Source organism: Salvia miltiorrhiza, chromosome 1, assembly GCF_028751815.1.
Source record: "Salvia miltiorrhiza cultivar Shanhuang (shh) chromosome 1, IMPLAD_Smil_shh, whole genome shotgun sequence".
Taxonomy (NCBI): Eukaryota; Viridiplantae; Streptophyta; class Magnoliopsida; order Lamiales; family Lamiaceae; genus Salvia; species Salvia miltiorrhiza.
In genome coordinates this window covers 76,395,297-76,539,475 of record NC_080387.1, presented here as the reverse complement: position 1 = coordinate 76,539,475, position 144,179 = coordinate 76,395,297, and the positions used below count along the sequence as shown (strand labels likewise).

At 34.1% G+C, this 144,179-nt stretch overlaps 9 protein-coding genes and 4 long non-coding RNA genes across 24 annotated transcripts; 5 read left to right on the top strand and 8 right to left on the bottom strand.

Moving 5' to 3' along the window:
* Window positions 1-5,842: 5,842 nt before the first annotated feature.
* LOC131013977 (uncharacterized) lies at window positions 5,843-10,109 on the top strand. Its single transcript, XM_057941923.1, has 3 exons — window positions 5,843-6,479; window positions 8,671-9,967; window positions 10,095-10,109. The coding sequence occupies exons 2-3, from the start codon at window positions 8,672-8,674 to the stop codon at window positions 10,107-10,109; spliced, it is 1,311 nt and encodes a 436-aa protein (XP_057797906.1). The 5' UTR covers window positions 5,843-6,479; window position 8,671.
* Window positions 10,110-15,620: 5,511 nt separating this feature from the next.
* On the top strand, window positions 15,621-17,912 carry LOC131006347 (uncharacterized). Its single transcript, XR_009095477.1, has 2 exons — window positions 15,621-16,264; window positions 17,678-17,912. It is a non-coding gene; the product is annotated as an uncharacterized LOC131006347 (long non-coding RNA).
* A 1,230-nt stretch (window positions 17,913-19,142) lies between these two features.
* On the bottom strand, window positions 19,143-20,066 carry LOC131013970 (receptor-like protein 19). The gene has a single exon (XM_057941912.1). The coding sequence runs from the start codon at window positions 20,064-20,066 to the stop codon at window positions 19,143-19,145; it is 924 nt and encodes a 307-aa protein (XP_057797895.1).
* A 31,512-nt stretch (window positions 20,067-51,578) lies between these two features.
* Window positions 51,579-53,431, bottom strand: LOC131006335 (ABC transporter C family member 12-like). Its single transcript, XM_057933546.1, has 5 exons — window positions 53,225-53,431; window positions 52,518-52,718; window positions 52,337-52,435; window positions 51,693-52,238; window positions 51,579-51,617 (listed from the first exon to the last, which is right to left on the bottom strand). The coding sequence occupies exons 2-4, from the start codon at window positions 52,611-52,613 to the stop codon at window positions 51,873-51,875; spliced, it is 561 nt and encodes a 186-aa protein (XP_057789529.1). The 5' UTR covers window positions 52,614-52,718; window positions 53,225-53,431; the 3' UTR covers window positions 51,579-51,617; window positions 51,693-51,872.
* Window positions 53,432-53,455: 24 nt separating this feature from the next.
* Window positions 53,456-55,322, bottom strand: LOC131006338 (uncharacterized). Its single transcript, XM_057933549.1, has 4 exons — window positions 54,747-55,322; window positions 54,516-54,603; window positions 54,370-54,429; window positions 53,456-54,277 (listed from the first exon to the last, which is right to left on the bottom strand). The coding sequence occupies exons 2-4, from the start codon at window positions 54,570-54,572 to the stop codon at window positions 54,083-54,085; spliced, it is 312 nt and encodes a 103-aa protein (XP_057789532.1). The 5' UTR covers window positions 54,573-54,603; window positions 54,747-55,322; the 3' UTR covers window positions 53,456-54,082.
* A 2,759-nt stretch (window positions 55,323-58,081) lies between these two features.
* LOC131006325 (receptor-like protein 9DC3) lies at window positions 58,082-142,350 on the bottom strand. Its single transcript, XM_057933535.1, has 10 exons — window positions 142,274-142,350; window positions 140,237-140,327; window positions 139,820-139,983; window positions 139,521-139,745; window positions 68,526-68,750; window positions 67,612-67,755; window positions 67,011-67,154; window positions 64,439-64,510; window positions 60,107-60,178; window positions 58,082-59,529 (listed from the first exon to the last, which is right to left on the bottom strand). The coding sequence occupies exons 3-10, from the start codon at window positions 139,902-139,904 to the stop codon at window positions 58,250-58,252; spliced, it is 2,247 nt and encodes a 748-aa protein (XP_057789518.1). The 5' UTR covers window positions 139,905-139,983; window positions 140,237-140,327; window positions 142,274-142,350; the 3' UTR covers window positions 58,082-58,249.
* Window positions 79,588-81,096, bottom strand: LOC131006330 (putative receptor like protein 25). Its single transcript, XM_057933541.1, has one exon. The coding sequence runs from the start codon at window positions 80,631-80,633 to the stop codon at window positions 79,716-79,718; it is 918 nt and encodes a 305-aa protein (XP_057789524.1). The 5' UTR covers window positions 80,634-81,096; the 3' UTR covers window positions 79,588-79,715.
* On the bottom strand, window positions 94,186-98,350 carry LOC131006339 (DNA excision repair protein ERCC-1-like). Its single transcript, XM_057933550.1, has 10 exons — window positions 98,122-98,350; window positions 97,539-97,839; window positions 97,368-97,452; window positions 96,841-96,944; window positions 95,715-95,814; window positions 95,565-95,632; window positions 95,322-95,430; window positions 95,129-95,200; window positions 94,972-95,040; window positions 94,186-94,846 (listed from the first exon to the last, which is right to left on the bottom strand). The coding sequence occupies exons 2-10, from the start codon at window positions 97,784-97,786 to the stop codon at window positions 94,538-94,540; spliced, it is 1,164 nt and encodes a 387-aa protein (XP_057789533.1). The 5' UTR covers window positions 97,787-97,839; window positions 98,122-98,350; the 3' UTR covers window positions 94,186-94,537.
* Window positions 101,746-110,162, bottom strand: LOC131006326 (receptor-like protein 9DC3). Its single transcript, XM_057933536.1, has 5 exons — window positions 109,560-110,162; window positions 107,437-107,508; window positions 104,067-104,138; window positions 103,721-103,792; window positions 101,746-103,121 (listed from the first exon to the last, which is right to left on the bottom strand). The coding sequence occupies exons 1-5, from the start codon at window positions 109,651-109,653 to the stop codon at window positions 101,821-101,823; spliced, it is 1,611 nt and encodes a 536-aa protein (XP_057789519.1). The 5' UTR covers window positions 109,654-110,162; the 3' UTR covers window positions 101,746-101,820.
* Window positions 117,049-119,642, top strand: LOC131006340 (uncharacterized). 12 transcript variants are annotated; one of them, XR_009095458.1, is made up of 7 exons: window positions 117,062-117,389; window positions 117,511-117,600; window positions 117,715-117,754; window positions 118,231-118,318; window positions 118,818-118,881; window positions 119,197-119,279; window positions 119,374-119,642. It is a non-coding gene; the product is annotated as an uncharacterized LOC131006340 (long non-coding RNA). The 12 variants fall into 12 exon arrangements; XR_009095467.1 differs by having other exon boundaries at window positions 118,806-118,881; XR_009095459.1 differs by having other exon boundaries at window positions 117,715-117,809.
* LOC131006333 (receptor-like protein 9DC3) lies at window positions 120,199-121,857 on the bottom strand. Its single transcript, XM_057933544.1, has one exon. The coding sequence runs from the start codon at window positions 121,360-121,362 to the stop codon at window positions 120,667-120,669; it is 696 nt and encodes a 231-aa protein (XP_057789527.1). The 5' UTR covers window positions 121,363-121,857; the 3' UTR covers window positions 120,199-120,666.
* LOC131006344 (uncharacterized) lies at window positions 130,819-134,193 on the top strand. The gene is made up of 3 exons (XR_009095474.1): window positions 130,819-131,494; window positions 132,502-132,559; window positions 133,037-134,193. It is a non-coding gene; the product is annotated as an uncharacterized LOC131006344 (long non-coding RNA).
* Window positions 136,405-139,247, top strand: LOC131006346 (uncharacterized). The gene is made up of 2 exons (XR_009095476.1): window positions 136,405-138,458; window positions 138,936-139,247. It is a non-coding gene; the product is annotated as an uncharacterized LOC131006346 (long non-coding RNA).
* Window positions 142,351-144,179: the final 1,829 nt, after the last annotated feature.

Here is a 144,179-nt window from a genome sequence, read left to right as displayed (position 1 = left end):
ATTCCGACTGCAACATAGATTAAATCTACGGATTTAATTTAAGTCATATTATAGTTTTTCAATATTGGAAACAAGGAAGCAGATACTAAACGGATACAGAAATGCGATGATTGAAAATCGAAGTCAGTATTTATTTACAGTTCACAGATTACAGGCTAGTTCCCAGCTTGGGGAAAATCGTCTAGTATATTACAAAAGCAAAAGCTCTTCAATCAATTAAAGTTTAGATAAAGTTATTATTTCCATCTTTTGCTAACGATGTACACGTCTTTGCTCTCCACTCAATTATTCATTCAATAAGCACCAACGTTCCAAGAGAGAAAGTATTGCAAAGTTAGTGGAAAGAAAAGAAAAAGTGGCTCACTTAATGCCTTCACTCAAGTGTAGGCACATTAGTCAATAAGAGATAAAATTTAAAAGTAGAGAATGTAGAGGAAAGAGCCGACCATCAACTCCACTCCACGCCACCACCATTTGCTTTCTCCACCAACTACACTCCTTTTTCCCCACCACACTCAAGTGCACCACCAAGTGCACCACTACTCCTTCTTAGCCTACATCTTCAGCCCACGCGTACCATTTTCACTCCCAATCTTCACAAGGGAATCCACCAAATAATAGGAGAAATCTGCATTCATTGCCCTGCTGCCAAAAATTTCAGAGGTAAGCTTGGTTCAATTTCTTCACCTTTTTCCATATTCCACCTGCATTAATACAAGAACAGCAATCTTGAATTATTTCAGAGCTATTCCAGTTCATCTAGTACCTCAACAACAGCCAACCAAACATTAAGATTATTACACATTTCTTTCAACACCAACAGCAAGCAATCAGTTCAAACATATTCAAGGTAATCATGCTATCCTATTTTTCATACCAGTGAGCATTCATATCAAAGCATGAGCATGATCAGTTTTAAATATAGAAGACCTTATAGACATCTTGAACTTAGCAAATACACCAACTAGATCTCATGTGAATGACAATAGGTATGAGCACTCAATAGTGCTTAAAACAACTCTTATGCAAGGCAAGAACAGGCTGCACTTTTGCACCCTAAGAATATAAGATTGTAGAGGATGAATTCCTAGACTACCTCTATTTGAGTGACTAAGACAAATCAGTGAAATCCCAAACTTCAAAGCCACACGCCATTAATCCCTTGCATAATCGACAATATAGAAACTAAGAGAGTTGAGTTATGTACTGCCAGACTAGAATTTCCTATTCACAGTAGAGTATTACTAACTTAGCAATTAAGAAGAAGAGGAAGATAGAACAAAGACTTAGCTTATGGAAGAAAAGAGAGGCCGACTTCCTTGTTCAGTCCAGCTGCAACGACGGAGATAACGGCGACAAGCTCCTGCTACCTCGTCGTAAAACGGGAACAACAGCAACGGCGTGGCTCGAACTCGACAACTGCAACGGAGTATAAACGGCAACACTGACTCGCGGACTCGCCGGCCTCCACTGGTGGTGACGACGGGGCCTCTGTTGACGTCGCGGCGAGAAGGGAAGGCTGACTGCCTTGACCGGTACCGAGCCGAGCAGCGGCTGCTCTGCAGCGGCGACTCGCCAGAAATTCAGGGCGTTGGAGCTGGAGAATCACTGAGGCCGACTGGAACCATGAAGGAGAGGAGGCCGACGGGCTCCAGGCCGGAGCAACGCCGCTCCCAGACGGCGACCGGTTGCCCAATTTCGAAAGGGTAGCAGCAGCGATAATTTCTTGAGAATCAGGGCTCGATGTTGGGGAATCGATGAATTGAGATGACAGGATGAGAGAGCGCCAGCTGAATCGCCGGATTTCGGGCGAAGGAGTAGCAGCGACAGCGGCGAGGACTTCTTGAGTTAGGGCTCGACTGGTTTGAGGAGAAGGGGACGAGCGGCTCTTCCAGAGAGAGAAAGGCGAGATTGGATTTTGAGGAAGAAAGAAGACGACGCCGGTCGGAGCAGGCGGTGGCCGAACGGAATCTCGGTGAGAGGAGAAGAGGCCGATCGGCCGGCCTTGAGGAAGAGAGGGAGCGTCGGTTCTTGAGAGAGAGAAAAGAGAGAGAAAAACGTTTTGAGAGTTGAGAGAGAAAGAGAGCCGAGAGCTTGAGAAGAGAGAGGGATTGGGCTATGTTGGGCTTACCCCTATTTTAATTAATTGGGCTAAATTGTGAGCTTGTTTATTTTAAATAAATTGGGCCAACTGATTTTTGGGCTTTATTATTTATTTAAATTGGGCCATCTGATTTTTGGGCTTTATTATTTATTTGAATTGGGCCAACTGATTTTTTTGGCTTTATTATTTATTGTAATTGTGCCTAATTTAATTAATTCATTGGGCTTTGTTATTTTATTCCGATTGGACCTCCTAGTTATTTTCTTTGGGCCTTTGTTATATTATTTTTATTGGGCTCGATTTAATTAAGGAGTTGGGCTGATGCATATTTTATGATGGGCTATTATTCTAGTCTTATTTATATTTCGTTGGGCCAGTTTAATTCATCATTTGGGCCGATTAAATTGCCTTTTTGGGCTAAGATTAATTCTTTTCAGTCCACATTAATTATTATTTGGACCCCTATTTTAATTGTTTTGGGTCGAAGACTTTTTAAGTTGGGCTTTAATTCTTTTAAAGCTTGAGCTGAAGTTACTCCTTTGAGCTAAGCCTAGCAGTATCAATTTTTGATGGAGCCCAATTATTTATCAGTAATGAGCCGCCCAGTTTATTAATTAATGTTTTTGGACTTCCGACTTTAAAGCAAGCCATTATTGTTTATTTCATTTAAGCCACTGGTTTATTTAATTAATTGGCTACTCTCTTTTGAGCCTATTAATTATTTGAGGTTACGCTAGTAATGATGTTTCTATCGAAAAGCCCGATAATTTCTACAAGGTCACACCTCGTTTAAAGCCGAGTTAGTCCTTTTTCAATCAAGTACAAATGCGAGGTTTATTTCACGACTAGAATATTCCGATGAGGAAGGAATAATCACAGTTTTATTCGACCGCGCTAGACGAGAATTAGCTAAATCTATTAACAAGGATTAATAGTAGAATTCCCGATTATCGCTCAGAAGATTAGTTCATGCATACCAGATTCATGCATAGTTAATTACGATTTCTCATTAATTAAGAATTTTCCTCGAGGTAATGTCTTATTTTATATTCTCGTGATTAAGGTCAAGCGCGAGAGTAAGAACTACACAAGGAGTTAGAGTACCTTAGCAAAACTTTGCTATCAGGTGGGCAATTTCTTACGCGTAAATAAAATGCTATGTATGTGTTATGCTTTAAAATGCAAATTGGATCTTCAAGTGTGGTATGCTTTATTATGCTTTACGTTAAATGATTTACGCTTGATTACGCTTATTTACGCTTGAATGCTTTACGCTGATAAGTTTATGCCTGTGTGTCATATCCCAGTTTTTAATCACTGATTAAAGACTTAATAATTAGGGTTCGGCATCCATTAATAATAAAACTGATTTGATTTATCTGATATGATTTAATTGTTATATATGTGTTTTGATGTGCTAAATTCTTATTATTATTATTTGAATCCGTTTGAGATTTAAAGGATTATTGAGTAGTCAATAATTATTATTTCGGATTATAACTGACTTAGCAGAGTCATGTTATTTAATTTATATACGATAGAAATAGTATTTCTATTATTTACTTGAAGTCGTAATTAATTTTCGACTTATAAAACGAGTTATAAAATATGTAATTTATAGAGAGTTATAACGAAGCTTCGTTATATGGGAACCCGAAATTAGTATTACAAATACAGAATAAGGATTTTATTCATCACATTCATCTAGCACCTACACATTTCCACATCCATCTTACTCTTAAATAAATTGATGGTGTTGGAAACACTCATCATATGCCAACTATCCCACTAAACACTCATCATTCCACTAAACACTCATTATTCCACACACTCATCATTCCACTAAACACTCTTTACACCTTCTTTTGCCAGCCATCTTCTACACTTTAACATCTCAACATGCAATTAGCTTTTATTTAATCAAAATCAGCAACCAACATTCCTCCCATTCCTCCTAACATTCTGATCCAAGCTATTCTTATGCTTGAATTATAATTCACTGATTCCAGCTTTCCAAATCAGTTTCCAAGATTTCCCAAAACAAGAAAGAGGTAATAAACGTCCATTAATTCTTCCAATTCTTTCATAGTTTTCAGATCCAAAATTTCATTGTTAAGCTTGGCTGAATAAATTCGCAGATCAAATTTTGGTGAATTCAGAAAGAAGATTTTCCTCATTTCCTACTCATATCAAGGTTACCTCCTACTTTACTTTCTCCATACATTCATTTGTTAAATTACAAAACTATGATTCAAATGAAAACAGATCGAACACACACATCCATTACCACTTCTTTTAGACTATTATTGTTTCAATTACATCAGCTTATCACCATCAGAGAACCACCAACAGAATAATACACACGCACACATTTTACTATATTTCTATCTATTACAAGTACAGATTAGTTTTTGTAAATAGAAATGAATGAAAATGAACAGAATTGAAACCCTAAGTGCTCTATGTGTGTTTTGTGCGTGTGACTGGAATTTGGGGGGGTGAGAGCAGCCGGCGGCTGCTCGCGGCCGGAGGCGGCGCGGCGGCAGCCGCCGCCTTTTTCCTTTGTCTATCTGAAACGAGAGAGAGATGGTTAGGGCTGCTGTAAAAAAAAAAAAAAGAGAGAGAAGAGAAGGTAGAACAGGGGAGGGAGAGAGAGAGATAGGAGGGAGGACTTATCTTCTCCGGTGACGACGACGCGGCGGCATCGGCAGCGGCGACACGACGGCGGGAGCAACGGGCTGTTCCTGACCGGCCGGAAAAGAGGGAAATAAGGGAAATCTCAGATCTGGAGCCTACCTTCCCGGCGAGGCAAGGCTCGGCCTCCACCGCGATTTCAGCCACGACGGACGACGGAGGAGGCGGCCAGGCGGCGGCCGTGCGCTCCCTATGGCGGAGAGGGCAGATGCCCTGTTCCAGACGAGGGGATGGAGAGGAAGCTACCCGCGCCCTTGTCCGAGCAGGAGCCGAAGGAGGAAGACCAGATGGACGGCGGCCGAGCTCCTTCACGGCGAGGCGGCGTGCGGCTGACTTCCGGTGAGACAGAGAGACGAGAGGGAGAGAAGAGGAGAGAGCCGAGAGGTAGAGAGGGAGAGTGAGGCGCTGAGCTTGAGTGTGTGTGTTATGTGTTTTGTGTGTGTGGTATATGTTGTATGTATTAGGGTTAGGTTTAGGGTGGGCCGAAAATTTTTAAGAAAAGAGTGAGTGGGCCGATTTTTATTAAGTTGGGTTCATGTTTTAATTTGTTTGGGCCGATTTTATTTTACTTCTGCTGGGCTCTTTTTGTTTTAAAATTGATGGGTTTTTATTTTAGTTGTGTAGGCTAATTTTATTTAAATGCTTGGGCTATTGTTTTAAATATAGGCCTACGAATTTTGGCCTTAATTCTTAAAAAAAAAAAAAAAAAAAAAATGTTTAAATTTTCACTAAATTACTTAGTGAATTTAAATCTCTTGATTTAAATTTTAATATTGGAAGTTGGGATTATTTATTCTAAATGAAGTCCATTCTATTATTTAAATTATTAATGGACTTTAAAGCAAATATTTTGGGATTAAGCCCCATTTATTACATGATAAAATTTTTTTTCAAAGCTTACGAGTATGGATTTTTTTTTTTAATGGTTAAAATGTTTTATTTCATCTCAATGGATTTTAAAATGTTTTATTATTTATAAATGAATAATGGAATTTCTTATTTATTTTAAAAAAAAATGTATAGAATATTATAAATATGGTTTCTTTTTAAAGAAAAAGGATTAAATTATTTTATGAGTAATTCCATTATAATGGAATTAAAATGTCCTATTAGAATGGCTTCATGTTTTAATAAATATTGAGACTATTTATTTACATGATAAAAAAATGTGGAATTGTGTTATAGAATGATTAAGTATATGATTTACTTTATCAAATGAGCTTGGGATTTAATTGAGATATTAAATTACTAAGCATGTGTTTATAAATGATTTATTTATTTAAGTGATGAAAATGTGCGAAGTATGAGAAAGCATGATTTATAATGATTAAATTTTCAAGGTGATAATATATGACTTGTTCTTAATTGATGGAGTACTTGACTAAATGACGGGTATAGAGGGAGGTTATGGATTATGTACATGTTGATGTTCGAACAAATGGGTTCGAACCTATATGATAGTTACATGATAATTGGTTACATTTTATTGATTGAATGAAACGAGATTAATATGGATGCTAGAACCCTAAAACTTTAAAAGATACCCTAGGCACGTAGAATTAGACTTTGTCTTATGACAATTTCTTCACGAACTTATCGACTCTTCATCAATGAAGGTCCAGGCGACAGAAAGTGAAGCCGAAGAAGAAACGACTCCACGCCAGCTTTAAGAACGATTGAGGTGGGCATTATTTTATTATTACGTATATAGAGATCCCCTGCGTGACGTAGGCCTCATATGCGAATATATATGCATGATATGTTTTGACTATTTATTCAGTTCTTATAAAATGCTTATATGTTCAATGCCCTTTATGAAAATGAAAATGTTATGAAAATGAAATGTTTATGAAATGATTGACTGCCAAAATGTTTATGTTTTTATATGTATCCTATCTGTGTTGGTTCGCCAACTTTAAAGGAAATCCAATTGGGATCCTATGCTAGACAAAGGTCGCTAGCTAGGGTTAACGTGTACACTCATGGAGACCGCGAGTCGCTTGCGACCGGTCTTGGCGTCCGTGGTAAGGAGGCCTCCTTCCCGGCGCGTGACAGAAAGGACAGATATGGATCATATAGACTGAAAATGGGATGCATCCACCTTTATGAAAATGAACGAAATGTTTTAGTAAGCGCAGGTCATTTATGAAAACCCCTGTGTGTTACTGTTATGGCAGTTCAATTTATATATGTATGCATGTTGTATTTTCGGCTTATGTCACTGAGTATTTTTATACTCAGCCCTGCATGTATTTCTAAATGTGCAGGTTGAGCAGGCGATGGAATGGATCGGTGTTGAGCGGATTTCCCTTTTTATGTTTATGTAATGAAACCTTGAGTATGCATCTCCATATGTATAACTCACACGTTTTTCCGCTGCAAACACTCTGAATTTGTTATCGTATTGTGGAACTTATTACTTCTTCATTTTGTTTAACTTTCATTTGGGGTTTAGTCGTTATGGCTGACTCATTTGTTAATTACCCAAGTGGTTATATATATATATACCACTAGTTTGTTGTTATTAATGTTGGTTATTTAGTAAATCCCTTTTAAATTTCCATTTCTTATTGTTCACCCAAGTCATAACCCCGGTTAACCCGTCATTGGGATAGTGGGCTGTGACAGAGTGGTATCAGAGCAGTTCGTTTGCTCTGGCCCTAGAAACCATTTTCTAAAAAGTCATGTCTAGTTTGATTCACTAGACATATGTGGGATCATACGACACCGCTCAACACTCCATTGCATCGTGCTCAATCAAGGAAAAAGGTAACTACAGTTACAACGTTTTAAAGATGTTATTGTTCTAAACTGTTTCATGAAAATGTTTATGTAAAGAGCATGCTATGATGAAATGTTGAATGTTTTGCCTTTCATTGAAATGTTGAATGTTTTGCCTTTCATGGCATATCATTGCAGTTATGATGTTATGATAAGAGAAGAATGATAGAGAATTGACACATGCAAGCTTTCCCCAGAAAACATAGATTGCTATAAGTTGCATGATCACTATTCTAAAAGAACATAGACTGCTGGATTAGTAGGATATCTCTACAATCTAGATTCTTAAAGTGATGATGTAGAAGAATGAAAGAGAACTTAGAGCATTTCAGCTTCCACAATGAAACAATGGTTCTTTTGAACTACAAAGAGGAATGAAAAGACATGTACGCGTTGAAGGAAAAACACGGGATGATGATACAAGACGAATTCAAGGCAAATGCTGCATCAAGGGTTTGAGCATAGTCTCTACGTTCAAATGTTCACACGCGATGGAACACCGAATCGACTTTTAGTACACGATAGATTTTAAGAACAGTATGCTTTGCCTATATATATGTATATATTTGTGTACATGTTATAGCGGGGGTTTGGGTTCAATAGGACATAGAACTTTAGTTAAGCTTTTGGTTGTCAGTACGAACTTGAGTTTTATTATGAATAGTTGTCCACGGCTTTTTAAGTTTGGGATGATGTTTTCCGTGTGATTGGGAGGTGATGATGATTGGACCTAGCCAGTCCACATGATCCAAATATCAGTCGACGTCTTTTTGGGTTGAAAACCCATGTGTTTCAACTTTCGGTTGAAAAGCCAGATGAGTTTTTACTCTAGATCATTTTGTTCGACCTATTAGTTACTCCTTTCTACCATCTGGTTATTCGTTTGAGTTTCTCAACAAATTTTTCTGCACCACTTTGTTTTGATATCGTTCAAGAATTGAGCCTTACAATTGTTGAGTTGTCCTAGTACCCTCTTGTGATCAATAAGGATTTAGATGTTTTGTTATGATGCTTTCATGATTAAATCAAGAGGAATATGTTATGAATTGAGGTAAGGAATATACTAAGGATCTTTTATTTTTGAAGCACAGAATGCCTCCCAGAAGAGCCCCGAGAAACAATGTGGGAACCGCAAACGAACCTCCACGAAGGGTTGAGGAACTTTTTCTTAAACAGAGCCCGCCAACATTCAACGGGACCGGCAACCCGACTGATGCCGAAATCTGGATTAGAGCAATGGAAAGGATTTTCGACTTTCTTTACTGTTCTGACCAAGAGAGACTCTCTTGTGTTGCATTCCAACTAACTGGGTCGGCAGATTTTTGGTGGGAAACCAAGAAGAGGGCAATGACCCTCGAACAATTGGAAAACCTGACTTGGGAAGACTTCAAGACGGAGATCCACGATAAATACATTCCCAAGAGCTACAGAAAGAAGAAAGAGACGGAGTTTTTCAATCTGAAACAAAACAAGATGTCCGTGACGGAATACGATCGCGCTTTCTGCGACATGTCTCGCTATGCCCCTCATCTGATCGACACTGATGAAAAGATGGCCGAGAAGTTTCGTTCAGGCCTTAGGCATGAGATCAAGATGGCGCTTGCTGGTCATGGTAATCTCACCCACTCTGAGGCACTTAGCAGAGCCCTGGATGTTGAAGCAGCCATGCCTGAAGACCGCCCAACCCAGACTCAAGCTTCGGGAAACAACGATCGTGGGAAGAGAAAATGGGATGGCAACAACAACAATAATAGGGGTTACTACAACAACCAAGATAACAAGAGGCCATGGCAAGGAAACATAATGCCACAAGGGCAATGGCAAGGACGACCAGTCAATCCAGGATCAGCTGGAAACAATCAGGGCCAGCTCAGGGCACCTTTGTGTCCCAAATGCTCCAAGTCACATCACGGCATATGCTTGGCTGGCAGCAATACCTGCTTTAAGTGTGGCCAGAAGGGCCATTTTGCCAGAGACTGCCAAGGAAAACCACAAGGAGGAATGAGAGGGCCGAATCAGCCGGGCCAAGTACAACCACTCAGGGCTATCCAAGGCCAACAGTTACTCTACCCACCACCACAGCAGCAGTATCGACCTGCGGCACGTCCACCGCAAATTCCACAGGCAAGAGCCTATGCCTTGCACAAGAATAAGCAAGGAAACAACCAAGGGAATTTGGCAGGTATGGGCACATTACTTGACACACCTGTTATACTTCTGTTCGACACGGGTGCCTCGCATTCTTTTATTGCAAGTGTATGTGTAAAAACTTTAAAGCTCCAACCTGAAAAGACTAATCAGGACTTGAGAATTTCTTCACCAATAGGAGGAATAGCAGTAGTAACACATGCTTGCTCGTACCTAGAACTGACCATAGGATCGTTTAAGGTTATAGCAAACAACTTGCATGTTATATCGATGGAGGACGTTGATATAATCCTAGGAATGGACTGGCTAGCGGAGAACTATGCCACGATATTGTGCCAAGAGCGGAAAATCGGTTTCAACTTTCCAGGAAGGGACGCTTTGAGTTTCCACGGAATATGCAGGAGGAACAGAGTGCCGACTATTTCAGCTTTACAGGCAAGGAAGATGATGAACAAGAAAGACTGCCAAGCCTTCCTCGTATACCTGAACGGGGGAATTGAGACCGAAAAGACAATGGAAGATGTAGAGATCGTGCGGGATTTTCAAGATGTTTTCCCAGAAAATTTGCCAGGATTACCACCTGACAGACAAGTAGAATTCACCATCGATCTAGAGCCAGGAGCGGCGCCAGTATCAAAAGCACCGTACAGAATGGGCCCGAAGGAATTGGAAGAGTTGAAAATCCAGTTACAAGAGTTGCTGGACCTAGGCTTCATCAGGCCTAGTGTGTCCCCATGGGGAGCGCCGGTGCTGTTTGTCAAGAAGAAAGATGGAACCTTGAGATTGTGCATCGATTATCGAGAGCTGAACAAGCTAACGCTTAAGAACAAGTATCCATTGCCCAGAATTGATGATTTATTCGACCAACTCAAGGGCGCGGGTGTTTTCTCCAAAATCGATTTGAAGTCTGGGTATCATCAGTTAAGGGTTAGACATGAAGATATACCCAAAACGGCTTTCCGAACAAGATATGGTCACTACGAGTTCGTAGTTGTACCGTTCGGACTAACAAATGCACCAGCTGTGTTCATGGACCTCATGAACAGAGTATTTCATCCTTATTTGGATAAATTCGTCTTGGTGTTTATTGATGATATCCTCATTTACTCCAAGAATGAAGAAGAACACAGGGAACATCTGAGAACTGTTTTGCAAACTCTTAGGGATGAACGCCTTTTTGCCAAATTCAACAAATGTGAGTTTTGGCTCAAAGAAGTTACATTTCTGGGACATATTGTATCTTCAGAAGGTATTAAGGTGGACCCCGCCAAAGTGGAAGCAGTACAAGGATGGAAGTCGCCAACTACCCCAAACGAGATCAGAAGTTTCTTGGGATTGGCAGGCTACTATCGAAGATTCATTGAGGGATTTTCCAAGATAGCAAGGCCGATGACGCAATTGCTTCGAAAGGGAATTAAATACACATGGACTAACGAGTGTGAAGAAAGTTTTCAGCTGCTCAAGGAAAAGCTAACTACAGCGCCAGTGCTAACAATTCCGGAACCAGACAAGGAGTATGTGGTCTACACGGATGCATCAAAGAACGGACTAGGATGCGTTTTGATGCAGGAAGGCAAAGTGATTGCATATGCATCGCGGCAACTTAGGCCACACGAATTGAATTATCCGACCCATGATCTTGAACTAGCGGCGGTAGTGCACGCACTAAAAATCTGGAGACATCATCTATATGGTGTCAGGTGTGAGATTTACACCGATCACAAAAGTCTAAAATACTTTTTCGAGCAAAAGGATCTCAACATGAGACAGCGAAGGTGGCTCGAATTAGTAAAAGATTATGACTGTGGTATAAATTATCACCCGGGGAAGGCCAATGTAGTAGCCGACGCATTGAGCCGCAAGGTCCCATTGAAACTGGGATACATCCTTACAAAGGAAGAAGAGCTCATACGAGATTTTGATAGGATGAAATTAGAGGTGATAAACCCACCTGCTACAATAGCGGGGGTGGTCGCGATTATACCAAATTTGAGGAAATTGGTGGTAGAAGCTCAAAGGAAGGATGATAAATTGGAGAAATTACGAGCTAAGATAAGAGAAGGAAATCTTAAGAACTATCACGAAGAAGCCGACAATGCTATTTTCTTTGAGAAGAGAATATGCATCCCTCATGACGATGAACTCAAGAACAAGATCATGAGCGAAGCCCATGACACTCCTTATGTCGCCCACCCGGGAAGCACTAAGATGTATCAAGATCTAAAAGAGAATTTCTGGTGGGAAGGAATGAAACGAGACGTGGCTTTATTCGTCGAAAAGTGTCTAGTTTGCCAGCAAGTAAAGGCTTTACACCAACGACCTTACGGCGAGCTACAGCCTTTGGAGATTCCAGAATGGAAATGGGACGATATTGCAATGGACTTTGTTACAGGATTGCCAAAAACAAGACGAGGTAACACGGTAATATGGGTCATTGTAGACAGACTCACAAAGAGTGCACACTTTCTGCCTATTCCTATCACGTATAGATCAGATAAGTTAGCCCAACTCTACATCAAAGAGATCGTGCGTTTACATGGGGTGCCGAAGACAATCACGTCCGACAGAGATTCTAAGTTTACCTCCAGATTCTGGATAAGCTTGCAGAAGGAATTGGGAACAAGGTTGAATTTCAGCACAGCTTTCCACCCGCAGACCGACGGTCAGTCCGAAAGGACAATTCAAACGCTAGAAGATATGTTAAGGACTGTTGTGCTAGATAGAGGAGAAGATTGGGAGCGTGTGTTGCCACTAATCGAATTTGCTTACAACAACAGCTATCAAGCAACTATCGCCATGGCACCTTATGAGGCGTTATACGGGAAGAAATGTAGATCACCGCTTTACTGGGATGAAGTCGGCGAAAGAAGAATCTTGGGGCCAGATACAGTAGGCGAGATGATTGAGATCGTCCGTCAGATTCGACAGCGTATTAAAGAGGCCCAAGATAGACAGAAGTCTTATGCCGACAAACGTCGAACCGACTTGCAGTTTGAGTGTGGGGATAAAGTCTTTTTGAAGATTTCTCCTTCTAAAGGGATTACAAGGTTTGGCGTAAAGGGTAAGCTTAGACCCCGTTTTATAGGACCCTATGAGATCCTAGAAAGGGTGGGCCCGGTAGCTTACAGGCTGGCGTTGCCGCCAAGCCTTGGGAATGTGCATAATGTGTTTCATGTGTCGCAGTTGAGAAAATATGTTTATGATCCAAAACACGTGATCCAAAGAGACGACGTTATCCTTAGCCCAGATATGAGCTATGAAGAGAGACCCGAATCTATTTTAGATCGGAAGATTCAAGTACTAAGGAATAAATCGATACCCTTAGTAAAAGTCCTTTGGAAGCACCATGATCAAGAAGAGGCGACATGGGAACTCGAGTCTAGCATGAAGGAGAAATACCCAGAATTATTTCCTGAGGTACAAATTTCGGGACGAAATTTATTTTAAGGGGGATAGTATGTCATATCCCAGTTTTTAATCACTGATTAAAGACTTAATAATTAGGGTTCGGCATCCATTAATAATAAAACTGATTTGATTTATCTGATATGATTTAATTGTTATATATGTGTTTTGATGTGCTAAATTCTTATTATTATTATTTGAATCCGTTTGAGATTTAAAGGATTATTGAGTAGTCAATAATTATTATTTCGGATTATAACTGACTTAGCAGAGTCATGTTATTTAATTTATATACGATAGAAATAGTATTTCTATTATTTACTTGAAGTCGTAATTAATTTTCGACTTATAAAACGAGTTATAAAATATGTAATTTATAGAGAGTTATAACGAAGCTTCGTTATATGGGAACCCGAAATTAGTATTACAAATACAGAATAAGGATTTTATTCATCACATTCATCTAGCACCTACACATTTCCACATCCATCTTACTCTTAAATAAATTGATGGTGTTGGAAACACTCATCATATGCCAACTATCCCACTAAACACTCATCATTCCACTAAACACTCATTATTCCACACACTCATCATTCCACTAAACACTCTTTACACCTTCTTTTGCCAGCCATCTTCTACACTTTAACATCTCAACATGCAATTAGCTTTTATTTAATCAAAATCAGCAACCAACATTCCTCCCATTCCTCCTAACATTCTGATCCAAGCTATTCTTATGCTTGAATTATAATTCACTGATTCCAGCTTTCCAAATCAGTTTCCAAGATTTCCCAAAACAAGAAAGAGGTAATAAACGTCCATTAATTCTTCCAATTCTTTCATAGTTTTCAGATCCAAAATTTCATTGTTAAGCTTGGCTGAATAAATTCGCAGATCAAATTTTGGTGAATTCAGAAAGAAGATTTTCCTCATTTCCTACTCATATCAAGGTTACCTCCTACTTTACTTTCTCCATACATTCATTTGTTAAATTACAAAACTATGATTCAAATGAAAACAGATCGAACACACACATCCATTACCACTTCTTTTAGACTATTATTGTTTCAATTACATCAGCTTATCACCATCAGAGAACCACCAACAGAATAATACACACGCACACATTTTACTATATTTCTATCTATTACAAGTACAGATTAGTTTTTGTAAATAGAAATGAATGAAAATGAACAGAATTGAAACCCTAAGTGCTCTATGTGTGTTTTGTGCGTGTGACTGGAATTTGGGGGGGTGAGAGCAGCCGGCGGCTGCTCGCGGCCGGAGGCGGCGCGGCGGCAGCCGCCGCCTTTTTCCTTTGTCTATCTGAAACGAGAGAGAGATGGTTAGGGCTGCTGTAAAAAAAAAAAAAGAGAGAGAAGAGAAGGTAGAACAGGGGAGGGAGAGAGAGAGATAGGAGGGAGGACTTATCTTCTCCGGTGACGACGACGCGGCGGCATCGGCAGCGGCGACACGACGGCGGGAGCAACGGGCTGTTCCTGACCGGCCGGAAAAGAGGGAAATAAGGGAAATCTCAGATCTGGAGCCTACCTTCCCGGCGAGGCAAGGCTCGGCCTCCACCGCGATTTCAGCCACGACGGACGACGGAGGAGGCGGCCAGGCGGCGGCCGTGCGCTCCCTATGGCGGAGAGGGCAGATGCCCTGTTCCAGACGAGGGGATGGAGAGGAAGCTACCCGCGCCCTTGTCCGAGCAGGAGCCGAAGGAGGAAGACCAGATGGACGGCGGCCGAGCTCCTTCACGGCGAGGCGGCGTGCGGCTGACTTCCGGTGAGACAGAGAGACGAGAGGGAGAGAAGAGGAGAGAGCCGAGAGGTAGAGAGGGAGAGTGAGGCGCTGAGCTTGAGTGTGTGTGTTATGTGTTTTGTGTGTGTGGTATATGTTGTATGTATTAGGGTTAGGTTTAGGGTGGGCCGAAAATTTTTAAGAAAAGAGTGAGTGGGCCGATTTTTATTAAGTTGGGTTCATGTTTTAATTTGTTTGGGCCGATTTTATTTTACTTCTGCTGGGCTCTTTTTGTTTTAAAATTGATGGGTTTTTATTTTAGTTGTGTAGGCTAATTTTATTTAAATGCTTGGGCTATTGTTTTAAATATAGGCCTACGAATTTTGGCCTTAATTCTTAAAAAAAAAAAAAAAAAAAAATGTTTAAATTTTCACTAAATTACTTAGTGAATTTAAATCTCTTGATTTAAATTTTAATATTGGAAGTTGGGATTATTTATTCTAAATGAAGTCCATTCTATTATTTAAATTATTAATGGACTTTAAAGCAAATATTTTGGGATTAAGCCCCATTTATTACATGATAAAATTTTTTTTCAAAGCTTACGAGTATGGATTTTTTTTTTTAATGGTTAAAATGTTTTATTTCATCTCAATGGATTTTAAAATGTTTTATTATTTATAAATGAATAATGGAATTTCTTATTTATTTTAAAAAAAAATGTATAGAATATTATAAATATGGTTTCTTTTTAAAGAAAAAGGATTAAATTATTTTATGAGTAATTCCATTATAATGGAATTAAAATGTCCTATTAGAATGGCTTCATGTTTTAATAAATATTGAGACTATTTATTTACATGATAAAAAAATGTGGAATTGTGTTATAGAATGATTAAGTATATGATTTACTTTATCAAATGAGCTTGGGATTTAATTGAGATATTAAATTACTAAGCATGTGTTTATAAATGATTTATTTATTTAAGTGATGAAAATGTGCGAAGTATGAGAAAGCATGATTTATAATGATTAAATTTTCAAGGTGATAATATATGACTTGTTCTTAATTGATGGAGTACTTGACTAAATGACGGGTATAGAGGGAGGTTATGGATTATGTACATGTTGATGTTCGAACAAATGGGTTCGAACCTATATGATAGTTACATGATAATTGGTTACATTTTATTGATTGAATGAAACGAGATTAATATGGATGCTAGAACCCTAAAACTTTAAAAGATACCCTAGGCACGTAGAATTAGACTTTGTCTTATGACAATTTCTTCACGAACTTATCGACTCTTCATCAATGAAGGTCCAGGCGACAGAAAGTGAAGCCGAAGAAGAAACGACTCCACGCCAGCTTTAAGAACGATTGAGGTGGGCATTATTTTATTATTACGTATATAGAGATCCCCTGCGTGACGTAGGCCTCATATGCGAATATATATGCATGATATGTTTTGACTATTTATTCAGTTCTTATAAAATGCTTATATGTTCAATGCCCTTTATGAAAATGAAAATGTTATGAAAATGAAATGTTTATGAAATGATTGACTGCCAAAATGTTTATGTTTTTATATGTATCCTATCTGTGTTGGTTCGCCAACTTTAAAGGAAATCCAATTGGGATCCTATGCTAGACAAAGGTCGCTAGCTAGGGTTAACGTGTACACTCATGGAGACCGCGAGTCGCTTGCGACCGGTCTTGGCGTCCGTGGTAAGGAGGCCTCCTTCCCGGCGCGTGACAGAAAGGACAGATATGGATCATATAGACTGAAAATGGGATGCATCCACCTTTATGAAAATGAACGAAATGTTTTAGTAAGCGCAGGTCATTTATGAAAACCCCTGTGTGTTACTGTTATGGCAGTTCAATTTATATATGTATGCATGTTGTATTTTCGGCTTATGTCACTGAGTATTTTTATACTCAGCCCTGCATGTATTTCTAAATGTGCAGGTTGAGCAGGCGATGGAATGGATCGGTGTTGAGCGGATTTCCCTTTTTATGTTTATGTAATGAAACCTTGAGTATGCATCTCCATATGTATAACTCACACGTTTTTCCGCTGCAAACACTCTGAATTTGTTATCGTATTGTGGAACTTATTACTTCTTCATTTTGTTTAACTTTCATTTGGGGTTTAGTCGTTATGGCTGACTCATTTGTTAATTACCCAAGTGGTTATATATATATATACCACTAGTTTGTTGTTATTAATGTTGGTTATTTAGTAAATCCCTTTTAAATTTCCATTTCTTATTGTTCACCCAAGTCATAACCCCGGTTAACCCGTCATTGGGATAGTGGGCTGTGACACTGTGATTGATGCTTGCGTCTGTTGGGGGAGGCCTCCCTCAACAGTACGATGCCGTGTCCGCTGAGGAGGGCCTTCCTCACGGCGCGATGCCCGTGTCCGCTGAGAGAGGCCTCTCTCGCGGCGCGATGCCAGTATGCCAATATGCCAGTGTTACAGCGTCTATTGGGGGAGGCCTCCCTCAATAGTACGATGCCGTGACCGCTGAGGGAGGCTCCCCCTCACGGCGCGATGCCCGTGTTCGTTTGGGAAGGCCTTCTCCACGACACGATGCTTGTTATGATTGTTGATGATGAAGAATGCGCTCATGCTGTTTATGAATATGGAAATGTTTAATGAGCAAAGGATTTGAAAGAAACTTATGCCTCTTATGCGAAGTTGTGTTTTGTTGTTGATATTATGTTATATGCTTGGCACTGCCCACTGAGTACTCTTGTACTCAGCCCTTCGTATGTTTATGTTTGTGCAGGTTGAGCTGTGATGGGCGATGAAGTGTTGTTGCTGAGTGGAGTTTTTGTCGAACTTAAAGTAGGCTCAGAAAGGATACATGTCTTCATACATGTATCTTAGTTATGCATTCCGCTGTAAACACTGATTATTTCAGTTACGCCTTCCGTTGCAAACTCTGATAATGTTTTAGCGAAGCCCCTAACGATGCCTTTTTCCTTTTAAGGAATATAACGCGTATACAAGTTCTTTGAGTACCCTTTTTTTGCGAACTATGCCTTTTTCCTTTTAAGGAATATTTCACGCGTATTCAAGCTCTTTGAGTATTCTTTTATGCGCCCCTTTCTAAACCCGCTTCGTAATTTCCCTTCCCCAGTCATGGTTTTCCCGGATTAATTATCCTTAATTAAGGCCGGTCGTGACAACAAATTAGAAAACAAAATGAATCAAAGTTTGTGTATTTTTTGAGAATTTTCAATTGTTCATGGGAAAAATCAGAATGGACCGAAAGTTCGTATATCTAGATGCCAATAACCTAAAGATAAAAAAAGAAAGAGAGAAACAGTTGAAGCACAAGCTCTTACACCAAACTTAAGAAAAAGTATGATACAAAGATCAAAATAACTCGAGCAAGCCCATAAATTTTTAATTTCGTAAAATATGTCCTTAATGCTTAATGCTTAAAACTACTACAAATTGGGATGAAATGTCCTTAATGCTTATTTGACATGAATATATGATAAAATGAGATATAGAAAAACATAGAAAAAATTCAAACATCAAAATATTTAATTTTGTAAAAAATGTCAACTTGATCAACTCATTCGAAATTTATCCATCCCATCTATTTGATGACAAGTCCAGTGATTCAAGAATGTTCATATTTCCAAGAGAAGAAGGGAATTCAAGTATTGTTAGACAAATTCAAGTATCTAAGGAGGCGTTTGGTTTGAGTGGTAATGCATGATTGATAAAATAATTCACCTTAATCAAGTATTTGGTTTACATGATTGAACACGTGATTGATAAATCGGCTTACAATCGTTTATCAATCCAAAGTTGGGTGGATTATATGATATATCCAATCTTGATTATTAGAATGCCAAGATCTAAAATGCATCCAAGTTATCACTATAACCAACCTCAACCAATCAAAATTAATAATCATGTAAACCATTGTCGGAGATCTTTCTAGGATTTCACACAACTCCGGATTTCGAGAAAACGACACCGTAGACAAAGTAAAAGCTCCATTTTCCAGTGAAGTAAAGACGGTGGAGAAGAATAGCGAAAATCAGTTCGCCAAGTGTTCGACAAAAGGCCCAGGTGAAAATAACTGCTTATCTAATAACGGGACTCCATCACAAAACTATTTTAAAACTTAGCAAACTTTGAACATAAAAAACATTGTATAAAACAACAATCTGATGTCTGGAAAAGAACAAAAAAGCAAGAAAGAAAAGCTCATAATATATATTTGTCTGGAATCAACTTCTCCTCTGTGTTGGAGTTGCTCTCTTCCTTGTCTTCTTCTTCTTCTTCTTGTTCTTCTTGTATGTATATCCAACACCAAAAAAGAATTCCACCAACCATCTTGGCCTTCCAAATCGAATAATCCAACAACCAATTCCAATTCCAACTATGATTCCGCTTCCATATCCCATCACCACACTTCTCCATCCAAATCCATCTATAAATCCATACTCATCATCTTCGTCATCTTGTTCTTCTGGCTGCATCCGCTGCCCATCCTCCTCGTTGCATTTTCTCGTCAACGGAAATCCACACAATCTCAAGTTTCCCACGTATGAATCATTCTCAAATGTGGAAAACTGAGTAGATTGTGGTATTTGCCCCACAAGATCATTCATCGAAAGGTTTAAGTCCGCAAGAAATGTCAACCTCGTCAATACACTTGGAATTCCGCCGTCCAATTTGTTCCATGATAAATCCAATGATTCAAGCACATTTATATTTCCAAGAGATGCAGGTATGTGTCCCATGAGATTATTGTGTGACAAATTCAAGTATCTCAAAGAATTAAGATTACCTATGGAATCTGGAATACTACCAGAGAAATTGTTGGAGGATAAGTCAATGGTTGTAAAGGTTTTCAACAGTCTCTTCAATAACAGATCCAAACCTTTCAAGGTGATTCTCATCTCCACATACCTTAGAAAATCGAAATCATCACTACTTGTAATTAGATCTGTCTTATTTTCCTTCACATCCATCATTGCTCTAAAGTTCTTGAAATATGTTTGAGGGAGAGACCCCACAAATTCATTGTCAGATATATCTAAAACTTGCAACTTTTGAAATGGAAGGTTACTTCGTGAAGGCAGCGACATGTTACCATCAAACTTGTTAGACTTCAAGACGAGCACTCGAAGCTCAGGAAGAGCTTCCATCCAAAACGGAAATTCATCTTGTATTCTATTATTTCCAACATCGAGACCCTTTAGACTTTTGCAATTGATTAAGGATTTAGGTAATCTTCCTTGCAATTTATTACCACTCAAATTGATGGACTGAAGACTACACCCTTTGATAAATATTGATGGAATGAGGCCACTAAAGTTATTTGTATTTAAATGAAATATGGACAACGATTTGCTCAAGTTTCGAAAGCATTGTGGAACTGTCCCTTCCAAATTGTTATTTGAGAGCAGAAGAAACTGAAGGGATGTCAAGTTGCAGATGGAGAATGGAAGCTCACCATTTAATTTGTTGGAAGAGAGCAATAAATACTCCAAATTTGATAGATTCCCAATGGTGGATGGTATTGGACCTGGAAGTTTGAGAAGTCAACGTAGATATATATTGCTTTAGAGACAATCTGGATACATAAAAAAAAAACATGGCAATGAAGAAATACATTTTATGCACGTGAAGTATTTTGATAGAAATTAAATTACCTCTTCTATTCTTATATCACCCATGCATGTCTCATATATTCAATAGCATCTTAATTTAATATAGCATTTTGCTAACATTGATCCTTAATATTAATAGAGTTACAATATGGCTGGAAACTACAAATCCAACTATTGTTAAAGTATTTAGTTAATTAAGCATGAGTAAATTAGATAAGTCATCCTTTAATTCTATTTCATATTGCACATGGAGTGACAAAGGAATTAGAAAAATCACATATCTTATATGAACACACGTATGGGCAAATATCCTTGCAATTTATTAACACTCAAATTGTTAGACTAAAAAATACACCCTCTCATAAATATTGATAGAATGGAGCCACTAAAGTGATTTGCATTTAGATGAAATATGTCCAAAGATTTCCAATCTGTTATTTGAGAAAATAAGAATTTGAAGGGATGTCATGTTGCACATGGAGAATGGAAGCTCACCATTTAATTTGTTGGAAGAGAGGTCTAGGTCCCACAAATTTGATAGATTCCCAATGGTGAATGGTATTAGACCTGAAAATTGGATAACCCTTCATATAAATCACTTTAAAGATAGAGATGTTGTCACGACCGGACATAATTAAGGATAATTAAGCCGGGGAAACCGTGACTAATGGAGGGAGATTAGAAGCGGGGTAGAAAGGGAAATAATCAAACAAGAAAGGATCGCAGTATCATTGTTAACAACAGGGATATTTATAATATAACGGAGTTTTAGTCGTATAGACTCAAATAACTAGTAAGTTCGGATAACTCCGACTTATCCAAAATAACATAAAACTTCTGAGTACGCAGCGGAATAAGGTTCTGATTACATGTATGAAGACATGTAACCCTAGAGTTCATTAATACATAATAAGACAAAAGAGTCCCGCTCGTCACTTCATCAACATCGGCAGCTGCTCAACCTGCACATTTAGAAATATATGCAGGGCTTGAGTACAAAAGTACTCAGTGGGCACGTATGCCTAAGTATGAAAATACATGCTTCAAAACTGTAAATTGTCATGCCATAATTAAACAGTACAGCAAGGGAGTTTTTCGCTAAAAGGCCCAAGCTTACTAAATTCATTTGTGATTCTTAAAGTTCGACTGCAGTCTAAGTTCTCTTGTAATCTATCATATCTGGAACTGTGTGCCGGAGAGGTGGCCACCTCTCACGGTCACTTGACCGGCCAACCCGCTAGATGACTCACGGTCACTGGTGTACACTAGCCCTGGCAGGATAGCTATCAACTGCTCAGGACCCGAATTTGATTGCATGATAACTGGCAAAGCCACATCAGATAGATATCTTACCAAACATTGAAATATTTATGGCAAGACAACAGTTGAAATAATTTTCAGTTCAATGATTTTGCAATGAAATAACTGTTCAAACATAACATTAAACTCATTTGATATATATGAAAATAAACCCACCTGATAGTGATTTTCTGTGATACAAAAGCTCCTCAACAGATTGTCAATCTCGCCCTTGACCTTTATTACGAGAATATATGTACATATATAAGATATTTGCTCGAATAAAAATCCTCAAATGAGAATGTATATTTAACTATGCATGATCCTTATGCATGAATTATTATTCTGAAATAATAATCAAAGAATTTCTATTGTTAATCCAAGCTATCGGATTTAAACAAAAGCTAAGTCTCGTTTCATGAAGCCGGATAATTAATAAAAATTAATCCGTTCTCTTAGGGTGTTCTAATCCACCAATTAAATAAACCTCATTCCTCGTAGTCAATAGAAAATAAATAAATACTACAACTTATTCGCTTTATAACCTCATAATTAATCGGGCTTAATAAATAGGAACAAGTAATGTTATAAGATTAAATAATTAAAAGGCTCAACATAAGACAGCCTAATAATTAATCAAACAAATATGGGCTTGATTTAAATAAGTCATGACATTCCAATAATTAAATTGAAAAGTTTAGTTGTAGTAATTTATGGACTCAAGTAATTAAAAAATTTTAGGGCCCAGTTGAATAAAATCGGCCCAGAGAAAAATATTTCAATCCAAGTGATTGAATTTCTAACTGGGCTTAATTAATTAACATGAGAGGCCCAATTGAAATAATTCATCGGCTCAAGTAATTAAATAAATCTTGGCCAAATAAATAATGAACAATTGGACTAAGTTTAAATCAAGTATGCAAGGCCCAATAGCAATTAAATAAATAAGGCCCAACTGAATAATCGTTCAACCCCTTCTACTCTATTAAAATCAGCTCAAATAAAATAATAACCGACCAAAATATACATATGAAATTTGGAAATAGAAGTCTATTAATAATAATATCTCAGCCCAATTCTTATAGAATAATTAAAGCCCAACCTTTTAAAATATTTCGGCCCAAAAACAATTATATAGGAGCCCAAAATTAAACAAAACAGGAGCCCAATTTTTTTTTTTTGCCCAAAGTAAAATAAATAGGAAGCCCAATCGAAATTAAATAACAAAAGCCCAATTACAATTAAAAGAAAAAGCCCAATTATTAAATTAAAGCCCAATGAAAAATAAATGAAATAAGCCCAACTCCCTCTCATCACTCTCGGCCCTTTTCTTCTTTTCTCATCACCAACTCACGCACACACACAAAAACGCACATCTCTCTCTCTCTCGTTCAAGATCTGCCGCCCCTGTCTGCGACCGGCGTCGGCTGTAGTCGCGCCTAAGTCCGGTGCCTCCCTTTCCCTTTGGTTCACCGAGCACAACCCTCAAACAGACCTCTCTCACTCTCTCGATTTCTGGAATCGCGGAACATGAAGGCGAGCTTCTTCGCCTGAATCCGCTGTCGTCGTCTCTGTAATTCCGGCGAGCGGCGGTCGAACCTCTTCCCTCACGTCCATCTCTGCCTTCTTCGCTCTTCCTCTCTCAAGATCTGTTCGTCTCTCTCTCTCCCGAAGTCACCGCCGTCCGAGCTCGCCGGAGCGAGCGGCGACAACCACTGCTCCTTGGTTCTCTCTTCTTTCTCGCTGAAACAGGCCCGACATCTCTCCCTCCGCCGACCAGCCCCCGCGTCCAGCCGCCGTCCAACCACTGCTCTATCTGAATCGATGGGCAGCAGGAGCACCTGGCCACTGCCGCCGTCGATTTCCCGAGCCCCGACGCCGCTGCTACTGGAAGGCCGGCTTCGCCGTGCCACTGCACTCCAGAATCGGCGAGCACCGCCGCTGCTGCGATGCGATTTCCGGCGAGCAGGGGAGAGTCCGCCGTTGCTGCTTTCTCCGAGAAGCTCGCGAATGGCCGCCCAGACGTCGTCTCTCAACTGGACTAAGCAGGGCAGCCCTCTAAAGCTATGTTCTCTCGTCTACTTTTCATCGATTCGAAAACGTGAACTAGACAAGGTGAAATCTTCTCAGTTTATTTACACCTAATGCTCGTTTAAAACGCGGTTTAAAACTACATATAAACTGTCACTTGTTCATGAAAGCATATTTGGTGATTCTGCTAAGTTCTAGGGCGTGAAGTAGCAGTGGATGAATCATGCCCTGTTGGATGTGAATGAACTAACGAAATATTGATCTAAAAAAAATGATGTTGATGATTAAGAAGTTGTGAAGTTTGGTTTTATGGTTGTAAACTGGATTGAATACTAAGGTGTATAAGTACCTTTGAAATGTCTTGGTTGATTGTTGATGTGGAGCTAAATGAACTGGAATAATCTGAATATCAATGATGATTCTTGTGTTAATGCAGGTGTTAATCAAATAGAATGAAATCATTGAAGCCCATCCTTACCTGAGAGCTTCGGCTGAATGAGCTGGGCTATTCTTTGATTCCCCTTTGGGTGAGATGAGTTGAGAGTGAAAATTTTATTTGTTGGCTGATTATCAATAATTGTCGTTGCATAATTATGTGATAATGGTGGTAATGGAAAACAAAGTATAGTGGTGTAGAAAAGTGGTGAGTGGTGGGGAAAATGGTGGTGAAAGTGGTGGGGAAAAATTAGGGAACTAAAGTTGATGGAAGAAAAAAGAAATAAAAAAAAATGTAGAGAAGAATTAATGATGTATTTTCTCTGTATCGATGATTCTGTAACTGTAAAGTGGATCGCGTGCTCATATCTGCTTGTACTGTTTATTTACATAAATCTCGATTTCGACATGTGATATCTCGCTAAAATCGATAAGTTATAAAATGAATCTAAATTAAATCCGTAGATTTAATTCGTTTGTTTTTCTAATATTTAAATTAAATCCGCAGATTTAATTAACTCACGAGTCGGAAATAATCCACGACTTGAGTAAAAATAAAATCTAATTCCATCTCGCTTAAAAATAATAACGTGACTTTGCTAAGTCAGTTATAACTCTGAAATAATATCATTGACTGCTTTAATAATATGAATTCAGGATCATAAGCTGAATTCATATCAGGATAATAACCGTTTTCATTCACTGATGAACATAAATAAACACTCATTACTGGATTTAATATATATAAAAGAGCGGGTCACTACATACTACCCCTCTTAACAAAAATTTCGTCCCGAAATTTGCATATTTCTTCTAAAACAGTTCGGGGTATTTCTCCTTCATTTTGTCTTCAAGCTCCCACGTGGCTTCCTCTTGTCCGTGGTGTCTCCATAAGACTTTCACTGATGTGATTGCCTTATTCCTGAGTTGTTGTACTTTTCGATCTAGAATGGCCTCTGGTCTCTCTTCATAGCTCAAGTCTGGGCAAAGGATCATCTCTTCTTGGTGGATTATGTGCTTTGGATCGAAAACGTATTTTCTGAATTGTGATACGTGGAAAACATTGTGAACGTTTCCAAAGCTTGGCGGTAACGCCAACCTATAGGCTACTGGGCCTATTCTCTCCAAAATCTCATAAGGTCCTACGAATCGGGGCCTAAGTTTTCCCTTGACACCAAACCTAGTTATCCCCTTGGTAGGAGATACCTTTAGGAAGACCTTGTCTCCTAATTCAAACTGTAATTCGGTTCGGCGTGCATCAGCGTAAGATTTCTGTCTATCTTGCGCCTCCTTTATTCGCCCTCTGATTTGGCGGACTATCTCAACCATCTCATTGACCATGTCTGGTCCTAAAACTTTTCTCTCACCCACTTCATCCCAATAAAGCGGTGATCTACATTTTCTTCCATATAATGCCTCATATGGTGCCATATCGATAGTCGCCTGGTAACTGTTATTATAGGCAAATTCAATCAACGGCAGCACTGCTTCCCAACTTCCACCCCTGTCTAACACCACTGTTCTCAACATATCTTCGAGGGTCTGAATTGTCCTTTCAGACTGCCCATCTGTCTGCGGGTGGAAGGCGGTGCTAAAATTTAGTCTCGTGCCTAACTCTTTCTGTAAGCTCGTCCAAAATCTAGATGTGAACTTCGAGTCTCGATCTGATGTGATTGACATGGGTACACCGTGTAAGCGTACAATCTCTCGAACATACAACTGAGCTAGCTTGTCTGACCCGTGTGTGATCGGTATTGGTATAAAATGAGCACATTTTGTGAGTCGATCCACTATTACCCAGATGGCAGTGTTTCCTCTCTTTGTTTTGGGCAAACTGGTCACAAAATCCATTGCTATGTGCTCCCACTTCCATTCTGGGATTTCCAATGGTTGTAGCTTTCCATATGGCCTTTGGTGTGGGGCCTTCACTTGTTGGCAAGCTAGGCATCTCTCTACAAAAGATGCTATGTCTCTTTTCATGCCTTCCCACCAAAATGCTTCTTTAGATCTTGATACATCTTAGTACTGCCTGGGTGGGCAGTATAAGGGGTATCGTGAGCCTCACTCATGATTTTATCCTTAAGCTCATCATCGTGGGGGATGCATATTCTTCCTTCAAAGAGGATAACATTATCTGATGCTTCTTGATAATTATTGACGCCTCCTTTTCTTACTGCTTCCCGTAGTTTTTCCATCTTCCCGTCTTTTCTTTGTGCTTCTACGATCATCTTCCTCAAGTTAGGTACTGTTGCCACAACGCTTGCTATCGTCCCTGGTGGTTTAACCACTTCTATGCTCATTTTGCTAAATTCCCTTATGAGCACCGTCTCTCGAGTGATGAGAGCTCCCAATTTAGATTGGGTCTTACGACTCAATGCATCAGCCACTAAGTTGGCCTTGCCTGTGTGGTAGTTAATACCGCAGTCATAGTCCTTCACTAGTTCGAGCCATCTCCTCTGTCTCATGTTGAGGTCCTTTTGCTCGAAAAAGTATTTCAAGCTTTTGTGGTCTGTGAATATCTCGCACCTAACTCCATATAGGTGGTGTCTCCAAATCTTTAGTGCGTGCACCACTGCAGCTAATTCCAGATCATGAGTCGGGTAATTTAGTTCATGTGGCCTAAGCTGTCGTGACGCGTATGCTATCACTTTTCCTTCTTGCATTAGTACACAACCGAGTCCATTTTTGGACGCGTCCGTGTAGATCACGTATTCCTTATCAGCTGTTGGGACGGCTAACACCGGTGCCATAGTCAACTTTTCCTTGAGTTCTTGGAAGCTCTTCTCGCACTCCTCTGTCCAAGAAAATTTTATTCCCTTCCTGAGTAGTTGCGTCATTGGCCTTGCAATTTTGGAAAATCCTTCCATAAACCTCCGATAGTAACCTGCCAATCCTAAGAAACTTCTTATCTCATTAGGGTTAGTAGGCGATTTCCATTCGCGCACCGCTTGCACTTTTTCAGGGTCCACTTTAATCCCTTCTGATGACACAATATGTCCTAAAAATGTGACTTCGCTGAGCCAAAACTCGCACTTGCTGAATTTGGCATAAAGGCGCTCTGTCCTCAACGTTTCTAGAACAATTCTCAGATGTTCCTCATGGTCTTTATCGTTCTTCGAGTAGATCAGGATGTCATCTATGAATACCAAGATAAATTTGTCTAAGTACGGATGGAATACTCGATTCATGAGGTCCATGAATACAGCTGGCGCATTGGTTAGCCCGAATGGCACAACTACAAATTCGTAGTGGCCATACCTAGTTCGAAATGCTGTCTTAGGTACATCTTCTGGTCGAATCTTCAGCTGGTGATAACCAGACCGCAAATCAATCTTCGAGAACACGCTTGCTCCCTTGAGCTGGTCGAAGAGGTCATCTATCCTTGGTAAAGGATATTTGTTCTTGAGTGTCACTTTGTTCAGTTCTCTATAGTCTATACACATTCGCAATGTGCCATCCTTTTTCTTCACAAAAAGTACGGGTGCACCCCAAGGTGATACACTTGGCCTAATGAATCCAAGTTCCAAAAGTTCTTGCAGTTGTATCTTGAGTTCTTCCAACTCTTTAGGAGCCATCCGGTACGGTGCCTTCGAAATGGGAGCTGCCCCGGGCTCCAAATCAATGGTAAACTCAATTGGTCTGTCCGGTGGTGGCCCTGGCAGAATCTCTGGAAATACATCTGAAAAGTTCCGTACAATTGCTACATCTTTTATGCTCTTTTCAGTACCCAGTTCTCCGTGTAAGTATACGAGATAAGCTGGGTATCCCTTTTTCATCATTTTCGTTGCTTGTAGGGCGGAGATGATCATCTTTCTTCTCCCCATACTAATTCCGTGGAAATGTGACGGCTCCCTTCCTGGGGGTCGAAACGATATCCGTCTTTCGTTACAAAGGATGGTGGCATAGTTCTCGGCTAGCCAGTCCATTCCTAGGATTATGTTCACATCTCCCATCGGTATAACATAGGAGTTGTTCACTACAATCTTGAGTGACCCTATGTTCAGTTCTAGGTTCAAACACACATGATCTACTGTCGTCATCCCTCCTATAGGTGATGATATACTCAACTCCTGGTTAGCTCTTTCCATTTTAAGTTTTAATGTGTCAACACATGTACTTGAAATGAAAGTATGCGATGCGCCCGTATCAAATAGAAGTACAACAGGAGTATTGAGTAGCATGCCCATACCTGCCAGGTTTCCCTGGTTGTTCTCGGGCTGCTTCTGCCTCATAGCATAGGCTCTAGCATGACGAGGCTTTTCATGTTGTTTCTGTTGTCGCTGCTGTTGTTGGCGGGCCTGTTGCTGATACGGTTGTTGAGGTTGTGGTTGGTACTGTAGCTGTTGGTGCTGCTGTGGCTGCTGATACTGTGGTTGCTGCCTTGGGTATGGTTGGGGCAAAGCTTGAATTGCTCGCAGATGCGGAGCCTGGATAGGTGGGTTTGGCCTTGAACTCGTTCCATGTTGCTTATTCGGGCACCGGTTTGCATAGTGCCCCTTCTGGTTACAGATATAGCAACTATCACTGCCGGCCTTACAGATTCCCACATGATTTTTGTTACATTTGGGGCAATGTGGGGCCCTCTGTTGGTTATTTCCCATCTGTTTCGGTGCACTCTGACCTCCATAGCCCTGTGACTGGAAGACACGCCCCTGCCATGGCCTCTTCTCGCTTTGGTTCGGGTTACTGTTGTCCCATCTCCTCTTCCCTTTGAAATTCTGATTATGATTTTGATCATGTAGAGGTGCTGGAGCAGGTACAATTGCAAGTCTTTCTCCAGGCATGGCTGCCTCAATGTCTAACGCTCGGCTGAGCGACTCAGTGTAAGACAATCCTCCGTGGCTTGCCAAAGCCATCCTAATCTCGTGCCTCAGTCCGGCACAAAACTTTTCAGCCATCTTCTCATCTGTGTCCACTTGTTCCGGCGCATATCTAGACATATCGCAGAACATCCTGTCATATTGAGTTACCGACATCTTCCCTTGCTTTAGATTGTAAAATTCAGCTTCCTTCTTCTTGCGGTAGCTCTTGGGTATATACTTGTCATATATACCGGCTTTGAATTGTTCCCAGGTCAGGTTTTCTAACTGCTCTGCTGTCATCGTTTTCATCCGTGCTTCCCACCAGAAATCAGCTGACCCAGTCAACTGAAAGGACATACAAGTCAGACGTTCTTGGTCGGTGCAACGCAGGAAGTTGAAAATGCGTTCAATAGCACGAACCCAGGTTTCAGCTTCTGCCGGGTCTCCTGTCCCGTTGAAAGTAGGTGGGTTCTGTCGCAAAAATAATTCTTCAATCCGTCGTTCTGGCTGAACAGGTGGTTGAACTATTTCGGGTTCTGGTTCTGGCCCTGTTTCTGGGCCTCTTCTTTCATTTCGGGGAATCCTGCCCCCTCCTCTTGGTCGTCCTCGTTTTGGCGGCATTCTAATGAGTCAAAACACAAGTTGTCAGCGCATTAAAACGCAATAAGGACATACTATCATTTTTATAGTTACTCCTTAACTCATCGAGTTCTGCTCCTGCTAAAACTTAAGCGAACATATAAATAAAACATAGCGGAACGACTTGCCACGAAAAACCAATAAGGTCACCATATATAACATAGGGAAAATTGCCTCAATGAGGACTTTACATCATCATAAAAGTCTAGATTCAAAGACCTATCTAAGTACCACACATGATGAACTGGCTACCTAGCGAAGCCATCACAAAAAGTACTCAGTCACGGAACGCCCCAAGGTTTAGCGTCTCCGTACTAATACTAGTCAAAATAACTAAGCCAACATAGGGGCATACAAAAGTATCGAAATGATCATCGTTTTCGAAATACACAAATAACGTCCTACTAAATGCACAAGAGATTGTCTGTATGCATCACGTGCTTAACCCTTGGGTTGAAGCATACGTGTTTGACTGATTTAATCTGATGAGTATCTGTTTATCCTTGGGTCACAGAAAATCTACCAACAGCTAGTAGATCGCAATGATTCAAATCACAAATGGCAATTAGGCAAAGTGTTTCAATAATTTGCCAAACAATTGAAAATGAATAACCATAGGGTAGAAATGAATTGACTGAAAGGTCGAAACGAAATGACCGAATAGTCTGAACCCGTTTGGCTTTTCAGATGAAGGTTTAAAATATATAGGTTTAAAGACCCATATATGACGACTACTGAGATTTTGGCCATGTGGACTGGCCAGGCCCGACATAACTACTTCTCAGTCACTCGGAAATACTTTTCCGAACTTGGCAACTCTTATTCCTTGGCTGCAAAAGGTATATTTGGTCTAAAATCACCACTTTCTTCTTAACATCTTGAACATGTCTTTGACAATATTCTAGAGCTTCTCAAACTTAGAGTCTGCCTCCTAGTTTAATGCAATCCTTAAACATCTTCTATAGGCGAAATAAGGTAGGCTCGACCTTACTTAACAATGTTCCTCTACATGATCTTAATGTAGTACTTCTAGTACTTAGTGTTCCTTCACATAGCGCTTGAAATGCAACCATATAATTTGAAGCACTCTTCCGTGTTATTGCAAAAGACCTTCCGAATCATCACGCATTCAATAAGGAAATAGCTTTTACTCATCTGAGCACCTTTATAGGGTATGTGTCACCATGTGTAATGCTAAGTCATGGAATGACCTTAGTCAATGCTCTCATTGCGACTACCAGACTAAATGCATAATCCAAGACGTTCTAACTGAGGCGATGTCCTCGATAGGTTAAGGTATATATACTTATCTTGAGTATATCCTTAGGGTCTCATTAGAATCTTAATTCATTTGTTTCAGCATTGATCCACTGTCGGCGCTTCTAGCTATTATTAAACTCTAAACCATCTTCGAGAACTTCTCTCATCTTACACACTTGCGTAAACTTTTATGATCAATCATAATGGTTGGTAACTGCTAGTACCCATATCACATCTCGTCTTTCCAATTCGTAGTAGGTGATCGTAATTAATAGGGATTCTCAGTCATGTCCTCATCTAATACGATAGGTACTGTAAGCAGAATGATTCCGAATATCTGAAACTATAAGCTGATAGCTTTAATCGTAATATTATAACATCATATACAAAGCATTTTGACCCCTCGTAAGTCTAACTCTGAAGTTCATACATGAATCATGAAGATTATCCTCAAGCCATAGCTAGTGATAATCGAGGCTAGAAGTGAGTCTCAACTTATTAGGGATTAGCTAACTGATTACATCAGTCGCACTCATCACTTATAAGCAATATTGTACTTAAACTATGATCGAAAGCAATAGTCGATTAGGTGCTCCGTCTCGCGTGAACAACCTGAATGAAGAACTTTGCCTGCTTCAGTGATTCGTGCGTGGCACTCTGCTTGCACTGCTTTCATTGGATTCTCTTTCTCTTTCTTATCTCTTCACCATGGCTATAGTGAAATATAACTGAGTTTCTAGCTTCTATTGTTCTTCTCGTAACAGTGATCATGCATTCTTAACGCATCTAAGTTCATTGAGATATCTAATCAATCAATAATGCATAAACTTGAATGTAAGCATCAGTACATTCATATAAAACGTGAACTTCTCAATGTTTTAAAATCATTACCACCTTCTTTCTTGCTGAGCATGACGATGTGATGAAGTGCTGAGCTTTTGTCGACTGACTCTTTCATACTAGTGATCATACTAGAAAAATTTATTAACTCTAGGGTTCAGAGCAAATGAACTGCTCTGATACCACTCTGTCACGACCGGACATAATTAAGGATAATTAAGCCGGGGAAACCGTGACTAATGGAGGGAGATTAGAAGCGGGGTAGAAAGGGAAATAATCAAACAAGAAAGGATCGCAGTATCATTGTTAACAACAGGGATATTTATAATATAACGGAGTTTTAGTCGTATAGACTCAAATAACTAGTAAGTTCGGATAACTCCGACTTATCCAAAATAACATAAAACTTCTGAGTACGCAGCGGAATAAGGTTCTGATTACATGTATGAAGACATGTAACCCTAGAGTTCATTAATACATAATAAGACAAAAGAGTCCCGCTCGTCACTTCATCAACATCGGCAGCTGCTCAACCTGCACATTTAGAAATATATGCAGGGCTTGAGTACAAAAGTACTCAGTGGGCACGTATGCCTAAGTATGAAAATACATGCTTCAAAACTGTAAATTGTCATGCCATAATTAAACAGTACAGCAAGGGAGTTTTTCGCTAAAAGGCCCAAGCTTACTAAATTCATTTGTGATTCTTAAAGTTCGACTGCAGTCTAAGTTCTCTTGTAATCTATCATATCTGGAACTGTGTGCCGGAGAGGTGGCCACCTCTCACGGTCACTTGACCGGCCAACCCGCTAGATGACTCACGGTCACTGGTGTACACTAGCCCTGGCAGGATAGCTATCAACTGCTCAGGACCCGAATTTGATTGCATGATAACTGGCAAAGCCACATCAGATAGATATCTTACCAAACATTGAAATATTTATGGCAAGACAACAGTTGAAATAATTTTCAGTTCAATGATTTTGCAATGAAATAACTGTTCAAACATAACATTAAACTCATTTGATATATATGAAAATAAACCCACCTGATAGTGATTTTCTGTGATACAAAAGCTCCTCAACAGATTGTCAATCTCGCCCTTGACCTTTATTACGAGAATATATGTACATATATAAGATATTTGCTCGAATAAAAATCCTCAAATGAGAATGTATATTTAACTATGCATGATCCTTATGCATGAATTATTATTCTGAAATAATAATCAAAGAATTTCTATTGTTAATCCAAGCTATCGGATTTAAACAAAAGCTAAGTCTCGTTTCATGAAGCCGGATAATTAATAAAAATTAATCCGTTCTCTTAGGGTGTTCTAATCCACCAATTAAATAAACCTCATTCCTCGTAGTCAATAGAAAATAAATAAATACTACAACTTATTCGCTTTATAACCTCATAATTAATCGGGCTTAATAAATAGGAACAAGTAATGTTATAAGATTAAATAATTAAAAGGCTCAACATAAGACAGCCTAATAATTAATCAAACAAATATGGGCTTGATTTAAATAAGTCATGACATTCCAATAATTAAATTGAAAAGTTTAGTTGTAGTAATTTATGGACTCAAGTAATTAAATAATTTTAGGGCCCAGTTGAATAAAATCGGCCCAGAGAAAAATATTTCAATCCAAGTGATTGAATTTCTAACTGGGCTTAATTAATTAACATGAGAGGCCCAATTGAAATAATTCATCGGCTCAAGTAATTAAATAAATCTTGGCCAAATAAATAATGAACAATTGGACTAAGTTTAAATCAAGTATGCAAGGCCCAATAGCAATTAAATAAATAAGGCCCAACTGAATAATCGTTCAACCCCTTCTACTCTATTAAAATCAGCTCAAATAAAATAATAACCGACCAAAATATACATATGAAATTTGGAAATAGAAGTCTATTAATAATAATATCTCAGCCCAATTCTTATAGAATAATTAAAGCCCAACCTTTTAAAATATTTCGGCCCAAAAACAATTATATAGGAGCCCAAAATTAAACAAAACAGGAGCCCAATTTTTTTTTTTTGCCCAAAGTAAAATAAATAGGAAGCCCAATCGAAATTAAATAACAAAAGCCCAATTACAATTAAAAGAAAAAGCCCAATTATTAAATTAAAGCCCAATGAAAAATAAATGAAATAAGCCCAACTCCCTCTCATCACTCTCGGCCCTTTTCTTCTTTTCTCATCACCAACTCACGCACACACACAAAAACGCACATCTCTCTCTCTCTCGTTCAAGATCTGCCGCCCCTGTCTGCGACCGGCGTCGGCTGTAGTCGCGCCTAAGTCCGGTGCCTCCCTTTCCCTTTGGTTCACCGAGCACAACCCTCAAACAGACCTCTCTCACTCTCTCGATTTCTGGAATCGCGGAACATGAAGGCGAGCTTCTTCGCCTGAATCCGCTGTCGTCGTCTCTGTAATTCCGGCGAGCGGCGGTCGAACCTCTTCCCTCACGTCCATCTCTGCCTTCTTCGCTCTTCCTCTCTCAAGATCTGTTCGTCTCTCTCTCTCCCGAAGTCACCGCCGTCCGAGCTCGCCGGAGCGAGCGGCGACAACCACTGCTCCTTGGTTCTCTCTTCTTTCTCGCTGAAACAGGCCCGACATCTCTCCCTCCGCCGACCAGCCCCCGCGTCCAGCCGCCGTCCAACCACTGCTCTATCTGAATCGATGGGCAGCAGGAGCACCTGGCCACTGCCGCCGTCGATTTCCCGAGCCCCGACGCCGCTGCTACTGGAAGGCCGGCTTCGCCGTGCCACTGCACTCCAGAATCGGCGAGCACCGCCGCTGCTGCGATGCGATTTCCGGCGAGCAGGGGAGAGTCCGCCGTTGCTGCTTTCTCCGAGAAGCTCGCGAATGGCCGCCCAGACGTCGTCTCTCAACTGGACTAAGCAGGGCAGCCCTCTAAAGCTATGTTCTCTCGTCTACTTTTCATCGATTCGAAAACGTGAACTAGACAAGGTGAAATCTTCTCAGTTTATTTACACCTAATGCTCGTTTAAAACGCGGTTTAAAACTACATATAAACTGTCACTTGTTCATGAAAGCATATTTGGTGATTCTGCTAAGTTCTAGGGCGTGAAGTAGCAGTGGATGAATCATGCCCTGTTGGATGTGAATGAACTAACGAAATATTGATCTAAAAAAAATGATGTTGATGATTAAGAAGTTGTGAAGTTTGGTTTTATGGTTGTAAACTGGATTGAATACTAAGGTGTATAAGTACCTTTGAAATGTCTTGGTTGATTGTTGATGTGGAGCTAAATGAACTGGAATAATCTGAATATCAATGATGATTCTTGTGTTAATGCAGGTGTTAATCAAATAGAATGAAATCATTGAAGCCCATCCTTACCTGAGAGCTTCGGCTGAATGAGCTGGGCTATTCTTTGATTCCCCTTTGGGTGAGATGAGTTGAGAGTGAAAATTTTATTTGTTGGCTGATTATCAATAATTGTCGTTGCATAATTATGTGATAATGGTGGTAATGGAAAACAAAGTATAGTGGTGTAGAAAAGTGGTGAGTGGTGGGGAAAATGGTGGTGAAAGTGGTGGGGAAAAATTAGGGAACTAAAGTTGATGGAAGAAAAAAGAAATAAAAAAAAATGTAGAGAAGAATTAATGATGTATTTTCTCTGTATCGATGATTCTGTAACTGTAAAGTGGATCGCGTGCTCATATCTGCTTGTACTGTTTATTTACATAAATCTCGATTTCGACATGTGATATCTCGCTAAAATCGATAAGTTATAAAATGAATCTAAATTAAATCCGTAGATTTAATTCGTTTGTTTTTCTAATATTTAAATTAAATCCGCAGATTTAATTAACTCACGAGTCGGAAATAATCCACGACTTGAGTAAAAATAAAATCTAATTCCATCTCGCTTAAAAATAATAACGTGACTTTGCTAAGTCAGTTATAACTCTGAAATAATATCATTGACTGCTTTAATAATATGAATTCAGGATCATAAGCTGAATTCATATCAGGATAATAACCGTTTTCATTCACTGATGAACATAAATAAACACTCATTACTGGATTTAATATATATAAAAGAGCGGGTCACTACAGATGTAAAGCACTTAGATCTTTTGACACAAATTAGCTAAGTCATACAATTCGAAAAAAAGTGTTTTCTATTTTTTTTCCTTTTATTATTAATATCATTCGTGTTGTATTTCATATTGTGCATGCATTGGCAAAGGAATTAGACAAATCGCATATCTTATCTTAACAAATGTAATATTAAAAAGACTAGTTTAAATAAAAATGGCCAAAGATCCGATCAAGTTTGTAAAGAAGTTATATCAACTTGCAGATTGAGAATGGAAGCTCACCATTTAATTTGTTGGAAGAGAGATATAAATACCGCAGATGTGATAAATTCCCAATGGTGGATGGTATTGGACCTAAAAATTGAAGAACCCTTCATTTCAATCACATTAAAGATGGAGCATAGTAAGAAACACATTTTGTTTTGTACTTGAAAACATACACTGAAACTTTATTATTTGCTAAATGTCTTTAAAGTATAAATCAATTAGCAATGCACACAAGATATTTTGTTAGATTCTCAATGGTGGATGGTATTGTACCTGAAAGTTAGTAGCAAACCTTCACAAGAATTACTTGACAGATCATTTGAAATATCTTTTCAACAAATGCATCTAAAACCAACAAATTAATGTATGTTCCGTCTAATTTTTTTTGCCACTAAACTGATTTATAATTGAACCAAAGATGGCCAAAGATTTGCTGAAGTTTTCATAGCATTGTGGAATTTCTTATTCCCAAAGATATACATAATCAATATCGCTTTTGGAATATCACCTCCAAAATTGCCAAGTCGTAAAATAAATTGATTTGATTATTATAACATGACCACAAAAATAATAAGTATTAGAACACTATATTTTATGGTTTGTTTTTGTTAATTTGAATACATTATTAGGTGAATATTAAATGGTAATTGTTCAATCCAAATAATTTTGACTCGGTTTAATTTAGGCTTGGCAATGGTTTCAATTAAGTGGGCCCTCTGATATTTACAAATTGGTTTTCAGTTGTTAAAATAAAATTAAAAAGTCATTTTTTTTATCAAACCATACGGTTTATTGCTAAAAGATTAATGTAAATAATTTATATCTAACCTATTCAATGCAGAGTCATATATAGTTAATCTAACCAAATTAAAATCATAATTAGTATTAGAAAATTAGTTACTGGTGTGCTTTTTCTAATTATATGAAAGTGAATATATATTGTCATATGGGCTAATTTGTAAACAATTCCATTTAATTAGATCGATGTAAACCGAGTCAAGTATAGAAAAAGAGAGAGAAATAATAATAATAATAATAATAATAATAATAATAATAATAATAATAATAATAAATAAGAGCCCGCCACAGTAATGCATGAGCAATATATCTTGTGGTATGGGATTTTAAGGCAAAAAGTATAGATTCATAACTTTTGGTAAGTGAAGTCTACATCCCTTGCTAAATGTTGATGGAATTGCTTAGGCCACTAAACTAATTTCTATTTAAATGAAAGATGGCCACAGATTTGCTAAAGTTTTCAAAGCATATTGTGGAATTGCTTCTTCCAAACTCTTCTTTGAGAGAATTGAAGATATTTAGGGGAGTTTATTTCGGAGGATTGACCTTGATAGTAAGGCTAATCCTTTGTTTACTTTGATGGATTGGAACTTTGGAAAATCCCATAGTTCTTGATTATTTTTACCCTTTAAGCTAGTTTTGCTTTTTTCTTATCCCATTAAAAGAGTGGGATTGGAGCAATCCTACTTTTAAAGATAAAAAAAATACTCAATCATATATTTTATCAATTATGCAAAATAAAAACGCCATACATGGATAAAAGTTGTCCCCAAAAAGTCCAATGATATTGTTATTGCTCATCTGCATTGACTACATCATCTCTCACAATGTTAGATTTCTTTTTATACTTTCCCATAACATTAATTTTGTCTCGTATTATCATGTGTACTGACAATCATATCAATGTTAAACTCTAAACTATAAATTGTAAACTGAGTCAAAGCAGTATTAATGTCTCAAGACCTTGATAAATACTACTCCCTCCGTCCCACGAATCTTGACACGTTTGGATTCGGCACGGGAATTAAGGAGTTGTAGATTAGTGTTTTAAATGTGTAGTTAATAAAAGTGATAAACTAGAAGAGAGAGAGTAATAAAAGTGATAAAGTAGGGGAGAGAAGGTAATAATTATTACCTAAAATGGAAACGTGTCAAGATTTGTGGGACGGCCCAAAAAGGAAAACGTGTCAAGATTCGTGGGACGGAAGGAGTATTATGTGAGCTAATATCCCATTACAAGGGTGAGACTGAAAAAATTCAAATAATGAAAATAAAAATATTCATATATCTTATCAATTATGAAATGTAAATTAACGTTGTCCAACTATATGAAATTAATTGAATATAAGTATCTCTTGTGATATTTTGAGTACTTAACGTGATCTTTCAAAGCTTGTTAAAAATATGGTTATTAGATTTGACATCAAAATCCGTTTCTTCTCAAACCCCAGAACGAGAAAAATGAGTAATAATTATGACAAAATGGTAAATTCCAATCATCATTTTTCATATGATGGATATAACTGTAAAGAGTAACGCTAAATAGCCAAATTGTGGCCACCCACAAGTCATTTAAATAGAAAAAAAAATTAATTTATTTAACTTATTTTTTAAAATAAAAATAAGATTTTGTTATTTTATTGTATTCTCTACATTGTAGTTATTTTTTTATAATTTTTTTGTAACTTTTTATTTTTATTAAAAAATAAATTAAAAATAAAAGTTGCAAAAAAATTACAAAAAAATAACTACAATGTAGAGAATACAATAAAATAACTAAATCTTATGAAATTGAATGACGTTATATATCATCAATTGATTTCGAGATTATCAGTTAAATTATTAGTATAAAGACAAGAGCATACCTTTCAAATTGTTCCAACTAAGGTATAATTCCTTAAGTTGTGTGATGTTCTCAATTTCTCGAGGGACATTTCCACCAAAGTTGTTGGATGACAAGTCAATACTCTCAAGTTGTGTACATTGACCCAAACTCAATGGTATATCTCCCTCCAATTTGTTCGAGTGCAGGCTAAGTCGTTTGAGTCTTTGAAGGTTGTTATGCGAGCAAATGTCTTTTGGTAAGCAGCCTGATAAAGTATTATCGATAAAATACATCTTCCGTACGCAAAATATATATGCCTTAATAGCTTCAGCACGAATTTTAAGAATTTTGGTAAGTTTTTGTTATGTGTATAATACTACTATAATTTAATTTAAATTACAATTTAAAATAATTCCCCGTCGAAATATTCACTAGTTTTTTTTATATTTGGAGGCTATAATACATCAAATCTAGATTTCGGTGTATGACCGGTTTTATTGTTACATTGAACATCTGAATAAAGAATCTGTATTAATAAAGTTGAAAGTAAAATGAGAAAAGAATAATTAAATTGCTTAGCTATATATACATCACGTTACCGAGGAACCGGAAAATATCATTAGAGGCAAGAGCCGTAGTTTTGCCATTTTCCCAAAAATCTACGTTTAAACCAAATGACATTATCAACCTATTTCTGAATTATCAATAGAAATGAAATAGTAAGGTATGAAACTAGTTAAATTCCTAGTATAGACGAGCGAAGAAAGATTTCCATTTTCAAGTGGGATGCTGCCTTCAAGTCTCATGTGAAAAAGAGATTCCACTGCTCCAATTATTTTTCAAAATATTAGAGTCTGTTTTCCTTTTTCTTTTATCGGGAAAATATATTACGCAACTTTTTTAAAAAAATTATTATTATTTCACCTCTTTTGAAGTTGGTATGTTCGATTTCCGGTGCTATATCTTGCAATAAGTAATCGGATCTCTTAGGCTCATGGAATGACAAATGAATAATTAAATTTCTTAACTATAAAAAAATTAATGGCATCTTCTATATGGAAAATTGCTTTCAATTTTTTTTCTTGGATGCAATAATTTTCAAAAATCGATTGAGAGGGAAATATAATCATCTCTTACACGACGGGCAATAGACTTTGACTTAACCATAAGACTAAATGTGTAGCACATATTTTTTCCAATTCTCATGGTTAGTTACGATATACCAAACTCTTTCACTAAAGTTTTGGCTAAAAGAGTAGTGCAGACATACCATTTAAAGAGGTGTTGCCGAGGTATAGTTGACGGAGACTTGTGATGTTCAAAATTTGTCTTGGAAATGGTCCACTAAGATTGTTGGAACTCATGGCTAATTTCTCTAGATTATTAAGATTACCAATCTCTTTCGGTATACCACCTGTGAAATTGTGTTAAGTCATGATAACTCGATTTGAATCAGGTATAATGATATGTTACAAATAGTATGAACTCCAAAATCATAAGTATTAGAAAAATAGTTAGTGATGTGCTTTTTCTAATTATATGAAATTGAGGATAAATATTATATAATTAGTACGCCTTCTCGTGCATCGCGATACACGAACTAAAGTGATTGTTGGCAAATATTTTAATCCAAAGAAAATTTGGTGACGGTCGGCGAAGAGAAATAAACTCGAAGAAATAAAATGTGAACATCAATGGGGGAAGTTGTGGATATAAACAAAAGGTGTGTTGATAATTATTGTTTACGATTATCTTAGATAAATAAAAATAACATAAGTAAGATTTTAGGATATCTCAAGACCTTCATAAATACTATTACGTGAGCTAATATCCCATTACAAGGGTGGGACTAAAAAAATTCAAATAATGAAAATAAAAATATCCATACATCTTATCAATTATGAAATGTAAATTCAAATAATGAATGTATGTATGTATCTCTTGTGATATTTTGAGTACTTAACGTGATCTTTCAAAACTTGTTGAACCTATAATGGTTATTTGATTCAATAAATCTATGTAGCCACATTTTGGTCACCCACATTTTAGTTGAATAGAAAAAATTTCAATTAATTTAATAGAATTTAGTCGTTTTATTGTATTATTTTTTTTTGCATCTTTTATTTTTAATTTATTTTTTAATAAAACTAAAAAAGTTACAAAAAATTATAAAAAACTACAATGTAGAGAATATAATAAAATAACTAAATTTTATTTTTATTTTAAAAAATAAGTTAAATAAATAAATATTTTTTCTATTTAAGTTAAATTATTAGTATAAAGACAAGAGCATACCTTTCAAATTGTTCCAAATAAGGCGTAATTCCTTAAGCTGTGTGATGTTCCCAATTTCTCGAGGGACATTTCCACCAAAGTTGTTGAATGACAAGTCAATAATCTCGAGTTGTGTACATTGACCCAAACTCAATGGTATATCTCCCTCCAATTTGTTCGACCACAGGCTAAGTAGTTTGAGTCTTTGAAGGTTGTTATGTGAGCAAATGTCTTTTGGTAGGCGACCTGATAAAATATTATGGTATAAAATACACCCTCCGTATGCAAAAAAAAATATATACCTAAATAGCTTCGGCACAAATTTTAAGAATTTTGTTAAGTGTATTGTGACCAAATTTTACAAACTCCAGACCATATAATCTCACAAATCAGCTTAGATAATAGCATTACGAAAAATAATACTATAACTTAATTTAAATTACAATTTAAAATAATTCCACGTCAAAATACTCACTAGTTTTTTATATTTGGAGACTATAATATATCAAATCTAGATTTAGGTGTATGCTCGATTTTATTGTTAGATTGAGCATCTGAATAAAGAATTAGTATTAATAAAGTTGAAAGTAAAATGAGAAAAGAATAAATAAATTGCTTAACTATGTATTCATCATGTTACTGAGGAACTGCAGAATATCATTAGACGCAAGAGCCGTAGCTTTGCCATTTACCCCAAAATCTACGTTTAAACCGAATGACATTATCAACCAATTTCTGGATTATCAATAGAAATGAAATAGTAAGGCATCAAACTAGTTAAATTCTCAATATAGAGATAAGAACATACCTATCAAATTGTTCAAACCAAGGTCTAATACCTTAAGCAGTGTGATATTCCAAATTTGTGCAGGCACATGTCCACCAAAGTTGTTGCCTGACAAGTCAATACTCTCAAGTTGTGGACATTGGTACATACTTGACGGTATATCTCCTTCCATTTCGTTCCTCGATAGGTTAAGTCGTTTGAGTCTTTGAAGGTTATTGTGCATGCAAATGTCATTTGGTAGCCGACCTGATAGAATTACCATATAAATAAAATATATTCTACTAACAACAAATTAAACAAATTGGATTGAGGAATAGTACCATGAAAAGAGTTCCAACTCAAATCGAGATTAACAAGAGAAGAAAGATTTTCAATTTCCTGTGGGAAGCTGCCTTCGAGATACATATAAGAGAGATCTAATTTAGTCACCCTGCTACTAGGAGAATCACAAGTAACTCCTATCCACGTGCAAAACGAGGTTCCACTGGTCCAATTATTTTTCAAAATATTGTGAGGATCTGACGTGATGTGGGATTTTAAGGCAAGAAGTATATATTCATCACTTTTGATTTGAGTTATGTTGTGTGCAGCAGAGAGGCTAACACAAGAAAACAATATGAGAAGCAAAAGAAGGGAAAGTGGGGAAAATGTATCCATATTGTGAGTGCTAATTGTGTGAGAAAACAAGAAGTCTACAAATGCCATTTATATTCAAATCTAAAACAATATTATTCCACCTCTTTTGAAGCTGAGATGTTTGATTTGTGGTGCAATATCTCTCTCTTCTTTGAGTTGGGGGAACTGTGATTCGTAATAGGATCTCCACACCTATGGAATGAAAAATTAATAATTAAATTTCTTAATTATAAACAAATTATTGGGGAGCCCACAATGACATTTTCTATATGGAAAATTGCTTTCAATTTGTATTTTTTTGACGTGATAATTTTCAAAAAATCGATTGAAAGGGAAATATAATTGTCTCTTACACAAGAGACATAGACTTTGACTTAACCATATATAAGACTAAATGTGTATCACATATATATATATATTTTTTCAATTTTCATGGATAAATTAAATTTGCAATATTTAATGTTAAGTGAAATTGAATCACACACATGTATGTTAACATTAATCATTAGAGGAAGTCATTGTGAAATTGAATTTGCAATATTTAATGGTTCGGTATCGCGATAATCGCAGAACAATAATTGGTTAAGCAAAAGACCAAATGTGCATCACATATTTTTAATCTATTCCCATCCATCCATCCGTGAGTGATAAGATTTTGAGTTGCAGTATGGAATTGACTATAGTCAAGCATTTTATAATTTGATTAATAGTGTATAACTTTATTATTATCAAGTAAAGTCCAAGATTAATTTATAATTAATTATAATTGAGTGGTGATTTAATTGCGTATTGAAGATTCATGGAGAAATTAAATACAGTGTACTAGTAATGTTAAAACCACCAACGAACCCATCTCCGTCTATTTTTTTCCTCTCTTCTTCCATTAAAATTTTAAATCTTTTTTCTTTTTACCTTTTTTATATTGTAATTATTTTCTAAATGTCATCAAATTTGATCATGAAAAAATAATCAATGTGTATCATAAATTTAATTTAGTTCGATTAACTAGAAAGTTCGCCCAACCCGTTTGCTAACAAAGAACTGAACTTTCTAGTCTATGACTGAGTTTGGCGAACAAAGAATCGAACTTTCTAGGTAATTGAACTGAATCTCTTTCCAAAAATTATGTTTGAACGAAAACAACTCACATTTTCTGGTGGCACCAAAATAACTAAAATAATCTTGCATGTTGTACTTAACAACATCAAAGATTCTAATGACCTTGTACTCGTTAGATGTAAAATCATAGCCGAAACCACAATTATAAAAACTGATATAAGACGAAGGGGGAGCGGGGAGGATCGGGGGAAGGAATTTCAGGGCGTTAGCAAACGGGTTGCAAAGAACAATCCGACCATTAAAAGCATTGAAACAGAAAATTCCACCACAATTACTAACCTCAACGTAACGTCTATTATAGTCAAATTTGCCCATAAATGAAAGGTCAAGTAAGAAACCATCTCATTGGTCATTATCACCATCTCGACAAATAGCCGTTAAATAGTGACAGTCATTCGCAACCAAGTTTTAAGTTTGTTAATGCAGTCGCTTTGAAAGTGCAGAAGATTGGAATGTGTACTGAAATAGACTTGTGAAGAAAGGTTGATCAACAAAAACTTTGCCACCTGTGGCATTTTATTATGTAATCTCTAAAAACTTTGCCACTTATGGCGAATTATTCTACTTGATTGTTATTATTGATGGGGCAACTTCTGGTACTTTATTAAGGGATTTTGATTTAGCTCAAGTGTTGGCTTAATGATGATTGATGGGCTTTGCGTGATTCTTCTTCTTCTTCTTATGATTATTATTATTACATTGGTTTATGTATTACTCTTTTTTTTTTTCTTCGATTATTATGCGTGTTTCGAACCTGCAATAGCACAAATATATATAATCAGAATATTAAAATGGTAGAAGATTAGGTTCATAAAAAAATAAAATCAATATTGTTCGTTCTTTCATGTTTCTTTCATGTTTCATGTTTCATGTTTCCTATTTTTTTTGCGGCTAAATGATAGCTTTTCACTATTTAATTGTTTTTTCTTTTCTTTTGTTTAATCCTTTCGCTGATTGTTTTTTTTTTCATTGACTTTTTTTGCTTCATTTTATTCTTTTCGGCAGACTTCTTTTGTTTTTATTTTATATTGGACGTGTTTTATTTATTTTATGCTTCAATATTGTAAAATGAATGCAATTTATGTATTTTCAATTAAATTAATTTTAATTTTAGTGATGCAATTTTAATTATTATTTATAATTTTAAAGTTAATTTATTTTATTAGATAATTAAAAAATAGAATTTTAAATTAAAAATAAAAATAAAATATATAAATAATAATGCAAATAAAATTAATTGGGAAATATATATATAGATATAAAGAGGGAGTATGTATTATGGTGAGACATAAAAAAAGTGAAAAACTGATTTATTGTTGGAAGAGATGTGAGAGAAAAAAAGTAGGTGAATTTCTAAAGCGGGTTTGACAGTGAGAGAAAGTTGGTTTCACACGAAAACAACTCATATATAAAATGGGGTCCCATTTAGAGATTTTTCATCACTTTGAAAAAAAAAATAGGGGTAGTTCTCGTGAACAACTAGTCTTTGTTTTTCATTCTACCCGATGGGGGCCCACGTAGGAATTCAAATCAAATAATGTCGTTCATGCTCTTGAGGAAAATAGGAGCAATAATTCCACGTGAATTAGTCAGGCTTTGATAGTCCTTTTCACTCATTTTACACGATTGGGGGGCCCAATGAATTTAATTAGGCACTTTTTTATTCTTATATGGAAACGATGTCTATGGAAATGACTTTTGTTGTCTGGCCATTTTAGTTTATTTTTGGGATATTTGCCGTAAAATACACGAACTTTCAGCAAATTCTGATTTTTTTCATAACCTTTAAAATTTGAAAAAAAATACATCACCTTTCGATTTTTTCTGATTTTTCCCACGGGTATGAAATACCCCCAAATAAAAGTTGATTTTAGGACTTTTGACTTAGATTTTTTGATACCTAAGCATGACGGATAATAAATGTGGCATAATAAAGTCGATGCATCGGCTTAGGTAACAACAAATCTAAGCCAAAAGTTCTAAAATCAACTTTTATTTGGGGGTATTTCATACCCGTGGGAAAAATCAGAAAAAATCGAAAGGTGATGCATTTTTTTTTCAAATTTTAAAGGTTATGGGAAAAACCAAAATTTGCTGAAAGTTCGTGTATTTTACGGCAAATTAATATTATTAAGGATAGTCGAAAATAATGAAACTGTGACGTTTATTTATTTAGTACAGATATAGACCCTTATAGAAAGAAGAAATAGATGAAACTGGCTAACTTCATTGTTGGAGGCACCCTCACAACTAAACTAAAGAAATAGATTTTAGGATCATTTTTGTAGTTGGACCAAGTCTTCAAACCATGAGAAGTGGGCAAAACTATAAGTCATGAGTTGGTGGAGTGAATAAGACTCATTTCTTTCTTCCAAAGGTCAAAAGTTCAAATTTTATTGCTTACATTTACAAAATTCAAATTTTTGTGTGCATGTGTTGGCGCGGCCATTTAATTTCTTTATCTAATATTGTATATTTATCAAAAAAAAAAAATGGGCAAAACTCTGGCCCACTTCTCATTTTCCATCAAGGTAAACGGTGAAAATATATCTTCCCTTTCATTTTCCATCAAAGTTAATGGACCCTAAGGATGTGTTTGTTTTTTATCCTTTTAAATAGAGGGGTAATATAAGTATATAACGAGGTATAAATTTATTACTTAAAGTGGGAATCATATTTTTTATATCTTATTTGATTTGAAGTATAATATCTTTATCCACTTCTTATAAGGTGGTATAACACCCTTTCTTAGGTATAAAATTATCTCTTTCTCAAGGCATAAGGAGTTGTCCGAAAAATTATACTCCCTCCATCTCACAAAAACATGAACATTTTTCTATTTTGGGATGTCTCAAAAAAACATGAACATTTCTTTTTTTGTACATTACCCCCTTACTTTTTATCCCTCCTTTTTATACTTATTCACAAAAAAACCATCATAGCCCACCACTACTTTTCCTTAATAAATTCATTACTCTCACAATAATTTTCAACTAACATTTCTTAAGATCCGTGTCAGTCCCAATTGTTCGTGTTTTTGTGAGATGGAGGGAGTACAACTTGTCCGAATTTTTTCATACATCAAATTGGCAAACTAGGCATAAAATGATAAATGTATCTTATTTCTTCCTTATACCTCAAAGCAAACACGCCCTTAAAGAAAATTCTATCCATATTCATGTAAATAAAAATATGAAAATAATACTCATTTTTTATTAATATGCTCTTACATATTTACACGGTTTACATGAAATTTCCGTGTAACCAAAATTCGTGTAACAAGAATTTACACAAACTTATTCATTCGTATCACATGGTAAATGATCGAATTTTCCATGAGGTATTAAAGTTAAAGTAAATATTATGTCTATAAGATTGAGATCTAATGAGAATAAATAAATCAATAAAATAAGTTTGAAGAAAGCAAAAAATATGTTTAAATGTCGAAATTATTAACACGACAAGATGAAAACTTTTTGAACTCCCCAAATTGATCACTAATTAATCTCTTTTTGGGTATTTCTCTTTTATGAAATCAACATAATACAACCCAATCAATTTCAGTAAAAATTCAGCCTTTACTACTGAAAATTTCTACCCAATTCTAATCGCTTTGAAAGCTACGGAAGAAGTCTTATAGAACAAATTAAATTAATAAATTACAGTAAATTAACAAATTAATTTGTTTCAGAAAATGATAGAATATAATTGGACCTAATTTAGATGAAGAAGGGGAAGTACCTCATATTTACAAAAAAAAACTAGGCAAATTTATTAATGAACAAAAATTTCAACACGTAAAATTTGAGTAACATCTTCTTGAGTAAGATCTTCATGAATTTGACATGAAAAATATGTGTATATATTTTTTTTTAAATATTACTGACATGAAAAATATGGTGTAGATGGAAGAACATGGGTTTAGAGAAAATTTTGAAATATGTGTATAAAGTAGAGAAAGATCCCATCAAAATTGAATTGTTAGTTAATTACTCATTCCGTCTCGCAAAACTTGAGCAATATTTCTTTTCGGATTGTAACGCGAAACATGATCACTTTCCTTATAAAAAGTTTTTCCTTTTATTCACATGTTCACTTTTTCATCTACCATACTTAACATATAAAATACTAACTCCTTAAAACCTGTGTCGAAAAGAAAATGCTCAAGCTTTAGGAGATAGAGGGAGTAATAAATAGTGTGTAAGATGAATTTGTTGTAATTATTATGTGTGGATGGGATAAAAGTATAAAATTTTATGTCCATGAAAAAACCACACTATCGTGGACAGATAAAAATGACAAAAAGATAACAGGGATTGAGGATCGACCCAACTTGAAAAGTAAACCCACCAACCAAGCTTGGCCCAGTAATCACTGCATGAATTTTCGCTTGAAAACTTTTTGGGGCTGAAGCTCTATGGCCCAACCTAGCTCGATTAACATTTGGGATGGACTTACGTGAGCGCATGGTGTGAGCGCGCATGGTGTGAGCGCGGGTCTGGGTCACGACCAGACCCGGATCCGGCTCCACCTTAAATATTAAAAAAAATATATATAACCGATTTTAATATATTATATAAAACTGTTAAAGCATTGAATATCAAGAGAGCTCTTAGCTCAGTTGGTTTAGGCTCCACAGCTTATGCAAGCTAGACCTGTGTTCGAAACCCACTAGGAGCGAAATTTTGGGCTTCATTTCATTTATTTTGTTATTTCTTTTAATACTTGTAGTTTCTTTCTTTTAAGTATATAGTTTCATTTATTTTGTTATTTCTTTTAATACTTGTAGTTTCTTTCTTTTAAGTATATAGTTTCTTTTTTTTTTTAGTTTCAAAATAATACTTGTAGTTTCTTTCTTTTAAGTATGTAGTTTCTTTCTTTTAAGTATGTAATTTCTTTATTAAAATAATACTTGTAGTTTTTTTTTTTTGTAGTTTATTAAAGTAATACTTGTAGTTTTTGTTTTTTTTGTAGTTTCTTTCTTTTTTTGTAGTTTCTTTCTTTTAAATATAGTTTTTTTTCTTTTAAATATGTAATTTTTTTATTAAAATAATACTTGTAGTTTCTTTCTTTTAAGTATGTAGTTTCTTTATTTTAAATATGTAATTTCTTTATTAAAATAATACTTGTAGTTTCTTTCTTTTAAGTATGTAGTTTCTTTCTTTTAAGTATGTAGTTTCTTTCTTTTAAGTATGCAATTTCTTTATTAAAATAATACTTGTAGTTTCTTTCTTTTAATACTTGTAGTTTCTTTCTTTTAAGTATGTAGTTTCTTTCTTTTATACTTGCAGTTTTTTTTTCTTTTTTCTATTGTTTATTTCTTTTAATACTTTTAGTTTCTTTTAAGTATGTAGTTTCTTTTTTCTTTTCGTTTCAAATTTTTAATTATTTTTTTATTTTAGTTTGAAAAATAGTATCATTTCTTCTATATTAAAGGTTTCATTTAGTAAGAAAAATAGTATCATTTGTTCTATATTTAAAGGTTTCATTTAGTAAGAAAAATAGTATCATTTGTTCTATATTTAAAGGTTTCATTTAGTAAGAAAAGTAGTATCACTAATAAATGATAATATTAAAAGTTTCGCTCTTTTCTTTGTTCAATATTAAAGGTTTCATTTAGTTTGAAAAATAGTATCATTTGTTCTATATTAAAGGTTTCATTTAGTAAGAAAAATAGTATCATTTGTTCTTTTATTCTATATTAAAGGTTTCATTTAGTAAGAAAAATAGTATCATTTCTTCTACAATATTTCAAATGACACTTACATGTAAATGACACTATACTAAACCCTAAACCCTAAACCCTAAACCCTAAACATTATGACACTATCAAATGACACTACAAGATTTCAAATGACACTACAAGATTTCAAATGAAACTTCAACAATTAAAATGACACTATAAGATTTCAAATGTTACTATGACATTTCAAAGACACTTCGAATGACGCTATGACATTTCAAATGACATTATAACAATTCAAAATGACACTATAACATTTCAAATGACACTACAAGATTTAAAAATAACACTATGACATTCAAATGACACTACAAGATTTTAAATGACACTATGACATTTCGAATGACACTACAAGATTTCAAAGACACTACAAGATTTCAAATGACACTATGCCATTTCAAATTACACTTCAACAATTTAAATGACACTAGAAGATTTCAAATGATACTACAAGATTTTAAATGACACTATGACATTTCAAATGACATTATTCCATTTCAAATGACACTTCAAGATTTCAAATGACACTACAAGATTTCAAATGACACTATGACATTTCAAATGAAACTTCAAAAATTGAATGACACTACGAGATTTCAAATAACACTATGACATTTCAAAGGACACTACAAGATTTCAAATGACACTATGACATTTCAAATAAAACTTCAACAATTGAAATGACACTACAAGATTTCAAAAGACACTATAACATATCAAAATGACACTACAAGATTTCAAATGACACTATGAGATTTCAACTGACACTTCGAATGACACTATAACATTTTGAAATGTTATAGTGGCATTCGAAATGTTATAGTGTCAATTTTAAGATTTCATGTAGTGCCATTCGAAATCTTAAAGTGTCATTTTGAAATGTTATAGTGTCACTCGAAATGTTATAGTGTCATTTTAAAATGTTATAGTGTCATTCGAAATGTTATAGTGTCATTCGAAATGTTCAAAAGTGTCATTTGTTGAAACTATTAAAGTGTCATTTTGAAATGTTATAGTGTCATTCGAAATGTTATAGTGTCATTTTTAAGATTTCATGTAGTGTCATTCGAAATCTTAAAGTGTCATTTTGAAATGTTATAGTGTCATTCGAAATGTTCAAAAGTGTAATTTCAAATGTTATAGTGTCATTCGAAATGTTATAGTGTCATTTTAAAATGTTATATAGTGTCATTCGAAATGTTCAAAAGTGTCATTGCAAATCTTATAGTGTCATTCGAAATGTTAAAGTGTCATTCTAAATCTTAAAGTGTCTTTTGAAATCTTGTAGTGTCATTCGAAATGTCTAAGTGTCATTCAAAATCTTAAAGTGTCTTTTGAAATGTTAAAGTGTGTTTTGAAAGCTTGTAGTGTCATTTATATGTCGGAGTAGTGTCATTTGAAATATAGTAGTGTCATTTAATATTTTATAGTTTTTTTTTGAAATGTTAAAGTGTCATTTAAACTGTTATAGTGTAATTTCAAATGACACTATGACATTTGAAATAACACTTTGACTATTCGAATGACACTACGACATTTGAAATGACACTACGACATTTCAAATGAAACTACAAGATTTCAAATGACACTATGACATTTGAAATAACACTTTGACTATTCGAATGACACTACGACATTTCAAATGACACTACAAGATTTCAAAAGACACTATGACATTTCAAATGAAACTTCAACAATTGAATGACACTACAAGATTTCAAATAACACTATGACGTTTCAAATTACATTATGACATTTCAAATGACACTACAAGATTTCAAATGACACTATGACATTTCAAATAAAACTTTCATTTATTCAAATTGAGACTACAAGATTTCAAGGTTATAGTGTTGATTCGATGTATTGATAGTGTCACTTAACAAGTAACATAGTTTCATTTTGAATAAATGATAGTGTCATTTTTACAAATAGTGTTATTTAAAAAGCACATAGTGTTAATTCGATGTATTAATAATATTACTTGACAAGTAGTGTCATTTATATTTTCGAATAATGTCAATTTAAAAAGTGTCATTTACAAGATTATATTAATAAAAGATACCTATATTTAAATTACAAATGACACTTTTAACAAATCTAAATGACACTATTTTTTTTAGTAAAAGACATTATTTTTCTTAGAAAAAGACACTATCTACATTAATAAAAAACAAAGATGTTCTCCCATTGCACAAGCACAATTCAACAACGGCCAGCAAGCCGCCTAACGCATTCTTGTACCTAAAACAAGAAGCAATAAGCTTGTTAGGTGTTGCAGAAGATCTACCAAAGCTTAGGTTCTGATCTGATCACCACCTCATCAAAACATGCCAGCTTACAATTCCCATCTCCCTCTCCTCCTGCTTGATCAGAACTGATCTGCCTTCTCTCATTTTCCTAGCTGAGACTGCATCTTTTGGATTAGCATCGGAAGAAAGTGAAGGTGAAGGTGAAGGTGAAGGCGATTCATCACAAAGATCGAGCCCTTCTCCGTTATCATGCATATTGCTCCTCCATTTTGCCTGCATTCTCCATTAGCTTCTTGAACAGGACACCATGCTCGGAGAGCTCCTCGAACGTGCCCTCCTCCTTCACCATACCTTCGGAGACCAAGATTATTCTGTCAACCTGGGGAAGAAAATGCAGCTGGTTCGTGACAAGGACCCTCGTCTTCCCTCCCAACGCCTCCTTGATGCAGTTGTTGAAGACATGTCGTGCAACGTTGGCGTCCAGAGAGCTCAACGAATCATAAAAAATGTAGATATCTGAGTCAGAATACACAGCCCTGGCCATTGAAACTCTCTGCTTTTGGCCTCCACTGATGTTCACTCCTCTTTCACCAATCTCGGTGAGGTCACGGCCCTGAGGAAAAGGAAAACAGAACGACGAGCTTCTGTCACGGATGCTGAAGAAGAATAACCAGAAACGAAGCTCGGAACAGAACCAGTGAGAAACTTAACAGGAAGCAAGTCAAGGTCATGCCGCATTGCAGTGACATCTATGGCCTTCCAATACCGCGTTTGCTCGAATTCAGATCCAAATAATATGTTGTCGCGTACCTATACAGTTGATCGAAACCAACATGAATAAATGAATACAACCAGTTAACATGAAAAGGAGGATTGGAGATTTGAAGCTTACTGATGCATTGAAGATCCAAGAAATCTGAGGCACATAAGCTACAGAGCCTCTGATTTCGACCTCTGCATCTCCGAGTGGAGGCAGCTCTTTAAGCATAGCAGATATCAGCGAGGTTTTTCCTTCTCCGGTGCCACCAACGATTGCAGTTAGGCTGCCAACTGGTATATCCAGATTGATATTCGACAACGTGGGCCGTGCAGCCTGTTTATTGTCAAAATCTTGGTGTTTAAACAGAGCAAAATTGGAACAATGCAAGTTAAAACTACAAGAATTGGAATGAAACTATATCATTTATATAATGAAACTACAAGATTCAATAACTAAATTGGAATGAAACTATATCATTTATATAATGAAACAATGCACGTTAAAACTACAAGAATTGGAATGAAACTTAATGCAAGTTAAAACTACAAGAATTAGAATGAAACTATATCATTTATATAATGAAACAATGCAAGTTAAAACTACAAGAATTGGAATGAAACTATATCATTTATATAATGAAACTACAAGATTCAATAACTAAATTGCACACACAATCCCCTTGTCTTCCTTGCTGAATATCCTCTTATTTCCGGCATAATTCATTTCACTGTCTAAAACCAAATAAAGCACATAAGAAAACATAACATTTACGAATAATATCATTTGCTAATGCACCTAGTACCATTTACATATATTGAAAGTGTCAATATTTAAATCACCTTTTTGCTTTGCTTTACTGAGAGAGCTGTGGTCCGAGGCGGAGTGGAGCAGGTGATGTTGAGTCTCCTTGGCCTTGTTGAGCACCGACTGCAGGTGCCTTCCTTGAGCTTCGATTCTCAGCTGCAAATGTCTCTACACCTCCATTTTCTGCTCCAGCTTCCTCTGCACCTCCATCTGCATTCTCAGAGCTTCCACAAATCTGCACACTGCACCATCAATTCATCAGCAAACCAAACCAACGCTCTATTCTTACATGCTTCTCTAGTCTACTGTAATTCAACTTACTCATTTATCAGCAGGTGATATTTGGTGCAAAATATCCCAGATTTTTTTTTCTTTTTCTTTCCAAAAAATAATCTAAACTTTTTCTTTTTCTTTATATTCAAATGATAGTGTTATTTATGAAAGTGTCAAGTGTCAATTTAGGTGGGCGCCACAGCAGCCGCGTCTCCGGCGGCCCGGAACCCAAAGAAGCGGTCGAGAGCGTCGAGACGGACGCCAACCACCGTGCTGACCACAGACACCACCAATTTCAGAGCCATGGTTCAGGAATTTACCGTAATCCTCGCACCGCCCATCAAGCCCCTCTTTCCCGAGGAGCAGGCTCGATTTCTTCGGCTCGAGATCCAGCGCCTTGGACGCCACCCAGCCGCAGCCCTATCTCCACCGGCCCTTCGCCCAGAAGGTCCAGCCCGCCACCAGCTCCATGAACTAGCAATTCCCCATGAACAGAGGTTCAACATTTCAAACTAAAACATCCTCACCTCTCTCCTCCAATCAAACCCCAAATTCCCATTCTCCACCAAATCTCTAAATGATAGTGTTATTTATGAAAGTGTCAAGTGTCAAATGATACTTCAACATACACATAGAAACATAAGTTGGGCAGAAGAGCAAAGTGCACTGCACGTGCTGCGCCGCCGCCGCTGCCTCAATACCAGACTATGACTCCGGCGGCGACCGTGATTTTCTCTCAGGCCTCGGCTCAGATCTCTCCCATACAATTCTTCCCTCACAGCTAACTGACCCTTCAATTTCTTATCTTGTAGTTCCTGGCATAAACAAACAAAGATAATTATCAAAAACACCCAAGCAAAAATATCAGAGCAGCCAAATTGCAGCGGTAAATGCCAAGAAAATTTACCCCCAAATCAGCAGCTTTCACTCGCATATATTTCTGTACTTTCATTTTCTCCTCTTCAGACTGCCAATCCAAATCAATTTCAAACAATCAATTGCCAATCACATAAGAAAAATTGAAGAGACTGCCAGTATTAAGCTTTACTTCACCTGCTCTACGACAGGTTTGGGATTCGCTTTCTGCACTTTCGCCGCCTTCACCCCCATCTTTTTCACCGTCTTCACCGGTAAAATGCTGCTGCAATCCAATTTGTTTCAGACAAAGTATAATTAAAGGAAAAACACCGAAGCACATAACAATACAATGCTAACGCACTACCGAATGCCGAACAACATAAGGAAAACAATATTAATCCAAACACAATACACAGAGATTGCGACCTTTGTTTGTTGCTGTTTGCTAAGGCTTTAACAATGGAAACTTATCAAATTAAGACGACGGCGGTGCGAAGCCACGAGGTTCAGCTGCTCCGGACGGCGCGGAGTCACCGGAGAAGATATTCACGGCGGCTTCACGGCAGCAATCTATCATGAGAAGAGAGAATGATGAAAATTAGAGGGCGGCGCCGCTGCCCACCTTCGATTCCCGGTGTCATCGCCTCCCTCGATGTCTTCGCCCCTTCCCCTCTATCTCCCTGAACTCGTTCACTAACACACAAGCGAGATCTCAATTTGCAACCACAACGCCGCCCCCGCCCTCAATCGGTGAAGGTCGGCGCCTTAACCATCTCTCGCTTAAATTTGACAACCGTTGATGCGGTGCGGCGGCGACAGCTGGAGGAGGCGCGGCTCCAAAGCTGGAGGGTAGAGTGGCGCGCGGCGACCCACGACCGGAGCTAGGAGCGACATTGGTGGCTGAAGCCTGAGGAAAAGAAGGAGAGAGAAGATGGGAGAGAAACGCGAGAGAGAAGCTGGGTTAGGGTTCCACGATTTTTTTTTTTTAACATCGGGTCAGTTGACCCGGTTCACATTTGTCCGACCCGACCCAGACCCGCGCGCATGGTGTGAGCGCAAGTTTAAGGCAGCGCTCATTTAAGTTTTTGTGTTAACATTTTTGACAATTCTATATTGGCAAATTATTCTGTGCGGCGGTCGCACTCCATGCGACGGGTTGAATCCGTTTTTGACCCGACCCGGATAAACAATTATATATTACAGATTTGACGATTGAAAACATATACAACGTTGTGGTACAGCGGTACCACCTGGCGCTTAGAGCTTAGCGGCTCCACAAGGTTAATGGTTCGAATCCAATCAGGACCAAATTATATGTATTTTTTTAAACTTTTTTCTTTCCATTTTTTAATGTTTTTTTTTTTTCATTTCAGTTTTTTCTATTATTTTTCCTTACACTGCGTTTTTACTATTTTTTATTTTTTAAATTTGGGTCTTTTGATATTTTTTTGTTCTTTTTTCTTTGGTTTTTTTTTATTTTTTTATTTCAGTTTTTTCTTTTATTTTTCCTTACTTTGCGTTTTTATTATGATAAAAAGTAATTATCAACATAAAGAAATGAAATGTTTTTAAAAACATTAACTTTATTCATATCATTTATTATTTTTTTCTTACGATAATAATTATTTGACCAAATAACTAAAATTACAAGTTTTGTGAGTAAAAACAACAATTGTCGTGAAAAAAATAATAATTTTGAAAATTTACATTTCTTTATATGAAATTTTACATTTCTTTAAGTAATAATCTTTGTAAATAAAAGTAATTATTGATGTGAAGAAAAGTAATGTTATTTTCACTCGCTTGTACTTTTATATTTAACTATTTGACTAAATAATTATTGTCGTAATAAAAGGTAGTAATTATTATTACAATGAAATGTAACGTTTCTAGATTATTACATTTGTTTACGATAATTGTTACTCTCATTCTTAAGAATTTACAGTTTTAGTTATTTAATCGAATAATTATCATTGTAAGAAAAAGTAATGATTGATATGTATAAAATTAATTTTATTTTTACTCGTTAGAACTTGTAATTTTGTATATTCGATCAAGTAATCATTGTCGTAATAAAAAGTAACTATTTATGTGATGAAAAATAATGTTTCAAAAACGTTACATTTCTTCATGTCAATTATTAATTTGATGAAATGTAATGTTTATTAATTATTACATTTGTTTACGATAATCATTATTTTTCATTCATAAGAACAAATGTATATTTTATATATATTTATTAAAAGTAAATATTTCTATAAGGGTTCAAGAATTAGTGTTTAGGGTTTTAGGGTTTAGTTTTCAGGGTTTATGGTTTAGAAAATATAATACTTTGTATTGAATGAAGGTAAATACTTATATTAACATAAGTATACATTTGTGCTAACGAATGTATATCTTATGCTTATTAAACGTAAATATCCTATTAGGGTTTAGTGTTCAAGGTTTAGGGTTTAATGTTCATGGTTTAAGGTTTAGAAAATATAATATTTTATATTGAATTAAGTTAGATATTTATATTAACATAAGTATACATTTGTGCGAACAAATGTATATCTTATGGTTATTAAAAGTAAATATTTTTATTATGGTTTATGATTTAGTGTTCATAGTTTAGTATATAGGGTTTAGGGTTCAGAATTTTGGGTTTAGAAAATATAAGTAGTACAATTTTATATTGAATGATTATGAAAGTAAATACTTATATTAACATAGGTATACATTTGTGCTAACAAATGTATATTTTATACTTATTAAAAGTAACTATTGTCTTAATAAAAAGTAATTATGCATATGAAGAAATGTAATATTTCAAAATTATTATTTTTTTCACAAAAATTGTTATTTTTATTCACGAAAACTTGTAATGTTAATTAGTTGCTTAAGTAATTATAGTTGTAAGAAAAACAATTGACGTGAATAAAGATAATATTAAAATAAAATTGATGAAAAAAAAGTGTTGAAATAAAAAAATAGATGAAAAAAATAAATAAAAGTGTTAAGTAAATATTACTTTTTTTATGTCAATAATTACTATTTGTCATAATAATAATTACTTTGGAATATAGTGTGAAAATAAATAAAATACAAACAAAATAAAATTAAAAAACATTGTAAAAAATCAGAAAAGAAGAAGAAGAAGAAGAAATGAATCAGAAAAATGAAAAAAAAAAACGTAGGCAAAAAAAAAAGGAGAGAAATAGAGGAAAAAAAGGAAAAAAACGCAAAAAAGAGAAATAGATGGAAAAAAAACGCAGGTAAGAAAAAGAAGGGCAATGGGTTTCGAACACATCCCCATTTGGATAAGTAAACAACGCACGCATGTTGCCATTGCGCTACTCTACACTTTTGATTTCATTTATTAAAATATTTACTATAAATGGTAGATTCGGGTCGGGTTAGATCCGACCCGTCGCACCGTATGCGGCGGTCGCACAGGAGACTAGCTGATCTATATTATATTTCAAATTTTTGATTTTTCATGGATAAAAACCGTATCAAATTTAAGTAGTATTAAAAAAAAAATTCTACTTGCATCTAAAAAAAATAAAATTCTACTGTTATAGTTCCACATCAACCTACTCCATTTGCAATGATCTTACTGACTATTCACGTACCGAAAAAATTATATATTTACATTGTTTCTTGTGGTTTGGATTAGAGTAATTAGTCAAAGTCAATATATAATTTTTATCATCAACTTGAAAAAAGTGTTACAATTTAGGATATTATTGTATATATTAATCCACTTCAAATTTAATATAATAAAAACATACTCCTATATAATTATATATCATGTAATAAATACAAAAAGATAAAAAAGAAAGAGAGAAACAATTGAAGCACAAGCACTTACAACAAACTGAAGAAAAAGTGTGATACAAAGATTCAAAATAACTCGAACAAGCTTTTAAATTTTTCATGTTGTATCAACTTCTCCTCTGTGTTGGTGTTGCTGTGTTGCGTCTCTTCTTCTTCTTCTTCTTATTATTATATCCAACACCAAAAAAGAATTCCACTAAGCATCTTGGCCTTGCTTTTCTAATGATAATGTAACCAATTCCAATTCCAACTATGAATCCACTTCCATATCCCATCACCACACTTCTCCAACCAAATCCATCTATAAATCCATACTCATCATCTTCTTCTTCTTCTTCTGGCTGCTTCCGCTGCCCATTCTCCTCGTTGCATTTTCTCGTCAAAGGAAATCCACACAATCTCAAGTTTCCCACATATGAATCATTCTCAAATGTGGAAAACTGAGTAGATTGTGGTATTTGCCCCACTAGATTATTCATTGACAGGTTTAATTTCGCAAGAAATGTCAACCTCGTCAATTCACGTGGAATTCCTCCATCCAATTTATTCGATGACAAGTCCAATGATTCAAGCACACTTATATTTCCAAGAGATGCAGGTATGTGTCCCATGAGATTATTGTGCGACAAATTCAAGTATCTCAAAGAATTAAGATTACCTATGGAATCTGGAATACTACCAGAGAAATTGTTGGAGGATAAGTCAATGGTTGTAAAGGCTTCCAACAATCTCGTCAGTAACTGATCGAGACCTTTCAAAGTGATTCTCATCTCCAAAAATTCTTGAAATTCATCATAATATCCATCTGTTTGATTTTCCTTTACATCCATCATTGCTCTAAAACTCTTGAAATATCTTTGAGGTAGAGAGCCCACAAATTCGTTCTCTGATATATCTAAGACTTGCAACTTGGGAAATGGAAGGTTGCTTCGTGAAGGCAGCGACATGTTACCATCAAACTTGTTGGACTTCAATATGAGTACTCGAAGCTTAGGAAGACCTTCCATCCAAAACGGAAATTCATCTTGTATTCTATTATTTCCAACGTCTAGACCCTTCAGACTTTTGCAATTGATTAAGGATTTAGGTAATCTTCCTTGCAATTTATTACCACTCAAATTGATGGACTGAAGACTACACCCTTTGATAAATATTGATGGAATGGGGCCACTAAAGTTATTTGCATTTAAATGAAATATGGACAACGATTTGCTCAAGTTTCGAAAGCATTGTGGAACTGTCCCTTCCAAACTGTTATTTGAGAGAAGAAGATACCCAAGGGAAGTCAAGTTGCAGATGGAGAATGGAAGCTCACCATTTAATTTGTTGTAAGAGAGTTGTAATACATATAAATTGGATAGATTCCCAATGGTGGATGGTATTGGACCTGTAAGTTTGAGAAGTCAGCATATAAAAAAAAAAAAACATGGCAATGAAGAAATACATTTTATGCACGTGAATTATTTTGATAGAAATTAAATTACCTCTTCTATTCTTATATCACCCATGCATGTCTCATATATTCAATGGCATCAATTTAATATAGCATTGGTTAACATTGATCCTTAAAATTAATAGAGTTACAATATGGCTGGAAACAACAAATCCAACTATTGTTAAAGTATTTAGTTAATTAAGCACGAGCTAATTAAATGAGAACAACCTAGCAAGTTGAGAAATCAAAGATTCAAAATTAGATAAGTCATCCTTTAATTCTATTTCATATTGCACATGGAGTGACAAAGGAATTAGAAAAATTGCATATCTTATATGAACACACGTATAGGCAAATTTCCTTGCAATTTATTAACACTCAAATTGTTAGACTAAAAAATACACCCTCTCATAAATATTGAAAGAATGGAGCCACTGAAGTGATTTGCATTTAGATGAAATATGTCCAAAGATTTCCAAACTGTTATTTGAGAAAATAAGAATTTGAAGGGATGTCATGTTGCACTCACCGTTTAATTTGTTGGAAGAGAGGTCTAGGTCCCACAAATTTGATAGATTCCCAATGGTGGATGGTATTGGACCTGAAAATTGGAGAACCCTTCATATAAATCACTTTAAAGATAGAGATGTAAAGCACTCAGATCTTTTGACACAAATTCGCTAAGTCATACAATTCGAAAAAAAATGTTTTTTCTTTAAAGATGGAGCATAGTAAGAAAGAGATTTTGTTTTGTACTTGAAAACATACGCTGAAACTTTATTATTTGCTAAATGCCTCTAAAGTATAAATCAATTAGCAATGCACACAAGTATATTTGATGACATCATAATTTAACAAATCATCTGTTAACATTGAGAAAATAGAAGATCCAATATGACTGGAAACAAAAAATCCAACTGCTGTTAGAGTATTTATCTAACTAAGCATAAATTAGTTATATGAGAAGAAGCCAGCAAGCTAATTAAGAAAACAAATTAAGCTAAAGATCTGATCAAGTTTTGCAAGCGTTTCTGCCAAGTTGCAGATAGCAAGGGATGTCAAGATGTAAATGGAGTGGAAGCTCACCATTTACTTTGGCAGATAATTTGAAATATCTTTTCAACAAATGTATCTAAAACCAACAAATTAGGAAATGGACAGACAGATAATTTATGTAATGTTCCATATATCTCATTTTTCTAAACTGATTTATAATTGAACTAAAGATGGCCTAAAGTTTTCATAGCATTGTGGAATTTCTTATTCCCAAGATATACATAATCAATCTCTTTGATTGCCAAGTCGTAAAAGAATTGAATTGATTATTATAACACGACCACAAAAATAATAAGTATAATTAGAACACTATATTTAATGGTTCGTTTTTGTCAATTTGAATACATTATTAGGTGAATATTAAATGGTAATTGTTCAATTCAAATAATTTTGACTCGGTTCAATTTAGTCTTGGCAATAGTTCAATTAAGTGGGGCATGTGATATTTACAAATTGGTTTTCAGTTGTTAAAATAAAATTAAAGTCATTTTTTTTTTATCAAATAATACGCGGTTTATTGATAAAAGATTAATGTACAAGAATTCATATCTAACCTATTCAATGCAGAGTCATATATAGTTAATCTAACCAATCTAAAATCATAATTACTATTAGAAAATTAGTTAGTGGTGTGCTTTTCCTAAATATATGAAAGTGAATATATATTGTCATATGGGCTAATTTGTAAACAATTCCATTTAATTAGATCGATGTAAACCGAGTCAAGTATAGAAAAAGAGAGAGAAATAATAATAATAATAATAATAATAATAATAATAATAATAATAATAATAATAATAATAATAATAATAGCCCACCGTAGTAATCATGAGCAATATATCTTGTGATATGGGCTAAGTAGTGGTCAATAATTCGGTTTAGAGTCTACCAAAGTAATCATGAGCAATATCAATTAAGTTTTGTGGGCCCTCTGATATTTACAAATTGGTATTAAGTTGTAAAATTAAATTAAAATGACATTTTTTTTAATCAAAGCATACGGTTTATTGCAAAAAGATTAATGTGCAAGAATTTATATCTAATCAATTCAAAGTTATATATAGTCATGCAAAGTTATATAAAGTTATGAATTAAGCAATATATAAAAGTTTTGTGGGCCCTCTGATATTTACAAATTAGTATTAAATTGTTAAAATAAAATTAAAATGTCATTTTTTTAAATCAAAGCATACGGTTTATTGCAAAAAGATTAATGTGCAAGAATTTATATCTAATCAATTCAAAGTCATATATAGTCATGCAAAGTTATAAGTATATAGTTAATTTCATAACGAAGCGTGACTCAATTGGTAAAGTTCTCTACTTCCAATTAATAGATTAGGGATTTGAATCACTATTGGGAAAATGAAAAATCGTTATTAATCTTTTTTTTTAATTAAAAAGAGAGTAATAGTTGATTTAAAATATGCCTAGAATTTTGGAGACTAGAAGCCTACAAATGCCCTTTATATTCAAATCTAAAACTGTTCTTGTGAGCCTAGAATTTTTGGAGACTAGCTTACTCCGGCACATAAGAGTGTGCATTGTCATGTTTGGACACTACTACACCACTAATTTTTTATTTCTTATTTTTATTTTTTAATAAAGTCAATCACTTTTTCAACTCCCAATACACTTATTTTACATTTTATTAAAATTCGTGCTAAAAAAATGATGCACACTTTTATGGAACGGATAAAGTATTAATTTACAAGACAACTCAATTTGCAAGTTATTATTTGACTTATGTGACAATGCCGCGTGGAAGTCAAAACATTGAGCCACAAATTTTGACTTATTATTAAAATAAAAAAAACTGATTAAAATTCAAATTTAATATATTGTAGGCACAGCCACAAATTTTGACTTCTACTCAAATAACTATTAATTCATCAAAAATATTATAAAAACTTATTTTTGAGGATTAGTTTAGATGGATAACTAAGTGTTAATAGATAAAAATGCCCACTTTCTTATGTTTTTTATGAAAGGGTCTTCTTTAATAAAAACATGTATTCTATTGATTCTTAGATAAAAATATCATTCAATCAAAAATAGTTTTTATAAAAAATTTAGACAACCCAAAATTCTTTTCCATATTTTTGAATTATTTCAAAAACTAAATTATTATTCCAATCAAGTCAATAAAGCATAATTAAAAAAAAATGGCATAACAAGGTAGTGAAAGCATGAAATTGAATGACATTATCAACTAATTTCTAAAAAAAAAAAAATCATGAACGTCAAAGTTGTAAAATTTCTTTGGAATAATATATTTTATTAAAAATGGACGTGTATCAATAATAAACTAAGTAAAGATCTTCTATATTTCTTATAGAAAAGTCGGGATATCACACAAGCTGATAGGATTACCATATAAATAAATATATTCTATTAACAACAAATTAAAAAATAGATAGAGGAAATAGTACCATGAAAAGAGTTTCCATATTCATATCAAGATAAACAAGTGAAGACAGATTTCCAATTTCTAGTGGGATGCTGCCTTCGAGTCCCACAAGTCATACCCCAGCTAGAGTTCTAAATAAGTCACTCTATTATCCATGTGAAAAAGAGATTACACTGCTCCAATTATTTTTCAAAATATTAGAGTATGTTTTCCTTTTTCTTTTATCGAGAAAATATATTACTCAACTTTTTTTTATATAAATCTATTTCATATTGCACATGGAGTGACAAAGGAATTAGACAAATTGCATATCTTATATGAACACACGTATAGACAAATTTCCTTGCAATTTATTAACACTCAAATTGTTTTGGGCTGATGAGGTCGGGTTTTGGGCTGCTGGTGCTGGGAGTTTTTGGTTTTCAATGAAGGATGAGTTTTTTGGTGTGGTGCGAGCTGTTGGGAGTTGGCAGCATAACACTTTGATCGAGCAGTTGGTGGGTTTCTTCGCAGTTGTTCTGTCGAACACCTGGGGCGCGGTGGTGGATGTTCTCGGCCTTTTTGGTCAAACACTTGGTGGGCATGTGGTGCTAGTTCGTTGTTCTCGGTTGAACTGCTGCTGGTTTTACGTGGAGGAGGCTGGCTTGCCAGCATGCTTTTTCGAGGGTACACAAGGTTATTTAGTTCTCGGCGACGGCGTCTCACCGGCCGAAACTACTAGCTTTTCTTCCTTGGTAATTTCGGCGACGGAGTATAACCGGCCGATTTTTTACCCCTTGGATTTGGAGTCTAGTTTCGTGGTTAGCTCACGGCGACGGCGTATAACCGGCTGTGTTGCTTCCTTTTGTTTGTTTTGTTTGTCCGAGCTAACGGCGACGGCGTCTAACCGGCCGCGTAGCTTCTTCTTTTTGGCAATTTGGCGACGGCGTCTCACCGGCCTTTTGCCCCAGTTTGGTTTTTTTTTCTTTTCTTTTTCTGTGGGATGAGAGCCGGGTTGGTTTGGGGACGATGGTTAGGCCGGAGTTCCGGAAACTTATCCTACCGCTCTCACTCCCTCTTTCTTGGTTGTTTAGACGGGTACTCTTTTTCCTTGTTACGGTTTTTCCCCCTGGGTTTTCCGTAAAAAGGTTTTAACGAGGCTCGGCCCTTAGTTTGCTTTCTTGTGCTTTCAAGGGTTTCTTAGGTTTTTTCTTTTCCTTTATATAATATCGCATTTTATATATTAACACTCAAATTGTTAGACTAAAAAATACACCCTCTCATAAATATTGATGGAATGGGGCCACTAAAGTGATTTGCATTTAGATGAAATATGTCCAAAGATTTCCAAACTGTTATTTGAGAAAATAAGAATTTGAAGGGATGTCATGTTGCACATGGAGAATGGAAGCTCACCATTTAATTTGTTGGAAGAGAGGTCTAGCCACCACAAATTCGATAGATTCCCAATGGTGGATGGTATTGGACCTGAAAATTGGATAAGCCTTCATTTCAATCGCTTTAAAGATGGAGCATAGTAAGAAAGACATTTTGTTTTGTACTTGAAAACATACGCTGAAACTTTATTATTTGCTAAATGCCTCTAAAGTATAAATCAATTAGCAATGCACACAAGATATTTTGTTACAAATCTTATATTTCCCTGTATCACGAAGACATGCACACCAAGTATACTTGATGACATCATAATTTAACAAATCATGTGTTAACATTGAGAAACTAGAAGATCCAATATGGCTGGAAACAGAAAATCCAACTGTTGTTAGAGTATTTATCTAACTAAGCATAAATTAGTTATATGAGAAGAAGCCAGCAAGCTATGAAAACAAAATAAGCTAAAGATCTTATTCCCAAGATATACATAATCAATCTCTTTGATTGCCAAGTCGTAAAAGAATTGATTTGATTATTATAACACGACCACAAAAATAATAAGTATAATTAGAACACTATATTTAATGGTTCGTTTTTGTCAATTTGAATAGATTATTAGGTTAATATTAAATGGTAATTGTTCAATCCAAATAATTTTGACTCGGTTCAATTTAGTCTTGGCAATGGTTCAATTAAGTGGGGCCTCTGATATTTACAAATTGGTTTTCAGTCATTGGTTTTCAGTTGTTAAAATAAAATTAAGTTTTGTGGGACCTCTGATATTTACAAATTGGTATTAAGTTGTTAAAATAAAATTAAAATGTCATTTTTTTTAATCAAAGCATACGGTTTATTGCAAAAAGATTAATGTGCAAGAATTTATATCTAATCAATTCAAAGTCATATATAGTCATGCAATGTTATATATAGTTATGTTAAGTTTTGTGGGCCCTCTGATATTTACAAATTGGTATTAAATTGTTAAAATAAAATTAAAATGTCATTTTTTTTTAATCAAAGCATACAGTTTATTGCAAAAAGATTAATGTGCAAGAATTTATATCTAATCAATTCAAAGTCATATATAGTCATACAAAGTTATATATAGTTAATTTCATAACGAAGCGTGACTCAATTGGTAAAGTTCTCCACTTCCAATTAATAGATTAGGGATTTGAATCACTATTGGGAAAAATGAAAAATCGTTATTAATCTTTTTTTTAATAAAAAAGAGAGTAATAGTTGATTTAAAATATGCCTAGAATTTTGGAGACTAGAAGCCTACAAATGCCCTTTATATTCAAATCTAAAACTGTTCTTGTGAGCCTAGAATTTTTGGAGACTACTTACTCCGGCCCATAAGAGTGTGCATTGTCATTTTTGGACACTACTACACCACTAATTTTTTATTTCTTACTCTTATTTTTTAATAAGTCAATCACTTTTTCAACTCCCAATACACTTATTTAACATTTTATTAAAACTCGTGCTACAAAAAATGATGCACACTTTTATGGAACGGATAAAGTATTAATTTACAAAACAACTCAATTTGCAAGTCATTATTTGACTTATGTGACAATGCCGCGTGGAAGTCAAATCATTGAGCCACAAAATTTGACTTCTACTCTAACTATTAATTCATCAAAAATATTATAAAAACTTTTTTTTGAGAATTAGTTTAGATGGATAAAAGTAAGTGTTAATAGATAAAAATGCCCACTTTCTTAAATTTTTTATGAAGGGGTCATCTTTAATTATTAAAATAGGATTATATTAAAAAGAAAAGAGAAAAAGCAGCAGAACCTAAACCCTTGAAAGCACAGAAAAGCAGACTAAGGGCCGAGCCTCATTAAAACCTCAGCAAGAGGAAAAAGAGTACTCGTCTAAAAAGAAAAAATTGTTAGAAGCTGAGTTGGGAGAATCTCAGAAACTCCGGCCGTACCATCGCTCCTAGATAATCCCGGCTTCCCAATGAAAAAAATGCTTTGAAAGAAGGGGTCATCTTTAATAAAAACATGTATTCTATTGATTCTTAGATAAAAATATCATTCAATCAAAAATAGTTTTTATAAAAAATTTAGACAACCCAAAATTCTTTTCCATATTTTTGAATTATTTCAAAAACTAAATTATTATTCCAATCAAGTCAATAAAGCATAATTAAAAAAAATGGCATAACAAGGTAGTGAAAGCATGAAATTGAATGACATTATCAACTAATTTCTAAAAAAAAAAAATCATGAACGTCAAAGTTGTAAAATTTCTTTGGAATAATATAATTTATTAAAAATGGACGTGTATCAATAATAAACTAAGTAAAGATCTTCTATATTTCTTATAGAAAAGTCGGGATATCACACAAGCTGATAGGATTACCATATAAATAAATATATTCTATTAACAACAAATTAAAAAACAGATAGAGGAAATAGTACCATGAAAAGAGTTTCCATATTAACGACGGGCAATAAACTTTGACTTAAGCATAAGACTAAATGTGCATCACATATTATTTCCAATTCTCATGGTTAGTTACGATATACCAAACTCTTTCACTAAAGTTTTGGCTTAAAGAGTAGTGCAGACATACCATTTAAAGAGGCGCCACCAAGGTTTAGTTGACGGAGACTTGTGATGTTCAAGATTTGTCTTGGAAATGGTCCACTAAGATTGTTGCCACTCATGTCTAAAATCTCTAAATTATTAAGATAAACAATCTCTTTCGGAATACCACCTGTGAAATTGTGTCAAACCATGATAACTCGATTTGAATCGGGTGTAATAATATGTTACAAATAGTATGAACTGCAAATTAAATCATAAGTATTAGAAAAATAGTTAGTGAAGTGCTTTTCCTAATTATATGAAAGTGAATATATCATATGGGATAAATTGTAAACAATTCCATTTAGATCGATGCAAATTGGGTCAATAATAGAGAGAGAGAAAGAGATAATAATAATAATAATAATAATAATAATAATAATAATAATAATAATAATAATAATAATAATAATAATAATAATAAAGTCCACCTGTGATATATCTTGTGATATGGGCTAAGTTGTAAACAATTCGGTTTAGAGTCTACTAAAGTAATCATGAGCAATAGTATTAATTAGAAATAACAATAAAGGTGGTTAATGCCTCAATAAAAAAAAATTAGCAGAAATTAAAGAGTAATGACATACCAGTTAAAGAGATGTTGCCAATGTATAATTTACGAAGAGTCGTGACATTCCAAAGTTGTCTTGGTAATCGTCCACTCAGATTGTTGGAACTCAAGTCTAATACTTCTAAGTAATTAAGATAACCAATCTCTTTCGGAATATCACCTGTGAAATAATGTCAAGTTAAAAAATTATGTTTGATTATAAAGTATATTAGTTGTATACCACTTCAAACTGCTCCCCTATCTTGCCAATGCAGAAAAAGGAGTTGGGTGGACTATATAAGTAAAATTTTAGGATACCTTGATAAATACTATTATGTGAGCTAATATCCCATTACAAGGGTGGGACTGAAAAAATTCAAATAATGAAAATAAAAATATTCATACGATCAATTATGAAATGTAAATTAACGTTGTCTATATGAAATTAAGTGAATATATGTATCTCTTGTGATATTTTGAGTACTTAACGTGATCTTTCAAAACTTGTTGAACCTATAATGGTTATTAGATTTGACATCAAAATCCGTTTCTTCTCAAACCCCAAAACGAGAAAAATGAGTAATAATTATGACAAAATGGTAAATTCTAATCATCTTTTTTCATATGATGGATATAATGTAAAGAGTAATGCTAAATAGTCAAATTGTGGCCACCCACAATTCACTTAAAAAAATTACAAAAAAATAACTATAATGTAGAGAATACAATAAAATAACTAAATCCTATTTTTATTTAAAAAAATAAATTAAACAAATTGAAATTTTCCCTATTAAACTAAATTGTGGGTGGCCACAATGTGGTTGCATAGATTTATTGAATTGTAAAACAATGCAAAGCTTGAAAACAAAGCATGAAATTGAATGACGTTATATATCATCAATTGATTTCGAGATAATCAGTTAAATTATTAGTATAAAGATAAGACCATACCTTTCAAATTGTTTCCATCAAGGTGTAATTCCTTAAGCTGTGTGATGTTCCCAATTTCTCTAGGGACATTTCCACCGAAGTTGTTCCATGACAAGTCAATATTCTCAAGTTGTGTACATTGACCCAAACTCAATGGTATATCTCCCTCCAATTCGTTCGCCCACATGCTAAGTAGTTTGAGTCTTTGAAGGTTGTTATGCGAGCAAATGTCTTTTGGTAAGCGGCCTGATAAAGTATTATGGAATAAAATACACCTTCCGTATGCAAAAAATATAAATACCTTAAATAGCTTCGGCACAGATTTTAAGAATTTTGTTAAGTTTTTATTATGTGTATAATACTACTATAATTTAATTTAAAATAATTCCCCGTCGAAATACTCACTAGCTTTTTATATTTGGACACTACAATACATCAAATCTAGATTTAGGTGCATGCCCGATTTTATTGTTAGATTGAACATCTGAATAAAGAATCAGTATTAATAAAGTTGAAAGTAAAATGAGAAAAGAATAATTAAATTTTTTAGCTATATATTGATAAACATGCATTTTTACCTCTTGGTGTATCATTTTTTATGCTTAGTTGTGAGGATTTTGTGTGTTTGATGGTCTATTTGAGCTTATATTCGTTTATGGTCAAGAACTTGTTACTTGCTTGTGTTTGAACGAATTTTCAGAAATAATGAAGCCGAATTTAGAAGAATTTGCTTAAATACAAGTTGTAGTTCGTCTCGATAGGAGTTCGTGAGCGCAAACGGATCATAAATCGGAGTTCGGACGAGGGAGAACGAGCCAAAACAAAATCTCTGCGCAAAGCTGTCAGGAGTTCTGTTTCGTCGCGCGGGCCAGCCATGCGGCCGCGCGACGTGGCCGCGCGAGTCGCCGTATTTCCGCCCAAAATTTGTTTTTTTTTAGCGATTTTGGGTTTTTTTGAGAGCTACAAGACCTAGGGCATATAAATACTCCCCAAGAACTTATTCTCTGGAACCTTTTATCATCCTTTATCATATTTTACTTTTCCTGAGAGCTGAGAGAGACAGAGAACGGAGCGAGAGCAAGAACTGAAGATTCTCAATTCTACTACGGTTTTTCTTGTGGATGTTTATTTGTTTTATTGAGAATTGTATTCTAGTTCATATGTCTATGTGTGGCTAGAATCTCTTTTTTTCCCAAGGTTTAGGGAGTAAACATGGTTTGAATTTCTGACTGTTTGATTCAATTAATTGGATTGTTATTCCTTTCTATGTTCTTGTTTTAATTGTTTGCTTTATTGATTGGCCACCAATTTAGCATAATCATAGGTTTTAATTTGAGATCGGGAGATGATAATTATTATCTGAACTAAGAACATAGAACACATATATTTAATTCTAAAGGGAATTGATATTTGTGAGGGCGTTAATCCTATGAGCTTTTAGGAGTTGCATGTTAGAAGTGCGATCCGGGGACGGTAGCCTTGCATGTAATCAACGGTTTGTATGCCACGGGAGTGGGTATAGACTAGTTTTGAGATTGCCTTAGGAATCATCTTATTAATTGAATTGAACATGTTAGTTAGGAGAATCTGTTGAAACCTTTGCCTTGGGAAATCTTCTCTTATCTGTTTCTCTGTTTCACAGCTTGCTTTATTTTCTTTCCTGCTGTTTATTTATTTTGTTCTTTACTACAAAAACTCTCATTTTCGTTTGTCCAGATAGAGTAGAATAATTTAGGATATGAATTGGTTAATTCAGTCTCTGTGGAATACGATCTTGCTTGCTACTGTACACAATTGCACCCGTACACTTGCGGCGTGTAAAATAAAATAGCGAACAAGTTTTTGGCGCCGTTGTCGGGGACTGATTTTTATCAGTACTATCTGTTGATTATTTGATATTAATCTGGATTTTTTTTTTGTTATTTTTTATTTATTTTCTCTATTTTTCTTTTGGTTCTTATTTTTTTTTTTTGTTCTGGAGTTTTTCCAAGTAGTGCATGAGCAGCTATGGAGATTTTTGATAGCGTGGGCACTACATGCTATCAATGGCCAGCCGAGAGGGTATATTTGGAGAATGTTGCTGCCACCACAAATTCTGATTCAGTTACTTTGTTAGCCACTCAAATCGCTGCATTGTCTTCCAAGATAAATGCTTTGAGTATTGCTAAGATGGAGTCAGCTGTGAAAAATCCGATGATGATGGAAGAGGCAAATTTTGTCAGCAATTGGAATTTCAGGAATTTTCAGCAGGGTGGATTTCAAAGAGTACAACAGGGAAACAATCAGAGTTGGCAACAGTTGTATCATGGAGGGTGCCCGAATAACGCGCTTCAGGCTCCACCAGGCTTCTCTGTCACCAATGGAGTCATCAATGAGGAGAAGAAGCCTAATTTGGAAGAGCTGCTGATGAAATTTATCTCCAAGTCGGATGAAAGGATGGAGAAGCTTGAGTCTGCCACTGCTGCTTTAGGGACTCGGATGAAGGTATTTGAGACTCAGATGACTCAAGTGACCACTGCTATTAGCAATCTATATCAGTCGGGCTAATTCTCAAGCAATACTGTGGTGAGTCCAAAAGAGCAGTGTATGACCGATGAGCTCGAATGTGATACTTCATATGAAGAGCCTCAAGCGATAGAAGAAGAGCAAGAAGTTCGAAAAGTTGAGATGAGCTTGGAGGATGAAAATTTTAAAAGTGTTGAAGAGCGCAATGTCCTAAATGTAGTTGACACTTGCATCGACCAAGGGAAATCATTGAAGGCTTGTCTCTTTAGCTTTTATCTAACTCCATCTTTTGATTTTAATTTTGATTCATCTGATGAACAGTTTTTGCAGTGTGGTAGTACTTTTGATTGTTCACAGGATGGCCATAGTTTTCAAGAAATTTTGAAGGTTGGAAAACCACCTTATCATTGGTTCGCAACAGATGATGTACTCAAATTTGATGAAAAGTGGCCACCACCTACACCTGCTGGATCGTCGAGCTAACGACGTTAAAAATAGCGCTTATTGGGAGGCAACCCAATCTTGGTTAGTTCGTTTCTTTTTGTTTGTTAGTTTGTTTTTGTGCCCCATAAATCCTTTTCAAACTTATTCTCCTTGATGGTGAATAAGTTTGGGGGGATGTGTCTTTGTGGGTGCACTTTTTGTTTTAGTTGTTCTTGTTTGTTTTGTCGTTGAGTTTTCTTAGTCTTGCTTTGGTGGTTTCTTTGTGATGATACCTTGAAGATGATGCGAGTTGTGTAGAGTCTTGTCGGATAACTGGCTTATGATGATTTCTGTTTAAAATTGTGATGTTGCATGTGTTTGTGTTGATATTGTTGAGATTGAGCATGATTGATGAATGATAAGCATGGTCTCTTTTGATGTTGCAATCAATGAAATAAGCTATGAGATTTGAGCCTTGACTGTCACCATTTTACAGTCTTATTTCTTATTCTTGAGTGATTGTTCGAGCATGCATGTTTCTCACTAGAACTTGTCTTGGTTTCTCCCTCGAGGTCACATAGTGTGCTTAATAACTTTGAGATGATAGAAGGCCATCTTTGCTAGCCTATTTATCCCTTATTTGTCCTATATCTTTATATGATCATAGTTCACCCCTTTGAGCCTTTTATTTTTCATTTTATTTGGTTTAGCCGTGGGTGGGAGCTTGGATATTGTTGTTATGGGATAGTTGGTTTGTGGAGATGTGTGTTTATGGATTATGTACTTTGATCTTGATTGAAAAAATCCTAGTACCCTACAAGTCGTTAAAAAAAAAGAAAATAAAAGGAAAAGAAAGAAAAAAAAAAGAAAAAAAAAGAGAAAAGAATTGAAAAAAAAATGGGTACATAGGATGCTTTAGAAAGTCATAATATCATGAGAATTAATTATTGTGTTGTGATGGATTTTGTATTGAAAATTTGATTTTTGTGATAGGTGGATGATTGTTGAGTTAGAATGTTATAAGGTTGGTGATTGTGCTACATTGAGAATTATCTTTTAGTCACTTAGACGAATATATCCTACCCTACCAAAGAGCCTACGTTACAACCTTCAATAAAGACCTTTTTGATCTTGGTTATAGGAGCACACGTGTAGTGGTGGAGAGGTGAGACGATCGACAAGCCTATGGTTGAGCACTTGTCTTGCTTGAACTGAGCGTATACACGTCCATGATCTTGATTGATACACTTGAGAGTTGAGAGTTCTTAAATTCTATATCTTTTTGGCGAGGACTGCAAGTCATTGAGACCATAATTTGAAGTTTGTCATGAGTGTGATATCTTGATGATGGGAGATACAAATGCATGTTGGTATTTTTATTGAAAAATCTGAAGCCACAATGTTATCCACTTTTCTCTGCACTCTTGTTGATCCATTCTTGGTTCATCTTTGTTTAGTCCGAGGACGGACAATAGTTCAAGTTTGGGGGGTTGATAAACATGCATTTTTACCTCTTGGTGTATCATTTTTTATGCTTAGTTGTGAGGATTTTGTGTGTTTGATGGTCTATTTGAGCTTATATTCGTTTATGGTCAAGAACTTGTTACTTGCTTGTGTTTGAACGAATTTTCAGAAATAATGAAGCCGAATTTAGAAGAATTTGCTTAAATACAAGTTGTAGTTCGTCTCGATAGGAGTTCGTGAGCGCAAATGGATCATAAATCGGAGTTCGGACGAGGGAGAACGAGCCAAAACAAAATCTCTGCGCAAAGCTGTCAGGAGTTCTGTTTCGTCGCGCGGGCCAGCCATGCGGCCGCGCGACGTGGCCGCGCGAGTCGCTGTATTTCCGCCCAAAATTCGTTTTTTTTAGCGATTTTGGGTTTTTTTGAGAGCTACAAGACCTAGGGCATATAAATACTCCCCAAGAACTTATTCTCTGGAACCTTTTATCATCCTTTATCATATTTTACTTTTCCTGAGAGCTGAGAGAGACAGAGAACGGAGCGAGAGCAAGAACTGAAGATTCTCAATTCTACTACGGTTTTTCTTGTGGATGTTTATTTGTTTTATTGAGAATTGTATTCTAGTTCATATGTCTATGTGTGGCTAGAATCTCTTTTTTTCCCAAGGTTTAGGGAGTAAACATGGTTTGAATTTCTGACTGTTTGATTCAATTAATTGGATTGTTATTCCTTTCTATGTTCTTGTTTTAATTGTTTGCTTTATTGATTGACCACCAATTTAGCATAATCATAGGTTTTAATTTGAGATCGGGAGATGATAATTATTATCTGAACTAAGAACATAGAACACATATATTTAATTCTAAAGGGAATTGATATTTGTGAGGGCGTTAATCGTATGAGCTTTTAGGAGTTGCATGTTAGAAGTGCGATCCGGGGACGGTAGCCTTGCATGTAATCAACGGTTTGTATGCCACGAGAGTGGGTATAGACTAGTTTTGAGATTGCCTTAGGAATCATCTTATTAATTGAATTGAACATGTTAGTTAGGAGAATCTGTTGAAACCTTTGCCTTGGGAAATCTTCTCTTATCTGTTTCTCTGTTTCACAGCTTGCTTTATTTTCTTTCCTGCTGTTTATTTATTTTGTTCTTTACTACAAAAACTCTCATTTTCGTTTGTCCAGATAGAGTAGAATAATTTAGGATATGAATTGGTTAATTCAGTCTCTGTGGAATACGACCTTGCTTGCTACTGTACACAATTGCACCCGTACACTTGCGGCGTGTTAAATAAAATAGCGAACATATATACATCACGTTACCGAGGAACCGAAAAATATCATTAGAGGCAAGAGCCGTAGTTTTGCCATTTTCCCAAAAATCTACGTTTAAACTGAATGACATTGTCAACCAATTTCTGGATTATCAATAGAAATAAAATAGTAAGGTATCAAAGTAGTTAAATTCTCAGTATAGAGATAAGAACATATATACCTCTCAGTATAAATTCCCAAAAACATTATTATTATTATTTCACCTCTTTTGAGGCTGGTATGTTCGATTTTCGGTGCTATATCTTGCAATAAGTAATCGGGTCTCTTAGGCTCATGGAAATGGTCCACTAAGATTGTTGAAACTCATGTCTAACATCTCTAGATTGTGTTAAATCATGATAACTCGATTTGAATCAGGTATAATGATATGTTACAAATAGTATGAACTCCAAAATCATAAATATTGGAGAAAATTAGTTAGTGGTGTGCTTTTCCTAATTAGTACGCCTTCTCGTGCATCGCGATACACGAACCAAAGTGATTGTTGGCCAATATTTTAATCCAAAGAAAATTTGGTGACGGTCGGCGAAGAGAAATAAACTAGAAGAAATAAAATGTGAACGTCAATGGGGGAAGTTGTGGATATAAACAAAAGGTGTGTTGATAATTATTGTTTACGATTATCTTAGATAAATAAAAATAACATAAGCAAGATTTTAGGATATCTCAGGACCTTCATAAATACTATTACGTGAGCTAATATCCCATTACAAGGGTGGGACTAATAAAAAAAATTCAAATAATGAAAATAAAAATATCCATACATCTTATCAATTATGAAATGTAAATTAACATTGTCCAACTATATGAAATTAAATGAATGTATGTATGTATCTCTTGTGATATTTTGAGTACTTAATGTGATCTTTCAAAACTTGTTGAACCTATAATGGTTATTAGATTCAATAAATCAATGCAGTCACATTTTGGTCACCCACAATTTAATTGAATAAAAAAAAATTCAATTAATTTAATAGAATTTAGTCGTTTTATTGTACTATCTATATTGTAGTTATTTTTTTGCATCTTTTATTTTTAATTTATTTTTAATAAAACTAAAAAAGTTACAAAAAATTATAAAAAACTACAATGTAGAGAATATAATAAAATAACTAAATTTTATATTTATTTTAAAAAATAACTTAAATAAATTAATATTTTTTCTATTTAAGTTAAATTATTAGTATAAAGAATCAATATTAATAAAGATAAGACCATACCTTTCAAATTGTTCTGATCAAGGTCTAATTCCTTAAGCTGTGTGATGTTCCCAATTTCTCGAGGGACATTTCCACCAAAGTTGTTCCTTGACAAGTCAATACTCTCAAGTTGTGTACATTGACCCAAACTCAATGGTATGTCTCCCTCCAATTTGTTCCACCTCAGGCTAAGTAGTTTGAGTCTTTGAAGGTTATTATGTGAGCAAATGTCTTTTGGTAGGCGGCCTGATAAAGTATTATGGTATAAAATACACCCTCCGTACGCAAAAAAAATATATACTAAATAGCTTCAGCACAAATTTTAAGAATTTTGTTAAGTTTTTGTTAAGCGTATTGTGACCAAATTTTACGAACTCCAGACGATATAATCTCACAAATCAACTTGATAATAGTATTACAGAAAATAATACTATAACTTAATTTAAATTACAGTTTAAAATAATTCCACGTCAAAATATACTCACTAGTGTTTTATATTTGGAGACTATAATATATCAAATCTAGATTTAGGTGTATGCCCGATTTTATTGTTAGATTGAGCATCTGAATAAAGAATTAGTATTAATAAAGTTGAAAGTAAAATGAGAAAAGAATAAATAAATTGATTAGCTATATATACATCATGTTACTGAGGAACTGCAGAATATCATTAGACGCAAGAGCCGTAGCTTTGCCATTAATTTTCCCCAAAATCTACGTTTAAACCGAATGACATTATCAACCAATTTCTGGATTAGCAATAGAAATGAAATCGTAAGGGATCAAACTAGTTAAATTCTCAGTATAGAGATAAGAACATACCTCTCAAATTGTTGGAACTAAGGTCTAATACCTTAAGCAGTGTGATATTCCAAATTTGTGCAGGCACAAGTCCACTGAAGTCGTTGTCTGACAAGTGAATACTCTCAAGTTGTGGACATTGGTACAAACTTGACGGTATATCTCCTTCCATTTCGTTCCTCGATAGGTTAAGTAGTTTGAGTCTTTGAAGGTTATTGTGACTGCAAATGTCCTTTGGTAGCCGACCTGATAGGATTACCATATAAATAAATAGATTCTACTAACTACAAATTTAAAAATGGATAGAGAGGAATACAACCATGAAAAAAGTTCCAACTCAAATCTAAATAAACAAGTGAAGAAAGATTTCCAATTTCCTGTGGAATACTTCCTTCAAGTCCCATAGACGAGATATCTAATTCAGTCACCCTGCTACGACGTGAATCACAAGTAACTCCTATCCACGTGCAAAACGAGGTTCCACTGGTCCAGTTATTTTTCAAAAAATTGAAAGGATCTGAAATGTGGGATTTCAAAGCAAGAAGTATTGATTCATCACTTTTGATTTGAGTTGTGTTGTGTGCAGCAGAGAGGCTAAGACATGAAAACAATAAGAGAAGCGAAAGAAGGGAAAATGGGGAAAATGCATCCATATTGTGAGTGCTAATTGTGTGAGAAAACAAGAAGCCTACAAATGCCATTTATATTCAAATCTAAAACACTTCTTGTGAGCCTAAATGTGTTTCACATTTTCATGGATAAATTAAATTTGCAATATTTAATGGTACGTGAAATTGAATCACACACATGTATGTTAACATTGATCATTAGAGGAAGAATCATTGTGAAATTGAATTTGCAATATTTAATGGTTCGGTATCGCGATAATCACTGAATAATAATTGCTTAATCTAATTGTATTAACTTTTTGAAGGTTTATAATTTTCAGAAATTGATTGAAAAATGATATATAGTTGTTTCCTTTTGAAAAAGGGATTTAAGCATAAGACCAAATGTGCATCACATATTTATAATACAGTGTACAAGTGGTGTTCAAAACCCACCAATTAATATAGTGGGTTTGGTTGGAGAAGTGTGGTGATGGGTTATGGAAGTGGATTTATAGTTGGAATTGGAATTGGAATTGGTTACATTATTGTTAGAAATGGAAGGCCAAGATGGTTAGTGGAATTCTTTTCTTCCTAAATCTACCATAAATATAAAACGAAGTGGGTTTTGATCCATGAAATAATAAAAATTTGAACTTAAATATAAAAGAGTAATTCTATTCATAGCCTCCCGTTTTACTCCCTATAACCCCTTATATAAAATAATATTAAAGAATGTTCTCTGATATCTCTTAAACTCAGCCTCCTTGTCTCTAGTTCTCTGACTCACGTCCTCTCATATCTGTTCACATGAAATTCTCAGCTTGAAATGAATCTTTTTTAAGTCTTAACCACCTTCGATTACAGATGTAAAAACAAATCTGAAAACTGGTTGAAGAATCAGTATTATTCAAGTTGAAGAAATAATGTTAGTTGAATTGAAATGGGTTCACTATTTCACACGACAAATCTCTTGAATATTATTTTAATGGTTTGATCGTGATAATGGTAGAACAACTTATGAATGTAAGTTGATTCTGAATCGTCCCACCACAGTCAATTTCACCTAGATTCAATCTAATGTGGCAATGAAAAATGTCAAGTTGTGGGACTATTCAAATTGGATTTGACCGAAATTGTCATATTTCGCCCTATTATCGGTTTTGCAGCTTTGCTTTTAACCCCTTAATAAGTGGATTATTCATATCTGATATGTTCGATTTCTGGTGCTATATCTTGCAATAAGTAATCGGATCTCTCAGGATATGGAATGAAAAATGAATAATTAAATTTCTTAACTATAAACAAATTATTGGGGAGCCCAGTGGCATCTTCTATATGGAAAATTACTCTTAGTTAGTATTTTTCTTGGACGTGATAATTTTCAAAAATCGATTGAGAGGAAAATATAATCGTCTCTTACACAACGGGCAATAGACTTTGACTTATGCATAAGACTAAAATGTGTATCACATATTTTTTCCAATTCTCATTGTTAGTTACGATATACCAAATTCTTTCACTAAAGTTTTGGTGTAAAGAGTAGTGCAGACATATTTACAATGAGAACAAATAAATCAATAAAATTTACAAATGTGATAAAAAATTTACCCCTCCAGAATTCAATCCCAGACATATTTTGTTCCCTTTTCTACTAATTACATAGCCCCTTCGAAAGCTCTTTTCATGATCAGAAAGTTTGAAGAAAGTAAAAAATATGTTTAGATGTCGAAATTATTAACGCGCCAAAGATGAAAACTTTTCGAAATAATTAATATGCTGAATTAATTAGGTAGTTACTTTAATTGAACTCCCCAGGCCCAATTCATCACTAATCCTCTTTTTGGTATTTTATTTTTTTTAATATTACTTCATCCGTTCACGATAAATATGGTGTAGAAAGAAGAACATGGATTTAAAGAAAATTTTAAAAAATGTGTATGAAATAGAGAAAGATCCCATGAAAATTGAATTGTTTATAAATAGTGTGCGGGATGAATTTTTCTTAACTATTGAGATAAAAAGTTTAAAATTAATGTCCATGAAAAATTCACATTTATTGTGGACAGAGAAAAATGACAAAACGACAACATGGACGAAGGGTCGACCCAACTTGAAAAGTAAGTCCACCAACCCAGCCCAGCCCAATAATCACTTTTGCATACAAAACCTTTTTGGGCCTGAAGCTCAATGGCCCAAAAAGGCGTGAAAGGAGCTGTGTATCTACATCTTACGATGTGAAAAATTTAATAAAATTTTGAAAAAATATTTTTGTTATCGGATGTAATACATGTTCATATTATAATTATAATGATACAAGAAAATACAAAAATTCTTAAAATGCAATTCTTAAAACAACTACAAATTAGAAACTTTAATGTGCTTTAATCACCAATTGGAATGAAATGTCTTATTTTTGCGAAGACCATGAATATATGATAGAATGAGATATAGGAAAATTTCGAACATCGAAAGATCTAATTTTGTAAGAAATTTGAATTTCCCCATCCAATCTATTTGATGACAAGTATTGTGAAACAAATTCAAGTATCTAAGGGAATTAAGATTCCCTAAAGAATGGCAAAAAGAAGACCGCCAACTGTTCGATAAAAAGCCCAGAAGAAAACAATCACTTTTCAAAGAATACCCACAACGAAGAATGAAGAAAAATGTAAGAAAATCAGCAAAATCACTATCGTTTTTTTTTTCGTGTGATGGCTTCTGGGGAGGCTGAGATCAATGCCTCACGTAGCAGCAGGAAATTTTATAAATTCTAAATCACAAACTCACGAGTAGCAATAAAAAAACAACAATCTAAACTCCGGAAAAGAACAAAAAAGCAAGAAAGAAAAACTCATAATATATATTTGTCTGCAATCAACTTCTCCTGTGTGTTGGAGTATCTCTCTTCCTTGTCTTCTTCTTCTTCTTCTTGTTGTATGTATATCCAACGCCAAAAAAGAATTCCACCAACCATCTTGGCCTTCCAAATCGAATAATGCAACAACCAATTCCAATTCCAACTATGATTCCACTTCCATATCCCATCACCACACTTCTCCATCCAAATCCATCTATAAATCCATACTCATCATCTTCGACATCTTGTTCTTCTGGCTGCATCCGCTGCCCATTCTCCTCGTTGCATTTTCTCGTCAATGGAACTCCACACAATCTCGAGTTTCCCACGTATGAATCATTCTCAAATGTGGAGAACTGGTTAGACTGTGGTATTTGCCCCACGAGATCATTCATCGAAAGGTTTAATTTCTCAAGAAATGTCAATCTTGTCAATTCACTTGGAATTCCTCCCTCCAATTTGTTCGATGACAAGTCCAATGATTCAAGCACACTTATATTTCCAAGAGATGCAGGTATGTGTCCCATGAGATTATTGTGCGACAAATTCAAGTATCTCAAAGAATTAAGATTACCTATGGAATCTGGAATACTACCAGAGAAATTGTTGGAGGATAAGTCAATGGTTGTAAAGGTTTTCAACAGTCTCTTCAATAACAGATCCAAACCTTTCAAGGTGATTCTCATCTCCACATACCTTAGAAAAGAGTCATCATCACTACTTGTAATTAGATCTGTCTTATTTTCCTTCACATCCATCATTGCTCTAAAGTTCTTGAAATATGTTTGAGGGAGAGACCCCACAAATTCATTGTCAGATATATCTAAAACTTGCAACTTTTGAAATGGAAGGTTGCTTCGTGAAGCCAGCGACATGTTACCATCAAACTTGTTGGACTTCAATATGAGTACTCGAAGCTTAGGAAGACCTTCCATCCAAAACGGAAATTTGTCTCGTATTCTATTATTTCCAACGTCGAGACCCTTCAGACTTTTGCAATTGATTAAGGATTTAGGTAATCTTCCTTTCAATTTATTACCACTCAAATTGATGGACTGAAGACTACACCCATTGATAAATATTGATGGAATGAGGCCACTAAAGTTATTTGCATTTAAATGAAATATGGACAACGATTTGCTCAAGTTTCGAAAGCATTGTGGAACTGTCCCTTCCAAACTGTTATTTGAGAGTAGAAGAAGCTGAAGGGATGTCAAGTTGCAGATGCAGAATGGAAGCTCACCATTTAATTTGTTGGAAGAGAGCAATAAATACTCCAAATTTGATAGATTCCCAATGGTGGATGGTATTGGACCTGGAAGTTTGAGAAGTCAACATAGATATTGCTTTAGAGACAATCTGGATACTTAAAGAAACATGGCAATGAAGAAATACATTTTACGCACGTGAAGTATTTTGATAGAAATTAAATTAGCTCTTCTATTCTTATATCACCCATGCATGTCTCATATATTCAATGGCATCTTAATTTAATATAGCATTTGTTAACATTGATCCTTAAAATTAATAGAGTTACAAATTGCAAATCCAACTATTGTTAAAATATTTGGTTGGCAAAGGAATTAGACAAATTGCATATCTTATCTTACCAAATGTAAAATATTAATAAGACTAGTTCAAACAAAAATGGCCAAAGATCCGATCAAGTTTGTAAAAAAGTTATTATGTCAAGTTGCATATAAAGAATGAAAGCTCACCATTTAATTTGTTGGAAGAGAGGTCTAGGTATGATAGATTTGATAGATTCCCAATGGTGGATGGTATTGGACCTAAAAATTGAAGAATCCTTCATTTCAATTACTTTAAAGATAGAGCATAGTAAGAAAGACATTGTGTTTTGTACTTGAAAACATACACTGAAACTTTGTTATTTACTAAATGCCTTTAAAGTATATATCAATTAGCAATGCACACAAGATATTTTGTTACAAATTTTATATTTCCCTGTATGCGAAGACACACCAAGTGCACTTGATGACATCATAATTTAACAAATCATCTGTTAACATTGAGAAAATAGAAGATTCAATATGGCTGGAAATAGAAAATCCATCTGCTGTTAGAGTATTTATCTAACTAAGCATAAATTAGTTATATGAGAAGGAGCCAGCAAGCTAAGAAAACAAAATAAGCTAAAGATAGGGATGCCAAGTTGTAGATGGAGTGGAAGCTCACCATTTACTTTGGCAGATAATTTGAAATATCTTTTCAACAAATGTATCTAAAACCAACAAATTAGGAAATGGACAGACAGATAATTTATGCAATGTTCCATATATCTCATTTTTCTAAACTGATTTATAATTGAACTAAAGATGGCCTAAAGTTTTCATAGCATTGTGGAATTTCTTATTCCCAAGATATACATAATCAATCTCTTTGATTGCCAAGTCGTAAAAGAATTGATTTGATTATTATAACACGACCACAAAAATAATAAGTATAATTAGAACACTATATTTAATGGTTCGTTTTTGTCAATTTGAATACATTATTAGGTGAATATTAAATGGTAATTGTTCAATCCAAATAATTTGACTCGGTTCAATTTAGTCTTGGCAATGGTTCAATTAAGTGGGGCCTCTGATATATACAAATTGGTTTTCAGTTGTTAAAATAAAATTAAAAAGTCATTTTTTTTATCAAAGCATACGGTTTATTGCTAAAAGATTAATGTACAAGAATTTATATCTAACCTATTCAATGCAGAGTCATATATAGTTAATCTAACCAATCTAAAATCATAATTACTATTAGAAAATTAGTTAGTGGTGTGCTTTTTCTAATTATATGAAAGTGAATATATATTGTCATATATATGGGCTAATTTGTAAACAATTCCATTTAATTAGATCGATGTAAACCGAGTTAAGTATAGAAAAAGAGAGAGAAATAATAATAATAATAATAATAATAATAATAATAATAATAATAATAATAATAATAATAATAATAAATAAGAGCCCACCGTAGTAATCATGAGCAATATATCTTGTGATATGGGCTAAGTAGTGGTCAATAATTCGGTTTAGAGTCTACCAAAGTAATCATGAGCAATATTAATTAAGCTTTGTGGGCCCTCTGATATTTACAAATTGGTATTAAGTTGTTAAAATAAAATTAAAATGTCATTTTTTTAATCAAAGCATACGGTACGTTTATTGCAAAAAGATTAATGTGCAAGAATTTATATCTAATCAATTCAAAGTCATATATAGTCATGCAAAGTTATATATAGTTATGAATTGAGCAATATCAATTAAGTTTTGTGGGCCCTATGATATATATTTACAAATTGGTATTAAGTTGTTAAAATAAAATTAAAATGTCATTTTTTTTTTAATCAAAGCATACAGTTTATTGCAAAAAGATTAATGTGCAAGAATTTATATCTAATCAATTCAAAGTCATATATAGTCATGCAAAGTAATAAGTATATAGTTAATTTCATAACGAAGCGTGACTCAATTGGTATAGTTCTCCACTTCCAATTAATAGATTAGGGATTTGAATCACTATTGGGAAAATGAAAATTCGTTATTAATCTTTTTTTTTAATAAAAAAGAGAGTAATAGTTGATTTAAAATATGCCTAGAATTTTGGAGACAAGAAGCCTACAAATGCCCTTTATATTCAAATCTAAAACTGTTCTTGTGAGCCTAGAATTTTTGGAGACTACTTATTCCGGCACATAAGAGTGTGCATTGTCATTTTTGGACACTAATTTTTTATTTCTTACTTTTATTTTTTAATAAAGTCAATCACTTTTTCAACTTCCAATACACTTGTTTAACATTTTATTAAAACTCATGCCACAAAAAATGATGCACACTCTTATGGAACGGAGGGAGTATTAATTTACAAGACAACTCAAATTGCAAGTCATTATTTGACCTATGTGACAATGCCGCGTGGAAGTCGACCTAATGGTAAAAATAGGACCGTAACTTTCAATATTTTTCAGAAAGAAGACTATATGTTACGGAATTTGAAAATGAGGACTATATGTTACGAAGTTTGAAAATGAGGACTATAACTTTCATTTTTTATAATTACACTCCTATTTAACACATCAAATAAGGGCCCGAAATAGGAGTGTAAATGTAAAAAATAAAAGTAATAGCCCTCATTTTCAAATTCTGTAACATATAGTCCTTATTTTCAAATTTCGTAACATATAGTCATCTTTCTGAAAAATATTGAAAGTTAAAGTCCTGTTTTTACCATTAGATCCGTGGAAGTGAAATCATTGAGCCACAAAATTTGACTTCTAATCAAATTACTATCAATTCATCAAAAATATTATAGAAACTTATTTTTGCGGATTAGTTTAGATGGATAAAAGTAAGTGTTAATAGATAAAAATGCCCATTTTCTTAAGTTTTTTATGAAAGGGTCTTCTTTAATAATACATGTATTCTATTGGTTCTTAGATAAAAATATCATTCAATCAAAAATAGTTTTTATAAAAAATTTAGACAACCCAAAATTCTTTTCCATATTTTTGAATTATTTCAAAGACTAAATTATTATTCCAATCAAGTCAATAAAGCATAATTAAAAAAATGGCATAACAAGATAGTGAAAGAATGAAATTGAATGACATTATCAACTAATTTCTAAATAAAAAATCATGAACGTCAAAGTTGTAAAATTTCTTTCGAATAATATAATTTATTAAAAATGGACGTGTATCAATAATAAACTAAGTAAAGATCTTCTATATTTCTTATAGAAAAGTCGGGATATCACACGAGCTGATAGGATTACCATATAAATTAGGGATTTTTTTATTTGCAGATTTGGGGTATTTGCAGGAGAGTAGGAGAGAAGAGGAAAAAGAAAGAGATGAGAGGGCGGTGGTGGTACCCGATGCGGCGGCGGCCTCTGCCGCCGGAGGAGAAGGAGAAAGAGAGGAGAGGGAGCTGCGTGAGGGTGTCTGTGTGTCGTGAGAGAGAACAAAAAGGGGAGAGAGAGACGTATAAGAAAAAGAGAGAGAGAGAGAGAGGGGTTGGGCTAAAGTTTCTGGGCCGGTTTTGTTCTTATAAATTGAGTTGGGATTAATTTTTAGTTGGGCTCATGGTTTGGGCCATCAATTTGTTAATTGGACTGCATGTTTATTTGTTGGGTTTTAACTTATTGGGTTTGCCCATCTATACTATATTAAAAGAGGAGTTTCCAATTTGAAATCAATTTCAAATTGATTTTAATGGCGATTTTGTAATTTATTTGAAAATTAATGGCTTATTGTATATATTCAAAAATTAAGTAAACTAACTTAATTAATTAAAATTACATGTCCCACCCACGTTTGAAAGAAAGGGGCACCAAAAAACTGCTTTGATTCATGCAATTGATTGATAAATTGCATTTGGATTTAAGAAAGTGGAAATAGCACATAATTTTGTGCATAAAAAAAATTTGTTTTTTATTTATTTTCTTTTATTTTATTATTTTTTAAAATATCCATTCATGAAATTATATGCAATATGGATCTTGAATTAAAGATTGTGATACAAACTTTAATTTGATACATGACACTTAAAAATGAATTTAAAATAAACACATTATAATCATTTAAAATTCCATAATGAATTATATGTTTTTATTTATATATATGTGTGTGTGTGTGTACAATTTATAGGCATTCATTGTAAACAATTTAGAAATTTATATTTACATAATACTAATTTATAATATATTAAGAAGGTAACTTTTAATTTCAAATTAATTTTAAAATTAATAAATGACAGTTTTGTAATTATAATAAAATTGAAGATCTATACTATATTAAAAGGAGAGTTCTCAATTTTAAATTGATTTCAAATCAATTTGAAATTGATTTCAATGGCAATTTTGAAAATATTTATGATATAAAGATTAGAAATAAATCACAACACAATCACTTCCCATTATCTCTCACCACGTGCATTAATTGATTCAAAAAAAAAACTATTAATTATAAAATAAAATTAAAACAATAATCTCAATCCATTAACCCACCCATACATACATGCACGGTCAAACAAAATAATTCAGCAAATAAATTATGTTATCCCATTAATATAAAATAAAATTAAAATAAACGTCCACCCATTTCTCTTATACAATATTTATTTACTGATTAAAAGTCTAATTCTATAACTATACACTACAAAATCTGATTTGCTATGTAGTAGATCGATTTTTTATAAGATAAATAATCAGCACACAATACGTATGTATATAAAGTTGATAAATGTGGGATGCATGCATGATAATACTAAAGTCCATACCAATTCAATTATTATACTATAAAAAATTATAAATATAATTAAAAATACAAATATAGTTGACTTTAATATAAGAAAAAAAAATCACAATAATAAAAATCGATATTGTGAAAAAAATAAGAAAATTATAATTTTATTATAATTTAATGTTTTAATGATTTTTTATTGATAATAATTTAGTTTAAGTGAGTCAAATAATGTGGGATTTATAGGAGGATCCAAGATTGCCTTTTAAGTTTCGACGGCATCAATTTCCTCTTATTATTTAATAGGCAATGACTATCAACAAAAATCATGATCAATTTCTTTTACATGTTGATTTATTTTTGCCAAAATTTATTTTTACACATGACCAGTTGTATATTGCTATTTCAAGAGTTGTAGTCGTAGTTTGAAATTCTTCATTTCTAATGAGGATAGTGGTATCGGTACGACTACAATCAATGTTGTATACAAAGAAGTCTTTCAGAATTTATAAATTCAGATCCAATATTTATATAATATTATTTTTATTTTTATTATTCTTTAATGTTAATTATATGAAAGTACCTTATAAAATATAAAACATGTTAAACTTCATAAGTGTTGTGAAAACTATATATTTTATCATATATTCTACTAAAAATATTTTATTTATAAAAATGTACTCCCTCTGTCCTGCCGAGCTTGAGGCGTTGCTTTTGGACACGGGAATTAAGGAACTATTGTTTAGTTATGTAAGTATGTTTGTAAATTTATGGTTAAGTAGTTATTTATATAATTAATTATTTCAAATTATTTAAATATAAAATTTAAATTAATTAAATCTGAAGTTTATTTAAAATAATAACATTATTCAATTATTTTAAATATAAAATTAAATTATTTAAGTATGGCTGCAAAAAATATTTTTATTTTTTGAGAAATAAGGGTTATTTGGGATGATTAAAGAAAAATAAGGGTGCAATTAGTTTTGTTAATTAGTGTTGTAAATTACATAATTTTTGTCAAAAAAGGAAATGACTCAAGCTTGGTGGGACAACCCAAAAAGAAATACAACTCAAGCTCGGTGGGACGAAAGGAATATTTAATTTATAATTTTTTTGAATATTTATAATTATTATAATTAATTTAATATTTATAATATATACAAAAAAAATCCGTGCATTGCACGGGGGCAAATACTAGTTGAATGTATTAATTAAGTCAATGATTCAAGTTCATTTGAACACTGATTTAATTAATTAAATCTTCACTAATTATTTCTTGAGAGATCGGTGACAACCAGTTGTAGATAGCATGCCCAATAGATGGCCAGGAAAATATGAGCTCAGATTATTTTAGTATGCATGGAATGACTCACTTTAAAAACATTCTGTGTTATACTGTTTCAGGCATGAATTATCTTTTTAAGTAAATGATTTTTAAACGTTTTTAAATGGCTCAACCCACTGAGTACACTAGTACTCAGCCTTGCAATTGTTTTCAAAACCTTTTGCAGATTGAGCAGCTGGTGGTGACGTGCGAGGCTGAGGAAGGGTTATTGCTATGGATTTTGAAGAAATGCTATGTTTACTTCCGCTGAAATAAATTCACTTAGTGGATATTATCTGATGTCTAACTATATTAATACTTTTATTCATATTTCTAATATGAATTTCATTCTCCGTCACTTTTCTAGCGATTGTTTTCCGCATCTATTATATGCTTAGTATGAGACGTTGTCTTGGTCTCAGACCTTCGAACTTCCGATCCTGATAGGGAGAATAATTATGTTATAATGTCGTACTTGTTTTCATTTAAATACGGCATAATGTCCAACCCTCAGGGCTCATTACCTATTTTATTCAAGTAAAGCTTAATAGTCCTGTCACATAGCCCATTTCTTATTCTCTGTCACAAGACAGATTTCCAATTTCTAGTGGGATGCTGCCTTCGAGTCTCACAAGTCATACCCCAGCTAGAGTTCTAAATAAGTCACTCTATTATCCATGTGAAAAAGATATTACACTGCTCCAATTATTTTTCAAAATATTAGAGTATGTTTTCCTTTTTCTTTTATCGAGAAAATATATTACGCAACTTTTTTTTTTATATAAATCTATTTTTCCTTGCAATTTATTAACACTCAAATTGTTAGACTCAAAAATACACCCTCTCATAAATATTGATGGAATGGGGCCACTAAAGTGATTTGCATTTAGATGAAATATGTCCAAAGATTTCCAAACTGTTATTTGAGAAAATAAGAATTTGAAGGGATGTCATGTTGCACATGGAGAATGGAAGCTCACCATTTAATTTGTTGGAACCGAGGTCTAGCGAGTACAAATTTGATAGATTCTCAATGGTGGATGGTATTGGACCTGAAAATTGGAGAACCCTTCACATAAATCACTTTAAAGATAGAGGGCTGGGGGGAGCGGCTACTAGAGTTAGAGAAAGGGAAACGGCAGTGAGTGCTGCCCTAGTTGGGTAGCACGAGCGTCTTAGCGCGCGTGAGTTGTTTGTTCTTGTTGCTGCTTTCTAGTCAAGGGACTCTGCACCCAGTATGGAGCCATCGTCGCTTCGGTCGGCATAGGGATTTCTCCCCATGTAAAGCACTCAGATCTTTTGACACAAATTAGCTAAGTCATACAATTCGAAAAAAGTGTTTTCTATTTTTTTTTAAATATCCTTCTTGTTCTATTTCATATTGTGCATGCATTGGCAAAGGAATTAGACAAATCTTATCTTAACAAATGTAAAATATTAAAAAGACTAGTTCAAACAAAAATGGCCAAAGATCCGATCAAGTTTGTAAAGAAGTTATATCAAGTTGCAGATGGAGAATGGAAGCTCACCATTTAAATTGTTGGAAGAGAGCCATAGCGACGACAAATTGGATAGATTCCCAATGGTGGATGGTATTGGACCTAAAAATTAAAGAACCCTTCATTTCAATCGCTTTAAAGATGGAGTATAGTAAGAAACACATTTTGTTTTGTACTTGAAAACATACACTGAAACTTTATTATTTGCTAAATGCCTTTAAAGTATAAATCAATTAGCATTGCACACAAGATATTTTGTTACAATCTATATTCAAATGACTTTATTTCTATTTTAGGGTGTCCCACTTCTTGCAATTTATTACCACTAAACTGTTTGTGTTTAAACGAAAGATCATCAAAGATTTTCTGAAGTTTCGAAAACCTTGTGCAACTGATCCTTCCAAACTGTACGTATTAGAGAGAATAAGTATTTCAAGGAATGTCAAGTTGCTGATGAAGGATGTAAACTCACCACTAAATTTGTTTGAACTAAGATGTAAGTCTTGCAAATTAGAGAGGTTTCCAATAGTAGATGGTATTGGACCTGAAAAGAGGAAAAATTATGAAGAACATAAAATAACCAACTTCAAGACTCCACTTAAAGAAGAGGATGATGTAAGCTTAGCACTAAATTTGTTTGAACTAAGATATAATCCTTCCAAATTTGAGAGGTTTTCAATAGTAGATGATATTGGACCTAAAATTACAAAGGAGAAATTATGCATAACATAAAATAATGTAGGTTGGAGGTTCGAGTCATCCATATGCATGAGTAAGGATGTGTGTGAGTTATAACTCAAAGAAAAATAAAACCTTTATCAATTATCAACAAATCACATCCTTACAGTTGTATGCATTATTGTATAATGATTAGTGGTCCAAATTAAGTTTATACATACAATTAGCCCGAGATAAATTACAAATTTGACCCTCAAACGCAAAGCACATAAATTAAAGAATTAAATAATATGGGATTAAATGCATGAATTGACCTCATAAATATAGGAATCCACTTACCAGTCAACTTATTTTCACCAAGGTACAACTCTTGAAGCTTGGTCAAGTTCCCAATTTCTGTCGGCACAAATCCACTGAAATTGTTGTTGTACAAAGACAGAAACTCAAGCTGTGAACACTGCCCCAAACTCGATGGTATTTCCCCATACAACTCGTTGAAAGATATACGAAGCCTCTTGAGTGTATGCAGATTGTGTTTGCACATATCAAAAGGTAAACTACTAGACAAACTATTATTCTTTAGTTCCAAAACTTCTAGAAATGACATGTTGAAGATAGATGGGGGAATGAGGCCATGAAAAGAGTTGTGACTCGCATTTAAAGAGACAAGGAAAGAAAGATTCCCGATTTCTCGTGGGAGGGTTCCGACAAGACCCATGTCCGATATATTCAACTGAGTCACCCTATTGTAACGTGAATCACAAGTAACTCCTATCCATGTGCAGATTGAGGTTCCACTGGTCCAATTATTTTTCAAAATATTGAAAGGATCTAAAGTGATGTGGGATTTCAAAGCAAGAAGTATGGATTCATCACTTTTGATTTGAGTTGTGTTGTGTGCAGCAGAGAGGCTAAGACATGAAAACAATATGAGAAGCGAAAGAAGGGAAAATGGGGAAAATGTATCCATATTGTGAGTGCTAATTGTGTGAGAAAACAAGAAGCCTACAAATGCCATTTATATTCAAATCTAAAACACTTCTTGTGAGCCTAGAGTTTTGGAGACTGAGAATTGCAGAATGTAAATTTTCCACATTTTTTGGAAGTCAATGCAAGTCATTATTTTGTCTCGACCCAAAATTAATTGACCTAGTCTTCTTTATGCTCTCAATATTGGAGTGTGATTTGGGGGCAAAGAAGAAAACTCATGAAATTTCATGTAACGGAATATTAGAGTCTGTTTTCTTTTTTCTTTTCATGAGATGTTTGATTTGTGGTGCAATATCTCTCTCTTCTTTGAGTTGGGGGAACTGTGATTCGTAATCGGATCTCTCACACCTATGGAATGAAAAATTAATAATTAATTTCTTAATTATAAACAAATTATTGGGGAGCCCACAATGACATTTTCTATATGGAAAATTGCTTTCAATTTGTATTTTTTTGGACGTGATAATTTTCAGAAAATCGATTGAAAGAGAAATATAATTGTCTCTTACACAACGGACATAGACTTTGACTTAACCATAAGACTTAATGTGTATCACATATTTTTTTTTTTTCCCAATTTTCATGGATAAATTAAATTTGCAATATTTAATGGTAAGTGAAATTGAATCACACCCATGTATGTTAACAGTGATCATTAGAGGAAGTCATTGTGAAATTGAATTTGCAATATTTAATGGTTCGGTATCGCGATAATCGCAGAACAATAATTGGTTAATCAATTGTATTGAATTTTTTGGAGGTTTATAATTTTCAAAAATTGATTGAAAAGGATATATAATTGTTTACATTTGAAAAAGGAATTTAAGCAAAAGACCAAATGTGCATCACATATTTTTTATCTATTCCCATCCATCCATCCATCCGTGAGTGATAAGATTTTGAGTTGTATGGAATTGACTGTAGTCAAGCATTTTATAATTTGATTAATAGTGTATAACTTTATTATTATCAAGTAAAGTCCAAGATTAATTTATAATTAATTATAATTGAGTGGTGATTTAATTGTGTATTGAAGATTCATGTAGAAATTAAATACAGTGTACTAGTGATGTTAAAACCACCAACGAACCCATCTATCTATAGTATATAAAAGAGGAGTTTTCTCCCTCTATTTTTTTCCTCTCTTCTTCCATTAAAATTTTAAATATTTTTTATTTTTATATGTATTTATTTTATTTAAATTTATGGTTTAATTTCGATATCGATCGTGCATCACACGAATGAGCATTTACTAGTTGCATCACCAATGAGGCTTAGCTCAAATGGCAAAACTGAGGTACTCAATGACTTTCCTTTATGAGAGGTATTGGGTTCAATCCCGTCTGCGTGCGGATAGTTTTCCAGTTTTTCTCAACTTTATGTGAGTAGACGTCCTGCCTTCGTGCATAATAAATAATTTTAGAAAATAGAGACACGAATCGAACACAGTGTATGTAAATTTATCATCAAACACAGATTTCGACTTCGACATTTAATGCTCAAACTGTATATATATAAAATAAAATAAAAACTATGCAAATTTATCATGAAAATATATGTAGAAACATATTTTTCCAATATTACGAAAAGCAAGTCCACCAACCCAATCCGACCAAAAAAATAATCACTTTTATATTAAATTTTTCCAAATTTTCACACACCCAAAGTTCTATGGCCCAGTCCAGTTAAGAAAATGGGTCAACTCGTTTTGGACAACACTATGCTCAAATTTTTAATTTTTAATAGTGTATTTCTTCAAATTTGCATTCAATTTATTTTAGTTGCAAATTTATAATTAAAAAAATCCATAAATCTCATCGAATAACATAGGATTAATTTTCTTGTGCATAAAATTAAAATAATCATCCAACCCTTCATCAAACTAGCTAACTCCTCTAATCTCTATTGTCCCCATTCACATATTTCTAGAAACTTTTCTAGGTTAGTTGAATTTTGAAAAAAAAAATTCTATAGATTGCCTTGAGACTCTACAAGTTGAAAATGATGAGTAGTTAAAAAAATGTGTGTTTATTATATACTATTAGTCATTTACTTAACACATATCCCAACTATAAACTTAACTCGTGTTTAATTTATTTAGTCAATACAATATTAATTGAATCTATTTATATAAGAAAAGAAACTCATAAATTTCATTAACCGAATTCTTCCGAAGAAGTCTTACGGGAGCTAACCTCTTAATTTTCTGAAAATTGAATATGACTTTAAAGGGACAAATGCCCATAACAGCAAAAAAAAAATGCAAAAAAAAAAAAAGTACAATGTAGAGAATATAATAAAAATAACTAAATTCTATTTTTATTTAAAAAAATAAAAAAAATAAATCAAGATTTTCCTGCATAGATTTATTGAAAAATTAAACAAGAATAAATTTAGTAATTTGATATCATTGTTTCAAATAACAAGATTTCTTTTTTAGTATAAAGTAAATAACAAGACTTTTAAGTGCAGTTCCTAACTTCCTAATGGTTGATCCTCTCTCTCTCTCTCTCACACACACACACACACATAATCACACACATTTCCTCTCCAGTAAGAAAACATCTCTCTCTCTCTCTCTCTCACACACACACGTAATCACACATTTAATTTCCTCTCCCGTAAGCAAACAGTAAACCAAATTGTCAGAATATATTTTGACCTATCACTCAAATTATATACTCTTACAGTCTTACTTCTCCCTTTTTTTAGGGCGAAAAATGATGAAAAATATATATTTTCGTATTTAGGGTGGATAAATTTTTTTAGCAATCTTTTTTCACTCCAATTAGTGATAATATTTTCCCACAATTTTCCATCCTATAATATGAGATAAAAAATGCTAAAATTTCCAATACGTTCTTATTCCTCTTTTTCTTAGTTCATTGGTTGTCACTTCTCGACATTAAGTAAAAATACTCCCTCCGTCCCATATATATAGGCTTGTTTTCCTTTTTCGGATGTTCCATTTATATAGGCATATTTTTATAAAAAGTAATGTTTTTTTATTCATTTACTATTATATTCCTATTTAATTCTTTAATTTACTCCAACTTTAATATATCATTGAATAATAAATATGAGCATATTAGGAAGTTTACTTATATATTTTCATTTCCAATGATTTTTCTTAATCTTTGTGAAAATCTCAATCAGCCTATGTATATGGGATGGAGGGAGTATAATCCAATGTTTTTTACCAAGTCCAAAAAACGACTTATGTGATTCTGAACAATCTCTCTCTCTCTCTCTTAAAGGCCTGGTTCTGAATTTTCCATTCAGTCAGAATTGCCCTTCCTGATCACACATTTAATGGCAGTATATACATTTATTCTGTCAGATATTTGGATACATTTTTTTCTTTTCATTTTTCACATTTTGATACTAAATTCTTACTCCCTCCGTCCACCAATTCGTGTCCTAAGAGAAAGACTGAAAGGGACACGATCACACGAGTTTTAAAAAAAAGTGTATTATTTATTTGTTGAATGAAGAAAGGAACCCACAATTAATACGTATAGTTGACTAATGACATTTTTTAAGATTAAAAGTGATGGGTATCACAATGGCATATGTGTAAATAAGTGTAAAATATAAGGGTAGTAATTAAGGAAATAGTTACTAAAAATAAAAACACGAATTGGTGGACAGACAAAAATGGCAAATTATGACATGAATTGGTGAACGGAAGGAGTATAACATACAATATCACCAACATGAAATATTCAAAGAAAGAGAAAATTCAATGATGAATTATTATATATTCTCATTACTAATTATAATATAAAAAGATCAAATTGTCCCAAAATTAATAATCACGAATTTTCAAGTTAACTCACTTAATGAGCTCACCAGCTACTGAGCTGAGTATCATCAACATCTCGAGATCAAGGAGCTCGACTCGTTTACAGCCCTAACTGCAATTCATTTCAATTTTGTAAGGAATAATTATTTTTACCTTTTTTTGGAATACATTAGCCTTTCTTGCAAAGATTACAAACAACCTCAGCCTCTATTCAGGTGTGATTTATGATAACTTGAGAAAAGCTTCTATAGTAACTCCATCTCATAACTGAGTGAAAAGACTCATCTCGTACCTTCTTCACCACCGTCGTTGGCTCGTCGGGTGTCGGCTGCATCCTCCTCCGTTTCCGCCTGCACCGCGGCCTTCCTCTTGCTTCCCCTGGTGCCGGAGTACTTGGCAAACGCTGCCTTCAGGGCAGATCTTACGCTGATCTCTTCTTCTCTCTTATGCTCTCTGCTCGTCTCTTGATTCTCCTTAACTTCCTCGTTTCTTTCACTTACAGACACGATAGGATTTTCAGCAACGGGCGCAGCAGGGTTAGGAACTGCGCGCTTGAACGGCTCATGGAAAGTATCGTACAAGCGTCTGACCTGTCGTAGAAAAAAATGATGATTATCTAAAGACATGCTCTAGATAACTGAAACTGCAATACTATGATTGTGTATCAGATTTGGACCCAGCATTGTGCAGGAACCGCAACAAACACATTACCTACCTTTCTTTCTCCTATGCCCGGGCAACGGGCAAGATCTTCCATTGATGCGTCCATGATACTGGAAAGAGACTAAATTTGGTAACATTCGAAGTCAGTGCAAAAGAACAAAATTAGTAACCAATAGAATCAAGTGCATAATAAAAAAACAGAGCCTTACCCCGAATGTAGACCCAAGAGTAACAACATCTGTCTTGTTAACATGCCGGATTGATGTGAGTGCATGGTTTAACTATAACAGAACACGACATTAGTATCAGTTATATTATGTTAATCAGCAGGAAATAGTTTGTCGAATGTCATAAGCTTCCTAACTACGAAAGCTAATAAACTATCATTGAAATGAGCCATACCCGTGAAATGTAGTCCATATCCATCTGTCCCTGAATAAGATCGGCAGGTTTATTTTCATAAACTTTAATGGTCTCCAGGTACCGACCACACTCTTCCAAGCTAAATAAAGAAAAGGCAAAAAACCAGTCGGGTAACGTAAAACAAATTAGCAGTTTTCTAGTTTCAAAAACCAATTTATTCAATGACAATTCTTTTTCAACTCCGAAAAATAAACGTTGATGAAGTAATAATTTTCATTGTAACATAAAAGAGTGCAGTCATGGAGTAGTGCCGTTTTTGTGACTTCAAGTAGAGGCTTAACAACATCTTCCTGGTACCAACAGGGGAGAAAATCAGAGACCCCATATGAAAATTTAGTTCAAAATTTGTATAAGATAATATCAGAGGCTTACCACATCAACATGGCATAATACGACGCGAAGCTTGAAATTCTTTTGCAGTTCCCTTATCCGAAAATACAGATAATCTGGATGTAGAAGATGATAGCGAAGACTGAACAAGACAAGAGAACAAATCCTGATTATATAAGAGGATCACTATACTAACTGAATGAACAATGGAAAGATATGCTAACATGTAGGCTTGATTCTAACAATATGCAATGAGGACTAAAAGTATCAAAATCCATTGATAAGGGATATAACCTCTTAATTTTCTGAACATTGGTCAAATGCAGATAACAGCAAAATGAAAATGGACGAGGGAAGACATTCTCATCATCTAGAGCAGCATAAATCACCAGACTTGGCTTTAAGTCCTAGAATAATGAAACATTAATAATCTAGGTTGAAAGCTGGAATATGTGTCACATTAGCAGAACAAAGTAATACAAATATGCCTGACAGGCTAAGCATGTCACATTTTGCCTTCCAGGTATTTTCATTTCTATGAAACACATTGCTTCCGTGTAACTTCTCAACAACATTTTCTGAGCAATAAAACATACTCTCTCTCTCTCTCTCATAGAATTTTGTTCAATTTCCCACAAGCAAAATTAGGAAGTGCTTAATATTCAGAACAGTTAGAGAAAGGGACATAATCAAGATGCTTTTAGCATCCACATCAAACCCTTCATATATATAACCATAGTATAACAAAATGCCGTTTTTTTTCTCAGTTTGTTAATGATATTATATCTTGCTTTCTGGGTACCAAATTATAAATTTACTTTCGTTCAAATTCTGGTCTTTGGAAGCCAAAAAGTACTAGTTAACCAAGATTTTGCAAATAAAAAATAAACCCAAGGCAAAAGGAAGTGGCCAAGTTAGGTTTACGGTCCTCATTGTTGCACAGAGGCGTTGTTAAAGGTCCTTTCTCAAGATTTCAGTTAGATCAAATAGGTGTATTTCGATATGATGGTGTCACGATATTGTTATCTCAAGAGCCTGTGCCAAAACACATGTTTCTATGATCATAATAGTGGCTACATCGGAATAAGAGTGCTGTCAAACCATGCCATAGGAAATGTACTTGATTCCCAACATATAAACATCGATGAAATTGTACTTGACTTCAAACCTCAAATAAAGCGCACAAGCATTTTGGCCCAACAAGTAATCGCAAACAACATCAGCGAAAACCCATCGAACATTCCTTATATGCTTTAGCAAAGGGTTGCCCTTCTGCATTACAAGACAAACATGGGATAATTTAGAAATCATATTATCAAGTATCAACCTACAGGACCTGGAAAACATAGTTATCTATTCCCAATGGAGCATGAAAATGCCACAACAGTTTACAGTCTCAGAATTTGGAAGGCATCGCCAGCTTATAACAGGCCAAACTACATGTAATTTGAACAAAATAACAAATACAAGTCACCAAGTTTTATGCCGATAGAGGTTAAAAAATGCATTATATCAAAATTTTGGTGGCTAATCTACACTTTTTAACTGGCTCCCCAGGTTACGTTTAGTCATGTTGAGCCCACATAACAAATAACAAATTAAACATTAACGATGAGTTTCACATGCTATTTCACCTATGTATCAAAGCATTATTATTGATTGAACATAATGGTTATAGTGCACAAAAAAACTCACCTGTCTATGGCTAACGATGATGGCATTCCGATTTGCACCAGCTGATGAAACTGAAGTGGAAGGAGTTTCAGATTGAATGGTTTGCCTTCAACACAACCAACATCCTACATTAACCACTCTAAAGCAAAAAAGCATTCTCATAATTATATATAGAGAGAGGGAGATAGAGACCTTGGATAAGATCCTTGAGAGGATGAAGGGGCATCTTTGGAGGACTGAGCCACCGGTACAGATGGTGGGGTGGTGTAAAATTCAGTGTTTTTGATAAAATTGAAAGCTTGCGAAAAGGAGGAGGAAGGCTTGAATAAAGATTGCGACTTAGGTTGGGAGCTCTCAACCACCTCTTCATATGAAGGTATTTTCACAACAAATGATGCATTATTCTGTTTCTGCTGCTCAGGATCACCTCTGTTTTCCATCTTCACAACTCACTCTCCTAATTCACCTTTCCAAAATCCCTCCTTTCAACTTCCTTGATCAGCTTTCCAAAATCCCTCCTTTCAACTTCCTTGATCAGTTTAAATCAAAGATAACATTATAATTTTACCCAACCTTCAGAACATTCAATAAACGCATACAACCAAATCAATTCAGTAAAAATTCAGCCTTCACTACAGAAAATTCTACCGAATTCTTCCGAAGAAGTCTTACGGGACAAATTACATCCATGAATTACAGCAAATTAACAACATAATTTGTTTCAGAAAGTGGTAGCATATAAATCGACCTAATTTAGATGAAGGAGGAGAAGTACCTCGAATGGAAGAGCAAAAGTGATAGCCGAACAATTTAGCCGGAACGAATGATGCGCACTGCGGCGACGGCGGCGGCTTGCTTACCGATGCTCCAGACGGCGGCGGAGAAACGCGGCCAAGGAGAGAATTGGGAGAAACAATATTAAATATTAGCTGTAAAACTCTTCAAAACGACATCGTCTTAATTTATGAAGTATTAAAAAAGTCATTTCTACAGAGTTTCACATACTGAAAAAATTGTTTGAAGATATATTTGCAGTGTTTCTTGTGGTTTGGAGAGAGTAATTAGTCAAAGTCGATATATAATTTACCATCAACTTGAAAAAAGTGTTACAATTTAGGATATTATTGAACGTATTAATTAACTTCAAATTTAATAATTAAAACATATAAAAGTATATATCATTTGTCAATAATCAAGAATGACCACATAAGTAGCAATAAATACAAAAAAATAAAAGAGTTATTAACGCCTAAATACACGAACTTTGAGCTTATTTTGGATTTTCCACTCATTTTTTTTTTCATGAAATTTGAGAATTGTCAAAAAATACATGAATTTTGGCTCATTTTCTTTTTTCCCCCATGAAATATATTGTTACTAAAAAATGATCCAAATAATTCTTTTATATTTAACTAACTAGCTTAATTGATTTAATTAATGATAGATGATAATTATTCATGAGTGACATGATTTTTTTTTTAATTTGAACTCGTAATCAAAACGACATCGTTTTGAAAAAAATAAAAAAATAAAAAAATTATTTGGATCATTTTTATAACAATATATTTCGTGGGAAAAACAAAATGAAGCCAAAGTTTGTGTAACTTTTGATAATTCTCAAAGTTCGTGGAAAAAACAAAAAGAGTCAAAGTTTGTGTATTTTTTGAGAATTTTCAAAATTCATGAGAAAAATCAAAATGGACCGAAAATTCGTATAACTAGATGTCAATAACTTAAAGATAAAAAAAAAGAAAGAGAGAAACAGTTGAAGCACAAGCTCTTACACCAAACTTAAGAAAAAGTATGATACAAAGATCAAAATAACTCGAGCAAGCCCATAAATTTTTAATTTCCTAAAAAATGTCCTTAATGCTTAAAAGTTAAAACTACTACAAATTGGGATGAAATGTCCTTAATGCTTATTTGACATGAATATATGATAAAATGAGATATAGAAAAACATAGAAAAAATTCAAACATCAAAATATTTAATTTTGTGAAAAATGTCACTTGCTGAAATAGAAATTTTATTGAAAAGAAGAAAAAAGAGAGTAAGATCCTTGAGAGCACATGCGCCACCAAGGAAGGAGCAAAAGGAACTCCAAAAAACAAACAAAGACCAGAAAAGAACCAGCCAAAAAGACACCGTTCGAAACAAGCAAAACCGAGCGAAAACCCACTAAAGAAAAACCCCAGACAAGGCAGGCCCTCCAGTGCCGGGCAGACACCAGGCGCAAAGCAGGATTTCAGAACAGAGCAAACACCAGACCAGCGCAAACGATCAGTGCGACGACTCTAGGGCGTCTGACGGTGCCGTGCCGCCCGCACAGAACAGACCAAGGACACAGACGGGCTGGTTGGTCTCCAAGGCGGACAGCCTATCCCCTTCAGCACATTGCAGCACGTCGAGCTCGAGGAGATCCTCCAAGCGTGGCAGAGAATACGTGCAAGAAGCACGCCGATCGAGAGAACGAACACCAACTGACCTGCAAACATCAAAAGAAAGGGCAGCAGACCGGGAAAGAAAACAGACGACCAAAGAGAGAAAGGAGAGAACGTGAAACGTGAAACAGCTGTCAGACAAAAGATAACCAAACCAAAAGGCCTCCTCGAACCTCAACCACTTCCCCGATGAAAGGGGAGCCCGGATAGTCACCAAACCAAACAACCATCAACCTGACCCGGCCCCAAAAGAACCCACAGCCACAAAGGTGGTCCGAAGCAAAAGCAAAGGAAGCTACAACCCGCAAACCCAAAAGCCGATCAGACCCAGTTCTCCGCTAGCAGTGAACCTCCTAAAGCAATTACTTTTATAAAATAACAAAGACAAGCTTAAAAGGTCATCTTCACGGGATGTAGCAATTGGGGGTAACCAAAAGACTTCCCGCGTGGTTTCCCATGCTCATAATGAAGGAACCATCAGAGGAGCAGAGACCGGCAGCATATGTCAACAAAAAACAAGAGAAGATATTAAGCTTACACAAAGGTCATCTTCACGGGATGTAGCAATTGGGGGTAACCAAAAGACTTCCCGCGTGGTTTCCCATGCTCATAATGAAGGAACCATCAGAGGAGCAGAGACCGGCAGCATATGTCAATAAAGAAACAAGAGAAGATATTAAGCTTATTGCAATGGAGACACTCCTGCTAGCATAAACCGGACAAATCACAGCGAGAAGGGTTTGCCAAGAGTAAGCGCCCCAAAACCAAAGCACCAAACCAACTCTAGGACCACAGGGCCGAAGAGACCAGGTCAACAACCAGAACATTCACCAACCCGTGAACCCCCGGGACCCCAGCCCAAACGAGGAAGTGAACCAGGCAGGAAAAAAACCAGAAAGGAAAGATCATCCCCTCTGACAGACAGAACAGAAACAAGCAAAAAACCAACAAAAGAGGCGGGTGATCACACCCCAGGAAAGCATAGCACCTCATTTGACGATCCGAATATACGGCAGATTCCTCTTATCATCCCGAACCAAATGGTGAATCTCCGGGACCTCAAAGTTCCAGTATCCCTCATCCGTTACCGATGAAGCTAAGCAATCGGCGACTCGGTTCCCTTCCCTGTAGATGTGAGTGATTATAATATGAAATCCAGCAATGGAAGAAAGTACCTTACGCCAACGGCTGAAGAACCTCCAAGGAACGGTGTCCGAACGAGAGCAGAAGAGATCAACCAAGTAAGTGCAGTCCGTTTCAATCCAGACATAGCCCCAACCATGAACAACCGTCTGTTCCAGCGCAATAATGAGGGCGAGAAGCTCCGCCTCGAACGGCCATCCACGTCCAGCAGAGAAGTGGAAAATGTCACTTGATCAACTCATTCGAAATTTCTCCATCCCATCTATTTGATGACAACTCCAGTGACTCAAGAATGCTCATATTTCCAAGAGACGAAGGGAATTCAAGTAGACAAATTCAAGAATCTAAGGAGGTGTTTGGTTTGAGTGGTAACGCATGATTGATAAAATAATTTACCTTAATAAAATATTTGGTTTGCATGATTGGACACGTGATTGATAAATCAGCTTACAATCATTTATCAATCCAAAGTTGGGTGGATTATATGATATATCCAATCTCAATTATTTGAATGCCAAGATCTAAAATGCATCCAAGTTGAAGTTGTCAGAGATCTCTCAAGTATTTCACACACTCCGGATTTCGAGAAAAACGACACCGTAGACGAAGTAAAATCTCCATTTTCCGGTGAAGTAAGAATAGCGAAAATCAGTCCGCCAAGTGTTCGACAAAAAGCCCACATGAATAAAAATGCTTATCTAATAACGAGACTCCATCACAAAACTATTTTAAATGAGATAAAATTAAACTTAGCAAATTTGAACATAAACAACATTTTATAAACTCAAAAGCACAAACTCACAAGTAGCAATAAAAAAACAACAATCTGAAATCCGGAAAAGAACAAAAAAGCAAGAAAGAAAAGCTCATAATATATATTTGTCTTGAATCAACTTCTCCTTTGTGTTGGAGTAGCTCTCTTCCTTGTCTTCTTCTTCTTCTTGTTCTTGTTGTATGTATATCCAACACCAAAAAAGAATTCCACCAACCATCTTGGCCTTCCAAATCGAATAATGCAACAACCAATTCCAATTCCAACTATCATTCCACTTCCATATCCCATCACCACACTTTTCCATCCAAATCCATCTATAAATCCGTACTCATCATCTTCATCATCTTCTTCTTCTGGCTGCATCCACTGCCCATTCTCCTCGTTGCATTTTCTCGTCAACGGAACTCCACACAATCTCAAGTTTCCCACGTATGAATCATTCTCAAATGTGGAAAACTGATTAGATCGTGGTATTTGTCCCACGAGATCATTCATTGAAAGGTTTAATTTGGCAAGAAATGTCAACCTCGTCAATTCACTTGGAATTCTTCCATCCAATTTGTTCGATGACAAGTCCAATGATTCAAGCACACTTATATTTCCAAGAGATGCAGGTATGTGTCCCATGAGATTATTGTGCGACAAATTCAAGTATCTCAAAGAATTAAGATTACCTATGGAATCTGGAATACTATCAGAGAAATTGTTGGAGGATAAGTCAATGGTTGTAAAGGTTTTCAATAGTCTCTTCAATAACTGATCCAAACCTTTCAAGGTGACTGTCATCTCCAGGAACGCTTGAAAAGAGTCATCATCTCTACTTGTAATTAGATCTGTCTTATTTTCCTTCACATCCATCATTGCTCTAAAGTTCTTGAAATATATTTGAGGGAGAGACCCCACAAATTCATTGTCAGATATATCTAAAACTTGCAACTTTTGAAATGGAAGGTTGCTTCGTGCAGGCAGCGACATGTTACCATCAAACTTGTTGGACTTCAATATGAGTACTCGAAGCTTAGGAAGAGCTTCCATCCAAAACGGAAATTCATCTTGTATTCTATTATTTCCAACATCGAGACCCTTCAGACTTTTGCAATTGATTAAGGATTTAGGTAATCTTCCTTGCAATTTATTACCACTCAAATTGATGGACCAAAGACTACACCCATTGATAAATATTGATGGAATGGGGCCACTAAAGTTATTTGCATTTAAATGAAATATGGACAACGATTTGTTCAAGTTTCGAAAGCATTGTGGAATTGTCCCTTCCAAACTGTTATTTGAGAGTAGAAGAAACTGAAGGGATGTCAAGTTGCAGATGGAGAATGGAAGCTCACCATTTAATTTGTTGGAAGAGAGCTCTAGTGACACCAAATTTGATAGATTCCCAATGGTGGATGGTATTGGACCTGGAAGTTTGAGAAGTCAACGTAGATTTATATTGCTTTAGAGACAATCTGGATACATAAAAAAAACATGGCAATGAAGAAATACATTTTATGCACGTGAAGTATTTTGATAGAAATTAAATTACCTCTTCTATTCTTATATCACCCATGCATGTCTCATATATTCAATGGCATCTAAATTTAATATAGCATTTGCTAACATTGATCCTTAAAATTAATAGAGTTACAATATGGCTGGAAACAACAAATCCAACTATTGTTAAAGTATTTAGTTAATTAAGCACGAGCTAATTAAATGAGAACAACCTAGCAAGTTGAGAATTCAAAGATTCAAAATTAGATAAGTCATCCTTTTCTATTTCATATTGCACATGGAGTGACAAAGGAATTAGACAAATAGTATAGGCAAATTTCCTTGCAATTTATTAACACTCAAATTGTTAGACTAAAAAATACACCCTCTCATAAATATTTGATGGAATGGGGCCACTAAAGTGATTTGCCTTTAGATGAAATATGTCCAAAGATTTCCAAACTGTTATTTGAGAAAATAAAAATTTGAAGGGATGTCATGCTGCACATGGAGAATGGAAGCTCACCATTTAATTTGTTAGAAGAGAGGTATAGTGACAGCAAATTTGATAGATTTCCAATGGTGGATGGTATTGGACCTGAAAATTGGAGAACCCTTCATATAATTCACCTTAAAGATAGAGATGTAAAGCACTTAAATCTTTTGATACAAATTAGCTAAGTCATACAATTCAAAAAAAAGTGTTTTCTATGTTTTTCTTTTATTATTAATATCATTCGTGTTTTATTTCATATTGTGCATGCATTGACAAAGGAATTAGACAAATCGCATGCATCCACCATTAAAAAGACTAGTTCAAACAAAAATGGCCAAAGATCCGATCAAGTTGCAGATGGAGAATGAAAGCTCACCGCTTAATTTGTTGTCAGAGAGGTCTAGCCACCACAAATTTGATAGATTCCCAATGGTGGATGGTATTGGACCTAAAAATTGAAGAACCCTTCATTTCAATCACTTTAAAGATGGAGGATAGTAAGAAAGACATTTTGTTTTGTACTTGAAAACATACGCTCAAACTTCATTATTTGCTAAATGCCTTTAAAGTATAAATCAATTAGCAATGCACACAATATATTTTGTTACAAATCTTATATTTCCCTGTATCACGAAGACATGCACACCAAGTATACTTGATGACATCATAATTTAACAAATCATGTGTTAACATTGAGAAAATAGAAGATCCAATATGGCTGGAAATAGAAAATCCAATTGTTGTTAGAGTATTTATCTAACTAAGCATAAATTAGTTATATGAGAACAAAACAAAATAAGCTAAAGATCTGATCAAGTTTTGCAAGCGTTTCTGACAAGTTGCAGATAGCAAGGGATGCCAAGTTGTAAATGGAGTGGAAGCTCACCATTTACTTTGGCAGATAATTTGAAATATATTTTCAATAAATGTATCTAAAACCAACAAATTAGGAAATGGACGACAGATAATTTATGTAATGTTTCATATATCTCATTTTTTACCACTAAACTGATTTATAATTGAACTAAAGATGGCCAAAGATTTGCTAAAGTTTTCATAGCATTGTGGAATTTCTTATTCCCAAGATATACATAATCAATCTCTTTGATTGCCAAGTCGTAAAAGAATTGATTTGATTATTATAACACGACCACAAAAATAATAAGTATAATTAGAACACTATATTTAATGTTCGTTTTTGTCAATTTGAATACATTATTAGGTGAATATTAAATGGTAATTGTTCAATCCAAATAATTTTGACTCGGTTCAATTTAGTCTTGGCAATGGTTCGATTAAGTGGGGCCTCTGATATTTACAAATTGGTTTTCAGTTGTTAAAATAAAATTAAAAAGTCATTTTTTTATCAAATCATACGGTTTATTGCTAAAAGATTAATGTACAAGAATTTATATCTAACCTATTCAATGGAGAGTCATATATAGTTAATCTAACCAATCTAAAATCATAATTACTATTAGAAAATTAGTTAGTGGTGTGCTTTTTCTAATTATATGAAAGTGAATATATATTGTCATATGGGCTAATTTGTAAACAATTCCATTTAATTAGATCGATGTAAACCGAGTCAAGTATAGAAAAAGAGAGAGAAATAATAATAATAATAATAATAATAATAATAATAATAATAATAATAATAATAATAATAATAAATAAGAGCCCACCGTAGTAATCATGAGAAATATATCTTGTGGTCAATAATTCGGTTTAGAGTCTACCAAAGTAATCATGAGCAATATCAATTAAGTTTTGTGGGCCCTCTGATATTTACAAATTGGTATTAAATTGTTAAAATAAAATTAAAATGTCATTTTTTTAATCAAAGCATACGGTTTATTGCAAAAAGATTAATGTGCAAGAACTTATATCTAATCAATTCAAAGTCACATATAGTCATGCAAAGTTATAAGTATATAATTAATTTCATAATGAAGTGTGACTCAATTGGTAAAGTTCTCCACTTCCAATTAATAGATTAGTGATTTGAATCACTATTGAGAAAAATGAAAAATCGTTATTAATCTTTTTTTTAATTAAAAAGAGAGTAATAGTTGATTTAAAATATGCCTAGAATTTTGGAGACTAGAAGCCTACAAATGCCCTTTATATTCAAATCTAAAACTGTTCTTGTGAGCCTAGAATTTTTGGAGACTGGCTTACTCCGACCCATAAGAGTGTGCATTGTCATTTTTAGACACTACTACACCACTAATTTTTTTATTTCTTATTTTTATTTTTTAATAAAATCAATCACTATTTCAACTCCCAATACATTTATTTAACATTTTATTAAAACTCGTGCTACAAAAAATGATGCACATTTTTATGGAACGGATAAAGTATTAATTTACAAGACAACTCAATTTGCAAGTCATTATTTGACTTATGTGACAATGCCGCGTGGAAGTCAAATCATTGAGCCACAAAATTTGACTTCTACTCAAATAACTATTAATTCATCAAAAATATTATAAAAACTTATTTTTGAGGATTAGTTTAGATGGATAAAAGTAAGTGTTAATAGATAAAAATGCCCACTTTCTTAAATTTTTTATGAAAGGGTCTTCTTCAATAAAAACATGTATTCTATTGATTCTTAGATAAAAATATCATTCAATCAAAAATAGTTTTTATAAAAAATATAGACAACACAAAATTCTTTTCCATATTTTTGAATTATTTCAAAAACTAAATTATTAATAAAGCATAATTTAAAAAAATGGCATAACAAGGTAGTGAAAGCATGAAATTGAATGACACTATCAAATAATTTCTAAAAAAAAAATCATGAACGTCAAAGTTGTAAAATTTCTTTGGAATAACATAATTTATTAAAAATGGACGTGTATCAATAATAAACTAAGTAAAGATCTTCTATATTTCTTATAGAAAAGTCGGGATATCACACGAGCTGATAGGATTACCATATAAATAAATATATTCTATTAACAACAAATTAAAAATAGATAGAGGAAATAGTACCATGAAAAGAGTTTCCATTCATATCAAGATAAACAAGTGAAGACTGATTTCCAATCTCTAGTGGGATGATTTCCATTCATAGCTTCGAAAATTAAGTCACTAAGACAACTTGTCGTTATGTTATTGTGAGTTGTCTGCTTTTGAGTTTTGAAAAGATTGCTTATGATTGCCAAATATTTTGGTAAATTATTGTTTAAGCAGGTTAGTGATTAGTCTTGAATACTTCTTTTATTTTTCATTTTCTTTTTCCCTTTCCCCGTCACATTTTCCCCGGCTTAACTATACACTAGCTTAGGCCGGGTTGTGACAGCCTTCGAGTCTCACAAGTCATACCCCAGCTAGAGTTCTAAATAAGTCACTCTATTATCCATGTGAAAAAGAGATTACACTGCTCCAATTATTTTTCAAAATATTAGAGTATGCTTTCCTTTTTCTTTTATCGAGAAAATATATTACTCAACTTTTTTTTATATATAAATCTATTTCATATTGCACATGGAGTGACAAAGGAATTAGACAAATAGCATATCTTATATGAACACACGTAGAGATAAATTTCCTTGCAATTTATTAACACTCAAATTGTTAGACTAAAAAATACACCCTCTCATAAATATTGATGGAATGGGGCCACTAAAGTGATTTGCATTTAGATGAAATATGTCCAAAGATTTCCAAACTGTAATTTGAGAAAATAAGAATTTGAAGGGATGTCATGTTGCACATGGAGAATGGAAGCTCACCATTTAATTTGTTGGAAGAGAGCCATAGCAACCGCAAATTGGATAGATTCCCAATGGTGGATGGTATTGGACCTAAAAATTGGATAACCCTTCATATAAATCACTTTAAAGATAGAGATGTAAAGCACTCAGATCTTTTGACACAAATTAGCTAAGTCACACAATTCGAAAAAAATTGTTTTCTATTTTTTTTTCTTTTTTTTTAAATATCATTCGTGTTCTATTTCATATTGTGCATGCATTGGCAAAGGAATTAGACAAATCGCATATCTTACTTTGACAGATAATTTGAAATATCTTTTCAACAAATGCATCTAAAACCAACAAATTAGGAAATGGATGACAAATAATTTATGTAATGTTCCATCTAATTTTTTTTTTACCACTAAACTGATTTATAATTGAACGATAGATGACCAAAGATTTGCTAAGGTTTTCATAGCATTGTGGAATTTCTTATTCCCAAATATATACATAATCAATCTCTTTTGGAATATCACCTCCAAAATTGCCAAGTCGTAAAATAAACTGATTTGATTATTATATCATAACCACAAAAATAATAAGTATTAGAACATTATATTTTATGGTTCGTTTTTGTTAATTTGAATACATTGTTAGGTGAATATTAAATGGTAATTGTTCAATTCAAATAATTTTGACTCGGTTCAATTTAGGCTTGGCAATGGTTTCAATTAAGTGGGCCCTCTGATATTTACAAATTGGTTTTCAGTTGTTAAAATAAAATTAAAAAGTCATTTTTTTATCAAATCATACGGTTTATCAATGCAGAGTCATATATAGTTAATCTAACCAAACTAAAATCATAATTAGTATTAGAAAATTAGTTACTGGTGTGCTTTTTCTAATTAGTTACTCGATGCAAACTGAGTCAAGAATAGAGAGAGATAATAATAATAATAATAATAATAATAATAATAATAATAATAATAATAATAATAATAATAATAATAATAATAATAATAATAATAATAATAAATAAGTGCCCACCACAGTAATGCATGAGCAATATATCTTGTGATCACAAGATATATTGCTCATGCAAAAAGTATATATTCATATTTCATCCCTTGCATTGTTACTGCTCATCTCTCACAATGTTAGATTTCTTTTTATACTTTCCCATAACATTAACGCCCATCATGTGTACTAACAATCATCTTTTTTCATACGATGGATATAACTGTAAAGAGTAATGCTAAATAGCCAAATTGTGGCCACCCACAATTCACTTAAATAGAAAAAAAAAATTAATATATTTAACTTATTTTTATATTTGGAGACTATAATACATCAAATCTAGATTTCGGTGTATGACCGGTTTTATTGTTAGATTGAACATCTGAATAAAGAATCAGTATTAATAAAGTTGAAAGTCAAATGAGAAAAGAATAATTAAATTGCTTAGCTATATATACATCACATTACCGAGGAACCGAAAAATATCATTAATTAGAGGCAAGAGCCGTAGTTTTGCCATTTTCCCAAAAATCTACGTTTAAACCAAATGACATTATCAACCTATTTCTGAATTATCAATAGAAATGAAATAGTAAGGTATCAAACTAGTTAAATTCCTAGTATAGACGAGCGAAGAAAGATTTCCATTTTCAAGTGGGATGCTGCCTTCAAGTCTCATGTGAAAAAGAGATTCCACTGCTCCAATTATTTTTCAAAATATTAGAGTCTGTTTTCCTTTTTCTTTTATCGGGAAAATATATTACGCAACTTTTTAAAAAAATTATTATTATTTCACCTCTTTTGAAGCTGGTATATTCGATTTTCGGTGCTATATCTTGCAATAAGTAATCGGGTCTCTTAGGCTCATGGAATGACAAATGAATAATTAAATTTCTTAACTATAAAAAAATTAATGGCATCTTCTATATGGAAAATTGCTTTCAATTATTTTTCTTGGATGCAATAATTTTCAAAAATCGATTGAGAGGGAAATATAATCATCTCTTACACGACAGGCAATAGACTTTGACTTAAGCATAAGACTAAATGTGTATCACATATTTTTTCCAATTCTAATGGTTAGTTACGATATACCAAACTCTTTCACTAAAGTTTTGGCTTAAAGAGTAGTGCAGACATACCATTTAAAGAGGCGCCATGAAGGAATAGGTAACGGAGACTTGTGATGTTCAAAATTTGTCTTGGAAATGGTCCACTAAGATTGTTGGAACTCATGGCTAATATCTCTAGATTATTAAGATTACCAATCTCTTTCGGTATACCACCTGTGAAATTGTGTTAAGTCATGATAACTCGATTTGAATAAGGTATAATGATATGTTACAAATAGTATGAACTCCAAAATCATAAGTATTAGAAAAAAAGTTAGTGATGTGCTTTTTCTAATTATATGAAATTGAGGATAAATATTACTCGTACTATATAATTAGTACGCCTTAAAGTGATTGTTGGCCAATATTTTAATCCAAAGAAAATTTGGTGACGGTCGGCGAAGAGAAATAAACTCGAAGAAATAAAATGTGAACGTCAATGGGGGAAGTTGTGGATATAAACAAAAGGTGTGTTGATAATTATTGTTTACGATTATCTTAGATAAATAAAAATAACATAAGTAAGATTTTAGGATATCTCAAGACCTTCATAAATACTATTACGTGAGCTAATATCCCATTACAAGGGTGGGACTAAAAAAATTCAAATAATGAAAATAAAAATATCCATACATCTTATCAATTATGAAATGTAAATTAACATATATTGTCCAACTATATGAAATTAAATGAATGTATGTATGTATCTCTTGTGATATTTTGAGTACTTAACGTGATCTTTCAAAACTTGTTGAACCTATAATGGTTATTAGATTCAATAAATCTATGTATCCACATTTTGGTCACCCGCAATTTAGTTGAATAGAAAAAATTTCAATTAATTTAATAGAATTTAGTCATTTTATTGTATTATCTATATTGTAGTTATTTTTTTGCATCTTTTATTTTTAATTTATTTTTTAATAAAGCTAAAAAAGTTACAAAAAATTATAAAAAACTACAATGTAGAGAATACAATAAAATAACTAAATTTTATTTTTATTTTAAAAAATAAGTCAAATAAATTAATATTTTTTCTATTTAAGTTAAATTATTAGTATAAAGACAAGAGCATACCTTTCAAATTGTTCCTACTAAGGCTTAATTCCTTAAGCTGTGTGATGTTCCCAATTTCTCGAGGGACATTTCCACCAAAGTTGTTGTTTGACAAGTAAATAATCTCAAGTTGTGTACATTGACCCAAACTCAATGGTATATCTCCCTCCAATTTGTTCCACCTCAGGCTAAGTAGTTTGAGTCGTTGAAGGTTATTGTGACTGCAAATGTCCTTTGGTAGCCGACCTGATAGAATTACCATATAAATAAAATAGATTCTACTAACTACAGATTTAAAAATGGATAGAGAAGAATACAACCATGAAAAGAGTTTCTACTCATATCAAGATAAACGAGTGAAGAAAGATTTCCAATTTCCTGTGGAATGCTTCCTTCGAGTCCCATAGCCGAGATGTCTAATTTAGTCACCCTGCTACGACGTGAATCACAAGTAACTCCTCTCCACGTGCAAAAAGAGGTTCCACTGCTCCAATTATTTTTCAAAATATTGTGAGGATCTGAAGTGATGTGGGATTTCAAAGCAAGAAGTATGGATTCATCACTTTTGATTTGAGTTATGTTCTGTGCAGCAGAAAGGCTAAGACATGAAAACAATAAGAGTAGCGAAAGAAGGAAAAATGTGGGAAATGTATCCATATTGTGAGTGCTAATTGTGTGAGAAAACAAAAAGCCTACCAATTGACATTTATATTCAAATCTAAAATAATTGTAGCAGAGTCTATTTACAAGTCAAGTCTAAGTCAACTGGAATGCAAATTTTTCACATTTTTTTGGAAATATGAGGGAAGCTTCTCTAATCAATTTTAACTTTATTTTCTTGAGAAATACATTATTTGTCACCATCTTCTACGTTTCATATGAAATTCTCAAAGCTTGAAATGAATTTTTTATATTTGGATACCATAGTGCATCAAATCTAGATTTAGGTGTATGATAGGTTTGATACAATATACTCCCTCTTCCTTATAAGGCCTTTTAAGGGAGGAAGGAGCAATAAAGGTTTGATACCATAGTGCATCAAATCTAACAACATTGAATTCTGAGGCGAAAGCAACAGACACTATTTGCGGCGTTTTTGTTTTCCCATTGGAAAATGAGACGAAGCTTTTCTTAACTTATCTACTTTATTTACTAGTCAATGCAAAATACAAGTTTGAAATGAGTTTCTTGATTTTTGGGAAATGATGAATTAATTCACCTTTTTTGAACTAAACATTTATCCATCAGGGCTAATCCTCAACTTACTGGTTTGATTGGTTTAAATGTGAACTGAACGTTTGAATATCATGAATTACGTTAGTTGAATTGAAAATATTAGGTTAACAATGGAGTTTTTTTTTTTGGTTGCTAAAGGGCGACATATCTTTGAATCTTCTCACTTTTATTTTCTCTCTCTCCTCCACCCTCGGCTCCATACTTGTGGCGTCCACCTCGGCTCCATATTTTTGTAATAAAATGTGATTTAATTTAATCGAGTGTGTATTGCTATTATTCTCAATTTCACGATGAATTCACAACTCGAATATAGGTTGTGAATTCAAATTTTAAAGTTAGAATTCACAATTAAAAATAACCATAGTCGCGAATTTGAGTTTAAAACCTAAAATCACCCAAACCTATAATCAATTATGCAATCTGCACGCAGGCGGGACCTCACCACCACCTAAACGATGGGAAAACATCACCACACGCAAGCAAGAAACGCCCTATGTGTGAGACCTCAGCACCAAACAATACAACACCACCTAAAGTGGAAAAATATCACTGCATGCAGATCATATGTTAGTAGTGAATTGTAAAAAATAAACACTGGATAATTTATATTTTTATTATTTTAATTTGATCATTCTTAAATTCTATTCTTATTTTTATTTCAAAATTCTCAAATACACTGCCAACATATAATTGTGCGCCACGTGTACGGCAAAGAAGACCTCAAACCCGTCACGTTTTCTATTTATCATATTATTAATTGCAAAACAACTTTCTTGGTGATAACCCTTTTTTTTTCTTTATAAAAAGTTGTTGTCCGCAAGGGTGGGCCCTTGCATAGAGTAGACATTGCTTTAGTATATTCAAGAGAAAATGCTGTGTTACAAATCACATGCTTCAATTTATATTGGGTGCGTTTACTTTGATAAAAAATTTATATTGGGTGCGTTTACTTTGATAAAAAAAAGTTAGAAAAAGTATATTTTCTATCATTTTCACATATTTTCTATGATGGATAATTTTCTCCGATCATGTTGGAAAATTTATTCGGACAACCTCTTTTCACTCTTTTTCTCACAAATGTTGGATAATATTATCCTATTGGGAGGGTGTGAAAATATTTTCCAACATTTCAATTTGTTTATCCATCTATTTCTAACAAAGTAAACACATGATAAAAAAAAAGAGAAAAATATAATATTATCTCACATTTTCTTATCCATCTTTTTCAAATGAAAATTTTACTATCAAAGTAAACACACCCTAAAGCGATATAAAATGCACCCAAATCAAAGTATGTGATTGGCTCTGAAACCAAATGTTACAACACCCTAGATAAAATTCATCGTTAAAAGTCGGGCTATTAAAACGAGGATCCTTAAGATATTATAAACCACACGTTTCGGTCTTTATTAAAGCGAGGTGGAATGCAAAAGTAGACGTGTGAATGTTGAGTGGTGTGTGATTATTTGCAAAAGTAGACGTGTGGAAATTAAGACAGCACAGAGCTCAGCTTTTTGGTAATAATTGGAGAGAAAATTATTTCTACCAACTCCTTTTCTTCTCTCTTAGGATGATAATTGATCATGTACAAATATCTAGTTCTAAGAGGGAGTGACACAAATATTAATAAAATTGGTCAAATATGTTTATAAAGTATGTTATGAGTGGCGAAAGGTTCATATCATAAAGATAGTATTAATAATAATATTTTTTTGATAAATTACATAATTAAATAAAGAAATTCAAAGATCGCGCGACGGAGTACTCGGAACACAGGACCTCAGGTCTTGGGCATTAACCTCCTACCGCTAGGCCAACACACACACTATTAATAATAATAATAATTAATTATATTATGAATGGAGAAAGAGTCCCATCATATGACATAATAGGTAAATAAATTAATATATAGAGGGTAATTTATTGTAGGATAGTATCCATAAATAGAATATGACTATTTTTTTTAGAACGCTTCATAAAAAAATTATGACTATTTTTACATGATGGAGGGAGTAACATTTACTAACAATTAAAAAGTGATCTATGTAGTCATATACCTAGAAAAATATATTTTATATGAGTTCCACTAATATTTTGTAAGATTTCTTCCATATTTTTTCTTTATTTAATTTCTCGTGTTTTATAGTTTAACTTTCTATTTATTAATTACTTTTTATATTATTCCGTTGGGGGATATAGTTAATTAGTTACAAGAAATTTGTTTTAGAGGAATTAGTTACTAAAATTGATATAATTAAGCTATGTAGTTTTTTGAACGAATATAATCAATTTTATTTTTAATTGAATTTTTATAATTTAAATTAATAAATTTAATAGTGGGACACGTAAAATATTGTGACATGGCACATCAACTACTTCCTCAATGCAACCATGTTTCTCTATATTTATAATAATGTTTTCTATGTATTACAAAAAAATTTCTTTGTTGGACTATCGTAGACCAAATTGAAATAGAGATCAATTCGATAACTTGGTGTAAAATAAAAAAAAATTATATGTGTTGTAAATATTTGTAGTTGGGCTAAACTCTTACCAAACTATGTCTTGGGCTGAACTCTTACCAAACCATGTCAGCCCGGCCCATAGGGCTCACATAGTCATATTCGGCCATTATTTTTTTTGATAGTGCGAAAAAAAATTAGAATGAAAGTTTGGACAATTGATAAGCTTTTTTTTTTTTTGTGAATTGAAATTCGAACCGAGTGCCTTATTTAGATCATATTATTGGCCCAATTTTATTTTTTTTACTTTTTAAATAATTTTTTCTTCAATTTTGATTTTATACTTAATTAGGATATATAATTATTTTTAATTATTTAATTTTTTTATTAGTTAATAATTTATTATTATGATGATAATCTATTTTAATTTCAATTTTCTGATATAATAGGTAAGTACTATTCACATTATTATACCAAATTTAATTTTCATAAAAAATTATATAGTATTGACAATAATAGATAATAGTGAGAGTCCGTGGTACAAAAAAAATTATGAAATACTGAATCTCATCCGCCAAAAGGAAGCATCCAAATCTGGTCCCGAGTGAGGTGGCTGAGGGGCGACGAGGGCAGGGCGAGTAGGCTGAAAGTGCAGTGGCAGCAGCAATAGAAGGAATCATTTTTCTGGGGATAATACATCCATTTGCTACAACTCATCATTTTAGTTATTCTGGTACCACCAGAAAATGTGAGTTGTTTTTGTTCAAATGTAAATTTTGGAAAGAGATTCAGTTCGATTATCTAGAAAGTTCGATTCTTTGTTCGGCCAACCCAGTCATAGATTAGAAAGTTCTGTTGATTGGGTTGGGCAAACAAAGAACCGAACTAGTAGTATATGACTGAATTGAGCGAACAAAGAACCGAACTTTCTAGGTAATTGAAACTTACGCCTCGTGAGGTGGACGAAAAACATTTCGGCTCATAAAACGTACTAAGTTAACAATGTTGTTATTAAATACATATCATTTTTTTATTTTTACAACTAAATATTTTATGTTAAGTATTGAATTAAAAATACATATGATGAGTAAAACTTTCTAATGTTGAATTTCTAATATTGAATCAAAATACATTTCACAAACTTTTGAAAAAAAATATCTTATTATACTAATTTTCATAAGCAAAGTAATGAAGTTGAAAATCAAATAACAAGAAATTTTATTGTCAAAAAGTAATGAGAAATTTTCATATAATCAAGAGAACACATTTTTCGGGTCAAGCATGTAGGATTTTGGGTTAATTTCGGACCGATCCTATCGGGTGCCGGGCTATTCGGTTACAGGTCAATCGGGTTGAAAATTTTCGACCATAACACTCTTGATCAGCGAATTAATCGGGTCAATCCATGAGTTTGGGGTTGAATTAACATACCCATCTAACATATTATAACTTGACTGGGTCTTTACTAAAGTGGAGGTGGAGTGCAAAAGTAGACGTGTGAAGATGTTTGAAGAAAAGCTCTTTTCATGACCAGAAAGTTTGAAGAAAGCAAAAAATATGATTAGACATATTGAAATTATTAACTCCCAAAATTGATCACTAATTAATCTCTTTTTGGGTATTTCTCTTTTATGAAATCAACATAATACAACCCAATCAATTATGTATTTCAGTAAAAATTCAGCATTTACTACTGAAATTTCTACCCAATTCTAATCGCTTTGAAAGCTACGGAAGATATCTTAATGAACAATTACATTAATGAATTACAGCAAATTAACAAATTAATTTGTTTCAGAAAATGATAAGTGGACCTAATTTAGATGAAGAAGGGGAAGAAACTAGGCAAATTTATTAATGAACAAAATTTTCAATCTGTAAAAATTGAGTAAGATCTTCATGAATTTAACATTTAAAATATGTGTATAATTTTTTTTTTAAATATTACTTCATCCGCTCACCATAAGTATGGTGTAAATGGAAGAACATTGGTTTAAAGAAAATTTTGAAATATGTGTATAAAGTAGAGAAATATGTGTATAATATTCTCTCCGTCCCGTGAAACTTGAACAGTATTTCTTTTCGGATTGTCACGCGAAGCTTGACCACTTTTCTTATATGGCTAAAGTTTTTCCCTTTATTCACCTTTTCACTTTTTCACTTACCACACTCAACATATAAAATACTAATTCATTAAAACATGTGCCGAAAAGAAATTGTCCAAGCTTTACGAGATGGAGGGAGTAATAAATAATGTGTAAGATGAATTTGTTGTAATTATTATGTGTGAATGGGATAAAAGTATAAAATTTTATGTCCATGAAAAAACCACACTATTGTGGACAGATAAAAATGACAAAAAGATAGCAGGGATTGAGGGTCGACCCAACTCGAAAAGTAAACCCACCAACCAAGCTCGGCCCAGTAATCACACTACAAAAAAACCTTATTTTTGCGACGGAATTAGAGACGGATCCCCAACACGGGTCGTCACGTACGACGGATTTTACGACAGAAATATGGGTTCGGTCGGATATGCTTTTGAGACGGAATTTAAGACGGAATTTCCGTCTCAAAATTCTAAAGACGGATATTTTCCGTCTTAAATTTTAATTTCGAATTAATAATAATAAATTTAAAAGTTAACGACAGATAACTTCTGTCTCAAAATTTATTTTAGAATTAATAATAATAATAATAAAATTAACGACAGATTATTTCCGTCTCAAAGATTAATTTAAAATTTATAATAATTAAATTGAAATCTAACGACAGATTTATTCCGTCTCAAAATTTAATTTCAGCGCCAGATTTCTTTCTCCCTTTTCTCCACTTCTTTTTCCCTAAAATCCTAAATCTCTAAATTAATGGTGAACCCAACCGCCTCCAGCCACTCCACCGCCGTCCATTGCCTTCACCGTTCACCGTCCTCCGCCTCCACCGGCTATTGCCGCTGAGGAACACCTTCGCAGCTCGCGCCGTCAACCTCTACCTCCGCAACGTCTGCAATCTACAATTCAAGGCCAGGGGATCTACGAGAAGAAGAACCGAAAGCGCCCCTCCGCCGCCGCCGCCGCAGCCTATTCTGTTTCGGCAGAAGTTAGAGGTATGGCTTATTCCGTTCAATTTCTGTTTTGCCGCAGCCTATTCTGTTTCGCTGCAGCCTATTTACAATTTCTGTTGCTTAAAGTTCAAATATGGCTTATTCCGTTCAATTTCTGTCCCAGCCTCCAATCGCCACCACCGCCTCGGCCCTCCGGCCTCATCCTCAGCCGTCGCCGGTCCTTCCCTGACCCCGTTGCAGCCTTCCTCTTCAGGTAAGTTTGTTGCCTCAATTTTGATGGCTTGAAACTTATATTTCTTTTCGAAGTTTATTTGTTTTCGATCGAAGTTTGCCTCAATTCTTGCCTCTTTCTTTCTCAACACTATAGTCTCTCATTGCCGTCGTCGAGGTTGGGATCAGGCTTGCCGGTGAGCCTCTGCACCAGCTCCCTGAAGTTTGCAGCATCAGTCTTGATTATCTCTGGTGCAAATATGTGGATTATTCGGATTGATTTTAGGTTTTAATCTCAATGTTGAATGCAGGATTGATTGATTTATCAAATCATTATTGAGTTATAATGATGCACGATTTCAGCATGTTTTAGGAGTTCATTGTTTCCGTTGAATAAAATTTGGGCAATTTCAGTATCTGAAGTATATTGATATCTCTAAAATATTATTCTGTCATTGATAACCGGAAAGACCTTGGATATGAGTTGGTGGAATGATATATCAGAATACATTGTTTCTGTGTTTCGAGCAATCTGTGATTATTTATTTATGAGTTTGGGTGAGGAATGGACTATGTGATTAAACATACTTGAACCTTTATATCAGATCATCCATACATCCTCTACTGTGTACCGGTAAATCCCTAAATTTTATGTCCATTTTATATACTGCAGGCAGGGCCAAAAGACTCGCTTCACCAATGCCTTATAAAGCGTGATAAGAAGAATGCTGCATTTTACCTATATCTTGCTCTCACCCCATGTGAGTAATCTTTTACTTTTGATTTTCAATTGTAAATGCTTCTTAATCTAAGTATGTTGCCTTACTCTGTCAAAGTAAAAATGCATTGATTAATTGGTTTTATTTGCTTCTATTTCGAGTTGGTTGCCTTTATAGTGTTATTATTATTTGCTGGTGTTAGCAGGGTAATATTAATTTAGGTGGGTCTGAAAGTTGGACACACAAATTATAAGCCTTTGAAAATATATAGAAATAATTTGTGGGTGTACATAATTTGTTAAAATAATACAGCTCATGGAGTATGATGATTCTTTCATAATTATATCAATTTATTTATTGCTTGTAGTATGCTGAGATCAAATTTTAATTTTGGGTGTGACCATTCGATCTGATACAGGTGCATATGCTTACCATGAAATCGTTGCATATGCAATTTTAGTGGTTTTCAATCTATAGTTATAATCGTTTGTTTTGCTTTTTTTTTTTTTTTTGCTAATCAATGTGTTAGTGTCTATTGTAGTTGTCAAGTGCTGCTTAATATAGAGGTGATCAGACTTTATTTTTGCTACCGAACCGACATTAAGGTTAGTGTCTATTTTTTGAATTAATTTGTTGTATTTTAATGCTTGTCTTGATTTAGTAATTATTTGCTTGGGTTGTGTCCCATAATGCATTAGCATGTTAATTGTATAATCATGATTATTTGTGTTGAGCATGATTTAATTTTAATATTAGCATGCTTGTATCGCCGGTGGGGGAGAGACGATTTTGTGTTAGACTCAGTTTGAATTTTATTGAACTATTTTTTATGTTGTTGGTGAATGGTGATGAATTTGGGGATTTGGGAAATTTGAGAACTTAGTAGATTAAAATTGTTTGAACAATTTAAGTTTAACCAGTTGAAGAAGTGGACTGGAGTGTCTTCAATGTCTTGCATGCGAAGGCCGGAGAATTCACCTATCTCAGAGCTCGAGATGCATACGTATGAAATCCTTAAATTAAATTATCACAAATTCATCTTTATGTATCTATACTTAACGATTAACTTTTAAAGTTTTTATTAACTACAAAAACAGGCCCAAGTGACTGCCAAGGCTGTAGAGCTATCTCAATCTCGGTCAAATGATGGCTCTGAGTCTCAGGAGGTAGACGTACAGGCACTGCAAGCCGAGTTCATGAAGATACCAGCTGAAATGAGGAATCTACCACCCCCTTGATTATGTTTGTTTTAGGAACTTGAATTTATTTTGCTAGGTGCTAACTTAACTAGAATTTGGATTGTTAGATACTTTGTTGATTATCGTTGATTGCTGGTTACTATTTAAAGTTTATCTATTATGTTGCATTATGTTGCATGATGAAAGTATTAGAATACAGGTAAATAACAAAATTGGAAAAAAAAAAAAAATTGGCAATTTTAGCGACGGAAATTCCGTCTCAAAATAATAATAAAAAAAATAAAAAAAAAACGGAAAAAAATTTTGAGACGGAAATTCCGTCTCAAAAGCGCGGCGGCGGCGCCGGAAAGTGATCGCCGGAAAATCTAACGACGGAATCCTTTCCGTCTCAACTAGAGACGGAATTTCCGTCTCTGTTTCCGTCTCAAAATTTGGTCAATACAGATGACCACCAGTTGGTTAGAGACGGAATTTCCGTGGCTATTCTGTCGTTAGATTTGAGACGGAAAACAAAATCTGTCGCTAGAGAATTTAGCGACCCCGTTTTCAGCGTCCCCGTCGTTCAGTCGCAGTTCTGTCGTAACCAGCATTTTGAGACGGAATGTTCGGGATTTTGAGACGGAATTTCCGTCGCTAGAATTAATTTTTTTTGTAGTGTCACTATAACTTTGTAAATGACATTGTGTATAATTAAAACATACTCCTATATTAATTAACTTCAAATTTAATAATAAAAAATACTCCTATATAATTATATATCATGTGTCAATAATCAAGCACGACCACATAAGTAGCAATAAATACAAAAAAAGAAAAAGAAAGAAAGAGAAGAAACAATTGAAGCACGACCACATAAGTAGCAATAAATACAAAAAAAGAAAAAGAAAGAAAGAAAAGAAACAATTACAACAAACTGAAGAAAAAGTGTGATACAAAGATTCAAAATAACTCGAACAAGCTTTTAAATTTTTCATGTTGTATCAACTTCTCCTCTGTGTTGGTGTTGCTGTGTTGCGTCTCTTCTTCTTCTTCTTATTATATCCAACACCAAAAAAGAATTCCACTAACCATCTTGGCCTTGCTTTTCTAATGATAATGTAACCAATTCCAATTCCAATTCCAACTATGAATCCACTGCCATATCCCATCACCACACTTCTCCAACCAAATCCATCTATAAATCCATACTCATCATCTTCTTCTTCTTCTTCTGGCTGCATCTGCTGCCCATGCATTCTCCTCGTTGCATTTTCTCGTCAACGGAACTCCACACAATCTCAAGTTTCCCACGTATGAATCATTCTCAAATGTGGAAAACTGATTAGATTGTGGTATTTGTCCCACGAGATCATTCATCGAAAGGTTTAATTTCTCAAGAAATGTCAAGCTTGTCAATTCACTTGGAATTCCTCCATCCAATTTGTTCGAAGACAAGTCCAGTGATTCAAGCACACTTATATTTCCAAGAGACGCAGGTATGTGTCCCATGAGATTATTGTGCGACAAATTCAAGTATCTCAAAGAATTCAGATTACCTATGGAATCTGGAATACTACCAGAGAAATTGTTGGAGGATAAGTCAATGGTTGTAAAGGTTTTCAACAATCTCTTCAATAACTGATCCAAACCTTTCAAGGTAGTTCTCATCTCGAAAAAACGAGCTTGAAATGCGTAATCATCACTTGGTGTTTGATTTTCCTTCACATCCATCATTGCTTTGAAACTCTTGAAATATTTTTGAGGTAGAGAGCCCACAAATTCGTTCTCTGATATATCTAAAACTTGCAGCTTAGGAAATGGAAGGTTGCTTAGGGAAGGCAGCGACATGTTACCTTCAAACTTATTAGACTTCAAGACGAGCACTCGAAGCTCAGGAAGAGCTTCCATCCAAAACGGAAATTCATCTTGTATTCTATTATTTCCAACGTCAAGACCCTTCAGACTTTTGCAATTGATTAAGGATTTGGGTAATCTTCCTTGCAATTTATTACCACTCAAATTGATGGACTGAAGACTACACCCTTTGATAAATATTGATGGAATGGGGCCACTAAAGTTATTTGCATTTAAATGAAATATGGACAATGATTTTCTCAAGTTTCGAAAGCATTGTGGAACTGTCCCTTCCAAACTGTTATTTGAGAGTAGAAGAAGCTGAAGGGATGTCAAGTTGCAGATGGAGGATGGAAGCTCACCATTTAATTTGTTGGAAGAGAGCGATAAAGTAACCAGATTTGTTAGATTTCCAATGGTGGATGGTATTGGACCTGGAAGTTTGAGAAGTCAACGTAGATATATATTGCTTTAGAGACAATCTGGATACATAAAAAAAACATGGCAATGAAGAAATACATTTTATGCACGTGAAGTATTTTGATAGAAATTAAATTACCTCTTCTATTCTTATATCACCCATGCATGTCTCATATATTCAATAGCATCTTAATTTAATATAGCATTTTGCTAACATTGATCCTTAATATTAATAGAGTTACAATATGGCTGGAAACTACAAATCCAACTATTGTTAAACTATTTAGTTAATTAAGCATGAGTAAATTAAATGAGAACAACCTAGCAAGTTGAGAAATCAAAGATTCAAAATTAGATAAGTCATCCTTTAATTCTATTTCATATTGCACATGGAGTGACAAAGGAATTAGAAAAATCACATATCTTATATGAACACACGTATAGGCAAATTTCCTTGCAATTTATTAACACTCAAATTGTTAGACTAAAAAATACACCCTCTCATAAATATTGATGGAATGGAGCCACTGAAGTGATTTGCATTTAGATGAAATATGTCCAAAGATTTCCAAACTGTTATTTGAGAAAATAAGAATTTGAAGGGATGTCATGTTGCACATGGAGAATGGAAGCTCACCATTTAATTTGTTGGAAGAGAGGTCTAGGTCCCACAAATTTGATAGATTCCCAATGGTGAATGGTATTAGACCTGAAAATTGGATAACCCTTCATATAAATCACTTTAAAGATAGAGATGTAAAGCACTTAGATCTTTTGACACAAATTAGCTAAGTCATACAATTCGAAAAAAAGTGTTTTCTATTTTTTTTCCTTTTATTATTAATATCATTCGTGTTGTATTTCATATTGTGCATGCATTGGCAAAGGAATTAGACAAATCGCATATCTTATCTTAACAAATGTAAAATATTAAAAAGACTAGTTTAAATAAAAATGGCCAAAGATCCGATCAAGTTTGTAAAGAAGTTATATCAACTTGCAGATTGAGAATGGAAGCTCACCATTTAATTTGTTGGAAGAGAGATATAAATACCGCAGATGTGATAAATTCCCAATGGTGGATGGTATGGGACCTAAAAATTGAAGAACCCTTCATTTCAATCACATTAAAGATGGAGCATAGTAAGAAACACATTTTGTTTTGTACTTGAAAACATACACTGAAACTTTATTATTTGCTAAATGTCTTTAAAGTATAAATCAATTAGCAATGCACACAAGATATTTTGTTAGATTCTCAATGGTGGATGGTATTGTACCTGAAAGTTAGTAGCAAACCTTCACAAGAATTACTTGACAGATCATTTGAAATATCTTTTCAACAAATGCATCTAAAACCAACAAATTTATGTATGTTCCTGTTGAGTATTTGATACTCAAGTTTGGTTGTTGTCATTATGTAGACAAATTTGCTAGTGTTGCTCTCAAAGTATCTGACAGAGTTGATACTTCGGCTGGTACTGTTCATTACGGGAGTACTGTTCATTACGGGTTTTCAGCTTTGCGATTTTCCAACTCATTAGTGTTTGAGTATATCACGTCTCTTATGGTTATATCTCACATTATATCAGCTATATGCTCGGAATATTGAGGGATTATGATTATAGATTGAGTATATCATCTTTATTAGAGTTCTACTCAAGATATAACTCTTTCTAGGGTTTGCCTATTTAAGGAAGAGAAGGAGGACGTTTTTGGTGGCTGATTTCATTGATATTCTTCTACATATTGGAGAGTAATTTCGTGGGTTTCAGATCATACAATTTCGTGAGTGTGTGTGATCTTGTTCGATTGCTTTTTCGTGGGTTTATTGAGCAATCTGTTGGGGTAGTGTCTTCTTATTCGTTTGTTTCTTTCTCCAGCTTGTTGGTGGATGTTATTTTCGTGGGTGTTGGTGGTGAGTGAGGTTCATTCACGCTTAGAGATTAGATCATTGTTCTTTTCTCAATTATTCATCGTTGTGAGGGTTTGGGAAGATATTGAGGCTAGAAGGCTAGAGAGTCTGTCGCATAAGTCCTGTAAATATCTTATCTTCACTAGTGGATAATTTACCCTGGGCGTGGCCCCCCAGACGTAGGTGTTTTATCACCGAACTGGGTGAACAACTCTTGTGTTCAGTGTTGTTACTTTCGTTGATACTTTGTGCTGCACGTTTGCTTTTTGTGTGTGCGACATATGCAATTGGATAGGTAACTTTTCAGTTCCGTCTAATTTTTTTTGCCACTAAACAGATTTATAATTGAACCAAAGATGGCCAAAGATTTGCTGAAGTTTTCATAGCATTGTGGAATTTCTTATTCCCAAAGATATACATAATCAATCTCGCTTTTGGAATATCACCTCCAAAATTGCCAAGTCGTAAAATAAATTGATTTGATTATTATAACATGACCACAAAAATAATAAGTATTAGAACACTATATTTTATGGTTCGTTTTTGTTAATTTGAATACATTATTAGGTGAATATTAAATGGTAATTGTTCAATCCAAATAATTTTGACTCGGTTTAATTTAGGCTTGGCAATGGTTTCAATTAAGTGGGCCCTCTGATATTTACAAATTGGTTTTCAGTTGTTAAAATAAAATTAAAAAGTCATTTTTTTTTTATCAAATCATACGGTTTATTGCTAAAAGATTAATGTACAAGAATTTATATCTAACCTATTCAATGCAGAGTCATATATAGTTAATCTAACCAAATTAAAATCATAATTAGTATTAGAAAATTAGTTACTGGTGTGCTTTTTCTAATTATATGAAAGTGAATATATATTGTCATATGGGCTAATTTGTAAACAATTCCATTTAATTAGATCGATGTAAACCGAGTCAAGTATAGAAAAAGAGAGAGAAATAATAATAATAATAATAATAATAATAATAATAATAATAATAATAATAATAATAATAAATAAGAGCCCGCCACAGTAATGCATGAGCAATATATCTTGTGGTATGGGATTTTAAGGCAAAAAGTATAGATTCATAACTTTTGGTAAGTGAAGTCTACATCCCTTGCTAAATGTTGATGGAATTGCTTAGGCCACTAAACTAATTTCTATTTAAATGAAAGATGGCCACAGATTTGCTAAAGTTTTCAAAGCATATTGTGGAATTGCTTCTTCCAAACTCTTCTTTGAGAGAATTGAAGATATTTAGGGGGAGTTTATTTCGGAGGATTGACCTTGATAGTAAGGCTAATCCTTTGTTTACTTTGATGGATTGGAACTTTGGAAAATCCCATAGTTCTTGATTATTTTTACCCTTTAAGCTAGTTTTGCTTTTTTCTTATCCCATTAAAAGAGTGGGATTGGAGCAATCCTACTTTTAAAGATAAAAAAATACTCAATCATATATTTTATCAATTATGCAAAATAAAAACGCCATACATGGATAAAAGTTGTCCCCAAAAAGTCCAATGATATTGTTATTGCTCATCTGCATTGACTACATCATCTCTCACAATGTTAGATTTCTTTTTATACTTTCCCATAACATTAATTTTGTCTCGTATTATCATGTGTACTGACAATCATATCAATGTTAAACTCTAAACTATAAGGGCGTGTTTGTTAGGGGTTATAAGGGGGTATTAGCTTATTTATCTCCCCTAATTGCATGTTTGATAGGCAACATAAGTTATAGCCTCGGCCCGCAAGAAAATCGAGGCCCGCTGTAATTCTACTGTTACACTTACATTATGGAACCCTGCCTCCCCCCCTCACCCACAATCCCATATCTACAGTAGATGACACTAATTTTGGGTCTTCCAATTTTGGCCTCCCTCGTCTCTCTCACGGTCCTCCTCTCGCCTTCCGTCAACCACGCCGCCGTCTCCCTTCCCTTCCCTCAGCCACGACAGCCTCAGTCAGTCGGAGGGCCGCCATCATCAGCCGCTGCCGACCGATGATAGGGCCCCCTCCTTGCCCGCTCTCATTCTTGCGGCTGGACGGCGAACGACGAAGAGTTGCCGCCGCCTCGCCTCCCTTTGAGTCTCGTCCCTTTGGACGGCGAACGACGAAGAGTCGACGAAGATAGGGCCCCGCCTCGCCTCCCTTTGAGTCGCCGCCGCCTCGCCTCGCTTTGGGGGTTGGGCAAGGCTTAGAAGAAGAAGAAAAGGGGTTGAATAAATTGGGCAGATGGGGGTTGGCAAGGCTTAGAAGAAGAAGAAAAGGGGTTGGGGGGTGGGGGGAGGATCTGCACTGAAAATTTGGGCTGAGGGTTGGGGGGGATGATCTGCACAACAAATTTGGGGTGGGGGTGGCGAGAATGAGAAGATTGAAGAAGAAGAAAATGGGGTGGGGGGTACGTGTACTATCAGATTTTGATAGTTTTTTTTATATTTTTTTTTTCTTAAATAAAGGGCAAAAAGGTAATTTACTAATTTAATCTTTTTTTTGAGACAATTTGTTCATTTAATCTTAACTTATATATTGTCTATCAAACAAAAATATTAGTCATCTCAACGATTATATCTTAAACTATCAAACACCTATAACATATTAACAATCTCACTCAATCTATATTATTTATCTAGGTTTTATTTATTATCCATTATCTCATCCAACTATCAAACAGGCCCTAAATTGTAAACCGAGTCAAAGCAGTATTAATGTCTCAAGACCTTGATAAATACTACTCCCTCCGTCCCACGAATCTTGACACGTTTGGATTCGGCACGGGAATTAAGGAGTTGTAGATTAGTGTTTTAAATGTGTAGTTAATAAAATATAAAAGTGATAAAGTAGGAGATAGAAGGTAATAAAAGTGATAAACTAGGAGAGAGAGAGTAATAAAAGTGATAAAGTAGGGGAGAGATAAGGTAATAATTATTACCTAAAATGGAAACGTGTCAAGATTCGTAGGACGGCCCAAAAAGAAAAACGTGTCAAGATTCGTGGGACGGAGGGAGTATTATGTGAGCTAATATCCCATTACAAGGGTGGGACTGAAAAAATTCAAATAATGAAAATAAAAATATTCATATATCTTATCAATTATGAAATGTAAATTAACGTTGTCCAACTATATGAAATTAATTGAATATAAGTATCTCTTGTGATATTTTGAGTACTTAACGTGATCTTTCAAAGCTTGTTGAACCTATAATGTTTATTAGATTTGACATCAAAATCCGTTTCTTCTCAAACCCCAGAACGAGAAAAATGAGTAATAATTATGACAAAATGGTAAATTCCAATCATCTTTTTTCATATGATGGATATAACTGTAAATTAAGAGTAATGCTAAATAGCCAAATTGTGGCCACCCACAAGTCACTTAAATAGAAAAAAAAATTAATTTATTTAACTTATTTTTTAAAATAAAAATAAGATTTTGTTATTTTATTGTATTATCTACATTGTAGTTATTTTTTTATAATTTTTTTGTAACTTTTTATTTTTATTAAAAAATAAATTAAAAATAAAAGTTGCAAAAAAATTACAAAAAAATAACTACAATGTAGAGAATACAATAAAATAACTAAATCTTATGAAATTGAATGACGTTATATATCATCAATTGATTTCGAGATTATCAGTTAAATTATTAGTATAAAGACAAGAGCATACCTTTCAAATTGTTCCAACTAAGGTATAATTCCTTAAGCTGTGTGATGTTCTCAATTTCTCGAGGGACATTTCCACCAAAGTTGTTGGATGACAAGTCAATACTCTCAAGTTGTGTACATTGACCCAAACTCAATGGTATATCTCCCTCCAATTTGTTCGAGTGCAGGCTAAGTCGTTTGAGTCTTTGAAGGTTGTTATGCGAGCAAATGTCTTTTGGTAAGCAGCCTGATAAAGTATTATCGATAAAATACATCTTCCGTACGCAAAATATATATGCCTTAATAGCTTCAGCACGAATTTTAAGAATTTTGGTAAGTTTTTGTTATGTGTATAATACTACTATAATTTAATTTAAATTACAATTTAAAATAATTCCCCGTAGAAATATTCACTAGTTTTTTTATATTTGGAGACTATAATACATCAAATCTAGATTTCGGTGTATGACCGGTTTTATTGTTACATTGAACATCTGAATAAAGAATCTGTATTAATAAAGTTGAAAGTAAAATGAGAAAAGAATAATTAAATTGCTTAGCTATATATACATCACATTACCGAGGAACCGGAAAATATCATTAGAGGCAAGAGCCGTAGTTTTGCCATTTTCCCAAAAATCTACGTTTAAACCAAATGACATTATCAACCTATTTCTGAATTATCAATAGAAATGAAATAGTAAGGTATGAAACTAGTTAAATTCCTAGTATAGACGAGCGAAGAAAGATTTCCATTTTCAAGTGGGATGTTGCCTTCAAGTCTCATGTGAAAAAGAGATTCCACTGCTCCAATTATTTTTCAAAATATTAGTCTGTTTTCCTTTTTCTTTTATCGGGAAAATATATTACGCAACTTTTTTAAAAAAATTATTATTATTTCACCTCTTTTGAAGTTGGTATGTTCGATTTCCGGTGCTATATCTTGCAATAAGTAATCGGATCTCTTAGGCTCATGGAATGACAAATGAATAATTAAATTTCTTAACTATAAAAAAATTAATGGCATCTTCTATATGGAAAATTGCTTTCAATTATTTTTCTTGGATGCAATACATTTCAAAAATCGATTGAGAGGGAAATATAATCATCTCTTACACGACGGGCAATAGACTTTGACTTAACCATAAGACTAAATGTGTAGCACATATTTTTTCCAATTCTCATGGTTAGTGACGATATACCAAACTCTTTCACTAAAGTTTTGGCTAAAAGAGTAGTGCAGACATACCATTTAAAGAGGTGTTGCCGAGGTATAGTTGATGGAGACTTGTGATGTTCAAAATTTGTCTTGGAAATGGTCCACTAAGATTGTTGGAACTCATGGCTAATTTCTCTAGATTATTAAGATTACCAATCTCTTTCGGTATACCACCTGTGAAATTGTGTTAAGTCATGATAACTCGATTTGAATCAGGTATAATGATATGTTACAAATAGTATGAACTCCAAAATCATAAGTATTAGAAAAATAGTTAGTGATGTGCTTTTTCTAATTATATGAAATTGAGGATAAATATTATATAATTAGTACGCCTTCTCGTGCATCGCGATACACGAACTAAAGTGATTGTTGGCAAATATTTTAATCCAAAGAAAATTTGGTGACGGTCGGCGAAGAGAAATAAACTCGAAGAAATAAAATGTGAACGTCAATGGGGGAAGTTGTGGATATAAACAAAAGGTGTGTTGATAATTATTGTTTACGATTATCTTAGATAAATAAAAATAACATAAGTAAGATTTTAGGATATCTCAAGACCTTCATAAATACTATTACGTGAGCTAATATCCCATTACAAGGGTGGGACTAAAAAAAATTCAAATAATGAAAATAAAAATATCCATACATCTTATCAATTATGAAATGTAAATTCAAATAATGAATGTATGTATGTATCTCTTGTGATATTTTGAGTACTTAACCTGATCTTTCAAAACTTGTTGAACCTGTAATGGTTATTTGATTCAATAAATCTATGTAGCCACATTTTGGTCACCCACATTTTAGTTGAATAGAAAAAATTTCAATTAATTTAATAGAATTCAGTCGTTTTATTGTATTATCTATATTGTAGTTATTTTTTTTTTTGCATCTTTTATTTTTAATTTATTTTTTAATAAAACTAAAAAAGTTACAAAAAATTATAAAAAACTACAATGTAGAGAATATAATAAAATAACTAAATTTTATTTTTATTTTAAAAAATAAGTTAAATAAATAAATATTTTTTCTATTTAAGTTAAATTATTAGTATAAAGACAAGAGCATACCTTTCAAATTGTTCCAAATAAGGTGTAATTCCTTAAGCTGTGTGATGTTCCCAATTTCTCTAGGGACATTTCCACCAAAGTTGTTGAATGACAAGTAAATAATCTCAAGTTGTGTACATTGACCCAAACTCAATGGTATATCTCCCTCCAATTTGTTCGACCACAGGCTAAGTAGTTTGAGTCTTTGAAGGTTGTTATGTGAGCAAATGTCTTTTGGTAGGCGACCTGATAAAATATTATGGTATAAAATACACCCTCCGTACGCAAAAAAAATATATATACCTAAATAGCTTCGGCACAAATTTTAAGAATTTTGTTAAGTGTATTGTGACCAAATTTTACAAACTCCAGACCATATAATCTCACAAATCAGCTTAGATAATAGCATTACGAAAAATAATACTATAACTTAATTTAAATTACAATTTAAAATAATTCCACGTCAAAATACTCACTAGTTTTTTATATTTGGAGACTATAATATATCAAATCTAGATTTAGGTGTATGCTCGATTTTATTGTTAGATTGAGCATCTGAATAAAGAATTAGTATTAATAAAGTTGAAAGTAAAATGAGAAAAGAATAAATAAATTGCTTAGCTATGTATGTAACACCCGGCATTTTCACTACATCATATATTATTATTATTTTCTATTTTCTATTATCTAAAAGAAGAAAGAGAAGTAGAATCACTGAGATGAGACGAGATGAGATGAGATATTATTATAATACCCTGAGCTTTTAATTCAGTGATTGCATAATTTGAATAATTAAGTATTCTTGCATCCTTTATTAATTTAATATTCTTGGAAGCAAGTTTATATTCCCAGTTAAAGGGATTATTTTATTATTTTCGGAGATGAGAATGGGATAAACAAGAAATATTATTAGTCGACTTATTGCTCGACTAATTGAAGTGACGGATGTTATTTAATTATTTATAGACTTATTTGCTATTGGAAATGAGAATCCCAATTTTTATATATATTGTGGATGTATTTGAGTTAGAGTGATATATCAATGACGATGGCACTTATAAGTTTATATTTATTAACTTAGTTGAACTGAGGCATTATGTATATACATGTATTAATTGATTACATGTGAGAGTTTTATTATCATATTAGTTAGAATAATATTTGTGGCTATTAGCAATAGCAATCCGTAAGCTTTCACAAGAATGTAGATATTTTTACATTTATTTATTTATTTTATTTGGGATAGCTATCAACAAATCTTAAGAAGGAAGCCAACCTTCACCTTATTTCTTTTCCTCTGCCAGTTCGTCGTTTCGTCCCCTCCCTCTTTATTGAACCTCAGTTTTAGTTTGCTTTCAACCTTCAAGGAGATTCAGCCGCCGCCTCTGCTCCGACCGCCGTCGGGTCCAAGTCCGGCGTCTCGTCTGTTCTTCCCTGGTGCCCCTCGCACTACTCTCATCTTCTCTCAATTTAGCGAAGAACCCAAATGAGAAGCCCTAATTTCAAAATCCGAAATCGTCGTCACCCGAGCCCGAAATTCGGCAATACAACAGCCTCCTCTTCGACGTGGTCGAAGTTCTCGCACCGGAAGTCCTCTCCGTTCCCCCTTCTTTTCCGATGTGGAGCCCTAATTCTTAGAAGAAGGAAATTACTACTGTCGCGACTGGAAGGCCAACGAACGGCTGAGCTTCGCCCGTCTCTGCCTTGAATCCATGCTCGAGAAGCAGAGAAAGAGACAGAGAGTGAGATCGAGGGGGAGAGCAGCGAGAGAGGTTGAGAGAGAAAGATCGAGAGGGAGCATACCTGAGGCAGGGGTGGCGGTGTGATGGAGACAGCGGCGGTGACGGCGGGCCTTGCCGGAGGGGCGGATTTTAGAGGGGAAAATGGAGGCAGAAAACCCTAGAATTTAGGCATTCTTGAGGTAAGATAGCTAAATGCTTGATGCTTATATAATTGAACTCTTAGGAGCGTGGAATGTGATTATATGATAGAAATTGGGGGATATTGAGCATGTTACTATGTGTTGAGCCAATTTTAGTTTAAGAATAAGGGAAGAACTACTTTTAATATTGATTGGAGAAGTTGAGGTGATTGATTGTGTTATAATTTGCTTGTTATATGTTGATGTGGTAAAGGTGAGTGAAGTTTTGAGATAAAGCATTCTAACATGTAGCAAGATGATGTAATTGAGTTCCTATGGTTTGTATTTAACAAACGTATAAATTATATGTTAAGTTGAAACAAAGGGGCTTTGCTGTCAGTTTTTGGCTTGACAGGGCAGTATGTTTCGAGGTGCTTTTGATGATGTTCCCGTAGTCCAAATCTTTTGAAATTTTTACAGTAATAACTTCATCATGAGTAGTACGTGTCTACAAAATTTCAGCTAAATCCGAGACCATTGGATGTGTCAAACGAATTTCTGAAATGTACTGCACGAAGCAGCGAAGTTTAGTGGCAGATTCTGCCTTTTGTGATATAACTTTTCATACACTTGATGTATTGTATTTTTGTAACTTTCTAATAAAAATAGACTTTGAGTGATTTTTAAAAATGTAAAGCTTGTATTTTTCTTTAAAGAGGTTGATTTTATATGATATTTCAAAGTTGAGATTTATATATGATTACATATTTGAAGTTACTTACTTGGGATAGTTGAGTACAAGTGTGCTTAAGTCATTGGTCAATTCTTGAATTGATGATTTAGTTATTAATTTCAAGCTAATCTATATGGAATGGATTAGTTTACTCTTATACTTTTTCAATTTGAGATATCCCAAGAGATGTGGTGTTACTATTTGCTTTTAGCTAAGTCCATATAAGTAGAATACTCAAATTAGAGGATGCAACTTTCAAGTGATAGAAGTTTCATTCAAGATTTACTTTCTACTTATTATCCAATCTTACCTTGGGAACCTCATTATAATGAAGGTTCGAGTGGCAGTGTAGAATGGACAAGCAAAGACTTCTATTTCATTAAGCGTATCAGGTGGGCTTACTAACTCAAGAAGTAAAGATGCATACTTTATTATATGAAGTTTGAGTGTATGCATTTATTTTCAAATTATTGACTTGCCAATGTTTGAGATTTGTATGATACCATCTACATAGAAGAACGAATTCGGGTCCTGAGCGAGTCAGGATTTGTGTACACAGAGTTGACAGTTAACCTTTGAGTTAGCTTGTCATCGTGTTTGAGAAGGAGGCCTACTTCTCAACACTCAGAGTTATATGATGCGTAGATGTGGTACATACATGTTAATTGTCTGCAGACGTATATGATGTTATGATGATTATAGAGAAGTTTTATAGTTTTGCATGCACAGGTTATTTAAATAAAACTCCTGTGTGATGCTTGAGATGGCAAGTTCAATATATAGCTCTAAGAGCAAGCTTTAAAGTTATTTCGGCATGATCACTGAGTGCTTTTTGGTACTCAGCCCTGCGTATGTTTTCAAATATGCAGGTTAAGCTGTGATGCAGATGGTAGCAAGCAGAGCAAAGCCCTCGGTGTACATATATATAATTTAGGCTCGGGATTTCATGTCTTCATACATGTAATCCACTTGAGTTGTTTCCGCTGCAACACTTAATGTACCTTACTTTATTGATGTGTTGTAGAGATTTTAAACCAATAGCTTCGAGAATTATATCATTTAGACAACTTGTCTTTATGTTATTGTAAGTTGTCTACTCGTGAGTTTTAAAAGTGATTGTATATGATTACCAGACATTATGGTAAAGTATTGCTCAAGTAAAATAATTATTTTTATTGAAACCTTTTTATTTTTCATTTTCTTTCTCTGTTCCCCGGTCACACCTTTCCCCGGCTTAACTATACACTAGATTAGGCCGGGCTGTGACAGAGTGGTATCAGAGCAGGTCATTTGCTCTGAGCCTAAACATTTCCTTGAGTCTAGTCTAAATTTGAATCTTTGGACTAGTATGAGTAATATAGTAAAAGCTCTGCGCTCCATCTCATCCAGCCTAGCCAAGCCAGGTACGGATTTTCAGAGTTTTAAAGTAGCATGTTACATTTTTAAACAAGTTTGAGATATGAGTTGCAGTTTTGCAAGTATTAGTATGATGAAAACTTATATATTTTAAAATGAGTGAGTATGGACAACATGAGTTATTTTGTCCACATGAGTTATATATGAGTATCCTCTACTAGTATAAACTTCTTGAATGGATAAAAGTGTTGTTCATATTTTAATATTTTTATTTTGATACATGGAGTATCTTCATTTGTTACATACCAATAGAAGGATCTTTTGGATGACGATGTGAACGAATATATGTGGATGCAGATGTAGACAGTATGATGATACAATAGCAATGTATGTCAGTGTGATGTTGTACGGACGTTATGCAGTTAGGGCATCGCAATTAGTACTAAGAGCCTTTTGCAACGTATATTTCCATCTTTTGTATGAGAACTCATTGAGGCAGAATTTCCCATGATGTGAAACGGCCAAAGTGGTCATTTGCTAGGTCGTTGAGCTTTAATTGCTTAGATGATTGAATTTTTGTGTATGAGTTTTTATACCTTAGTTGGTTTATGGTTATGTAGTAGTTTGACTTTACGGATGGAATAAAAGCTTAGTTATGGGAAATTGTGTATTTACTCGGCACGATGTCTCAAAGAAGCGGTGGAAATCTGCCATCCGCCATGTGAATAATTTAGAGACCTACTCCTCCTCATCAGCTTGTAAGAAGAACTGTGGAAGTTATTCATCGTTAGAGTTCCCCTATTTATAGTAGAGTTTTACAAGTTTCGCTTCCTTAAAAGCAATTATCAAGAGCGCCTTCTTGTATGTTATTTCAACTACAAGGATCGACTGATTATGAGTGGGAGACGAAGCAGAAGATATATACCCTCGAGCGATTAGAGAATCTTATTTGGGGCTAGTTCACATAAGTATTTTTGAAGAATTTGTTTCCAGAAGTTATCGTCAGTAAAAAGGAGACGAAATTTAGCAATTTAAAGCAAGGAAAGAAGACCGTAGCTGAATATGATCGTGAGCTTTGTGACATCTCGATATGCACCTTATAAGGTTGACACATATAGTAGTTGTAACTTCTCATAGAGTTTTGATGTAGTGCCTTTGCTTGTTGGCAAACCAAATATTCTTTCAACTAATGCAGCTATATCTCATTTCCATTTCTTCCCACCAAACTTTTGTTTGAGATCTTGATATAATTTAGTGCTTCTTTGGTGGGCACTATATAGCGTATCATGAGCTTTACTCTCAACTGTTCAGTATTGGGTACACAACTTTTCTCAAACATGATAGCAGTACCCCTAGCTTTTTGGCAAGTATTGATCTCTTCTATCAGAATCCTTACCCGTAATTTTTCTACCTTTTCATTTTTTCTTTGTATTGTAACAATTCTGATTCTCAAATCAGGAGTTACTATTGATATTGCAATTACAGCTTCTATGGTTTGTGGTGGTAAAACCACTTCTAAATTCAACCTTTCGAATTCCTTGATCAATTTTCTTCATGGGTAAGGAGAAATCCTTAGTTAACTTGAGTTTTTCTACTCAAAGCATCCACTACTATCTTGGCTTTGCGTGGATGATAATTTATTCCACAATCATAGTCTCTTACTAATTCGAGCTATATTCCTTGCCTCATACTTAGATCTTTTGCTCGAATAAGTATTTTAAACTTTTATGAGGTGTATCAATCCCACATCTCGTTTCAGAATACCATTGTTGCTAGTTCCAAGTTGTGTTGAGCAATTCAATTCTTGTGGTCTAAGTTCTCATGACCCATTAACAATAACTCTTTCACTTTGCAACAATGCACAACCAAGTCCATCTTTGATACACAGGACCAATTTTATATGGTCTTTCAACTTTGAGAATTCGGCCAAATTTTAAAATAGCCTTTCATCCAATAACGGATGAGCAATTTGAGAGAAATCTTTAAGCCTTGGAAGATGTGATATAGACTATTGTACTAGAGCGAAGAAGAATCTACTTTAGCAGTAGGGACACTGGCAATCGTGAGTAATTCCGGGTTCCAAAACTCTCTTTTCAAAAATGATTTTTTTTTTAGAAGGAGCGAATTCCTCGCAAACAGGGCAGGAGACGACCATCTCAAGGTGCATCACGCGTACTCAGAAGCCGCATTATGCACTAGATTGAAGGATGAATTTGAGAAAAAGCTTTGCTACTCATTGAATTTACCTACAATAATAGTTTTCGGGCAACAATTGGTATAACATCATATAGAGCTCTTTGTGGAAAGAAATATTGATCTCCACTCTATTGATGCGAGGTAGGTGAAAGAAAAGTGATAGGACTTGATGCAGTTGAAGAAATGATTACGCCTATCCGACAAATTCGACAACTGCTCAAGGGAACCTTAAGAGCGACATAAACTTTTTGTAGAGGATGAAGTTTTTCTCAATGTTCCGCATTCTAAGAGTGCACAAGTTCGATGTGAAAAAGAGGTATCTAGAATTATTTTCTGATGTAGTCAAATTTCGGGGACGAAATTTCTTTAAGGGGGAGAGGATGTAACACCCGGCATTTTCACTACATCATATATTATTATTATTTTCTATTTTCTATTATCTAAAAGAAGAAAGAGAAGTAGAATCACTGAGATGAGACGAGATGAGATGAGATATTATTATAATACCCTGAGCTTTTAATTCAGTGATTGCATAATTTGAATAATTAAGTATTCTTGCATCCTTTATTAATTTAATATTCTTGGAAGCAAGTTTATATTCCCAGTTAAAGGGATTATTTTATTATTTTCGGAGATGAGAATGGGATAAACAAGAAATATTATTAGTCGACTTATTGCTCGACTAATTGAAGTGACGGATGTTATTTAATTATTTATAGACTTATTTGCTATTGGAAATGAGAATCCCAATTTTTATATATATTGTGGATGTATTTGAGTTAGAGTGATATATCAATGACGATGGCACTTATAAGTTTATATTTATTAACTTAGTTGAACTGAGGCATTATGTATATACATGTATTAATTGATTACATGTGAGAGTTTTATTATCATATTAGTTAGAATAATATTTGTGGCTATTAGCAATAGCAATCCGTAAGCTTTCACAAGAATGTAGATATTTTTACATTTATTTATTTATTTTATTTGGGATAGCTATCAACAAATCTTAAGAAGGAAGCCAACCTTCACCTTATTTCTTTTCCTCTGCCAGTTCGTCGTTTCGTCCCCTCCCTCTTTATTGAACCTCAGTTTTAGTTTGCTTTCAACCTTCAAGGAGATTCAGCCGCCGCCTCTGCTCCGACCGCCGTCGGGTCCAAGTCCGGCGTCTCGTCTGTTCTTCCCTGGTGCCCCTCGCACTACTCTCATCTTCTCTCAATTTAGCGAAGAACCCAAATGAGAAGCCCTAATTTCAAAATCCGAAATCGTCGTCACCCGAGCCCGAAATTCGGCAATACAACAGCCTCCTCTTCGACGTGGTCGAAGTTCTCGCACCGGAAGTCCTCTCCGTTCCCCCTTCTTTTCCGATGTGGAGCCCTAATTCTTAGAAGAAGGAAATTACTACTGTCGCGACTGGAAGGCCAACGAACGGCTGAGCTTCGCCCGTCTCTGCCTTGAATCCATGCTCGAGAAGCAGAGAAAGAGACAGAGAGTGAGATCGAGGGGGAGAGCAGCGAGAGAGGTTGAGAGAGAAAGATCGAGAGGGAGCATACCTGAGGCAGGGGTGGCGGTGTGATGGAGACAGCGGCGGTGACGGCGGGCCTTGCCGGAGGGGCGGATTTTAGAGGGGAAAATGGAGGCAGAAAACCCTAGAATTTAGGCATTCTTGAGGTAAGATAGCTAAATGCTTGATGCTTATATAATTGAACTCTTAGGAGCGTGGAATGTGATTATATGATAGAAATTGGGGGATATTGAGCATGTTACTATGTGTTGAGCCAATTTTAGTTTAAGAATAAGGGAAGAACTACTTTTAATATTGATTGGAGAAGTTGAGGTGATTGATTGTGTTATAATTTGCTTGTTATATGTTGATGTGGTAAAGGTGAGTGAAGTTTTGAGATAAAGCATTCTAACATGTAGCAAGATGATGTAATTGAGTTCCTATGGTTTGTATTTAACAAACGTATGAATTATATGTTAAGTTGAAACAAAGGGGCTTTGCTGTCAGTTTTTGGCTTGACAGGGCAGTATGTTTCGAGGTGCTTTTGATGATGTTCCCGTAGTCCAAATCTTTTGAAATTTTTACAGTAATAACTTCATCATGAGTAGTACGTGTCTACAAAATTTCAGCTAAATCCGAGACCATTGGATGTGTCAAACGAATTTCTGAAATGTACTGCACGAAGCAGCGAAGTTTAGTGGCAGATTCTGCCTTTTGTGATATAACTTTTCATACACTTGATGTATTGTATTTTTGTAACTTTCTAATAAAAATAGACTTTGAGTGATTTTTAAAAATGTAAAGCTTGTATTTTTCTTTAAAGAGGTTGATTTTATATGATATTTCAAAGTTGAGATTTATATATGATTACATATTTGAAGTTACTTACTTGGGATAGTTGAGTACAAGTGTGCTTAAGTCATTGGTCAATTCTTGAATTGATGATTTAGTTATTAATTTCAAGCTAATCTATATGGAATGGATTAGTTTACTCTTATACTTTTTCAATTTGAGATATCCCAAGAGATGTGGTGTTACTATTTGCTTTTAGCTAAGTCCATATAAGTAGAATACTCAAATTAGAGGATGCAACTTTCAAGTGATAGAAGTTTCATTCAAGATTTACTTTCTACTTATTATCCAATCTTACCTTGGGAACCTCATTATAATGAAGGTTCGAGTGGCAGTGTAGAATGGACAAGCAAAGACTTCTATTTCATTAAGCGTATCAGGTGGGCTTACTAACTCAAGAAGTAAAGATGCATACTTTATTATATGAAGTTTGAGTGTATGCATTTATTTTCAAATTATTGACTTGCCAATGTTTGAGATTTGTATGATACCATCTACATAGAAGAACGAATTCGGGTCCTGAGCGAGTCAGGATTTGTGTACACAGAGTTGACAGTTAACCTTTGAGTTAGCTTGTCATCGTGTTTGAGAAGGAGGCCTACTTCTCAACACTCAGAGTTATATGATGCGTAGATGTGGTACATACATGTTAATTGTCTGCAGACGTATATGATGTTATGATGATTATAGAGAAGTTTTATAGTTTTGCATGCACAGGTTATTTAAATAAAACTCCTGTGTGATGCTTGAGATGGCAAGTTCAATATATAGCTCTAAGAGCAAGCTTTAAAGTTATTTCGGCATGATCACTGAGTGCTTTTTGGTACTCAGCCCTGCGTATGTTTTCAAATATGCAGGTTAAGCTGCGATGCAGATGGTAGCAAGCAGAGCAAAGCCCTCGGTGTACATATATATAATTTAGGCTCGGGATTTCATGTCTTCATACATGTAATCCACTTGAGTTGTTTCCGCTGCAACACTTAATGTACCTTACTTTATTGATGTGTTGTAGAGATTTTAAACCAATAGCTTCGAGAATTATATCATTTAGACAACTTGTCTTTATGTTATTGTAAGTTGTCTACTCGTGAGTTTTAAAAGTGATTGTATATGATTACCAGACATTATGGTAAAGTATTGCTCAAGTAAAATAATTATTTTTATTGAAACCTTTTTATTTTTCATTTTCTTTCTCTGTTCCCCGGTCACACCTTTCCCCGGCTTAACTATACACTAGATTAGGCCGGGCTGTGACAATGTATTCATCATGTTACTGAGGAACTGCAGAATATCATTAGACGCAAGAGCCGTAGCTTTGCCATTTACCCCAAAATCTACGTTTAAACCGAATGACATTATCAACCAATTTTTGGATTATCAATAGAAATGAAATAGTAAGGCATCAAACTAGTTAAATTCTCAATATAGAGATAAGAACATACCTATCAAATTGTTCAAACCAAGGTCTAATACCTTAAGCAGTGTGATATTCCAAATTTGTGCAGGCACATGTCCACCAAAGTTGTTGCCTGACAAGTCAATACTCTCAAGTTGTGGACATTGGTACATACTTGACGGTATATCTCCTTCCATTTCGTTCCTCGATAGGTTAAGTCGTTTGAGTCTTTGAAGGTTATTGTGCATGCAAATGTCCTTTGGTAGCCGACCTGATAGAATTACCATATAAATAAAATATATTCTACTAACAACAAATTAAACAAATTGGATTGAGGAATAGTACCATGAAAAGAGTTCCAACTCAAATCGAGATTAACAAGAGAAGAAAGATTTTCAATTTCCTGTGGGAAGCTGCCTTCGAGATACATATAAGAGAGATCTAATTTAGTCACCCTGCTACTAGGAGAATCACAAGTAACTCCTATCCACGTGCAAAACGAGGTTCCACTGGTCCAATTATTTTTCAAAATATTGTGAGGATCTGAAGTGATGTGGGATTTTAAGGCAAGAAGTATATATTCATCACTTTTGATTTGAGTTATGTTGTGTGCAGCAGAGAGGCTAACACAAGAAAACAATATGAGAAGCAAAAGAAGGGAAAGTGGGGAAAATGTATCCATATTGTGAGTGCTAATTGTGTGAGAAAACAAGAAGTCTACAAATGCCATTTATATTCAAATCTAAAACAATATTATTCCACCTCTTTTGAAGCTGAGATGTTTGATTTGTGGTGCAATATCTCTCTCTTCTTTGAGTTGGGGGAACTGTGATTCGTAATAGGATCTCCACACCTATGGAATGAAAAATTAATAATTAAATTTCTTAATTATAAACAAATTATTGGGGAGCCCACAATGACATTTTCTATATGGAAAATTGCTTTCAATTTGTATTTTTTTGACGTGATAATTTTCAAAAAATCGATTGAAAGGGAAATATAATTGTCTCTTACACAAGAGACATAGACTTTGACTTAACCATATATAAGACTAAATGTGTATCACATATATATATTTTTTTTTCCAATTTTCATGGATAAATTAAATTTGCAATATTTAATGTTAAGTGAAATTGAATCACACACATGTATGTTAACATTGATCATTAGAGGAAGTCACTGTGAAATTGAATTTGCAATATTTAATGGTTCGGTATCGCGATAATAGCAGAACAATAATTGGTTAAGCAAAAGACCAAATGTGCATCACATATTTTTAATCTATTCCCATCCATCCATCCATCCGTGAGTGATAAGATTTTGAGTTGTATGGAATTGACTATAGTCAAGCATTTTATAATTTGATTAATAGTGTATAACTTTATTATTATCAAGTAAAGTCCAAGATTAATTTATAATTAATTATAATTGAGTGGTGATTTAATTGCGTATTGAAGATTCATGTAGAAATTAAATACAGTGTACTAGTGATGTTAAAACCATCAACGAACTCATCTATAGTATATAAAAGAGGAGTTTTCTCCGTCTATTTTTTTCCTCTCTTCTTCCATTAAAATTTTAAATCTTTTTTCTTTTTACCTTTTTATATTGTAATTATTTTCTAAATGTCATCAAATTTGATCATGAAAAAATAATCAATGTGTATCATAAATTTAATTTAGTTCGATTAACTAGAAAGTTCGCCCAACCCGTTTGCTAACAAAGAACTGAACTTTCTAGTCTATGACTGAGTTTGGCGAACAAAGAATCGAACTTTCTAGGTAATTGAACTGAATCTCTTTCCAAAAATTATGTTTGAACGAAAACAACTCACATTTTCTGGTGGCACCAGAATAACTAAAATAATCTTGCATGTTGTACTTAACAACATCAAAGATTCTAATGACCTTGTAGTCGTTAGATGTAAAATCATAGACGAAACCACAATTATGTAATCTTGCATGTTGTACTTGTGAAGAAAGGTTGATTATATCAACAAAAACTTCGTCACCTGTGGCATTTTATTATGTAATCTCTAAAAACTTTGCCACTTATGGCGAATTATTCTACTTGATTGTTATTATTGATGGGGCAACTTCTGGTACTTTATTAAGGGATTTTGATTTAGCTCAAGTGTTGACTTAATGATGATTGATGGGCTTTGCGTGATTCTTCTTCTTATGATTATTATTATTACATTGGTTTATGTATTATTCTTTTTTTTTTCTTCGATTATTATGCGTGTTTCGAACCTGCAATAGCACAAATATATATAATCAGAATATTAAAATGGTAGAAGATTAGGTTCATAAAAAAATAAAATCAATATTGTTCGTTCTTTCATGTTTCTTACAAAAGCAGAAAATTGGTTTAAAATCAGAAAGCAATGTTTTTGGACCAAGTTAAGAAAAAAGATGTTGTTTAGCTGTCATGAGATGAGAAGGCTTCCAATTGTTCTTCTTTTTCCGAGGAAAACAATTTAAATAAAATAAAACGAACTGGAATAAAAATAAATAAAAAATTGATAAATCTTTTAGTAAGTGCAGATCTATAATTTTTTTTTTCTTTGAGGGGAGTGCAGATCTATAATTAATTAATAATCCAAAGTATGTTTTAAACATCTGAAAGTATATTTCCAAAAAAAAAAAAAATCAACGGAGAGATATGTGTAGATCCAAACTAATTTTCTCAAAATCGAGAGAAGAAGTTCATATTGGTAAAACTAACATGAAAATTCCAGAAACATAACTTGTGAATATTGGTTTTATTTTCAAATGAAGAGATGAGAAACTTACTTACTTGAGAGAAGAAGTTGATCGGAAAAGATGTGTTGAAGGTTGGTTCGAGTTGTATGAGTTTCTTAAACTTGAAACTATCAATGGAGATAATGGGAACCAGTTTCAAACACCAAAACCGAGGAAACCAGGTGCATGCGGGCCCCTTTTTCACCTTTTACCATTTTATTTTCTTTTTCCTATTTTTTTTGCGGCTAAATGATAGCTTTTCACTATTTAATTGTTTTTTCTTTTCTTTTGTTTAATCCTTTCGCTGATTATTTTTTTTTTCATTGACTTTTTTTGCTTCATTTTATTCTTTTCGGCAGACTTCTTTTGTTTTTATTTTATATTGGACGTGTTTTATTTATTTTATGCTTCAATATTGTAAAATGAATGCAATTTATGTATTTTCAATTAAATTAATTTTAATTTTAGTGATGCAATTTTAATTATTATTTATAATTTTAAAGTTAATTTATTTTATTAGATAATTAAAAAATAGAATTTTAAATTAAAAATAAAATTAAAATATATAAATAATAATGCAAATAAAATTAATTAGGATATATATATATATAGATATAAAGAGGGAGTATGTATTATGGTGAGACATAAAAAAAGTGAAAAACTGATTTATTGTTGGAAGAGACGTGAGAGAAAAAAAGTAGGTGAATTTATAAAGCGGGTTTGATAGCGAGAGAAAGTTGGTTTCACACGAAAACAACTCATATATAAAATGGGGTCCCATTTAGAGATTTTTCATCACTTTGAAAAAAAAATAGGGGTAGTTCTGGTGAACAACTAGTCTTTGTTTTTCATTCTACCCGATGGGGGCCCACGTAGGAATTCAAATCAAATAATGTCGTTCATGCTCTTGAGGAAAATAGGAGCAATAATTCCACGTGAATTAGTCAGGCTTTGATAGTCCTTTTCACTCATTTTACACGATTGGGGGGCCCAATGAATTTAATTAGGCACTTTTTTATTCTTATATGGAAACGATGTCTATGGAAATGACTTTTGTTGTCTGGCCATTGTAGTTTATTTTTTATGTAATACTCCCTCCGTACTAGGAGGGAGTGGCACGGGTTTTAATAAAATATTGTATAGTATATTGAGAGTGGAGAAAAGGTTGTAAAGTGTATTGTGAATTGTGAAAAAGTATTAATAATTTATTGTGTTGTTTTAATTAATGTTATTTGAGTGGTGTGAATTGTCTTTGGTGGGGTATTGTCCCAAAATAGAAAAAAATAGGAAGTTCTTTCGTGGACGTCCCGAATTAGAAAAATAGAAAGTTCTTTCGTGGACGGAGGGAGTATTATTAAGGATAGTCGAAAATAATGAAACTGTGACGTTTATTTATTTAGTACAGATATAGACCCTTATAGAAAGAACAAATAGATGAAACTGGCTAACTTCATTGTTGGAGGCACCCTCACAAGTAAACTAAAGAAATAGATTTTAGGATCATTTTTGTAGTTGGACCAAGTCTTCAAACCATGAGAAGTGGGCAAAACTATAAGTCATGAGTTGGTGGAGTGGATAAGACTCATTTCTTTCTTCCAAAGGTCAAAAGTTCAAATCTTATTGCTTACATTTACAAAATTCAAATTTTTGTGTGCATGTGTTGGCGCGGCCATTTAATTTCTTTATCTAATATTGTATATTTATCAAAAAAAAAAAAAGTGGGCAAAACTCTGGCCCACTTCTCATTTTCCATCAAGGTAAACGGTGAAAATATATCTTCCCTTTCATTTTCCATCAAAGATGTGTTTGTTTTTTATCCTTTTAAATAGAGGGGTAATATAAGTATATAACGAGGTATAAATTTATTACTTAAAGTGGGAATCATATTTTTTATATCTTATTTGATTTGAAGTATAATATCTTTATCCACTTCTTATAAGGTGGTATAACACCCTTTCTTA

Bases quoted from the DNA above. Each gene is read 5' to 3' on its own strand.
- LOC131013977 (XM_057941923.1), top strand. From the start codon at position 8,672: ATGCCTCCCAGAAGAGCCCCGAGAAACAATGTGGGAACCGCAAACGAA.
- LOC131006330 (XM_057933541.1), bottom strand. From the start codon at position 80,633: ATGGAAGGTCTTCCTAAGCTTCGAGTACTCATATTGAAGTCCAACAAG.
- LOC131006335 (XM_057933546.1), bottom strand. From the start codon at position 52,613: ATGCTTAAAGAGCTGCCTCCACTCGGAGATGCAGAGGTCGAAATCAGA. The intron at 52,436-52,517 runs GTAAGCTTCAAA...TCAACTGTATAG, and splicing joins CTTGGATCTTCAATGCATCA to GTACGCGACAACATATTATT. The intron at 52,239-52,336 runs GTTAAGTTTCTC...CCTTTTCCTCAG, and splicing joins ATGACCTTGACTTGCTTCCT to GGCCGTGACCTCACCGAGAT.
- LOC131006325 (XM_057933535.1), bottom strand. From the start codon at position 139,904: ATGTATCTCGAAGGCAGCTTCCCACAGGAAATTGAAAATCTTTCTTCT. The intron at 139,746-139,819 runs GTACTATTCCTC...TAATTCTATCAG, and splicing joins GAGTTGGAACTCTTTTCATG to GTCGGCTACCAAAGGACATT. The intron at 67,756-68,525 runs GTATGGTCTTAT...ATTATTTCACAG, and splicing joins TGATGGAAACAATTTGAAAG to GTGATATTCCGAAAGAGATT.
- LOC131013970 (XM_057941912.1), bottom strand. From the start codon at position 20,066: ATGGAAGCTCTTCCTGAGCTTCGAGTGCTCGTCTTGAAGTCTAACAAG.
- LOC131006326 (XM_057933536.1), bottom strand. From the start codon at position 109,653: ATGAGTTCCAACAATCTTAGTGGACCATTTCCAAGACAAATTTTGAAC. The intron at 107,509-109,559 runs GTATGTCTGCAC...TCCAATTTTTAG, and splicing joins TCATGGCGCCTCTTTAAATG to GTCCAATACCATCCACCATT. The intron at 103,122-103,720 runs GTGAGCTTCCAT...TCAAACTTCCAG, and splicing joins CTCTTCTAACAAATTAAATG to GTCCAATACCATCCACCATT.
- LOC131006338 (XM_057933549.1), bottom strand. From the start codon at position 54,572: ATGGGGGTGAAGGCGGCGAAAGTGCAGAAAGCGAATCCCAAACCTGTC. The intron at 54,430-54,515 runs GTGAAGTAAAGC...TTGGATTGGCAG, and splicing joins CCAAACCTGTCGTAGAGCAG to TCTGAAGAGGAGAAAATGAA. The intron at 54,278-54,369 runs GTAAATTTTCTT...TGTTTATGCCAG, and splicing joins TGAAAGCTGCTGATTTGGGG to GAACTACAAGATAAGAAATT.
- LOC131006339 (XM_057933550.1), bottom strand. From the start codon at position 97,786: ATGGAAAACAGAGGTGATCCTGAGCAGCAGAAACAGAATAATGCATCA. The intron at 96,945-97,367 runs GTGAGTTTTTTT...CTTGTAATGCAG, and splicing joins TCATCGTTAGCCATAGACAG to AAGGGCAACCCTTTGCTAAA. The intron at 95,041-95,128 runs GTAAGGCTCTGT...TACCAAATTTAG, and splicing joins CTCTTGGGTCTACATTCGGG to TCTCTTTCCAGTATCATGGA.
- LOC131006333 (XM_057933544.1), bottom strand. From the start codon at position 121,362: ATGGAAGCTCTTCCTGAGCTTCGAGTGCTCGTCTTGAAGTCTAATAAG.